Raw genomic sequence first — 144,179 nt, forward strand, 5'->3', positions numbered from 1 at the left:
CCAAGTTCACACTTAAAAGCCAAATCACCAAACTCAATTTGATACCTCGCAACATGCTCTACCATGGACTTTCTAATCTTTGCAAATTCGAAGAAATTAGGTATTTTATACCCTTTAGGCAACTTAGGTTCAAGAACAAAATCTAGAAATGGAGATACAAAATCAAGTTGATTGTATAGCTCAATCTCTATGCCTTGGTTAGGCATTTGATTCCCATAGTTAAGTTGCATATTATTAGGGTTATGATTATACATAAAATCATCTCTTATATAATATTCGTTTCTTATTGTATTGTCTCATATATAAGAATTGATAAATTTTTTGACCTCTCATAATCATTTGGATATTTCTCATTTTATTTGGATTAAAGTGTTCTATGGTTAGATATATTATCTTTTATCTTTTGTTAGTTTATTACTATTTCTTATTTGTATTTTGGGCTTACTCCATATTTCTTCTACTTTAAATAGAGGACTCTATGTGTATATTTAACACAAATAAGATTAATTTCATACATAGTTTTCACTGTATTCAACATGGTATTATAGTTTAAGGTTCTTTGAAAAATGTTCGTTGTCCCTGTCAGCTACAATTGTCATCGCTTCCATTAGAGTCACCGTCTCGAAGAATTAGTTTCAATCAGTGACCACGGTTTTTCTTTGTCAGTGAACATTTTTCTCGATGTTGTTTTTGTTGCTGCATTGCTTGAATTCTTCATTGTTCTTTTGCTTGTTTTCTATGTTGACCTTTATTTTGATATCCCTTCTTGACACATATTATCTTGATTACCCTTTGATCCTACCCTTTACATCTTTCTTCTACTTACATCACATCATCCCTTTTGATGTCTTCTTCTTTTATAATCCCAACAATGTTAAATGTATATTATAATTCGGTTAAGTTTGAGTCAATTCTAAAAATTCAAATAGCAAACTGAAATGATTCATTTAGCTATTAGAAAAATTAATTAAAAACAGTTTAACTATTGTCAATACTTTTTTTTTTCAATTATTGATTATATAGATAGAATTTTAATTTTATTTTGGACATAACATAAAAAAAATTTATAAAGAAAAATAAAAAAGTGTGTACGTTACTAAAGATCAAAAGAAGGTAAACTATTTGTAGTACTTCACAAATTTTGTATTTATCACATATAAGAAAAAAAATTTAAAGAATTGAAATAAACTTAAAGCTAATAGATACTTAAGAAATCTAGATGAAACATATGCGTCTCTCAACATCCAATTTTGTCCTAATAAGTAAATGAATAAAAAATAAAGAATAAAAATAATAAAATAAATTTCCTTACAAAATGTAACTTTAATACAGGACACATTACTAAAAAAATATTTTTGAAATATTAGTTTAATATGGTAACAATTTAAATCAATATTATGCCAATAATTATAAGTAATAATTAAAATAATATATTGATATGTTTTGTTGCGTCAGTTTCTTTTAAAGAGAAAAATATGATTTTAAAAATAAACAAATTTTTTGACAATAATTATAATTAATGTTTTGAATATTATTTGATTTGTTTTTTTTTCAACCAAGACCATTTCTTTCTCTGTTTTGTTCACTGCAATTTAATTCACAATTAATGCCAGATTACCATAATATTACAATATGTGTATACAAATACGCACCCTATCATAGAAGAAGGAGAAGGGAAAACATAGAAAGAGATACTGTCGCAACCGGAATCGCGACGGGACGACGATCCAAAAAAGAAATTTAGGTTTCGAAAAAGAGATTTGGAGTCGCCACAATAGTTTATTATGGAAAACTACGGAAAAACCATAAAATAATAAGACACGGTCCACGAAAACCAAATTCTGGGTTCGGGAGTCGGTTACTGTAAGATCCTTGAAAAATATTTGTAAGTTAAATACTAGATAAAAAAAAAAAAGTGAATAGTAAATTGTGAATAGTAAAAGGTGAATAGTAAAAAGTGAATAGTAAAAAAAAAAAAAAAATATTTTTGGAAAGGATAAGTGTTCCACGTAGCTTTGAGATCAGAATTTAGCCAATTGCAAATAAAAAATTATTTTTGTAATAGTAAAATGAATAAAAAAATGAATAGTTAAAATGAATAGTAAAAATGAATAGTAAATTTTTTTGCTATAAATAGCCAAGGGGAGGAGGCTGAAAATTTACACCAAAGAACTTAGAAAATTTTTGGGAGAAGAGAGTTGGAAGAATTTCAAATTTTGCAAAGGGGATATTCTGGAAGCTTTCAGAGGACGAGGGGATTAAGTCTGTAATAGAGGTAAGGGGAGTTAAATTTTGTTTGGTATTATTTTGAGTCTTGTATATGTTGCTTTTGTTGATTTTATATCTTGAATATGGAGTATTTTGTTTCTGTATGATCTTAAATTTTAAATGAGAGTATGCTTTGTGTTGATATCCAAGTGTGATAGTTGTAAAATGTAATGTTGATTATGTTATGCCACTTGTATGTTATTAGTTGTTTATTTTTTTGTATATTGGAAGGATTAGAAATTGTCTAACCGGCTCTGCCAGATTCAATTTCTTGTTTCCCCAAACATTCTATTGTTTTCCTTATTTAATTTTATTGTATTTTGGAAGGATTAGAAATTGTCTAACCGGCTCTGCCAGATTCAATTTCTTGTTTCCCCAAACTTTCTATTGCTTCAGTTATTTATTTTATTGCACTTTTGGAAGGATTAGAAATTGTCTAACCGGCTCTGCCAGATTCAATTTCTTGTTTCCCCAAACTATTTATTGCTTTACTTATTTATTTTATTGCATTTTTGGAAGGATTAGAAGTTGTCTAACCGGCTCTGCCAGATTCAACTTCTTATTTCCCCAGACATGTATCGTTCTTGTTATTTAATTATATTGTATTTTGGGATGGAGTAGAAGTTGTCTAACCGGCTCTGCCAGATTCAACTTCTTGTTTCCCATGAATTTTTATATTAAGATTATTCTTATGATTGTCAAATATTGTATTCTTCTATGACCATTTATAGTAATATCTTATTATGGGTAATTGTTTATAATTATCTTGTATGAATTCTATCATGAATGAGTTTCTTGGCTGAAATTGATCTTGTTGGAAGGTCTGGAGTAAGGATTCTATAATAACTTGTATATGAGTATTAAATAGATGTAGTGATACTATTTGAGGTTGTTGTAAGAGGAAGTAAAAATATTAAAATTAGGCATTTTAGATTTAGAGCATAAGCAAACAAGGTAGATAATTTAAATAAATAAATTGTTAATTATTGAAAGCCTCCCTTTGTTGGTAGGATAGAGGAACCTTAAAAACCTGAGTTGGCACATCCCTGATCATAGAGCAGCCCTGGCCTGGTCCAGTCAGTTGTGACTAGTCATATGTGTTGGCGTCGAAGGTGAGTTTGATGCGTTCAGACATCTGGGTCCTCTCCGGTGACCAATTGGGGTAAAGAAAGATCTCTAATAGGATGAAATTAAAATAAAATAAGTTAATTGGAGATGCATAAAGTTATCATGGTAAAAACACTTCATATATATTTTATTTATCGTTACATTGAGTTCAGACTTTAATACGTAGTGGCTAAGATATGATGAAATGTTTTGGCTGATCTATGAATCTTTAATTGGTGAAAATATGTTGAGTTATACTCGTTATGGTCAAAAATGAGTTTATAATATGAAGTATGATAGCTGGCGATATGTTTAATTTATTGACACCAAAATAGGTTATTGTCAAATTATGATTAGAGAATGAACATGATTGAGTTATGTGGAGAAGAGGTTATGAATTGTTGATTTGATGAAATGTTGGAGTGGATAATAGAATATGAAATGTTGATGTGATGAAATGTTGGAGTGGATATAAGAAATTATTGCTTATGAAATGATGTTTCCTACGGGAAGTAGTATGTTCGGTTATACCATGAGAGCTTGGTATGAACAAAGTAACACCTGAGATTAATGAAAGCAGGCAGCAAGTGGTCTGACCATAAGGCTTTGACATAAATATGTGGTTCATAAGTTTTATAGAAGCAGGCAGAGAGCGGTCTGACCATAAGGCTTCAGAGAGTAAGACATAGTATACAGGTGAGGCTTAAGGAAGCAGGCAGAGAGCGGTCTGACCATAAGGCTTCGTGAGTAAGCATAGTATAAATTGTAAGGTTTATGAAATTAAGGAAGATGATTTTGATAATGATGAATTAATGACATCGGGGTAATAATATTTGAGTAATTGTAGAAATAAATGATTAAACTATGCTTATTACAAGTTTAATGATTGATTTGATATGGTTGGCTTACCCTTATTTGTTTATGCTATGATCATATAACTCATGTTATATGTGATTAGATAATGTTGCAGATGTGGTTGAAAAAGCTTAGAGATGAGAGAGATGCGGGGAAAACCTTTCATGGATTTTTGTAAAAAGAATAAATTTGTATTGGGAAGATTATGTTGTGTAAAATTTAAAAGTTGAAATGTCAACGGTGAATACTATATTGTTTAAAGTTTGTAAGTTTGGTATTGTACTTTGGAGTAATTGAAATAAAGTTTGATTGTTTCTATGAGATATCAAATTAATTTAGTCTCAACTATCAGTAATACCCTTTAAAATATTTGGGTGTTACATTATGGTATCAGAGCAATGGTTTTCGAAAGTATTTTGGGACTATGGGGAGTGAAATTATTATTCTTAGTAAAACTATTAATTGTTATGATGAAAACGACTATTGGAGGAAATTGATATCATATGCTAAATTGTATTGTTATCTTTTTGAAGAAATCATTCAAACTCGACAAAGATGCAGCAACAACAAGTTGATCAAGTACCTCAAAATCATTCTAGCTTGAATGACTTCTTAAGGCATGATCCAACTAAATTTAATGGGGAGGCTACTCCGGATGAGGCTGATTCTTGGCTAAGGCAGAACGAGAAGATTTTTCGGGTAATAACTTGCTCAGAAGAACAAAAATTAACTTATGCATCATTTCTTTTGGTGGGGGAGGCTGAATATTGGTGGGAAAGTATGCAACAGTTGATGACGGTTCGTGGTGAGGCTGTGAATTGGGAGAACTTTAAGATAAGGTTCTTGGAAAAATATTTTCCAAACAGTGCAAAATTTGCAAGGGAGGCGGAGTTCCTGACCTTACAACAAAGGAGGTTATCAGTACAAGAGTACGTAGTAAAATTTAATTATCTCTCGAGGTTTTATACTCAGAATATCACAGAAGAATGGAGATGTCGAAAATTCGAGGGAGGACTAAGGCATGAACTGAAGAAGGTACTTATGCCATTGGAAATACAAGAGTTTCCAGCATTGGTAGAGAAAGCCAGAATGATAGAATTATTGGAGTTTGATCCAAGTAGAGTTTCCAGACTTGCCAAGGGAGAATCTTCAATGAAATTCAACAAAAAACCTTATGAAAAACCACAATTATCATATCGAGGAACAGTGAAGTGTTTTGAGTGTGGAGGGGCACATTTCAGACGTGACTGCCCTAAACTTATTGGGGAAAAAGTTGAAGGGAAGAGATGTTTCATCTGCAATGATCCGGGACACTTTGCTAATGTTTGTCCAAAGAAAAAGAAGGTGGGAGAACCACAACAACAAGATTCTGCTGAAGTAAAGCCCCGGGCAACAGGGAGAGTATTCGCAATGTCTGCAGAAGAGGCTACTAAGCCAGGTACATTAATCTTACACACCTGTATGTTGTTAGGAGAATGCGTATATGTTTTGTTTGACTCTGGAGCCACACACTCCTTTATATCCCTAGCATGTTTAGAAAGACTCGGATTACCGATGCTTGATCTAGGGTGTGAATTAGTAGTTTCTACACCAGCATCGGGACCAGTTACGACCAGTTCAGTCTGTGTCGGATGCCCGATCCAAATTGCAGGACGCAAGTTCAAAGTGAACTTGATCTGCTTACCCCTTCAAAATCTAGACATTATTTTGGGAATGGATTGGTTGACTGCCAATCACGTTCTTATTGACTGTGGGAAACAAAAGATAGAGTTTCTAAATTTGAACGATTTAGAACTAAGCTCCACTCGAGTCGTTGCGAAGGATATCAAAGATGGAGCTACCTGCTTTGTGGTGTTAGCTCAGGAGAAAAGAGAGAATACTGAAGAACAAATCATCGGAATACCTGTGGTAGAAGAATATGTTGATGTTTTTCCAGAAGAAGTACCAGGTTTACCACCTAGTCGAGAGATCGATTTCACAATAGATCTAATGCCTGGAGCTGGCCCAGTTTCTATGGCTCCATACAGAATGGCTCCTGCCGAACTAGTAGAGTTGAAAAAGCAAATCGAAGATCTGCTGGAGAAGAAGTTTATCCGTCCAAGTGTGTCTCCATGGGGAGCTCCTGTATTGCTGGTGAAGAAGAAGGATGGGGAGCTCCTGTATTGCTGGTCAAGGTCTTTGCCGGCGACCACCCCGATCTCTCCCTCTTTTTCTACTGTCATTTCTTCGATTGTGTAATGGGTGCCATGTGTGTGAATGTTGTTTTCTGGTTGTTACGGGTGTGTGTGGATGTTGTTCGGTGATGACGAAGGTGAAGGCTGATTTGGAGATGAAGATGATGAAGTGGGGAGCGGTGATGATGGCGTGAAGGAGGATGACGGGTTCACGGGGGGATGGGCAGACGTCGGAGGTATGGTGGATGGCGTAGTTGAAGATGATGAAGATGAATATGAAGGTGGTGGAAGTTTGAAGTGGAAGCGTGAAGGTTGTGGGTTTTCACGGTGGTGTTGAGTTTTACAGCAACACGCCGACAACGACAAGTTTAGTGATGACACGAAAGGGTGTCTCGGTGGTGTTTGAGTTGATTGATGGTGAAGGTGAATGGGGTTTCGTGGTGACGAGAGAAAAAGTTGATGGTGGCTGGGATGGAGGCTGTTTGACAGTGGAGGTTGAATGATCTGGCGAGGTTGATGACAATGGCGGAGGCGGCTGTGATGGAGGTTCGAAGGGCCTTGGTTGAAAATGATGGGGGACGATAGTGATAATGGAGTGATAATGAAGCTCTTGTGAACAGGTGCTACGTGATGAAGCTCCGATTTCTTGATTCTTCCCTTCATCGTGCCCCCATGTTGTTCCCACTTCCTGTTGCTTTTTGTTGTAGGTGAGTGTTGGATTGTGTTCCAGCCGTGAGGAGTGGTGGGGGTCATTGGGGATGAATGACAGTTGAAGACAAAAGAATAGAGAATGGATGTTGCAGTATTATGGGACGGCGAAAGGTTGCAGACCAGAACATGTATTCACACAACAATCTTATGCAACACACACAGCAATCATATACGACCCACACAACCTAACAAGCAAAAGCCGAGATATTGAATGCAGTAATCAACCCAGAGGTGCAAGGCAGTTTACCTGCTGGAGCTTGGTTCGTTCTTGGTTAAACTTGTATCTCGGATGGATTCTCCTTCTTTTGACTGACTTCCTCCTTTTCTTCCTCGTGTAAAATGGAGTCCTTCTCCTCAACAGTGGACAATGCTTCAAGATGAAGAAGCCTCCCTCCGTTATTGCTTTTTTTTTGTCTCCCGAAAATAACAGCCCCCCTCTCTGCTCCCTCTCTGCTTTCTCTGAGTGTTTTTTTTTCTTCTGTGCCAATTCTCTGTGTGCCCAAACTCTTGTACTGATTTCGTACGTAAAAACCAAAACGTTTCTGCCACCCCCGCCACTCGCAGCCACGGTTTTCTGCTCCTCCCTCCCAACACGCACACCTCGTACCCTGTGTCCTAACCCAAACATTCCTTTCTCTTTTTTTTTCTTTTTCATTTTACTAAAAGACAAAAATGTCTTTTTCTTCTTGTTTTTTTTTAGTCATATAATATTAGAACAAAAATAGAATATAAATGGAATAAAACTAAAAAAAAACAAAAATAAAAAATAAAATAATAATAAAAATAAAAAGAGAAGAAAAGAAAAAGAATAAGTAAAGTGAGAAATAAAATAAAATAAAAATAAAGATAAAAATAATATAAGAATATAATAAATAAATAATAAATAAATAATAAAAAAAAGTCATAAAATAAGTAAATCAATAAAAATAAAATAAAAATAAAGGGATAAAAAGCAAAAATAAAGTTAAACAGTAAAAATAAAAATAAAAATAAAAATAAAAATAGGAACATAAACTACAGTAAAAGCCAAAAAAAAAAATCAATCTGGACGAAATTTGGTATTGACAGATACTATGAAATAATAGAGATAGAAAGAGTGAGAGGAAAATAAGTTCTCACGTTAGAGAGACTTTGCCAACAGAGACTACCAAGGAAGAACTAGGAGACTACTAAAAGCTGAAAAATGTATGTCACCTCTACACCTTTTTTTTTCTCTTTTTATTGTATTTTGAAGGTTTTTTTTTTCTAAAAGTATTATTTTTTACTACACACAAATAATGTATTTTTTAAAATCATAAATTTTGGAGTATAAGTACTCATCGGCCTATGGCCGGTTTCTTTTCTTTTTCCCACCATTTTTTAAATAAAAAAATACAAAATCTTTAAAACCAAAAAAAATGTCAATCTTGTTGTCGGGTTTACTTTTCAAAAATCTCAAACAATCCATAATAATTTTCAAACAAATTCACAAACCTTTGTCTAGATAAAGAACTACGTGATCCTTGATTGTCCATCATAAATGGATATACGTAGGAGCAAAGTCAATTCTTGTCGGGTTCATAAAACAAAAAATATTTTTTGTTTCTTATTAGTTTCTTTATATTATTATTTTTGGGAAAAATTAAATATTTTGAAAAACCACGTCAACTTTATACATTTAATTAAAGGTACTGCTTTTGGGCAGATGCAATAAGATGCTAATACCTTCCTTACGCGTAACTGATTCCTGAACATAAAATCTAGTTTTCGTAGACCATGTCTTATTCTATGGTTTTCCATAGTTTTTCTAAAATAAATTATGGTGGCGACTGCCAAAATATTTTCTTAAACCCGTTTGTTTTCGATTCACCGTTTCATCGTGATCCTGGTTACGACAAATGAAGACTCCACTAAGGACGCTAGAGAATCAGGCTTTGTTAATTAAATGTGCAAATTGATGTGGTTTCTCTTTATTTTATTTTTTCTTTTATTTATCTATATGATTGATCTTTATTCATTTTTGTAATTTATTTATATTATTTTTTAATATTATCATGAGTGGGACCCTATACCCAGGTCTGAGTGTAACATAGAATTAGAGGGATTGCGTAGCGATGTCACGTCTAGACTATTTCCAATTTGGCTATCGTGAGAACCCCAACCAGTGTCTGTTCTCTTCACATGAAATTTCACACCTAGTTACGTTTCAACTGTTGTGGAAAATGCTGTGAAAAGGACAATAGCTCTGGTAACCTTGATTTTAAGTTTATGAAGTCATCCCTGTGAGATTGCATATACAATTCTTAGACCCTAAGACGTTGAACCTACCTTAAAAAAAAATAGAAGAAGAAAAACATGTTGTCTTTCAATCAATATTTGGCACATGCACCTTCATTCATCATATGCATTAACAACATTTTTATCATTTTCCCTTCATTTTCTTTATACATAACAATAAATGTATCATGTTCTTTTAAAGAAAAAGCAAAAACAAAATGTCAAGCTTTAATGAATTCATATTTGTCCATGGAATTATTCTTTTGATAAAAGGAAAAATAAATAAATCAGGCAAAATAAAAACTATTTAGTGTAATGAATTAATAGAATAACTTTATAAAAAACTTCATCATTATTTTGAAGCGTTTATGATTTGAAATCACGAAAATAGTTTTCTTCTTCATCATTTTCCATCATCCATTTTATCCATAAAAAAATCAATTTACAAGGGGTTGAATCTGTTTTTTGTTATTTTTATGTTCTATTTAAGGATTTGGACATCCTAGGGATTGTATCTTTTGATGGCTTGAGCACAGAAACACACTTTTCACCCCTTGGGGGTAGATTTGGGGATGTAACAACTCTCCTTTTCCTTGAGGGTAGATTTGGGGATGTGACAGCTCTCCTCTTCTCTTTTTAGGATTTTTCTATCTCTTTCATTCTTTCATTGTTCATCTAGTTTTTCCATGATGATGGGGAACTAAACCTTATTGGAATATGCCAAGATGCCAAATTTAACCAGATTAGAAATGTAAGTTAACAAATGCACCAATCATGTCAGTTAACTTATTAGTTTATGGTGTAGAACTTTGGCTTTATATTTAAATACCACTAAAACAAGACAACATAGAAAAAAAAAGTGTAGCATTTCGGTGCTAGCTAGTTATGCCAAAAAGGGAGAAGAAATCAACACATATGAGTCAGCCAATGATTTAAGCACAACTCAAGTACCAACGGGAAAAAGAATTTGTGTTAGAAAGTTGTCAAGTCACCAAAACCTACCAATTAATGTGATACAACACCATGCATCTAGTTTAGAGTGTGGTTCAAAGGCTGTCCAGAATTATTGGGTCTGATTTAGGGGCAAGCCATAATTAGTGGGTCTGGTTTATGTTTTTAATTAGGGTGTTACTCCCTCCACCCCCACCGAATACTTCCTACACCTCCCTAAAATTTAAATTTTTTTTGTAATGTCAAAAGTACCCTTTTTACCTTATTTATTTACTTTTTTTTTTCTCTTTCTAAAACCTAATTCCTTACCCATTTTCACTTTTTCTCCAGCCCCCAAATTCCACATCCGTCTTCTTCCCACCTTCCCACACCCTCAGATCCGTTTGCTTCCAACCGATATCCGTTTGCTTCCAACCCACATCCGTTTCTTCGAATCCCCTAAGTCTCACTTTCTCTCGTTCTCTTGTTGGTGGTGCGGTGGTTGTTCGTGGTGCGACGTTGCGACAGTGTGTGCGGTGGTCCATCAGCGTTGCGGAGGTGCGGCGGTGTGCGGTGGTCATTTGGTGCTTCCTTCTTGTGCAGGTCTACGAGAGGTTAGTTTGTTGTTTAATAATAGATAGATTTATGAATTTTTGTTGATTATTGTCGTGCTGTTGTGTTTGGTGGTAGTTTTTGTTTCTGCGTGCAGAAGAAGAAATAACCACGCAGGCCATGAACGGATGTCGCATATCCGTTTGGCCCTGAAACGGATGTCGATATCCGTCGACGGATTATCACATCCGTTGAAGAATTACAATAACTTCGCGCACTTGGGACGAAGCTTTCCTTTGCTGCCTCCGGCAACCACTACCACAAACAATGACCTCTGCCACCACTGGTTCCTTGCACCACTTGCAATCTCCCGCCAAGTAAAGCCTACCACTTCACACGAGTACTACACACTCTCAGAACAATGAAATAGAGGAAGAAGAAAGAAAGGGATAACTGAGGAATAGCTGATAGCTTATTTCCGTGTGCAACTTTTGTGGGGGTGCATTGTTATAAAAGTGGGACCATTGTAATTAATGAAGTAGGTTAACGTTGTTGGCCAAAATTTATTGTACAGTAAATAAGGACAAATTTGTCATGGGGAGGTACAGGAAGTATTCGGTGGTGGTGGAGGGAGTAACACTCTTTTAATTAAGTTGAAGTTTTTTTTTTTTGTGTAGTACAGTCCTTTTTGAAGAGTAGTTTTACATATTTTTTACCTTTTCACTGGTGAGTCTTTGAATCTTTTAGAATTAGTAACTTTTGCATTTTTCTTTAACTATTCTTAGCCATTTAAAACTTATGTAGGTGGTTTTATTATAGTTTCCTTTGTTGATTTAGTAAAGTTTTACATTCTTAGATTAGTCCAGTAGGCTATATTGCCTTGAGTAGAGATAACTGCTTTGATAGTTAGTTTCTAGGTTATTTTGACACCTCGAATCCTATGTTGTTGGCTGACACAGAATGATCCAATAATTCACTAAGTTAAAAATATGTTTTTAATTATAATTTTTACATGCTCAATAATTAAACTATAATCTTATTGTGTTCTCTGATTTTTTACACACATTAAATGAATTCTTAAAGCATGCATTTTCAACAATTCAATGACAAACCATTCATATTTTCTGAATCAAACAACAACATACACAAAAACACAAGAACATTGCACACATTTACGAAGAACATGAGAATCAATTTTTAAAGTTCATTCTAAAACATAGAACTTACCTCCATGGTAGGGCCTTTCGATAGCCTATTATGAATCAATATTTTTTACTATTCACTTAGCTTCTTGTACTAGATTTAATTAGGAAATTGTGCTTAATTGTCCAATACTTTTTCAATTTTGATATTTGGGCATAATTTGACCAATAATTCTTATTTTAATTAATTTGAATTATCTGAGCCTAATTATTTTCATTATTAATTGCAGGGAATTGTTTGGAGTATTATTTTGGGACTTCAAGAGGGCAAGAACGTCAACACCTACTCTCCACATAGGCGTTTTAGATTTAATTCATTTCTAAATTCGTTTTTAGTGTATTTTTGACAAATTTGGACCATTGAGCCATTTTGGGTCAAAATAGTAAAACCCAATTTGTGGACTGACTTTGGGACTATGTTTTTAGGACCTAAAGGAGGCAAAAGGTCCCACACTTCTTGATATTCTCGTTTTTACAACGTTTTTGGCTCTTGGATAGCTCTCTCATTTGGGGTTTTAGGTTTTCATTTACATTGTCATGCACTTTCAATTCAGTAATATAACTTCGATTCTTCCGTTTTCTTCTCTTAGCTTGCAATTTCGATTGTGCACTTTTAATTTCGGTTTCATTCTCGCATTGCAATTTTGTTTTAGGGTTTTTCATTTCGTTTTGAGTTCGTTTTCATTGCATTTAGATTCTGTTTGATTTCATTTTCCAGTTTGCTTCGTTTTTGAATTGTGTTTTTCATTTATGAATTGGAATTCGTTTGTTCTAATTCTGTTTCAATTATGTTTCAGTTTCGTTTCACTGTGTCAATTTCGTTTGTGCATTTGAGGTTCATTTTTAGGTTGTTGTTCGTTTTCCAGTCCAATTTTGTGCATTTCCAGTTCTCTGTTTTGAGTTTTTAATGCTTGGTTGTGGTTTGGAATTAGTTTAATGGAAAGTTAATCGGATTGGGTTGGTCTTGTAGTGATGTGCATTGTTTTTCTTGAGATTTTTGGGCATTCATTGTGATTTTGCTTTTGTTACCCTACTTCGCGTGCAATTTTTTTGGCACTTATGATTAGAACACACTTAGTGGTCTAATTTGGGTTGATTATTGCTTAGTTAATTAATTTATTCGGTGGAGAATTGATTGAACAAGGTGCACTTCGTTTGCAACATTCGATTTTAGGAAAACCCAATTAATCTTCGCTTAGTTGGTTGATTGGTGTTGGAATAGGATGAGAGCAGCGTTTAATTGATTGTTAATCAAGGATTGAAAGCATTGTAACTAAGCTAATGACCAACTTGTCTTTAAATTGTGTTTTAATTCGTGTTTTTGTTTGTTAATTTCTAGTAGAAATTGTCCACATAACCCCCCCACTACGTGTTTAACCTATTGTCTGAACCACATTTGGAACTTGAGGAACGACCTAAGAGTCACTTCCTAGTATTATACTGCACTTAATTACATATTAATTTAATTCGGGTACCGCCTTGATCAGCCTCCCTCGACGACGACATCGTAGACCATGATAGCGGCAAAACCCCATAAAGGACCCTTAACAAAAGTACCTCAACCAAGATTCTTCAAGATAGCACAAACCCTTGACCATGATCCCTTAACGTAGCAGGCAACACCAAGTCACGGCAACAACCTCCATACACAACATCCACGAACCACCACCCCTCGTACAACAATCCTACAGGAACCACTAACCACAAACCCTCCACCAACCATGAACCCTAACCAAAAAACCCTCAAAACAAGACACACCCATTTGTCTCACGAAAGCAGAGTCAACGAACCAGGAAGGAACCACTCTTGCGAATGAAAGAAGCACTCTCTACCACCGCGAATGGGATGATCTTCACAACGACGTTGGGAGAGGAGAAATGGGACGCGAACAAGATTGACATAATAGAGGAAAGTGAACCATGTTGGCTGACAATGAAGAGCCGCCACAAATTGCACCAAAAATCGCCTAGAAAAGGAAATGGAGGGGAGTCAAGTGTTTTCTGAAACTCAATTTAGAGACGGAATACCCCAAATTCGATCTTATTTCATCAAGGACATTTGTAATGGTCATTAATCCGTCAATAAATTATGACACATCACTACATTACCAACAGATATATCTATTGGTAAAAGAATCACTATAATCCACCAGTAATTCCATCGAATACTGAAGGATCTAAGATTGGTAATGATCTGACAGCAATTAACATTTTTACTCTAGTGAGAAAATTAAATAAGATAAAAATCAATAAACTATCATATAAATTAATTTCATAAAGTAAGTAGTTATTTGTTCAATATTACAACATTTATTATCATCTAACGAATATCTTTGATTTGAACGTTAAAGTATTTTTTTTACAAGTAAACATATTAGTATGAATATCTAAACATGAAAATATTTCAAATTGGAAATTATAGAACAAAGAGAAGAGCTTCTCGTGGAGTCTTTACCATATGTTTCCGGTCTTATAAAAAGACAAAATTTTCATATTACATAATTTAAAAATCATTATTTACTTTCAATTTATACAGTTCAAAAATATTTTCTAAAAAGAAGCTAATTAACGCAATTAGAAATTAAAAATATCTTTACTTTGTAATCCAACCAAAATCATGTAATCAAAAGACAAAATGGAAAAGAGAAAAAAAGTACAATGGCGCAGGAAGAAATTGTCTCTTTTCTTTTTTGACTGGCGTAACTTGAGTGGAGTTAAAGATAATTATTATATTGTTTCCATGTGATGGTTGACTAGTTTTATAATTGTTTTGTCGACACGAGAAGCATTTGATTTATTCATCAATGTTTTATTAAATGAGAAAATTTTCTTAGTCTTTTTTATACCATGTAAATATTATATATACTATTTGGCTTTTAATTTGTAAATTGCATCTCTTGAATTTACAGTCGGTAGTAAATAATTCGAACTTTTATTATTTTATGAAAGCTCATTATCCAGATTTTTATTAAAATCCCCATATACGTTTATGTTAGAGGAAATTATCAAAAGGGTTCATTACAAATTTATAGCTTTAAGAAAAGATATTGAAAAGGTTTCAAAAGTCCTTCTACCACTGCTGCAACCATTAACGTCGAATGAAACGGAGAAGCTTCTTCTTTGACAGTGAGAATGGAATTCACAAATTAATGATTGTAGATGAATCCAGGAGTTGCTTGTCCAGTTTCAAATTCAAAATTAATATTTATTTACAACTTTTTCTTTAAACTAATCTAGTATTAAATGAACTTAAGAAACTAGTGGGTTCTATCTGTAGAAAAAAAAAACTAGTTATGTTGTGAAGAAATACTATCAATATATCCTTGTGATAATAAAGATTTAGTAAAACCAATGAAATCCTGCAAAACTCATTTGTTTTTCATGTTAGATTAAATTTTATTTACCATTTTTTCTTCCATGTGTTTTTGTAAAATGACAGTTCTACTCGCTGCATATGAAGGAATATGAATAGGAGGAACATGAAATGGTGAATTTTATGGTGACTGGCAAATCTTTTACATTACATAAAAAAAAAAGCTCTGCTACAGCATTATGCAGCCCTTACTTAACTTAGATTAACACTTCTAACTGGAAAAAATCAGGAAGCAATCAAGAAAAATGACAGAAGTCAAGCACTATACCCTGTATACACTCGCTAATCCAAAAAACTTATGTACTGATACAGTTTCAGCGATATGATCAATGACCTCAACTTGAAGAACCTCCATACAAAATCGGAAGTAGTAAAAAGCTCAAGGCGCTGTGGTAGGCAGATACCAGACGTTGAGAGCAATATTACCCCATTGACAGAAAGAATTACATAACCACATAACTAAATGTCTGCAGACACCACCTGAGTTGCTGATTTCATTAGTCCTATACATAGTAGCCTTTTGCCATCTTCCCCAAGTTTACAAGCCGATAGATATATAATAATGCTGAATTCATTCCATGCATCAACTTATCAATACCACTTTCTTAATTATAAATCTTTACTGGCTTCTCAAACGTGTGGCGATTCTGAAAACAAAAAGCCATATAATGTTGATTGTAATAAACAAAACCAAATTTTATACCCTCAAAAACATATTGTACTTGAGGAAACTTGCTCGTCAATAAACGCACTAACCTGGTTGACAGCATATGATCTTTGAGGAGTATTGTCAGTATGCTCCAAGCCAAGATATTGCTCCCAAGCACCATAAACATCTCTTCTCTATTAAAAGATAACAAAATAAAAAATACAATGTAAATTTGTTTTAAGAAAAATGTTTACAATTAAGTTTCATATCACCGCACCTGAAACCGACTGGATACAATGTCAGAATCCTGAAGGTACTCCGGACGCCCTAGTGATAGAAATGCAAACTTCCACTGCCCAAACGAGATATGTTAAAAAAGTAAGGTGAATTGAAATCAGATATACTCAATTTTTACTCATTGAAACCGTCAGGCAAACAAAATTACACAAATAGGTGGAAAAATAAAATAACACAGGTAAATGAGTACCTTGCCAAACTCATCATCAGGAACTTGAAGTTTCTTTTGTATTCTCACTTTAATTTCAGCTAGAGTTTCTCCTTCATGTATAACCAGAAAAAAAGGTTCCCCAAAGTTTTGAATTTGCTGTAATTTTTTAAGGGAAGAGAAAAATATAATACTTGTCATATAATTAATATCAGCATGAAATATGAAGGACATTAAATATTTTAAATTTATTAATAAAAGATATATCAATTAAAACTAGTTACCATTTGGTTTTGAGCTGTGTCTTTAGTGAAATGGTACACATGGATTAGACGATCATGAGAACCAAGATTTTTCTCTTCCTCTGGAATCTATTAAATTTGAAAATGGACATGCATGTATTAAAATTATAATGGGAGGGAAATTGAACAATAATAATATAATATATATATATATATATATATAGAAGTGCCAAGCAGTGTCATCATTACAACAATAAAAACAGGAATAATTCATTATATTAAAATGCTATCTCCCTTGTTTCGAATTCCTACCTCCTCCGCTCGTAATGTCCAGTATTGATCATTAATGTTTTCAATCTTTTCATTCGGAGGGAAGACCTGCACGGGCAGGAAATGAAAACGATATTTCTACAATAAAAATCTGCTATTTTGTGATGGTCAAAAGCACAAAAGCCAAAACAGAAGGGCAAGGGTAGGATTATACTGAACAGTAAATTTAACCAATATTTCCCGATGACTACTCTGGAAACAATAAAAAATATTAGTAACAACTGCACAAGTCATCAATGTACGTAATTCTTTACCTTGTATATTTTGTGATAGAAGACTTCAAGCAACCTAAGTTCCGCTTCAGGATCAGATAACTCTACCTGAGCAATGGTAATAAATGGGTATGATGTATAAAAAGAAATATAGTATACTGTCATCTAGAAGTTATTAATGGGGGCAAAGTTGGCAGCTTTATAAGGAAAAGTTGGTATTTGCCCCAGATTGCAGTCCCAACCAAAGTAACAGAAATGCATTGGACCAGGATCATAGTAACCAGATTCAAGTTGATGGAGCTTATTGTTTAAAAAGTCAAACACTATACGGAATTATATTGTAGTGAAATTTGTGTTATTTCTTGATTAGTACTTTCTTAGGATAAAGATATTAAATTTGGAGTAGATTTGTCAAACTATGTTAGACACACATATATGTATATTAATATAGATCGGCAAACTATTAGCCCAATGATCCAATCACTAATACAGTGCCTCGGCCACTAACCCAGTAATATGCTTAGGTCTTGGAATTGAGTAAACTCAACCAACCCAGAAATGCTAGCTCATGGAGTGACGATTTGCCCCCTCTATATCCAGAAGTTCACTGACAATTAATCAATGTGGAATCTTCAATAGTTTACACTACCTGATTTCCCTTTCAACTACAGAAGAACCCACACGTGTACTTGTGTGCATTTGTGACTTATGACCATAGGGTTGTGTACGTGGGTAAGATAATGAATCAAAGCTTAAGAATTTCACCTTTGTTTTAAGATCATCCAGGACATCCCCAACGGTGCTCTGCTTTGGCAGTCGGATAGTATGAATAACCACCTGACAAAAATATATAAAGAAAAACAGAAAGCTGTTACGAAGACAAAAATTTACAAAAAAATGGAAGAGAAATCTGGTCAGCATACTCACTTCATCTTTAATGGCATGATGAAATGCAACTTTCAGAGTTTTCAAACCTTGTAATTCTGGTAGAGGGATGTCAAGTACTTCATAGTATAATATATCTGAGGTCTGACATTGAAGAGAGGAATAAGATCTATTGTCTTTCCAAAAGAAAAAATTATTATTAATTTATCAATAACTACCTGATTGTAATGAACTAGCATATCAGACAAATGTTCTACCCCTCGATATTTAATAGGCTGTGGTTTTGGTTGTTGAGAGTAGCAGTTGTGTGGTGTCAGCCGTATTTTGGACGGATCATCCAAACCAAGTTGTTGGGCTACTCTCTCCACTACATCATCATAGGTAAAAAGCCTTGACCTAGACATTAGTAATTAGGAGAGTGTAAAAGCATTGAACAATAAAAAATTACATATAGTATATATTTTATTATATGAAGAAATAAGCTGCCAATATGCTTACATTTCCAAGAAGAAGTCATCTTCTTTAGGTCTATCCAGGGATCGAAAGTGAACCACCTAAGAATGCATAAAATATATAAGCAATTTAACTATTAACATGAAATTTGAAAGCTTAATTAATTACACATACAGATATGCACAAGCACGGACATATAGTGAAAAGTGGGACTTGAATAAATGAGATGAAGAAAATTCATTATATTCAACTTACACTGTTTTACCCTACGAAGCTCCTATACAAAAATGGCGCTTTCGCATCATACTCATGGTGGACACGCACACGCATCGGAGGCGTGCACAATGCGGTGTCAGATGCATATCTTTGGGCCAAACACAGCCCTGTTTGGAGACTCACAGGAGAAGACACGACCTTGCCCGAGTAGGCGTCGTGGTGGCTCTTCCAGGTTGGACAACAGCATTGGTGGTGGGGGTCACAGTGGTTTCAGATCTGGTATTGCAAGACTAAGGGAAATCTTGTTGGCATCAGTGAAGCCTCCAGTAGCCACTGACAATGGCTCTGGCTGGATAGAGGGGTTGTAGAGGCATCATCTGGTGATGGCATACACCCTAGCCATGGTAAAGCACATTTAAGAAGAGTTGGAATCATTTGTGGAAGATGGGTCTAGACTCTCTCTTGGGCCATCTTAAGCCATCATGGAAATTTTAGAGTAAAAAAAATTTTGGGCCAAGTAGAATAGGGTTTTGACTAACCAAGTCAACAAAAAAAGGGCCAAGGCCCAATGTTGACCAAGGTTGGACATCAACTTTGACAACTGACCAAGGAGTCAACATTTTTGGCCAAGCTTGGAGGACAAGGAGCATGGTTCGGCCATGACATGTGTCTCCTCCCTATTGGAGAGTTTTTCCACCCAGTTAGTGGCCACTTGTCATTTTAGGAATGAAGAGTTTTTCCATAGGTAGTGGCCACATGTCACCCTCTCATTTGAGAGGATTTATCCTTGTTCTCCAAGCTAACCAAAGTCGTTCTTTGAGGTTAAAATTTCTGCCTATTTTGAGACACTTGTGTCTCTCCTTCATGTAATTACCTTTGAAATAGAGTAATGTTATGCTGTCAAACTTAAGCCATACTACACTTATTAGGTCACCGTAGGCTAGACAACCCAAGTGACCTCCTCTAGCCACCTTCCTCCAAGAGTTGTCCCAACCTCTCTTAGAAAACCCCTAAACACATCATCCAACATAATGAAACCACCATGGTTGAGACACTTAGCCAACCTTCATCCACCATAATTTTTGTCCCTTCATCCATGAACACTTCCATGGCATTTTCCTTCTAGATTTGGTTCATCCTAGCCAGAGGATTGCCATCAGCTGATGTTGGGTTGCCATGTCATGGGAAGATGAAGGAGGAACCGAAGGGGTGTGACTTTTTTCTGAATAAATTAATAATTTATTACATTATTTAATACACATATTTGACAGATTCCATAGAAATCTTTTTCACCAATGAGAACTTTACATCTTATTAAAGTTCCCTGATTCTCCATTCATCATAATACACCCATTTCAACTTAAAAAAATCAATATTTTTCAATATAATTCTTTAAATATCAATTATATTATTTATTCTTATATATTATTTAAATATAGTTATTTAAAATTAATAATTAATATATTTTTTCAATAATAATTAATTAATTAATACATTATTTACATTTATATATAATTAATATATTATTTATAAATATATATTATTTAAATATAGTCGTTTCTTCATAAATGTTTGTTTTTATATTTTGTAGATTAAAAATTATAATTAATATACATATAATATATATATCAACGAGTTCATGTCATGTATTTTTACAGTTTAGTAGTATTCTTGTGTCCATGTCGTATTTGTGTTTGTATCTAGACTTCATACCTTTTACCTATGTTATATACATACATACATACATATATACATACATACATACATATATATATATATATATATATATTATTAGACAGGCACATCTATATATATATACAAATATCTATACACTCCGGGTTTCCAAAATATCAATATAATCAGATCCATATACTTCTTTTCCCAGTGATATATAGATAGATAGATATGGCTACAAAAAGGCAAGACACTTACCTTAAACCCTAATCCTAAAGCTCAGTACATACAAAATAAATAACATTACATTCCAACAGAGGGCAAGGTAAATCTACGAAAAGCATTACTGCATTTTGGGAAGTAACCAAACAAATTTGTATAAAGTAGCCAAAAATTGAATGTACCTGGCGATTGTGCACATATTCCAAATATGAGGGCACATCTGGATACCGGACATTTTCCCCACTATCCATAGAAGAAGCCTTTTGAAAGCATATGATATCACCATCTTCCAGCTGCAAATATGGAATATAAGCAAATAAATTAAATTGAAGCATTTGGTTTTGCAATAGTGGGAATCCGTACACACAACAGTGGATTCTAATGTTATTACTGAAACATTTCCAATTATTGATTGCCAAGAATATTTTTGCCAAAGATTCTCATACTAGTTTCATTCACAAGGAAGGAAGTAAGGGTAGGATTTCTCTATTATCTTAGCATGAGAAAATTTCTTACATGAAAGTTGTCCAGAAACACATGACCTGGTCATCAATCTAATATAACCATCTAATTTTCTGAGACAACCTGATAGGACCATGAGGGTCTACGTTAGGAGAAAAGGGAATAAAAAGAAAACATAGTCTGTTAGGAGGTGTTGGGGTTGTTAGGATGTGTAGTGTCTTTTGGGGGGTTAGCTATATAAAGGGGGAAGGTGTCTTGAGACAGGGTCATTGTTTTTGATCTTTAGTAGACAGGGTTTGTTTCATCCTGTGTGAAGGGAGGTTGGTCTCTTGGATGTTTTCGAACATATTCCTTGTTTCCAAAATAATAATACAGTTTTTCCCCAATGTTAGTTTGTGTGAGCGTGTCCTATGTCCAACTAGAGAATTCTGGATTTCTTATCACCAAAAAACCTAACAATTGGTTCGACTTGCCAGATCAAGAAAAAAGAGAGACATGGAAGAAAGATTGAGTACATTGGAAAGATTGGCCAGCGAACAGGAAAGAGCCATAGTCGAATTAAAAGAAGAAAACAGGGAGAGTTTCCAAGAAATTAAAGACATGCTGCGGAAGTTAGAATCCCATAGAGCTATAACTGAACGGAAGGACACTATGCAAGAAATCAGGGAGATTTCCAAGAAATTAAAGATACCCTAGGGAAGTCAAAATCCCATGAAAGGGGATCCAGAGGCAGTCAGAGCTCTGTGAATGGAGAGAAAAGAGGAAGAGAGGATCCTGAAGAGGAAATTGAGGTAGAAAGGGAGGAAAATCAGAAGTGCTGGATAAAAAGCGGAGAGTTGTCCATATTTGAAGGAAATGGCATCCAAGGTCACACAACAAGGGCAGCAAATATTTTGAAGTTCAGAACAACACAGGAACAAAAGAAGTACACCTAACCTAACCATCAATAGCATGGAAGAAATGCAGTCCTGGGGTTCAAGACCTGGCAACAAAAATCCAAGAACCTTTCTTGGGAAGATCTTGATGGCAGGTTTGGGGCTGATAATAACTGCAGTGAAATTGTTGATGTTGCTACTGAGAAAGGTGCAAAAGCTACTGCTCCAAAGGATGATAATTTGACAAAGGTTGGTGGGAAAAATACATCAGGTGAAGACTGAAATTGTTGATGTTGCTACTGAGAAAGGTGCAAAAGCTACTGCTCCAAAGGATGATAATTTGACAAAGGTTGGTGGGAAAAATACATCAGGTGAAGACTGTGAATGGAATGTTGTGACTCTTGCTTCTTAGAGTGAAGTTGCAAAAGCTACTGATTTTAGTGGGAAGAGTGGGGTAGGTCTTGGTGCATAGGTTAAAACAGTGGAGGAGGGTAAAGACAGAGAAAAGAAAGCAGAAAGTGGTGGGAACATGGTGACTACTACTTGTGATAATAAAGTAGAATATGCATCTGTTTTGAGTGTGGATGGTTCAAAAGTGGTTGGTGTTGAGAAAGCAAAAGACGGGGAAGCAGTGAAGAGGTAGAAAAAGACAAAAGAAGTTCAGAATATCACAGGATAGGATGTGTAGTGTCTCTTGGGGAGTTTGCTATATAAGGGGGGAAGGTGTCATGAGACAGGGACGTTGTTTTTGATCTTAGATAGCAGACAGGGTTGATTTCATATTGTGTGAAGGGAGGTTGGTCCCTTGGATGTTTTCAAATATATTGTTTGTTTCCACAATAATAATATAGTTTTTCCCCATTGTGAGTTTGTGTGAGGGTGACCTATATCCAAAACCAGAGAATTCTGGGATTCTTGTAACCAAGAAACCTAACACAACCTCATATAGTCTCCTATTGCCACATCTTGGCAACTCCATGCCACTACTGCCAGAAGTTAACAATAGATGATGACCTATCACAGGAATCCAGCAACTCCCCATCAATACTGCCAGTCAGTGTCAGTCCCCAGAATGTTTTGGTCAATCAGACACCGCAATTGTTATTTTTAGTAATACCATTCCCAAGAACCAAAAAGTATTTTCAAAAACTGAAAGAAGTGGAGCATCAATTATGGATATAACTCACCTGGCTAGTTCGAAATGTTACTTTCTTGTCAATAGGTTCGCACATGACGTTTGGTTCAAACTTAATTTCCTGCAAATAAAAGTCAGTCAAAACAGTGTCAGATCATAAAAATGAATTGAAAGCATAGATAAAACAGGACACATATGGCTCAAAACAGTGATGAGGAGAATTTCAAAAACACAAGGCACAAGAAAGCAATAATGCAACAAAAAATATTAATCAGAATTTAACATAAAATAATAGTAATGAGAGAACTCAAGATTAGTACAAGACATTATAGACATCAAGTTGTGATAGTTTTCCAAACAATATTGGATTAATTAAAACAAGTGGGAAGAAAAATGATAACTGTAATTAATAATATTTGGTGTCATGTAGTATCCAATATTGATACAACTGTGGCAAGGTTACAACACAAACGGCTATAACTCAAAGTACCCATACTTTATATGCCGGAACCAATTAAATTTCTATAACATATAGCACTGATATGTTATTGTTAGAGATTAGAGATATTACAGCGAATTCACTGTATTTGGCATTTTACATTTCATTCCAATGATCTTCTGTTTTATTTAGCTACAAGTAGTTACTGAGTCAGCGTTGACTAACACTTGTACCAATATCTTATGCGATCACCAATGTTGTCAAACTCAAAGATCCTAATGGGATTGGAAAGGAGATGAAAAATCATAACTCTTGGATCGCAGAAGCTATGAGTAAATAAAAAAATATATTCATAAATAGGTGCATCATTAAAAATAATATAAATGACAAAAATAACTCCCACATAATTCATAAAATGGGTTCATCACAACTAAAAATAGGTTCATAATTCATAAAATAGCCATAATGAAACAACCAATAAATTCATAAAAAATGGTTATGCCATTTTTTTTCTTCAAATTCAAAATAAACCCGAGCAGCCAGCAGAACCACCAAGGAAAGCAGAACAGAAAAAAACAGAGGCAGAGAGAGAAAAAGGGTAGAAGAGGAACAGAGAGCAGCAAAGGCGACTGTAAGGGCAGAGAGGGTGACTATGAGGGCAGGTGTATCAGTGGTGAGGACTGACACCACCGACAACAATGAGGGTGAAGATCGTATCCTAATGGATCAGGCAACAATCGCAAGGGTGGCAATAGCCAATGATCGAGAGTGCCAAGAGTGCTAGGAAGTGTGAAGGCAGCAACAGCCAGTAAGTGTGATGGTGGCATTGATAATGGTCATCTTGAAGCTTGTGCCTAGCTTGGGTCTTATCTGGTTCTGATATTCAAAACGCAACCCTACCAGAAAATGATCAGCCGATCTAGCAAGGATACTCACTCGCTGAGCTGCCCAACTTTTGATCCAAACTCTGCATCAGCTCGCTTGGTGGTGCAAACTCACATGATCATGTGAGTTTACTCATGATTTTAACCACATTGGCAATCATAGTTGATATTGAATAATATCTTTAGATTTCTCTCTTTTCTTCATATTCGTTCTTTATCTCTTCCTCATTCTATTAGTTACAAAGAAAATATGCCAAAACCATTCACCAGCAAATTTAGTGGCTAAAACAACGACATAGAACACATTAAAAATATATTACTGAATCTGAGTCAACAGGTTGAAAAGGTATGGAGCTAATTGGCACAAGTTATAAGCCATGTGCCAATTGATAACACATAAAAGAGTTGAGAGAAACTAAAAATTTTATCACTTCTCTAAACCCTAATACACCATACTACCCTATTTATAAGGGATAGTAGTTCAGCATACAAGGAATATAAGGAAGCTCCTAAAAACCTACTAGAAAATACATTACATTTCAACATAAGTTACATTCAATCTAAAATACAAATAGCAAGATTTATGACTAAATTAATAAATAAAATGTAAGAAGTTCCAAGATTTCTCAGTTACTAAAATGGTAAAAAGAATAGACAGAAAAGGACAAACAAAAATTCAGGTAGCATGAAAGTAAAAATGGTAGAATTTCAGTCAAAGACCAACTGGATTACCATCCTCACTACATATTTAGTTGTTTCGATGAGTTACAAAAGAGTTAAAGGAATCAATACAAACCAACCTCATAAAGTGCAATATCTTCTTCAGGGTCATAACCAGCCATTTCATTTAACCTCGATAAGATTTCCAATGGCTTGCCAGTGCACTTAACAAAGATCCTCCCAACATAACTGCCATTATAATGAAATAAATCTTAGGTCAACCTAGGTCTCAAAAATGTTGAAATAAATAAACTACTCAGTACCGAAGTTCCTCCTTTTCAGGATCATATAGCTTGAAGAAAAGCAATATATCATCCTTGGTCTTTTCAGGTGGTGCGATGGGACATGAATCCTAAACATGAATGCAGATTTTCAACAGGATTGCTTTGACTTGTACAGTAAAATTTAATAAAATAATAAATTAGTATTTAATTTCAATAATACAAATGTTACCATCCCCATCTCCACTTCCAAAAACAATTTTAATTCTGCATTGTGAACCTTGTTTGATACTTCTCTCAATTGTCCAACCTGCAATACAGTGAAGTACATTGAGAAAAACTTCAATCATATAATTTTTCATTCCATATAACCAAGCACCAACACAGATAATAATTAAAAGACATCAGAGCATTCCCAGAACAAGGAATATAAATCCCAGGATCCAACACAATTAATATGAACAATACTACTGAAACATTGATTTTTATTTTCAAGAAATAGAACAGTTCATAATGGGGAAAGTGAAAAACAAAAGCAACTCATGAGCAATTAGGCCAGCAAACAAAATGAAATAAACATATAGTAAGATAGCATCACAATCACATAACTAACAGGCTTCCATAGTAACAAAAAAAAAGCTATAATTCAAAAATTTAACCAAATTGTTGAAGGACCATAATATAATTGTAAAACATCTTCATATACAAAAAGAAATAATTAGTCAGCAAAAAAATAAAAGGGACAAAGTAGAACAAAATATCCAAGTAAACATGAAAATTTACAGATTGTGCTTCCTCAGCAGGTGTCAATGGTCTGTTAGGACGATATGTATGGTTTTGCCGCTTTGCCCATATCCAATACCGCTGAAATTGAACTGGAACATTAAATTCTTTTGCAACCTCGTCCTGTATATCAAAGAGTGTGCAAAAATGGGCATTAAAATAACATTACAATATAAAATATATAGAGAAATGCTCTATACAATAAACTATGCAACTGTCACTAAAACTTTAAATTATTACTACAACAGAAGTTGATCATATTGATTTATGTGATACATTTAGTTATATCCTTCTAATTTCCAGATCTCACATATACAGTCAAATTATAGTACATAAGTACAAGGCAATTCTCACTTTACAACATAGTTTTTTGGAACTCACATTCTGAGATACTGTAAGCTATACTAGTCAATGTTATTAGGCCTATTGTGACATCCACTTTCAGAGCACTCAGATGTCTAGCCCAATGCACAAAATGTCTACTCAACATGCATGGGATTTGCAAATGTCATATGAACTAAAGATATGCACAAATTATACTATATAAATGGGGTCACGATTCTCATCTAATAAACCAGATTTATAGGGCTCAATGAAATCTAAATTGACATGCTATGAGCTTATAAGATAACGTTTGTACCTCGTTAACATACCCTTTTCATACTCTAACGGTAGCTGATTTCATATTTAGGTTTTCCCCACTAAGTTCCATAATGTAATATTCAGTAGAATTTGGCTATGCTTTTCAAGTCTTTTGTTCTTATGAAAGGAGAATGTAAGTCACAAAATTTTAAAGTTGTAAAACGTAATCACAGTTGTCATTCCCGGATAGTGCAGCAGCCAACCCCAAAAGTGGGACAGGGACCCTGTCATTCTATTATTTTTAGATATTAAAATAGTTAAAATACAAATATATAAAAGCTGAAAAACAGAAAACAAAACACAAAAAATCATACACTAAACATGATTAACCTTCTAAAATAATAAAACCCAAAGTCTGAATAAAAAGAATAATAAAAGTTGTTTTGATAAACCAGAAATAGAATAGGAAACAAAGAGAAAAGAAAAATAAAACAAAAGCATGGAATAGTATGATTCATACCCATTTTAAAAAAGTAACATATAGGACATAAAAACATGTAAAAAGATGTAATAAACAATAACAACTATATTCAAAAGAAGTGGTTATATAATGGGTAGATTAGATTGGGCTGTATGGTCCAACTCCTTTACTAAATCTAGATTCAAAGAGAATAAGAATAAATATAGCAAATATAATCCTTAAATAATAACTAATTATATATATAAAATATAATAATAAATATATACTACTTTAAATAATATTAAGAATACTCTATAAAGAATATAAAATTAAAAAAATTACATCAAATAAATAATTTTACATAAAAAAATATGATAACACATATATATTAACTTAAATAATAGTTAATTTTTTTCTTAAAAGATAATATTACTTTTTATAGAGAAAAAATAGAAGTTGATATGATTAATGTTCTCAGTGCAAGAGAAAAAAATTAAAAGACATCTTAAAATATTATTATTTTAGATTTATTGTTGGCGCTCACTGTTCATTATATTTATCAACCGAATCATCTTCTCTTTCTATGTTCATCTTCTCTCGTTTCATCTTCTTCTTCTAGTTTCATCTTCTTCTTCTAGTTTCATCTTCTTCCATTTCATCTTCTTCTTCTAGTTTCATCTTCTTCCATTTCATCTTCTATCTTCTCCTAGGTTCATCTTCTCCCTTCTCATTGACACTAATTATCTTCTCCTATTCTCTTTTCTCTTGTGTACATCTTCTATCTACTTAGTTTCTTGTGCTGTGTCCTGATATTTCATCTTCTCCTTCTCACGGACAACAGTTATCAAACCGGGTTGCGAGACTTGATCCCAGTTTAAATTAAAACCTATTATGTGCAATTCAGGCCCATTACACACCAGACTCGTGATTCATGCAATACTAAGCGCAAATCGGACGACACAATAGCAATACAGGAGTAAAACTGAGTCTTACAACAATTTGTATCGTGAGGGAGAAGAATCATACCGTTTTGTATGATTGGCATTCAGTATCACACAATACTTACTAGTCTAAACAAAAGTGAAGACAACAAAATCCTGCCACTATAGAAGTTTGGCCGCTTAGACAGAGGGAGTCATCCAGTGAGAAAAGAGGAGAAAAATTGTTCACAATAAGCTCAACATTAGCAGTTTTTTCATATAACGTTTTGACACTCAAAACATGCATTAAAAGATCCCAAAAACCCATTAAGTGAGGGTATTTTGGCTCTTTCACATGTTTCAGTTAGTGGGAAACCAATTGCCTTGTCTTTAAGACCCAATGTGAGGCTTCTGTTCCAGACACAACATCAAAATGTCATGTGAGTTGGCAACCATTTTGGCCCTCAGTAGCAGTCTCGACTGCTTCAGCCACATTAACCTACCTAGATAGTAATAGGAGCAATTTTGTTATTAAAAAAACTGAGCTTTCACCGAGTTCAATTAGAAGCAATCTAAACATGACTACTAAATGTGTTCAATATTTGTTTGTCTCACTTGAGATTAAACAGAAAATATATTTCTAGAGGACTTAGTTAATCCCTCTCCAATCTTCTATTTATAATATAAACTGTCGTAGACATATAAGTACAGAACTAAGTACTACTATGGATACAACTCATAAAAGCTAGTACACTACACCCTAAGTAGGCTTAATGATGATATATAGATGCCATTATTCTAACAGTCTCCAACTATTCATTAAAATTATATTTCATTTATGCTTCAAAGTATGTATCAACTTCATCCATACACTTAAAAAGAATGTAAAATGTCCTCGACAACAAATAACAATTGATGGTGCTAGAGTCTCTCCTAATTGCAACTCTCTTTCCTCATTGCAACTCTCTTCCTAGAGTGGTCGGAGTGGGGCCATGGTGATGGTTTTGGAGGCTGGTGGCAGTGATCAATCTTCCCTTAAATCCAAATCTCATATCTAATAAAATAAAATCCCTTGGTTCATGACTCCATCACCTCCACATCCATGTCTTCCTCATTCTCTTCCATTCCCACCTGCCCATCAACCTCTATGCCAGTCCCTTTCACGTCTCAATCGCCACATCCTCTCACCTCTCCTTCATCCACCCTTACTTGTCACCTTCCCTCCTAAATTTCTCTCACTGCCCCTCCCAATGGAACCTCATCAAGAAATCCCTCCCACCTCCTCCTTGTCCACAAATTCACCCACCACTACCCTCAATATTCACTCAAACCCACCACCAAGCTCATCATCTCTAGGCCTACCTCAAGGTCCCATCACCACCAAAAAAAGAGTTGTAGTGAGAAAAAGAGTTGCACTGAGGGGAGAGAGAGTTGCAAGTAAAAGAGGAGACTCTAACGCTATTAGCTGCCATTTTGTGGCCGAGGACATTTTACATTATGTCACAAAGTATAGGTACAAAATTGGAACATACTTTGAAGCAAAAACGAAATACAATTTTAGTGAATAGTCTTTGGATGAAAAACATATATAACGCTTATTAAATTATAGAACTTAAGCTTACTTTTGAACATATTAATTTTCTCTGAAACAATTAAGTAGTTTTACAGTAAAAAATCTGTCAGGCCAAACAGCAAATGCTGCCCATAGATAGCATTCAAGCGTAAACAACCAAGTCCCTAGCTATATTCCTATCCTTTACTTGTTTTGTTGTTAATGCTCGTTTATATTTGAATGCTTAGAAAATATATTACAATATCATTATTGTATCTTAGAATATTTTTCGCTATAAGATTATTTCCTAGGAGTGGATATCATGGTTCCAGGAATTTCCTTGTTATTTATTAAGATTAGAACTTGAAGTACAGCAATAGAAGTCTAGTAAAAGGGGATTTAGAAATGTCTCTTTAATTGCTGTAGGTGCATCAATTATCCTGTGACAAAGACCAAGTGGGTCAACTGACAATCAAAGTGTTCAATTCCTAGAAATTCTTGCAAGATCCATCCATTGTCTCATGAACCAAGTCACAATTGTATTGTTGCACTTAGGCAAATACACTTAAGTAAAAAGGGTTGTACCTAACTATAACTTAAAGATTTTAACCTATTGGTGAGTGCTTGAACTAACAATTAATATCAGAATCAAGGTGACTAGTTTGATTACTATGGACAATCGTTGAGGGGAAAATTCTTGTAAATTGTATTAATTGTCTATGGCAAAGACCATGAGAGGGAAGTCACAATCAAAGAGATTGGTTATCGACAAGACAATCTTTGAGGGAAATTGGTTTCCCTCCCAACAATTTCCCCCTAAGACATCAAACTTCTCAATTGTCACTAGATCTACAAAATCACCATCATAGGACAACAAATGCAAGTTCCAAGAATCTTCCCCTCCGCAATTATCTTACTGAAAATCAAATCCGTGACCTAAGTTAAACCATTAAGCCTATCAATAAGCATTTAATAAACATCTTTTCTAGCATATGATTATGAGAAAATTATTTTGAAATTCCTCATTCCATCACTCCCTACTAAAAATTTCAGTTGTGAAAATGCGTGCACTAAACTTCGCCATTGAAAGGACTTGTGGCAATAATAGTTCAGCGAGAATAAGGAACAAAATCAATATCTAATAATGGAATCATATTTCTCATTATTTTATGTAATAAAATCATATCACTAGGATTACTTGGTAAAAAGAATTTACAAAAAGAGTTAGGGTTATATGAGTGAGTGCAAAACTCACTTTACAAGCTAATTTGATAGAGTTGAGTTAGGCCTAAATTCATTTTCTATATGGTATTAGGGCCTACTGCAGCAATGTTTGTTAAGCCCATTGTGTCATCTGTTATCAAACCATTATTGAACTACCCACAAGCCTTTAGTCTCATGCTTAGGATGTTTAGTCCTTAGTATAAGGAAATATGTTAGAGATCCCACATCAACAACAAACAGTCAAATTATAATATATAATGCGTGCAGCCCACACCCACACCTTACGAACAAATTTTGTAGCCTTGAGTTAAGCCTAAATTCATATTTTGAAGTGGGAAGGTATTATCAGTTTGTTTTCATACTGATAAAAAAAATCAGTTTGTTTTCATTCTGTTTTCAGTGTGTTTTTAAGCTGCATCATCAATAGTTCCCAGTCTTTTGATTATTTTAAATTACATATCTCGATATCATACTTTTATGTTTTATGGCACTTTTTGTCGGGCTAATATAAAGTGCCCTTCACTCTGAATTCTTAAATGAAAAAATAATGCAGTATCATGACCACAAGACCAAGAAAAAGAGCATGACTGCAAAAGATACCTTGAAAAGATTAAAAGTTGTCTGCTTTTGGACTCTGAAACTTCTAACTTTGTCATGGTCTACAAGATCAAAGTAAATATCCTTTCCAATCTGGCTTTTCAGGTCTTCATCATGTGCCACCTAAGAATATCATATCAGTAATAACAAACATAATTTTATGGTTTAATCCAAAAACCTTGGTAAAGTTCAAGACACAATATTCGATTGCCAATTTAAGAAGTCAAGGTCAAGAACTAAGAACCTTTATGATAGTATATAGGTGAGCTTCTGCCTTTTCTTTCTTTTTGTGCTCTTTCTCTTCTTGTTCTTTCTTCAACCTCTCCTACATTAATTCATTGCAAAAAATCATACCCGATTACCAGAATAAAGCAACCTAAATAATAGAACAATAAAAAGTAGATGACACAGCAAATTGAACATCACTCAAGTTTTGCCCAATATGTTCATAAGGCCTGCAATTCCTCTTCAGGAAACAGAGATAAAACGAGATAAGTTCGTAAGTGCAATCATGTTGATAGCAACAGCTGAGTGGTAAAATGCTTTCTAAGACTATTCACTAATAAACAGCCATCTAAGTTAAAGCAAGTGTTTCGAAGTCTTCAATGTAGATAAGAATACACTCTTACCCTTAAATGTGCTGCAATGTCTTTCTCATCCACATTGCATATGATTTTGTCCTTGTCACTTTCACGAATATACACCAACATATAAGCATTTGAGTATTTGGTGAACTTAAATGGAGTGTTATTGAAACCAGGATTTGCCTGTGGTAACTGTTCAAACACAATCCCCAATGTTAACTAGCAAATATTGAAAAGGGAAAAAATAGCATGGTCTATGTAATAAAATAATTTAATTACCTCTTCCTCACCCCCATATTGCTCCTCTAATGCCCTTTTATTATCTTCTTTTGTCACCCTCTCATCATCAAATTTGTACCTGAATACGCCAGTCCAGATATCCGCAAATAGTTAATATCAGGTAAACTGCCTCCCTTATGCACATATTGAATCCATGTTTGTACAGCAGTTATAGTCACTAAGTATACCAAACAGTCAATAGATTTATTAAAGTACCAAAGAACAGAATATTCAGATTCTCTAGTACTCCAACAGTCTGATTTCAAATATCAACTACACCATACTACATCCATCAACCAGTTGAGATATTTGCTCGGTGCTTTTTAGACACTCTCCAAACAGTCTCATGCATTAATTATGTTTTAAGAAATCGGCAAGGAGAACAATGTCCAAATTATAATAATCAAGGCTCCCAATTATAAAGCAGCTGGTGAATTCTTAACGCAGAACAGAAAAAGGCTATGTTGAAACCCATGTGAAACACATTGCATTGACCTGATGCTAGAAGAATTTTAAAAGAAGATACTTGTTCATCAAGATATAATTCCAAAAAATAGACAACATGCCACCTCTTAGCTCTAGGTTGTGTTTTGGCCCATTGGTTCCCTTTGTTTAGAATGTTTACTAGTGATGAAGCAAAGAATACTCATTTTGTAAGTAAAGGGATGGAAATTGAACTTAAGAGTTGGTCTTCGATAAAGAAAGTGCTTCGAAAGGTAAATTATGATGATAAACCAACCATGGGTTTCATCTACAAGGCAATGGACTGGGCTAAAGAAAAAATTCAAAAGGAGTTTAAAGGTAACAACAGGTAAGTAATTTGCTAATCTCCATATTGAAATTTCATTTCAACTTTTCATTTGACTTCTTAGAAATGAACAACAATAATTCAAATTATTATTCTACCATTTTATGTTATGAAGATTTGAAATACTACTCATGAAAGGTGGCACAACGAAGTCCGTAGGCCTTTGAATGCTATGTGCTACTTTTGGAATACTGAATTCCATTGTTCCCCTAATGCTAAAGCAAATACAGAAAAGTTGGTGGCCGATCCTGAGAAGCAAGATTGGATTGATTTGCAACTAGAAGATTTCAAGAACCAAGAAAAGTTGTTTGGCAACTCCTTGGCTATTAAGACAACTGGAAAAAAGACTCCAACAGCTTGGCACGAGTCTTATGGAGATCAACACCCGGAGATTGAAAGTTTTGCCATTTCTGTACTTAGTTTGACATTTAGTTCTTTTGGATTTGAACATAACTAGTGAAAAATCAGATAAATTAGAATTAATATACAGTAAACTAGTAATTACTTGTATGCATGTTTACGTTTGCATTTATTAGGTCCAAACAAGAGAAGAAATCATTTGAAACAAGAAACTATGATTGACATTGTTTATGTCATGGTTAATTCAAAATTGGCTGACAGAGGAAGGTAGGAGAAGATCACTTGAAGAGTTTGACCTTGATGATATCCCATCCAATGATGAGTACATTATGAAAATTGTTGATGGACGTGACAATTGAAAGATAGATTTAAACGATGCTGCCACTTCAAGCAGAGATGATGAGCACTTGGCTAAAGATTAAGCCCAAGGTAGTGGAGACTTTATGTTCTCATCATCCACCTCTAGAGGTGGAGGATGTTCTTATTGATGAGCTTCATTAAGGAGAAAGAGCTAAAGAAGATCCCTCAAGTTTTAATTTTTAATTTGAATGATTTTGTTGAAATGTAATATGTTTTAGATATAGACTCCTTAGGAGTCTTCTATGTTTTTCCTTTGTTTTCACTGTTCCTACTTTCAGTGTTGATTATGTTTGTATAAGTATCATTAGTGATGTATTAGGAAACAAGAAGAAATAATAGAGGTTTTGTTTTAATCTCTTTCTCTCTAAATCTTCAAGTTGGCATCAGAGCCAACCACCGGGGCTCTCTGTCTGACTACCGATCGCCGCCGCCGCTTCTGCCGCCGCCGCCGCCGCCGGTGACTCATTTTCTCAGGCGAAGTTAGGGGTTTTGTGCGCCTGCTCGAGCGTGACCCATCCCTGGTGGTCGCTTTCCCTGTTTCCGCTGCACGCGCCGCCACGCGCCTCCTTCCTCCGTCAGACGTCAAGCGCGTACTGTTCACGCGCCCAAGCGCGTACTGTTCACGCGCCGCCTTATCCTTGCCGGACGATCATCGAACCACTGTCGTCCTGTTCGTCTGACTTTCCAGAGCTTCTTTTGGCTCTTATTTTACTGTTTCAGGGGCTGTAATTGATACCTAGGGTTTCCCCCTCAAGTTGGCTCTTATCTTTTACTGTTTCCAGATCCCATTTCTGATTCTGGACTCCAGATTGTTCTTACAGATCTGTCATGGCATCTCCTATTGGAATTAATTCCTCTCTATCTGCTACTCCAATCATCACATCTGCAAAGCTCAATTGGAGAAATTATTTATCATGGTCTTCTGCTGTGGAATTGTGGTTTCTTGGTCAAGGGCACCATGATCATCTTGAACAAGACATTTCTATGATTCAAGACGACGAAAAATCCCAATGGCAAAAATTGGATTTTCAGTTATGTGCAATTTTGTGGCAGTCAGTTGAGCAAGAAGTTCTAGATATATTAAGACCCTATAAGACTTGTTCATCCTTTTGGAAAAGGGCACAAGACATATTTGCTAATGATGTACAACGTCTGTTTGATGCAACTCAAAGAGCAGCATCTCTAAAGCAAGTCAATCATGACATGGTTTCTCATATAGCAAAGGCTAGGGCTGCTGTAGAAGAATTAAAGAACTTCTTTATAGCTGATTCATTAGAAGGGATCAATAAAAAGCTTGACAAGTTTTACATGGTCCTAATTCTAAGAAGTTTACACTCAGATTATGATCATGTACGTGATCTGATTTTAGCTGGTGATCAAATCCCATCAATGGATGGCTTAGTTACTCGACTTCTTCGAGTACCTACATCAGTGAAAAATGAGAATCCAATTGAGGTTATTGAAACATCAGCCATGACAATACCCGAAGGAAGAGGAGTGCCACAAGGGAGAGGAGGAGGCAGAAGCAACCGAGGACGTGGTGGTCGTAGTATACGTCCTCAATGCACATATTGTAACAAAATAGGTCATACTCGGGACAAATGTTATATTTTACATGGATATCCAGACAAAGTTGCTCATGTTTCTAAAGCTGGTGATCTAGAATCCAGAATTTCAAATGAAGAATATGAAGAATTTCTCAGATACAAGTCTGGAAAATCATTTAATCCTGGTCAATCTTCTACCATGACCAGTGTGCCTACAACCAACCTATCTAAATCTGTGGAAGGTCATAATCCATGGATTCTTGACTCCGGTGCCTCTGACCATATCTCTGGTAACATTTCTTCATTTTCTTCTATGTCTTCTCCAAAAATTCACCATCTTATTACTGTTGCCGATGGATCGAAAGTGACATCTCAAGGAATTGGCAAAGTTTCCTTATCTCCTTCACTAAATTTAAATTCAGTTTTATATGTTCCCCATTGTCCATACAATTTAATCTCCTTAAGTCAGTTGACTCGTTCCTTAAATTGTTCCATAACCTTTACTGCTAATTCCTTTGTTATACAGGAACATGGGACAGGTCGTCTGATTGGAGAAGGACATGAGTCTCAAGGACTTTATTTCTTAAAATCTTGTTCTTCAGTTTCCTGCTTTACTTCTTCATCCCCTAAACTTTTGCATGATCGTTTAGGCCATCCAAGTTTGCTCAAGTTGAAGATTATGGTTCCAAGTCTCAGAAATATTCAAGTCTTAGATTGTGAGTCTTGTCAATTAGGAAAACATGTTAGATCTTCCTATCCTAAAAGATCTGAGACACATTGTAATTCTCCTTTTTCAATTATTCACTCAGACATTTGGGGACCTAGTCGTGTTACGTCATTTGGTTTTAATTATTTTGTAACTTTCATTGATGAATTCTCTCGGTGTACTTGGGTTTATTTAATGAAAGAGAGATCTGAACTTTTGTCTATTTTTAAGTCTTTTCTTAATGAAATTAAGAACCAATTTGGGAAGACAATTAAAATTCTTCGAAGTGATAATGCTAAGGAATATTTCTCTGCAGCATTTTCTTCTCTCTTATCTTCCCAAGGAATTTTACACCAATCAACCTGTCCTCATACTCCACAACAAAATGGCATTGCAGAGAGAAAGAATAGACATCTCATTGAAACTGCACGTTCCTTGATGTTGAATACCAATGTTTCTGTACATCATTGGGGCGATGCAGTCCTTACTGCCTGTTTTCTTATCAATAGGATGCCTTCTTCCTCTCTTAACAATAAAATTCCTCACTCTGTCATTTTTCCCAATGACACTTTGTATCATGTTTCCCCACGAGTATTTGGGTGTACGTGTTTTGTTCATAATGTTTCTCCAGGTCTTGATAAACTCTCAGCTAAAGCTATCAAGTGTGTTTTCTTAGGATACTCTCGTCTTCAGAAAGGGTATAAATGTTATTCTCCCTCCATCGGGAGATATTATATGTCAGCAGATGTCACATTCTTTGAGGATAAACCATTTTTTCCTTCCTCCATGGAGGATCGTTCTTATGTTCAACAAATGTTTCCTTTGCCAACATGTGATCCTTTAGTTATTCCTGATTCTGTACCTCAAACTCAAAATCCAAATGACATTGTTCCTCCACCTCTTATCACATATCAGCGTCGGACACAATCTTCAACTCCAAACACTGAAGATCCTCGAGACTCAGTTCCTCCTCCATCAGATCATCATACCATGGATCCTTCATCCTCTTCACCTTCTACTGATTCAGATGATAACTGGCCCATTGCCCTTCGGAAAGGTATTCGGTCTACTCGTAATCCATATCCTATTTATAATTTTGTGAGTTATCATCAATTGTCTCCTTCATATTTCTCTTTTGTTTCCTCATTATCTTCCACTAAAGTTCCTAATAATGTTCATGAGGCACTTGGTCATTCTGGTTGGCGACAAGCCATGGTTGATGAAATGATGGCACTTGAACACAATAACACTTGGGATCTTGTCCCTCTTCCTCCTGATAAGAAGGCTGTTGGTTGTAGATGGATATATACTATTAAAGTTGGTCCTACTGGTAAAATTGATCGTCTTAAAGCTCGGCTAGTAGCTAAGGGCTATACTCAAGTTTATGGCCTTGACTATAGTGATACTTTCTCTCCTGTGGCTAAAACCAGTACAGTTCGTATTTTGCTTGCTATGGCTGCTATTCGTCAATGGCCTCTTTATCAGTTAGACATTAAAAATGCCTTTCTTCATGGTGATCTGGAAGAGGAAATATACATGGAGCAACCTCCTGGATTTATTGCTCAGGGGGAGTCTGGCTTGGTTTGTAAGTTACGTCGTTCTCTCTATGGCTTGAAGCAATCACCTCGAGCTTGGTTTGTAAAATTTAGTCAGGTAGTGCAAAGGTTTGGATTGAAACGATGTGAGGCAGATCATTCAGTGTTTTATGGTCACTCTTCTCCTGACAAATGTGTTTATCTCATGGTGTATGTTGATGATATTGTTATTATAGGAAATGACATAGCCAGAATTACTCAGTTAAAGAATCATCTGTTCAACCACTTTCAAACTAAAGATCTGGGTCGTCTAAAATATTTTCTTGGTATTGAAGTGGCACAGTCAAAAGATGGTGTCATCATTTCACAAAGGAAATATGCTCTTGACATTTTAGAAGAAACAGGTCTAACAAATTGCAAGCCCATTGATAGTCCTATGGATCCAAATCAAAAGTTAATGAGAGATCAGGGTGAACTCTTCTCAGACCCAGAGAGATATAGAAGGCTAGTTGGAAAACTCATCTATCTCACCATAACAAGACTCGACCTTTCTTATTCAGTTGGAATTGTGAGTCAATTTATGCAAAATCCACATGTTGATCATTGGAATGCAGTGCTTCGCATTCTCAGATACATAAAAGGAAGCCCAGGACAGGGACTATTGTATGAGAACAAGGGAAACACTCGAATCGAAGGATATTGTGATGCAGATTGGGCTGGTAGTCCAATTGATCGAAGATCGACTACAGGATATTGTGTTTTACTCGGTGGGAACCTTGTATCTTGGAAAAGTAAAAAACAAAATGTTGTTGCCCGATCTAGTGCTGAAGCTGAATACCGATCTATGGCTCTAACTACATGCGAACTTGTGTGGATTAGACAACTTCTTCAAGAATTGAAATTTTGTGAAAATGAGCAAATGAAACTGTACTGTGACAATCAAGCAGCTCTTCACATTTCTTCCAATCCTGTGTTTCATGAGAGAACGAAACACATAGAAATTGACTGTCATTTTATTAGGGAGAAGTTATTATCCAAGGAACTAGTTACTGAATTTGTCAATTCTAATGAACAACTTGGAGACATTCTGACCAAATCTCTAAGGGGGCCTAGAATTCAATTCATATGTTCCAAGCTTGGTGCATATGATTTATATGCTCCAGCTTGAGGGGGAGTGTTGAAATGTAATATGTTTTAGATATAGACTCCTTAGGAGTCTTCTATGTTTTTCCTTTGTTTTCACTGTTCCTACTTTCAGTGTTGATTATGTTTGTATAAGTATCATTAGTGATGTATTAGGAAACAAGAAGAAATAATAGAGGTTTTGTTTTAATCTCTTTCTCTCTAAATCTTCAAGTGATTTATATTAGATGAACTTATGTCAAATGAAGTATTGACAAAGCAATCAATTTTATTTTAATTATTTATGTTATTTGCCTAGGCATGTGTACCATATACTTTTGAAGAAAGTAAAATCTATGATTTGTGTTACGATCTTCTGAGCCCTTCACGATCATTATCATAATCACGATGTTGACTACCTTGCATGTGTCCCAATAATTGGACTCCCCAATATTCCTCTATTGTCATCTCCTAACCTTGAAAATGTCCTTCATATTCAAAAACTTTCTAATACACCCATATTGAAGAAATAACATGTGCATGACAAAGAAGCCCTATATGGAATTAATTAGTCACCCCATGATTGTTTTATAAGAATTACGTTAGCTATGGTATCCTTGGGGTACTGCCAGAGTCAAGATGACCATGACCATACATTGTTATTGAGCATACCTTAGAAGAGAAACTTATTCAACTCTTGGTCTATGTAGATGAAAGATTATTTCACAGGAAGACAAATTATTGTTGAAAATTATCTTGAATGATCTTAAAGTAAAATGTGAACAACCTATGGTTATCTATTGTGATACTAAATTAGCTATAGGTTATCTATTGTGATAATAAATCAGCTATAAATCAGCTATCAATATGGCTTAAAATCCAATTCAGCATGATAGAACTAAGTACATAAAGATAGATCAACTTTCCATTATCACTAACGACCTTATCACCAAGTCCTATGTCTCAACCAGACTTCAGCTAGCAGATTTGATTGCGCAAGGGCCTTCGCGGTTTTATGATCTCACATCACATGCAAGCAAGGAATTATAGACATCCAACAACTTCAGGGAAGGTTGAAATGTCAAGAAATGTGTGGAAACACGGAAAAACAAAAAATATCTTGTTAAATTGTTAATAATATTAACGTTTAATCATTCAGGAGGTCCTTATTTTAGAGGAGAATCTTGTTAAATTGTTAATAATATTAACAAAAAATATCTTGTTAAATTTCTTCCTATTCTTTTTTGTTTTCTCAATTGGGTCCTAATTTTGTGAAAATTGCAACAATTGGGCCCCTACCATTAAATTGGGCCTAACGGCGTTAGTTTGTGGTTGACGTGGTGCACTGGAGTCCCTTTCTTATTGACGTGGCACGCTCAAGTAGAGACACCTCAATTCTTTACTATTTTTTATTTTTTCATATTTGAAAACAAGCCTAAGCCATCACTTCATCCAACTCGTAATCAATCAACCATACCTTCCTGCCATCACTTCACCGACATCCTTGTTTATCCACTCAAACCTGCAAGAAGAAAGTCACAAAACCATAAATGGCTAAGCCACTATGAACCCTTCAATCTTTTTTCAATTTGCCGAACCACCCTCATCCTCCTCTTCGAACAACCATCAACCACCATAGCAAATTTCCTTGCCTCCATAGCAACCATGAGTCACCGGGAGTTTGAACAAACACCTGAAACACGACAAAAACCCAAAAACCAGATTTGAGTACCATTCGGACCTCGAATCAAGAGACCAATTCCTCCATCATTATTGCGCCTCCCCTCCGCCTTCGCCCCTTCTCGAAGTCGTCGTTAGCCGCCGTAGTGCACCTCACTGCCTCCATTGCATTGTCGTCTTCTCCTTATCACAGCCGCATTGTGAATCTCCAACCCACCTCCGTTCAACTCCACCATCTACACCACCTTGAATCTCCCTTACTGCCGCCAAGAGCCACTCTCCATTATCTTGACCTTCCCTCCGAATCTCGTCCAATCGGGTTTAATCATCGTCGCTCTTGCCACCCTCGATGCTGGAAGGTCCCCGTTGGCTTCACAATCGTGAACTCTTCCTCGCGAACACGGTCACCGAGATAAGAAGGACGACCATCGACGCACTAATGGTAGGGTTGCTTCGGATGAACCTTTCTCTCGGCAAGAATCTTGTTGCTAAAGAGAGGATCCTTTCCCTGCGCGGCTAGCCAAGAAAAGAAGGGATGGGGTAGCTTTCTTTTCCCTGTTTCTGCTAGAGAGGAATACCCTGAAATGGCATGGGCTTAGGTCGTTTTCAAATTCGAAAAAATAAAAAATAGGAGAGAATTGAGGTGTCTCTACTCCAATGTGCCACGTCGATTAAGAAAGGGACTCCAGCGCGCCACGTCAACCACACACTAACGCCGTTGGACCCAATTTAACGGTAGTGGCCCAATTGTTGCAATTTTCACAAAATTAGGATCCAATTGAGAAAACAAAAAAGAACAGGAAGAAATTGAGATTCTCCTCCAAAATAAGGACCTCCTGAATGATTAAACCTAATATTAACAGTCATATTAATTGTTACAATTGATATATTATAGGGATTCAAGAAATTATTGTGATCATATAACTCCAAGGTGGTAGAGTTCTCTCTCTCTCTCACTATCTCTCTCTTTCTCTCTCTCTCTCTCTTATATATATATATATATATATATATATATATATATATATATATATATATATATATATATATGTATATATATATATATATATTATACACACACATATATATACATACACATCTATATATATACATATATCCATACACTCCTGGTTTCCAAAATATCAAATATAATCAGATCCATATACTTCTTTTCCCAGTAGTAATAACCAAAATGTTGAGAATTTTGAGTAACTTTCATAATTGACCATATTCATCAATGTGTATTGTGTTTGTAGATGTAGAATACTTGTATTTAATATTCCATGATAGCTGTAATTTTTCAACAGAGTCTTCAAGATCACCCACACCACACGAACCTTCAGGACTGAAAACTAAGCTCTGACCCTATATATTTTTTATTGATAATAATGAAAAAGACCTCAATTTTTAGTAACGTTTATTTCTGACATATTGATCAGTGTGTATACTGTGTTTGTACACATAGATTACATGTATTTAATAATCCAGCATAGATGTCATCCTCCTACAGCAGCTTTTGGATAAATCACTCGTCACCAATATTAAGGGTTGATAATTATGTATCGGGTTAGTTTTCAAATTTCTCAATATTTCATGCACTGTTTCATGATCAATCATTGGTATTGGTATTGGTAAGGGCTAACGCTTTTAAGTTATGTATGACATTGTAAAGCATCATATAAATTATAACATTAAGCTAATATCAGATTCAAAGTCTTTATTCAATCTTTTTCAACCTTCAATACTTCAGGATTTACTTCCTTATTTTCTTTGGATTAAGATCTAGAATCTAGAATTGCAATATCACATGCTAAATGGGATCGAAAAAGCAAATGAATAAAAATCACATAACAAAAAAAACAAAGAAAAAGTTAATGTAGCAGTATCAGAGGCACATAAATTTCGCCAGAAAGCTAACATGTGTGTAGGTTCTGGATAAGTTTATTAATACTATTGATAAGGGCTAATGTTTTATATTCTGTATCATATCACAATTTTAATAGATCATATAATATTGAGTTAATACATCATATTATAAGGGCACACTGATCTTCTCAATTATCAATTTTTTTAAACTGCCACTGCCACACCTGTTTCTGTCAAGCACTGGCCTCAACCAACATTCTCCTTCACACTTCAGAGGTCCCACAACACTTTACTCATCCCCAATTTTCGAAAGTTATGGTTGCCAAGCTGATCAAGCTAAGCTAACTCTCAGACATGGTTTCCTAACTGTACAGCTTCGTAGCATGTGATAAATGCCTGTCAGAATATCCAACAAACTTCTCTACAGGTACAGATCAGATCTTCATTCACAACAAGAGGTTTATATATTTCCTCATCTAGCTCTTCTTTACTCACTTCTTCACATAATCCTAAAATCCATACTATTCTTGAGGCTGAATAGCCTTTCAGATTCATCAAAAGTCCCTAAAAGCATTGACATTAAAATTAGTACCTTGAAGTAAGCATTGCTTTTTCACATTAGTCTTTTGTATGAAAGATGTTAACTAACAAAATTAGTTTCTTTATATGCTACGTTAAGTGACAAGTCCACCACCACCTCACATGCCAAATTGAGGACAAGGTGGTAGCTGACTGTCATTTAACGTGTCATGTTGACAAACTAACTCTATCATCAATGATCAACATGAAAAACAGATCTTACTCTCGAGTACTAAATTTTAATTTCAACACTTAACTAACTAGAAGGTGGCATACACTTTGAAGGACATGAAAGACTATTCCACCTATTATTAACAAACTCTTGCATGTTCCTTACATCTTCAAAAACAAAAGTGTTAACAAATTTGTTCAAGATAACAATGTTCATTTTCAGTTTCAAGCTAGCCACTACTCTGTAAAATCTCAATCATCCAACAAAGTTATGCTTCATGGAGATGTTGGACTGGAAGGCCATTATCAATTTCCAATCAACATATTGCTTCTTAGCTACACAATCACCCCTGTTCTTTGTTTACATTGTATTCTTTCCGATATTAATGTTAATCATATACTTGGCAAATTGGCATTTACAGTTTGGTTATCAAAATTTGCATGCATTTAAAACGTATAAAATGCTTTTTTTTCTTAATAAAGGACTATTTTATTCTACTCGTTGCACGACCAAGCCCATAGACCTCCCCCACAATAATCTCTTACCAACTACATTTCACCTTTTAAATTGAACTTCAGTAATTTTTGGAGTCCTTCTGATAAGACTTTCAAGGTGTATATTAGGAAAAAGTTTCAAAATTAGAAGTTACAAACAGTTAACCGTGGTTGGACAGTTCATTGGTGTTTAGAGGAAGTTACAAAGTCTAATAGGGGTTAGGAGTTATCTTTTAAGGGGGGAAACGGTCCTTGTTTTGGTGTGGAGTAGTTTATTTAGAAACAGGTCTTAACCTGTGTAGAAGGAAATTTCTTCCCTTGGAAGTTGTTGGATGTTCTCTTGGAATTAATGCGTTATCTTACGTTGTTGCAATAATATTTGCGTGCTATTTCCTTAAGCTAATTCAGTAATTTGGTTTCTTGTCACCAAGAAACCTAACAATTTGGTCCAACTTGTCAGATCAAAAACACCAAGAGAATAATGGAGAGTAGATTGAGCACGGTAGAGAGGTTGGTGAATGAACATGGAAGAGCAATTGAGGAAACAAGGGAGGAATCTAAAGCCAACTTTCAAAGGCTCAACAATATGATGGAGGATATTTTGTGCAAACTTAAGAACATAGAAAGGGGGTCTAAAGGAAGCACAGGTTCTGTAAACGGGTATAGAGTTGGAAGGGAAGAGATTGACGAAGAATGGGAAGAAAACAAAAGGGAGAACAACAACTTGATACTACAGGAGATTCATCAGAGATTATGGGAAGATTGCTCGACCTCTCACCAACTTGCTTAAAAAAGGGAAGTTTGATTGGTCTCTACCTGGGGCAGAAGCCATGCAAAGACTCATGACAGCAATAACCATTGCTCCGACATTAGCATTACCTGATCTTACCCAAACATTCCATGTGGAATGTGATCGAAGGAGGATGTCTGAGGTAAAAACTTATTCCATTGATCTTGATATGAAAGCTTATAAGGAGGAACTAGAGTGCTTCAAAGCAATGGTTGAATCAATGACTAAGCCCTCTGGATCATGTACTCTATCCATGAAAGGTAAGATTTCTCTCAATATTGTTAGTCATGTGTCTTAAGGTATTTGGGTTCTAGATTTAAGAGCACCTGATTATGACACCCTTTTGAGTGTCCTTCAACTATTATGGTAAAAGAAATAGAAAACAACTTATTACAGTTGCGAATGGTCAGGGTATACCTATTTGCCGATTTGGGAATGTAATTTTGGAATCATTTATTGTATTAAAAGATGTTTTACATGTTCCATGATTAGCCAATAGTCTTATCTTTGTGCAAAAACTCAGAATTTAAATTGCTCAATAGCATTTTTCTCAACTTATTGTGTTTTTTAGAACCTTGCCATAGGGAAGACGATTTTAACTGGTAAGAAGGAGAGTGGGTTGTATCTGTTGGAGTCTGACGACCAAAACAAAACAAAAATCATGAGTCAACAAGCTATATCTGAGACGTGGGCAAATTCCCAAATAAGGCTATATCATAAAAGGCTTGGGCATCCTTCATTCAACCTTATCAAGTCCATATTTCTCCATTTGTTTATCAAGGAGTTTGTTAAGTCTTTTAATTGTGATATTTTTCAGTTTTTAAAACGCCATCGTGTTTCTTATCCTATTACTAATAAAAAGAGTACTTCTCCATTTGATTTAATTCACCCTGACGTTTGGGGTCTTCTCGTAGAATCTATTTCCGAAGCCAAATGGTTCATTACTTTTATTAATTATTGTACTAGTGTCACATAGATATACCTTAAGAACTCATAGTGACCTTAATGAGTCCTAAAAGCGGTTTTATGGATATCCCACTCGCCCATCCGAATCTGATGGTACCCGGCCTTTAAGTCAATCTTGGAAAAATATCTAGCCCCCCTCAACTCATCTAGGAGCTCTTCTATCACCGGAATCGAAAATTTATCCGGTATCGTCACACGGTTCAAGGCTCTATAATCTAAATAAAACTGTCAGCTACTGTCCTTCTTCTTGACCAGGATGACTGGGCTGGAGTAAGGGCTGGTGCTTGGTCGTATGACTCCTACCCTTAACATGTCCGCAACTTGTTTCTCTATTTCTCCTTTCATTAAGTGTGGATACCTATAGGGTCGTACGTTCACTAGATCAACCCCTTCCTTAAGGGGAATTTGGTGTACCATTCCCCGTTCGGGCATCTCCTCCTCTCGTTCGATCATTCCCTCCTCCTCGTCTCCCTCTTCATCCTTCACTAAAATTACCACGCGCAAGCTCCGTTCGGGGCAATGGTGGTCTGGCGCAAAAGGTCCCCCACATCAAAAACAATGCCCCTCTTCCTTTCTCTTCAGGAACTCAGGATAGGGCAGGTTCCTCACCGTTCGACGCCTGTTATTGCTTCTGCCAATACCGCTCGGTCTTGTGTTGGCACTTGCCACGACTCCTTCTCTTCTCATTACTCTCCGGCCCTCCAGGTCGACTCAGATTAGGACCCGGACGACTAGGCTCGTTTCGTATCACAGCACCAGTCGCGCGCGATCAAGATTGTGAATTCTTGGTCCCATTCCAACTTCCCCCTCTTGCTCTCCTCGTGGCATCCTCCACGTCTCTCGCAATTCTCATCACCACCATCAGCTCTTGGGGATCGTGGGTTCTAACCTGACCCTTAATGTCATCGCGCAGTCCGGCAAGGAAATACTCGAGCATCTGCTCCTCCGAAAATCCACATGTTTGCCCCACCAATATCTCAAAGTCTTGGACGTATTCTTCGACTGTGCCCTCCTGTCGCAGCGTTGCCAGCCTTTCAAACATCGTTCCCCGGTATCGTCCTCCAAACCGCCCGATCATGGTTGTCTTAAGGCCCTCCCAAGAACGATTCTTGGCCTTTTCCTTCCAAAACTTGAACTAATAACCCGCGCTGCCTTCCATGATTATGTACGTGAGCCTCACCTTCTCTTCCTCCGCCACGCCTTGAAGATCAAAAAACCTTTCCGCCTTATTTATCCAATTTAGAGGATCCAACCCTTCGAACGTGGGTAATTCAACCCTCTTCCGCCAATGATTATGCCCTTCCTGATGATCGACAACCCCTCTTCCTCCAATTTCCTCCTCATGTCGTTGCTAGTTATCGTTTACGGAGGTTTGACTCCCATTTGAGTGTTCGTCATTGTTGTTAGCCCACGCCCCCATCATCCTCATTAATTTTTGTAAGTCTTGGCACACTGCGGCGGATTCCGCTTTCATCCCTTCCATCGTAATCTCCAGAGCCTCCAAACGTCCCTCCGTGCTTCCCTCAATCTTCACTTCGCACCCCCAAATTTGGATCCGGCAGGTTTGACCAAATTGTTAGGTTTCTATGGATTAAACCTAACCAAAAGAGTAATCGCACACACAATACTCACACACAGAAGACCAAGGAATGCTAATCTTGTATTCACAGTAGAAAGAATACAATGTACAATCTGGATTGGGAGCCTAACCTCCCCCACAGGGTTAAAACTCCTGTCAATTCACAACTGACAAAATGTAACTCCAAACAATACAAGACTTCTATTTATACATTCCCTCTTTCCCGCTTCTCCTAACTGCCTAGGTAGTTAGGCTATTAATGCTTTCCTCTTCTCACATAAACTCTCCATTCTCTAACAATTTCCCTCTTTTGGAAGATTAGATTGTTACAAATAAGGGTAAGGAGAATGTAATAGACATGAACGATAATAATAAAATTCATTTTCTTCTCAAGTGAAGCTCTAATAGTCTGATTTAGAATGTCAAAGCCAGATTTCATGCAACCTTTCCTTTAAAATAGCTTAATCAATTGGACTTGAGATCAATTTACTTGATCAATATGTTCTTATGCCTAAGACAACATGTATACGAGATTTAGATCACAAAACTCATGGTTGAATCTCGTTCTATTTCTTCTCGTATGTTTCAAACTGCAAATTATCAAAACAAGTGTTGATATTTTCTCATACCCTACATTATATAGATCAGTAGTTGGTGCATTGCAATATGCTACTCTTAGTAACCAGAAATTGCTTTTTGTTGTTAACAAAGCTGTCAGTTTATGGCCAGTACACTTGAATCTCACTGGGTTGATGTCAAACATATTTTAAGGTATTGGAAGGAACATTGTTTCACGGTTTGTATTTTCAGCCAGAATTGCTACATAATAAAATTTCATTGAAAGATTTTTGTGATGTTAGACTAGACTTCTAACATTGATGATAAACGACCTACTTCAGGTGCAACAACATTTCTCTGTTCCAACTTAATATCATGGTGGTCTTGAAAGAAACAAGTTATTGTTCATTCAAGAACTAAAGCTTAATATAGGAGCTTGGCACAAACTTTTGCTGAATTGTCCCGGATATCCAAATTGTTTACAGAACTTCAAGTTTCTTTTAGCACTCCAACTCTTCTTTGTGACAATCAAAGTGTTGTTTCCATTGCCCACAATCTTGTTTTGCATAATCAAACAAAGCACATGGAGATTGAAGTTTTCTTTTGCAAGAAAAAAGATTACTATACTAATAATTTATTCTTGGCCTCAAAAAACACATCAATGTTACTATCCTGAGACCAAGAAATACTACATGTCTATCAATGGCACTTTTTTAGAACCAAGTTCGTTCGTCCCTCCTTATCCAAAAGATTCTAATTTTGTCCAACATATTCTACATGTGTCCTTACTTGAATCCTCCTTCTACACGTGCACCCCACAATACCGTACAAAATTCTACTAAAGCATCGTCACCGCCTTTTATTACCTATCAACACAAGAACCAAATCGCTAGACCAATACCCCAAGGTGAGTCCTCTTCAACATGTCCTTCTTAATCACTACCAAATGCCACAACTCCTGATCATGATGACTCGAATTGGCCCATGGTCATTCACAAAGGTACTTGATCTACTCGTAATGCTCACCTTGTTTACAATTTTTGTAGCTACCACATTGTGTCCTTTCCACTTTTGTTTTAAAAATGTGACAAAAGCACTTGATTATCCCGAGAGGTGACAACCCATTATTACTTAAATGCAATCCCTAGAACATAACAAAACATGAGTTAGTTCCACATACTTCTAAGAAGAAGACAGTACGTTGTTGATGGGTTCTATGGCATTAAAGTTGAACCTATTGGAGAAGTTGATTGCCTCAAATCATGATTGTTGGCCAAAGGATATACTCAGATCTATTGGCTTGAGTAAAGGGATAGTTTTTCTCCATTGACCAAAATGCCTACAATCAAAATTTTCCTTGCCATCGTAGCCTTTTGTCATTGGCCCCTTCATCACCAGACATTAAAAATGTTCTTCTACATGTTGATCTAGAAGAGCAAGCCTACATGGAACAACCTTTTGAGTTTGTGCTTACAAGGAATTTGGTTTGCTTTGTACAAGTTGTGCTGGTATGAAAACTTCAACCACATTGTTCAATCCTTTGGGATGAAACATAGTGAAGTCGACCACCTTTTTCTTCTATTGTCACATCTCCCACTAAAAATGTGTTCGTTAACGAAAATATAGTTTTCTTTCTATCTTTCTCAAGTGTCTTATTGGGATCATCCCTTCCTACTTATAGTAGTTTATACAATCCTATTCACCTTAGAACTTTGTTGTTTCATACACAATCACCTGCCTATGATTTTCTCAAAGTTGTTGAAGTGCCAGTTTTTTGTTGCTATCATATAATTCACATAAGCTAGAATTTCACTCCCTTTGCCTCTTCCTTGGATACTCAACATCACAAGGGCTACAAGTTTAACTAATGAAGTGTGAATGCAAACACGAACATATGACATCACATGGACATTGTGACATCTATAATATTCAAAATGTAGGATACAATGACAAGGATATTCTATACAGGCACACACCACATGTATGTATATAAACACTATTGGAAATCCCACATCAACTAGAGATTAAGTCAATTTACAGTATATAAGTGAGTAGAAACCTCACCTTATAAACTTTTTTGTAAAGTTGAATTAATCTTAAAGTCCATTTCTTAACATGCTAATAAAGGCATGAATTAAAGTCTATCCTAATGAAGCTTGTTGTTTCTTAGATCTCTTGTTCTACTTATTAATAGTCTCACACTCAATATATATATGCTTCGGCACGAGGGAGACATTAGAAGCCTTACATCGACTAGAGATTGTCAATTTACAATATATAAGTGGGTGCAAACCTCACCTTATAAGCCAGTTTTGTAGGATTGAATTAAGTTTAAAGTCTATTTCTTAACAAACAAAACGATCATTATTATAAATTATTTAAAATCTCACATTTCATTAGACAGTTGAAACCAACAGGTTCAGTCAGTGGGAACTGACACCTGAGTGGTAATACCCTGGTCCCCATATGACAACTATGACAGAGGACTACAACCTTTTGAATATTTACTCACAATCAATAATACTTTACTTTCTTTATCTTAATACAACACTAAATGCTTTGCTTCTCACTTGTCCCTCCCTACACAAAACCTGCCAGGACTCCATGCCCATAAAAAGAAAAAAGAAAAAAAAAAAAGATGTGTAACATAATCTGTTAGGACAATGTTTTCCCAACAGAAACTTATCGTTCTTCATATTTAACATATCTGTCTCATGCCCTTATCACATACATTTACATGCTAGATACAATGAAAAGACGAGGACTCTCAAGACTGTTTATACATACCACTGTTCAGAGAGGGTTGGCCTGATAAAAGCATAATAATGTCCACCATGCACACCTCCACTGTGAACCAAAACGCTGGAAAAAAATATTAAAGTTTGTTAAAATATAAGCATAAAATAAAATTGGATAACAATGTCCTCACAGCATGGAAAAACAAAATTTATAATTTTTATGCATTCCTTTAATTAAAGGGTAATGCTATTTAATATGAGAAAATGCACAACAATACCTATTGTCAAAGAAAAAATAGTTTGAAGATAACTTCACAAGCCAATTACATGCATTCCCCAATGACAGCAATTCACCAACATTCCCTAATTGTTTTTTGTTATTGTTGAAATATATTGTATTGTATAATTGTCCTGTAAGACTTTACTGTTGTGTGCTGGTCTACTTGCTCCTTATATAGGACATTTGGTGTAATAGAAAGATAACACAATGGAATAATACTTCTATCTCTATATTTTCTCTCTCCAAATTTAACATGGTATCCAGAGCAGGTTAGGGTTTGCAGCCACCCACTGCCGTTGCTTCCGCTTCCGTCGCCGCTCCGTCCGCCGCCGTTCGCCGCCGCCGCCGTCGCAGCCTTTTCTCCGGCGAAGTTAGGGGTTCGGTGCGCCTCGAAGAGCGCGACCCATCCCCGGTGGTCGCCGCCGCATATTCTTCTCGACGCGCCGTCACGCGCCAATTCTGTGCGGTCTCTCTCGGGCGCGTGGGCTTCACGCGCCGCCTCTCCAGTGTCGGAACTTCACCGCGCCACCGCCGGTCGGTTCGCCTCCGTCTCCTGAGTCTATTGTGGTCACTGATTTTCTGTTCCGTTGAGGTTTGCTCCGTTTAGGGTTTCTTCCCACAATCTTTGCTCCGTTAAGGTGTTTTCCTCTTTTTCTGGTTTGGTTTTACGATGGCTGGTCTTGGAACACCGTCTCTCTCTGCCACTCCAACCATTACTTCTGCAAAACTCAGTTGGAAAAACTATCTATCTTGGTCTTCTTCTGTGGAGTTATGGTTTCTTGGTCAAGGACACCATGACCATCTTGAACAAGATGTTTCCACCGTTCCTGAAGAAGAAAAATCTCAATGGCAGAAACTTGATTTCCAACTATGTGTTGTCCTATGGCAATCTGTTGAACCAGAAGTCTTAGAAATTTTAAGACCTTACAAAACGTGTTCCTCCTTTTGGAGAAAAGCTCAAGATATCTTTGCTAACGATGTACAACGCCTCTTTGATGCAACTCAAAGAGTGACTTCTCTCAAACAGAACAATCATGATAGGGTTACTTACATAGGAACGGCCCGTGCTGCTGTAGAAGAATTGAAGAATTTCTTTGTGGCTGATTCTTTAGAAGGCCTAAACAAGAAGCTTGATAAGTTTTACATGGTCTTAATTTTAAGAGGTCTACATTCAGATTTTGGTCATGTTCGTGATCAAATGTTGGCTGGTGATCAAGTTCCATCAATGGACAGCTTAGTTACTCGACTTCTTCGAGTACCTTCATTAGTTAAAGATGAAAGTTCAATTGGTGGTATTGAAACATCAGCCATGGTAGCACCACAAGGAAGAGGAGGAGGCAGAGGCAACCGAGGAGGACGTGGTGGCCGTGGTATGCCTCCTCAGTGCACATATTGTAAGAGGATAGGCCATACTCGAGAGAAATGTTATGCCTTACATGGATATCCAGACAAGGGTGTTCATGTTTTGAAATCTAATGAACCCAAAATTTCGAATGAAGAATATCAAGAATTTTTGAAGTATAAATCTGGAAAATCTTCTAATCCTGACCAATCCTCTTCCATGTCCAGTGCGTCAACTGCCGGTATGTCTCAATCTGTGGAAGGTCACAATCCATGGATCCTTGACTCAGGTGCCTCTGACCATATCTCTGGTACTATTTCTTCATTTTCTTCCATGTCTTCTCAGAAAATCCCTCATTTCATTACTATTGCCAATGGATCCAAAGTTGCATCGCAGGGAATTGGCAGAGTTTCCTTATCTCCTTCACTAAATTTAAATTCCGTTTTGTATATTCCTCATTGCCCCTACAATTTAATCTCTTTGAGCCAATTGACTCGCTCCTTAAATTGTTCTGTAACCTTTACTGCTAATTCCTTTGTTATACAGGAACATGGTACGGGTCGCCTGATTGGAGAAGGACATGAGTCTCGAGGACTTTATTTTTTGAAACATAGCTCTCCAGCTTCCTGTTTTACCACTTCATCCCCAAAACTTTTGCATGATCGGTTGGGCCATCCAAGTTTATTCAAGTTGAAGATGATGGTTCCAAGTCTCAAGAACATTCAAGTCTTAGATTGTGAGTCGTGTCAATTAGGAAAACATGTTAGATCTTCTCATCCTAAAAAGTCTGAGACATTATGTAATTCTCCTTTCTCAACTATTCACTCTGATATTTGGGGACCAAGTCGTGTTACTTCTTTTGGTTTTAACTATTTTGTCACTTTCATTGATGAATTCTCTCGATGTACTTGGGTTTATTTAATGAAAGAGAGATCTGAACTTTTGTCCATATTTGTGTCCTTTACTAATGAAATCAAGAACCAATTTGGGAAGACAATTAAAATCCTTCGTAGTGATAATGCTAAGGAATATTTTTCATCAGCGTTTTCTTCATTCTTATCTTCCCAAGGAATTTTACATCAGTCAACATGTCCTCACACTCCACAACAGAATGGTGTTGCAGAGAGGAAGAATAGACATCTCATTGAAACTGCACGCTCCTTGATGTTGAATACTAATATTCCTGTACATCACTGGGGAGATGCAGTCCTTACTGCCTGTTTTCAAATCAATAGGATGCCTTCTTCCTCTCTTGAGAATAAAGTTCCTCATTCTGTCATTTTTCCAAATGACGCCTTATATCATATCCCCCCACGTGTATTTGGGTGTACATGTTTTGTCCATAATGTTTCTCCAGGTCTTGATAAGCTATCCGCCAAGGCTATTAAGTGTGTCTTCTTGGGATATTCTCGTCTTCAGAAAGGATATAAATGTTATTCTCCCTCCAACAAGAGATATTATATGTCGGCTGATGTCACATTCTTTGAGGATACACCGTTTTTCTCATCCTCTGTGGAGGATCGTTCATCTGTTCAACAAATGTTTTCTCTACCATCGTGTGATCCCTTGGTTATTCCTGCATCTACACCTCCAACTCAAAATGTGAATGACGTTGTTCCTCCACCTATTCTCACATATCAGCGTCGGAGACAATCTCAAGCTCAAAACAATAAAGATCCTCTAGACTCATCTCCTCCTCCATCAGCTCACCAGACCATGGATCCTTCATCCTCCTCGTCTTCTCCTAACTCAGACGATGATTTGCCCATTGCCCTTCGGAAAGGTATTCGTTCTACTCGTAATCCATATCCTGTTTATAATTTTTTGAGTTATCATCGTATGTCTTCTACCTATTTCTCTTTTGTTTCCTCCTTATCCTCCATTAAGACTCCTAATAATATTTATGAGGCACTTGATCATCCTGGATGGAGTCAAGCCATGATTGATGAAATGCAAGCACTTGACCACAATGGTACTTGGGACCTTGTTCCTCTTCCCCCTGGTAAGAAGCCTGTTGGCTGCCGATGGGTTAATGCTATTAAGGTTGGTCCTACTGGTGAAATTGATCGTCTAAAAGCTCGTCTAGTAGCTAAGGGATATACTCAAGTTTATGGCATTGATTATTGTGATACCTTTTCTCCTGTGGCTAAAACCAGTACCGTTCGTATTTTACTTGCTATGGCTGCCATTCGTCATTGGCCACTTTATCAGTTGGACATTAAAAATGTCTTTCTTCATGGTGATCTGGAAGAGGAGATATACATGGAGCAACCTCCTGGGTTTGTTGCTCAGGGGGAGTCTGGGTTAGTTTGTAAATTACGCCGTTCCCTCTATGGCTTGAAACAATCACCTCGTGCTTGGTTTGGTAAATTTAGTCGGGTTGTGCAAAATTTTGGGTTGAAACGATGTGAGGCGGATCACTCAGTGTTTTATGGTCATTTTTCTCCTGACAAATGTGTTTATCTCATGGTGTATGTTGATGATATTGTTATTACAGGGAATGACAACACTAAAATTACTCAATTAAAGAATCATTTGTTCAACCACTTTCAGACTAAAGATCTGGGTCGTCTAAAATACTTCCTTGGTATTGAAGTGGCACAGTCAAAAGAAGGTGTCATCATTTCACAAAGGAAATATGCTCTTGATATTTTAGAGGAAACAGGTTTGACAAATTGCAAGCCTATTGATAGTCCTATGGACTCAAATCAAAAACTAATGAGAGATCAAGGTGAACCTTTCTCAGATCCAGAGAGATATAGAAGGCTGGTTGGAAAACTCATATATCTTACAATAACAAGACCTGATCTTTCTTATCCAGTGGGAGTTGTGAGTCAATTCATGCAGAATCCACATGTTGACCATTGGAATGCAGTAATTCGAATTCTCAGATACATAAAAGGAAATCCAGGACAGGGATTGTTGTATGAGGACAAGGGAAGCACTCAGATTGAAGGATATTGTGATGCAGATTGGGCTGGTTCTCCAATTGATAGAAGATCTACTACAGGATATTGTGTTCTACTTGGAGGGAACCTTATATCTTGGAAAAGTAAGAAACAAAGTGTTGTTGCTAGATCTAGTGCTGAAGCTGAATACCGATCTATGTCTTTGACTACATGCAAACTTGTGTGGATCAAGCAACTTCTCCAAGAGTTGAAATTTTGTGGAAATGAGTCGTTGAAACTGTAATGTGACAACCAAGCAGCCCTTCATATTGCCTCCAATCCAGTGTTTCATGAGAACAAAACATATAGAAATTGATTGTCATTTTATTAGAGAGAAGTTGTTGACTAAGGAACTTGTTACGAAGTTTGTCAATTCTAATGAACAACTCGGAGACATTATGACCAAATCTCTAAGGGGACCTAGGATTCAATTTATATGTTCCAAGCTTTGTGCATATGATCTATATGCTCCAGCTTGAGGGGGAGTGTTGAAATATATTGTATTGTATAATTGTACTGTAAGACTTTACTGTTGTGTGCTGGTCTACTTGCTCCTTATATAGGACATTTGGTGTAATAGAAAGATAACACAATGGAATAATACTTCTATCTCTATATTTTCTCTCTCCAAATTTAACAGTTATAATAGAAATGCCTATGAGAAAATTAACTATAAGAAAGAAAATAGTAATGTGAGATCCACAAACGTAAAATAACAATCTTCTCTCTTCCCAAGATTAAGAAAATAACAAACGTAAAATAATAGTTCAATTTTCAATTTTCATCCTTACAATAACAAGGAAACTTTGCAACATGTAAAGCAACAAGTCAATAAAAACTGCACATTGGAAGAAAAATCAGCAACTTATACAGCAACAAGCCCGTAAAGATTGCGGACTCATACTTTCAATAAACTGAAGACAAAATTAGAAATAACATACCCAATTCCCAATTCACCAATCACAAAACCACAAAGTAGCTACCAAATCCAATCTCTATTAAAAAACACTACCATGACATTACCTGTGAAGTGTGTAAAGATTGCGGACAGTTCGATCAGCATCAGGTGACAGATATTTTCCATCATCACGATCAAGATCAAGTTGTAAGGGAAACTCATAACGGTCATTAATCTACATAGTAACAGCACCAAGAAAAAATTAGACTACCAGTTGCATTTGCAATCTAATGCGAATAAAAATTGAAAGAAACCCAGACATTCATAATAATAACTAATACCCATCCGCACCCTTGCAGAAAATCTTCTGTGTCCCTATCCCTAGCCACAGAAGTTCCAGAAAAACTACTTTTCAAACAAGTATGTATTACCCAACAATGGTGTAGGGTGTATCATGTATTTCAATTCTATAAAGAGCTATCCTTTAAATCCCATGGAAACTATTCAAGCACTCAGCAAGCAACTATTTTTTAATACCACCAACCAGCTTAGTTGAAATTCCCTTCAAAAATACACACCTAATCACTTTCTTGGATGAATAAACAGTACCAGTAGCAAATTTTCTATACCACCAAAGCACCACTAGTAACAACCAAAAAGGGGTAGCATTATACATTGTCATGTACAATTTCAACAATCTTTATTGCCATTTTATAATAGAGCTAAAGTGCAGCAGAAGCACCTTACTCCACACAACAGTTACACTAATTGAAGCCGTATTTGAGAGTATTAAATAGAAAAGTTCAGCAATAGATAGGTACTAACTGCAAAAAACATATCAGCAATTTATCAATTGGACCACTAACCTTAACCATAGTATCCCGCATAAAGTCATATTCGAATCTTTTTAGCTGAAGTTGAAGAACAGGAGGAAAATCAATAAATAAGACACCCTTCTTAGCATCCTGAAATAGTCATGTCCATTAAAAAGTAAATTAGTTTATGTAACAAGTTCAATAAAAATTAATCTGTTTAAGTGGAAAAATTTAGGCAAGCCAGAAGACTTAAACTATGAAGAGATTGTTTGGAGATGTAGATAGAAAAAGTAGTCATGTGATGGAATCCCCTAGTTTGTTGGGCACAGCAGAGCAACATATATACATATATATCATACATAGCATTATATAAGGATGGGACCAAGGCCATATTATAATAAATCATATGCACCAAGCTTGTTACATAAATAGAAATGTAGGGTTCACAATGATTTGGTCAAAACATCATACAACTTATTATTTATCATACATGACCAAATTCTATTTGGAAACCATGTGCCTTCCATGATGAAATTTCAGCCAAAGTTATTGAATCTTTGGCTATGGTAGTACCATCGAGAAGAGGAGGTCAGAAAGAACCCAAGAGGGCACATTCACTAGAGTGGACACCGTAAATGCACATATTGCAAAGAATGGGTCATACCCAAGAAAGTTTTCACTATATGCATGGTCTTCCTGCAAGACCCTAGAAAATTTAATTTAGCAGAATTATGAAAATGATTAGTTAAATTTAAATTATGATTTTTAGAATGCGTAAAATGACCAAACAAGTTATATAGCTCATTTAGTTAGATTACTTGGATAACATATGAGAGGTATTGGCTTCAACTCCCATGAGAAAAGTTTTTATTTTAGGGATTTTCTAAAATTAAATTAGAAGATTAATAAATACGGGTTGCTTCTTTGGGCCTGGAGAAGAGTAGTAAACATGAAATAAGACCTCAAGAGTGATTCGGGTTTTTATTAGTGATGAAGCTTTGGGGTAGGTTACTTTTGAGACGGTGTTGTTTGAGAGTTGGTAGGGTAAAAGGAAAAGAGAGAAAAATATTGAGTTTTTGGGAATTAAACGCAAGTACAAAGGAATAACAATATAGTTAAGGGAAGCTAACGTTGTCTATATTTGTATGTAATTAGAGCCATGGATTTGAGATAAGAAAAAAATGCAGCATTAGTTTGGCACAGTGTCTAAAATCTTTAGTTTGCTCAATTAAAAAGGAATTTCTTCATCCACTTTAAGACCAAGTATTGAAGTGGTGCAATCAATAGAAGGTCTCATCATTTCACAAAGAAAAATTGCTCTTGACATTTTGATGGAGACAGACACGATAAATTACACCATGCTCTTACAGGTTTGTAGGAAATTAACCGTTACATAATCTATAAAATTAGGATGATTGATTCCTAAATATTAGGTGTTTCTATTATAATTGATTCTGTAAAATAGTATAAATACATTTTGTGTAGTATGCATTAGACACACAATTCTCACAGAGACTGCTTCTTCTGTTCCCTTCAACTATCCTTAGTAGAGTTGTTGCCCGATTTTTCCAAGAAAGGTTCTTGGATTTTTGTTGCCAGGTCTTCCACCCCTGGACTACATTTTCTTTGATGTTTGGGTGTGCTTTTGTTGATCCTTTGGTGTTTTGAACTGCAGAAGCATTTGCTGCCCCTGTTGTTTGATCTTGGGTGTCAATCCCTTCCTAAGTGATCAACTCTTCTCTTTTCACCCACGAAAAAACTGGTGTCTCCTTACCCTTCCTAGCTCCATTATTGTCAATGACATCCTCTTCTTTTTGCTCCTAATTGCTTGAATTTTCTCTTCCACCTGAGTGTTTCTTTCCTTTCTTGATGATATCTTGCAGCAGGTTCTCTCTTGCCCTGTAAACAGGCTCAACTGGGTTGCTCTTTGACACCACTGTTTTAACCCCAGGCCTCAACAATTCTTCCCCTTTCTTTACTGTTTTGACATTCCCACCACAACCTACCACTCTATCTCCACTAAAAACAACAACTTTTGCAACTTTACTTGGAGAAACAAGAGTCAAAACCTTCCCATCATGATCTTCACCTGATGTATTTTCCCTACCAACATTTGTCACAATATCCACCCTTGCAGCAGAAACTTCTACAACTTTCTCAAAGCCAGCTTCTATTAACTCCTGTAGTTTGGGCTAACTTCTCAAAAAGAGAGCCTCTATCTCTTCCTCCGAACCCCCATATCAATGCCTCTTTCAGCCCTTTCCAAGAATGGTTCTTGGTTTTATTTTCCCAGACCCTGAACCGATATATTGTGCCTCCCTCCATGCAGTTGTAAGCCAACCTGAGCCTCTCCTTTTCTGTGACATTCTGGATGTCAAAGAACTTCTCTGCCTTAGAGATCCACCCCAACGGGTCCAGCCTTCTCAACCTGGGCATATTTCTTCTCCATTCTGCCATGCTCATTTTCGATTCGCTGGTCCTCCTCTCCAAGGTATTGTCTCTTCCTTCCATCATGCTTCTCTCCCAAAGATCCAACACTCCTCTCCTAAGGAGATTCGGCAGTTCTCCCTTGATGATTCGGCAACTTCTTGATCCGGTAGCTTCTTGATCTGGCAGCTTCTTGATCCGGCACCCCTCTCCTTAGGATAACCGGCAGTTCTCCTGTTGATACGGCAGCGCTCTAGATGATTCGGCCGCTTCTTGAAACGACAAGTCGGACCAATTTGTTAGGTTCCTAGGTTTGAAACCTAACTAAGAACACTAACATTAGGTAAAAACAGTAATGAAAGAATGGGTTTTTCTATTATTCACAGTAAAAGAACTCTCTTTACAAAGAATGGTTGGGAGCATAATCTCCTTGGTTAGGAGCATAACCTCCTTCTACAGGCTAAAATCCTATCTTTACAACAAATTCACTCCATAATTCCCCTGTACAGAACCCACTCCCTATTTATAAAGTTTCTCTTCCCCTTCCCACTAACTAACTAACTATCAAATAACTCTTCCCTCCTAATTGCCCTCTCATTTTCTCTTCCTTCTATCCTAAACCTATTATCACCTATCACCCTATATCCTATCATATTTTCCTTGGTTACGCATGTCTTCAGAAGGGATATTGTTGTTTTTGTCCTCAACTTCACGTTATATAGTTTTTGTTCATGTCACCTTTTTCAAGACTACCCCTTCTACACTTCCACTATATTGGATGTCAATCTTACCATAGGATCTTCAAAAGTCTCGTTTGTTCTTACTCAGTTAATTGTGTCTATTCCGACTCAGGTAATTGCATTTCCTTAACGTCCTTTGCTTCAATACCAAAGACAGATTCAAACTCCAAACGTGACTCACTCAACTAATCATCTCCTACTCCAACCGCCCATCCACCCACAATTATGCTTTTACCATTACTTATGATCATTTGTCTCCATCCTATTTCTCCTTTGTTTCTTTGGATTTTGTGTCTATTTCTAAGACTATAGGTGAACCCATGGTTGATCACAACTAGTGTTAGGCAATGGTAGAGGAGATGGCAAACTCACATTCCAATGGCATTTGGGAGCTTGTTCCTTTACCTATTGGCAAGCAAATTGATGGCTATCGTTAGGTTTATAAAATGAAAATTGGACCTGATGTTCATATTGATCCGTTAAAAGCTTGCTTGGTTGGCAAAGGATATACGCAGATTTTTGGTCTAGATTATGAGGACACCTTGTCACCTGTGCCCAAAATAACTTATGTTTGTCTTTTCTGACTATGGTTGTTACTCATCATTGGTCTTTTCATCAGCTAGATTTTAAAAATGCAATCTTACATGTGTTAAATAACTACATAAGTAGTTTTTATTTCTTAGATAATATATTACAATGTGTGATACTCTATAAATAGAGTATGTAGTAGGTGGGAATTAATCCCAACCATCAAAGTTGGGCTACACAGTAGCTACACAGTAACATATGCATAATACATTTCAACACTCCCCCTCAAGCTGGAGCATATAGATCATATGCACCAAGCTTGGAACATATAAACTGAATTCTGGGCCCTCTTAAAGACTTAGTCAAAATATCTGCAAGTTGTTCATTAGAACTGACAAATTCTGTAATGAGATCCTTGGACAATAGCTTTTCTCTGATGAAATGACAATCAACTTCTATGTGTTTTGTTCTTTCGTGAAACACTGGATTAGAGGCAATGTGAAGAGCTGCTTGATTGTCACAATACAACTTCATAGTCTTATTTTCACAGAATTTTAATTCCTGAAGGAATTGTTTGATCCACATGAGTTCACAGGTAGCCAAGGCCATAGAACGATATTCTGCTTCTGCACTAGATCGAGCAATAACACTTTGTTTCTTGCTTTTCCAAGATACAAGATTGCCTCCAAGGAGTATACAATATCCTGTGGTAGATCTTCGATCATTTGGACAACCAGCCCAATCTGCATCACAATATCCTTCTACCTCAGAACTTCCCTTATTTTCATATAACACTCCTTGTCCTGGATTCCCTTTTACATATCTAAGGATGCGTATTACAGCATTCCAATGATCAATATGTGGATTTTGCATAAATTGGCTCACAACTCCCACTGGATAGGAAAGGTCAGGTCTTGTTATAGTAAGATATATTAGTTTTCCCACCAACCTTCTGTATCTTTCTGGATCTGAGAAAAGTTCACCATGGTCTCTCATTAACTTTTGATTTGAGTCCATAGGACTATCAATAGGCTTGCAATATGTAAGACCTGTTTCCTCCAAAATATCAAGGGCATATTTTCTTTGTGAAATGACGACTCCTTCTTTTGATTGTGCCACTTCAATACCAAGGAAGTATTTCAACCGACCTAGGTCTTTGGTTTGGAAGTGGTTGAACAAGTGATCTTTTAATTGAGCAATTCTCGCAACATCATTTCCTGTAATCACAATATCGTCAACATAGACCATAAGATAAACACATTTGTTAGGAGTAGAATGCCCATAAAATACTGAATGATCGGCTTCACATCGTGTCAATCCAAATTGTTGCACAACACGACTAAATTTACCAAACCAAGCTCGAGGTGATTGTTTCAAACCATAAAGTGAACGACGTAATTTACAAACTAAATTAGACTCCCCCTGAGCAGCACGACGAAATCCAGGAGGTTGCTCCATGTATATCTCCTCTTCCAGATCACCATGAAGAAAGGCATTTTTAATGTCCAGTTGATGAAGTGGCCACTGTCGAATGGCAGCCATGGCAAGAAAAAGACGAACACTACTGATTTTGGCTACAGGAGAAAATGTATCACAATAATCGAGACCATAAATCTGAGTATATCCCTTTGCTACTAGACGAGCTTTTAGCCGATCAATTGCACCAGTAGGACCAACTTTAATAGCATAAACCCATCTACATCCCACAGGTTTCTTACCAGGAGGAAGAGATACAAGTTCCCAAGTACCACTATTGTCAAGTGCCTGCATTTCATCAATCATGGCTTGTCGCCATCCAGGGTGATCAAGTGCCTCACGAACATTATTAGGAACTTTGATGTTAGAAAGAGAGGAAACAAAGGAGAAATAGGTAGGAGACAAACGATGGTAACTTAAAAAGTTATAAACAGGATAAGGATTACGAGTTGATCGAATACCTTTCCGAAGAGCAATAGGCCAAGCCTGATCAGATTCAACAGAGGGTGAAGGATCCATGGTCTGGGAATCTGGTGAAGAAGGAGCTGAGTCTCGAGGATCTTCAGGCAAGGGAGGAGGTGGTTGAATAATGTCATCTGCATTTTGAGTGTGATTGGGAACTGAAGAAGTAGGAATGACTAAGGGATCACATGATGGGATAGGAAGCATGTTTTGAACAGATGAACATTCTTGCTTAGAGGAGGTGAAGAAGGGTGTATCTTCAAAAAATGTGACATCAGAAGACATATAGTATCTTTTTGTTGAGGGAGAATAACATTTATATCCTTTTTGAAGACGAGAATATCCTAAAAAGACACACTTAATAGACTTTGGAGAAAGTTTATCAAGACCAGGAGAGACATTATGAACAAAACAGGTACTCCCAAACACACGTGGAGAGACATGATATAGAGGATCGTGTGGAAAAATTATGGAGTAAGGAATCTTATTATCAAGGGAAGAAGAAGGCATCCTATTTATCAAAACACAGGCAGTGAGGACAGCATCCCCCCAATGATGAATAGGAACATTAGTATTTAACATCAGGGAACGTGCAGTTTCAATGAGATGTCTATTCTTTCTTTCAGCTATACCATTTTGTTGTGGAGTATGAGGACATGTTGACCTATGTAAGATTCCTTTAGATGATAAAAAGGATGAGAGTTTACTAGAAAAATATTCTTTGGCATTATCACTCCTGAGAATTTTAATTGTCTTTCCAAATTGGTTCTGAATTTCATTAAAAAAGGACATAAATATGTCTAAAAGTTCAGATCTCTCTTTCATTAGATAAACCCAGGTACATCTAGAGAACTCATCAATAAAGGTAACAAAATAGTTAAAACCAAAGGAAGTAACACGACTTGGTCCCCAAATATCAGAGTGAATAGTGGAAAAAGCAGAATTACATCGTGTCTCAGATGTCTTTGGATAGGAAGATCGAACATGTTTCCCTAACTGACAAGACTCACAATCTAAGACACTAATGTTTTTAAGATTTGGAACCATCATTTTTAATTTAGACAAACTTGGGTGACCTAAACGATCATGCAAAAGTTTAGGAGATAAAGTTGAAAGACAGGAAACAGATGAACTAGGCTTTAGATAATAAAGTCCCCGTGACTCACGTCCTTCCCCAATCAGACGTCCCGTTCCATGTTCCTGTATAACAAAGGAATTTGCAGTAAAAGTTACGGAACAATTTAGTGAACGAGTCAATTGACTTAAAGAGATTAAATTATAAGGACAATGAGGAATGTACAAAACAGAATTTAAATTTAAGGAAGGAGATAATGAAACTTTGCCAATTCCTTGAGATGCTACTTTGGATCCATTGGCAACAGTAATTAAATTAGGAATTTTTTGAGAGGAAATGGAGTAAAATGAAGGGAGGTTACCAGAGAGATGATCTGAAGCACCTGAATCAAGTATCCATGAATTTTGACTTTCTGTAGTTTGAGAAATGCATGTCGTTGATGATTGATCAAGATTGGTAGATTTTTCAGATTTGTACCTTAAAAATTCTCGATATTCTTCGTCGGAAATTTTAGATTCTGGAATATCAGATCTAAACACCTGCACAGTTTTATCAGGAAAACCATGTAAAGAATAACATCTTTCCTGGGTGTGGCCAATTTTCTTACAGTATGAGCATTGCACACGCCCACTTCGACCTCCACGACCTCCTCGAGTACTCCTACCTCTTCCTCTTCCTTGTGGAACTACCATTGCTGCAGTTTCAATAACATCAGTTGAATTCCCTTCTTTCACTAAAGTAGGTACTCGAAGGAGTCGAGTAACCAAATTATCCATTGACGGGATTTGATCTCCTGCTAAAACTTGATCACGGACATGATCAAAATCAGAGTGCAAACTTCTAAGGATTAAGACCATGTAATACTTGTCAAGTCTTTTGTTAATACTTTCTAATGAATCAGCTACGAAGAATGTTTTTAATTCTTCTACTGCAGCTCTAGCCTTTGCTATATGAGAAATCATATCGTGATTGACTTGTTTGAGAGAGGATACTTTTTCGGTTGCATCAAAAAGTCTTTGTATATCATTAGCAAAAATATCTTGAGCTCTTTTCCAAAAAGAGAAACAAGTCTTGTAAGGTCTCATTATATCTAGAACTTCTTGTTCAACCGATTGCCACAACACAGCACATAACTGGAAGTCTAGTTTCTGCCATTGGGGTTTTTCTTCCTCCGAGACCATAGATGCATCTTGTTCAAGGTGATTATGGTGTCCTTGACCAAGAAACCATAATTCCACCGCAGAAGACCATGACAAATAATTTTTCCAATTCAACTTTGCAGATGTAATGATAGGAGTTGCAGAGAAGGAAGAATTAATTCCAGAAGAAGCCATTCCAGATCTGAAAAAAAAACTGAAACAGAGACAAATAACTTTAGGGAGAAAAACCCTAGGTCTTGAACAAAAACACCAGAACACAAAACGCAGTGCCTAAACACGCTCAGGGAGCTCAGGCGAGACGACTGGTGGAGACGCGGTGTCGCTCTGACACCGGGAGGGTGGCGCGTGAGATGCACGCGCCTGAGACTCGCCGGAGAAAGGTGGCGCGTGTGGGAGCGTGCGGCGACGAATGAGACGGCGACCACCAGGGTTGGGTCGCGCTTCTCAGGGCGAACCTAACCCTTGACTTCGCCGGAGGAAAGGCGACGGTGGACAGCGGCGGTGGCGACGGCGGCGGTGGCGACGGCGGCGGTGGCGACGGCGGCGGTGACGGCGGCGGCGACGGCGGCGGTGGTGACGGAGATGACAGAAGCCAGATTTTGTCCCGCTCTTGATACCATGTTAAATAACTACATAAGTAGTTTTTATTTCTTAGATAATATATTACAATGTGTGATACTCTATAAATAGAGTATGTAGTAGGTGGGAATTAATCCCAACCATCAAAGTTGGGCTACACAGTAGCTACACAGTAACATATGCATAATACATTTCAACAACATGGAGAATTGCAAGAAGTTTATATGGATCAACCCCATGGTTTTCTTGCTCACGGCAATTCTTGTCTTATTTGTAAGCTTCAACAATCAGGGGGAGCCATTAAAAGACCTGGAAAGATATCATCGCCTGGTAGGCACACTTAACTATCTCACCACTAGACCCGACATCACTTACGCGGTTAGTGTAGTAAACCAATTTCTAAATGCTCCTTGTGATAGCCATTGGGATGTTGTGACATGTATTCTTCAATACATTAAAAATGCTCTAAAATGAGGATTATTGTATGAAGAGAAAGGCAGTACTAAGATCACTTGTTACTCTGATGCGGATTGGGCAGGATCACCATTAGATAGAAGATCCACTTTTGGTATTGTGTTCTTATCAGAGGAAACCTTATCACATGGATAAGCAAGAAGAAAAATATAGTTGTCAAATCTAGTGCAGAAGCATAACATCATGCTACGGCAATAACCACTTGTGAGCTTATGTGGCTTAGGAACCTACTACTACAACTAAAAATGAGACATCCATGAAACATAGCTTATTTGTGACAACCAAGCCACAATTCTCATTTTATCAAACCTGATCTTCCATGAAAGAAGTGAACACATTGAAATTGATTATCACTTTGTTAGAGAAAAGGTGCTCTCTGGAGAAATTACTACTAATTTTGTCACCTCTAGCAATCAGTTGGTTAACATATTCACCAAGTCCCTTAGAGGCCACCGGATTGAGAACATTTGTAACAAGCTTGGTGCATATGACATATATATTCCAGCTTAAGGGGCAGTGTTAGAATTTAATCAATTGTTACAGATTTGTACGAAATTAACTGTTACATAATCTAGGAAATTAAGATGATTGATTCCTAATTATTAGGTGTTGTTATACATATTGTGTGGTTTGCATTAGACACACAATACATTCAGAACATATACAATTCGGTAATACCAAAGTGAACTTTTCTCAAACCCAAAGAGATATGGAAGGTTGTGGAGAAAACTCAATTATCTCACTATAACAAGACGTAATCTTTCTTATCCAATGGGTTTTGTGAGTCAATTTATGCAGAACCCTCACATTGATCACTATACTATTGTGTTTCACATTCTCAAACATGTAAGTGAACCTAGGACAAGGATTATTGTATGAAAACAAGGGAAAAAGTCTAAGGGTATTGTGATACAAGTTGGGCATTCATAGGAGGAAACCTTATACTTTAAACAAATAAGAAACGAAGTATTTTTGCCCAATATAATGCAGTATAGCCCTAGCTACTTGTGAACTTGGGTGGATTAAATAGCTCCTTTAAGAGTTGAAATGTTGTGAAAAATAAACAGATGATGTTGCAGCTGCAATTTGGTGTATCATGAGAGAACTAAACATATAGAGATTGGTTATCATTTTGTTAGAGAGAAGTTGTTATCCAAGGATCTTATTATTCAGTTTGTCAACTCTAATAAATAACCCGTAAACACTCAACTAAGTCTCTAGAAGAACCTAGGATTCAATTTATATTTCACACTTGATGCATATGATCTATATATACTCAGCTTGAGGAGGAGTATTGAAATATAACGTTATTTAGTCATTATTATTATTATTATTATTATTATTACTGTTATTTCTTTTGTTTGTACCCAGCTTTTGGGTTAGGGCTTAAGGTAAGAGCCTCAAATCATTTTGTAACAAATATAAATATACATACATATATATATGTGTGTGTGTAAATATACACACAAACACACATCAATGAGAGGTAAAACAGTGCCTAGTGATCAGTTTGAAAACATTCCAAGTCTTTGAGAGAGCCTAGAATTCAGTTTATATGTTCCAAGTTTGATGCATACAACTTTTACGCTCTAGCCCGAAGAGAAATGTTCAAATTGTGATCATTATTTTATTGTACAGCTTTCAAAAAACTGCTTTTTTGGTCTATGTACTTATCCTAAGGATCGAGTTGGCTATAGTTATTCCTTGTATCGTACTCTTCTCTTTTTCTATATATATGAAAAAAGCATCAGCAGAGCACAATAACTCTGATTTTTATCACCTCTAAATACAACAATATCAATCATAATTCTAACTAAGAAACAAATCATAGGATAAGGAAATATATAACCAATACTAAGGGTTAATGAGGAAATAGAGAAAAACAAGCCTAATGGATAATACAAAATAGTCTAAAATATGATAAAATAATATTGGATACATCCAAACCTTCTTATAATCTGTTTATAAAAATCTGATGATGCTTGCTCTTCAAGTGGAAACAGAATTTGAAACCAACAAAAGGTTGTCAGTTAAGTTATAACTAACTATAACAGACGGTAGAGGTACAGAAGTTTCTAAATGTACTGTCACATACCCAGTATACAGGCTATAATGACATACTGGAATATATTAGTAAGGAGACGATGTACTTGCATTTTACAATGATGCTTCTTCTTTTAATCCAAAGTATAACATGTCATTTTGAAAAGACAAATAAGTAAATTTTGACTCTCAATCCAGATATGTTGTCATATTGCTTATATTTTATTTTAGTTTGACTTGTATTCACACATACAGTGTCATCCCAATATCCAATAGTTTGGGTATCATCTGCCAATGGGTACGGTATCCATGTCTTTTTCTGTTGCTGCAGTCTTCATTGCCACAGCTTTTTGCTTAGTTCTACTTTCAACTTCATCTAGTAGTATAAAATAACAGCCTGTGTTTAGAAATTAGCATTTGTTTCACAAGCACCAGCCTCAGTTTAAGATAAGAAGCTCAGACTCCTGTTTCACAGTTACACATTGCTGCATCCTGTGTTTCATAGAGTTATTTGAGTCTTCACGATGTGTCCATTGTAAATTTTAAGATATAATCAGCTCAGTATCCAGTGTGGATTGATCACTATGGTTGTAGCGCAATTTGAGAGTAAACCAGCAAATAGAAGACATGTTCAAGAAAATATCATAAATCGCTTGATCTATTGAATAGCACAATTCAATCAGTCAAGCATATATCATAAATAACTTGGAACAAGATGTCTAGTAATCAGGAGTCATTGAATAAAATCCTGGAAACAGCCTCTCCTCTAACAGGGTTAGGATTATGTAGTGAGAAGGATGGCAAACAACCATGAACCCCCAACCCAAACCTATCCTGACTTTGACTAGGAATACCCACTTTGCCAACCTGCCTTGATACCTGTTCTATATGTAATTTTTACAACACAGCATACTATATTTTATATATATATATATATATGATCATATGGTTCTAAAAATAACCACTAACTATTTTAGTAGTTAAATCATTTTTAAATATAAAATAATTAAATAACAAACTTAAAATTAGTACATTTAACTAAATATATAATATAATTATTAACTTCTATTTTAAATTATTTTTAACTTATTCTTTTTTGGTATTGTTTGAATTAAAATATAAATAACATTAATATAATTCATCTTGAATGTATGTGTAAATAAAATGGTCAAAAATTGTGACCAGTTCCCAATGGATTTACCCTATCTGGAGAAAACCCAACGGAGACAGAGATAGAGATGATTACTAAACTTTTAGGTCCGTCTCCTCTAAACATGAACACCACCTACCCTGTCTCACCTTGCCTTATGTGAGGACAGGGACAGGTGAGCTAAGCCCATCCTAGACCCACCCTTTTGTGAGGAGAGGGTACATCAACCCTACTCAAATCCCACTAAGTGAGAGCCTCATGCCTTAGCACACTCTTCATAGAATATCAAACTCACTTGCTAATTTAGATGGCTGTAAAACATCAAAATACAGAATTCACTGGAGCAAATGATGAATAACAGACAAAAACAATGTGAAGCTGTCACTGGCTTATTACCCCAATAAGCAAATAATTTGCTATGAATACTTGGCTTTTGATAGAAAGGCAAAGGGGGGAAGAGAGATTGCAGAAGATTACGGATAACATCCACCAAACATAAAAGCTAAAATATAACCACGGAATGTGAAAAGAGCATAGAAGCAAAGCTTCCTTACGTCAGAGTATTGTTGAGTGTCAAATTTGTCAGCTAATGTAGAAAACCTTCAGTTAGTTAGCTATATATATCTTTATTATGTAATAGATTTATGTAATAAAAGTCGGTTATTGTTGTAAGCTTGCTTTGTACACCAATACAGCTAGTATATAAACTGCCCGATCAGATGATGCAGAATCATCCTTTAAAGAATAGAAAGAGTTTATCTTTCTTCATATTATCTAGAATTCTACTACCTTGTCACTCGGCATGGAAACTGTAATCAGTAACTTTGCTTTCAACTTTTCTAAGAACAGTTTGGAATTTTTCAAAATTTTACACTAGCACCATGCAAATCTATATAACTGTCAATTTACTGATTCTTGCACTCCCCCAGATAATATTCAGGATGATGCATCACAGTTTCAAAAATGTACCCAACATCTGACCCAGACAACATTAATGCAGAAGACTAAAGTGATCCAAAAAGCCCTCAATACTTCTAAATTTAGAATGGAAATGGTTCTTAAAAGACATTGGAATAATAATATCTAAAACAGAATTAAACAAAAATACAAAACTCCTTTGAAAGACAAGGTTAACTTCTCCAAATGACTCTAATAGTTTATTATATGTGGCTGAGGCATTTATGAATAGCAACTAACCTGCAAACCATACTGTTCAGCATGATATTTGTTATCCCCCTCAAGGCTTTCAACTTCAACATACTTATCAAAGGAAGCATAAACATCACGACAACCTTTGACGTCAAGCTGAAGGTCTAACATGCATATTTAAAACTAAATCAGAATTATACACCAAGAACTAAACACATTATTGGATTCAAAATGCCCAAGGAATTACCATAAAATGACTCTTTTCTAGTTGATTTGTAGTCTACATTGATGCATTCTATGTAATTCATATGGTGCCCTTCAAATAACTTTTGTATGGTTCCCTCAACAACAGTTCCCTGGAGACAAATAACATAAAATAACCATTAGATATGGTCCCTCATCAAGAAGAAAATTAACCAAAGTTATTGTCATACCTTCATTTTGTCTTCAAGTTTTTCACAGAGAACCCGATTTAGTTCTTGAACATCATGCTGCATGAAAGAATCATATGTATCCCAACCAAAAGACTTTGTCAGCTCCTTCGTCGCAACACTGGTGTCACTGTATTGAAGCTTGTAGAATAAACTTTGTAAAGCCAAAGGGATGCTACCAGAGGGCATATCATTTTCAGTTGTTGGCATATGGTACACAGCCTGAAATGTTATATTCACGAACCAACTTCTTATTGCTTTCCAACAGATAATTGAATTTCAAGCAAAACAAAAATATGATAAACTGTTCTAACCTTTCTAAAATAAGGAATATGGTACAAGGTTTGGAGTAGAGAATTCATATAACAGGTAGCTCCTTGGTTCTTAAGCCCAACATAGCCAGTCTCCTTCTTTGAATCATAAGTCCAGTAATCAACAATCCTACGAACAAGAACCTCGGCTTCAACTATAAGAGTATCATTCACAAGATACCCTCTACTAGGATCATACAATTCACCAAGAGGCATAAAGGACGTGAAACCCCAATCACTTTCACGTGCATTAAATTGATGTTGTGTGTCTGCATAGTTTAAGTAAAATTGAGTTACAACAAGCTACAATAAATCAAAAAGCCTGTGCATTTTCAATTCCACTTTTGACAAACTAATTGAAACAAGTAACACCATAAACTATAGAACTCAATCTCATTCTCCACCAAATTTTAAACAAGGTGCAAGAGGGAGGAACTAAAGGTTAACCACGATATGAACCATGTCATATGTATATGATGAATTTAAACATCTGCTAACAATAACCCCACCATATTCCAAAGCTCCACTATCCAAACGGTAAGATACAGAAAATTAACTATGAAACAAAAAATAAACTATGGAATGAGCAAACGTCACAGGATTTATCAGAAAATGATGTATAACTAATTGACTAATTATAAAAATATTTTTATGCAAGGAGATATCAGATGCTCTTCCATCCACTACTTGCAATAAAAACCTATCAAAATTCTATAGCTTTAATTCCAGCAATGCTCTTTCCTATTCTACACCCATGGCTAATCTATGTCATCTTGTAAAAGTGTAAAGATCAAACTGCAGGAACTACCTTTTCTCACAGAATATTTATTATGGATTTGATTAACAACTGCCAAGCTAAACTGTGCATATCTACTCCAACCATAGGGCAAACTAGCTGAATCTGCAACATCCAAATACATGGACAAATAGTCCACATTGTTTCCTTTTGGGAAAATAAGCACACGCCTGTGAAGGAAAAAAACCAAGTTTGAAAGTGATAATCACTAGAAACAAGTATACATGCAAGATCAAATTCAAGAAAATTGACAATTATTAACCAGTTTAGTAAATCTCAGAAAAATACCATTTATAGCCACCAACAACAAATATTTCCGAATAGAGCTTCTTGGTATTCAGCCTCGAAAAGTTGTCAATTCTCCAAGTGAATCTAGACGATGGAGGATCCTCAACAGGCTGACTCTCCACAGTATTGGCAGTTTCAGGTTGAGCTACAACTAACGATCACCAAAGAAACAAAAAAAAAGGAACAATCACCTATCAAATCTGGAATAAGCTGAAACCATAAATTAGCCCCCAAAAAAATAAAAAAGTGTGACCCTAACCGAACCAGACCCTCCAATAGCAAACCAGGAATACAAGTAAAATGAAGTTACCTAATTAATTACATAATAAACAATTGAATCGAAACCGCACAACTTTCAAATACAAATCAACCAATGATTGGATGCAAATTATCTTCCGTTCTGAAACTTCAACTGAAAAACGTTTCTTATTAAAAAAAACAATCAAATCCCAAAGCATAGACTCGCTAATGAATGTCCTTCACTTTAAAAACGAAAAACTAGCCCAACCTAAAATCCTTAAAAAAAAATCACTCATCTCTCCCACTCTCTCTCCAAGCAGGAATGCATAAACCATTTTCCCGAATCTCCAAAACAATTCAATTAAATCACACAGAAGCTAACGACGCTGAAAAAAAACCAGCTCCTTCACCCAAAATTAAAAACAAAAAAACTAAGCCCAGATCAAAGAAATCGCGAGAACACGAAACGAGAACTACCTTCCATAGGTTGGTGATTGTTCTCAGGCAAATCCGTGTGCGGCACGAGCACCTCCTCGTCCTCTTGCTGCTGCACAAAACAAAAACCAAAACCAACCACGTCACCCAAGTTCGGATCCACCGTAACGCACACCGAACCCCCAACCGTAAAGGCAAAGCCCTAAAATCGAAACCCCCAAACTGCACTACAAATCGCGAAATTGCGCAAAACGCTCACTCGCTCAGATCAAAACAACGACAAAACAGAAAAAGAAAAAACGAAAGCGAAACCCCCGTCAGTGCACCACTCGGAAGTGGAGAAAACCAAATTGAATAACACGACTCGCCGTTGGGCGAAGAATCGTTTGAAGATAAGCACAACACGCGAGTTAATATTGTGAATAAATAGGAGCGAAACGATGCGCGCAGAGAGTGTGTATGTGTGTGTGTGTGCGTTTAAGGTTAGGGAACGAACGCGTACATCAATGGGTGCTGGCATCATCACGGTCATGGTGAATTGGAACCTGCGAGGGTTATCGTTAGAGAGAAAGAGAAAGAGAGAGAGAGTGGAGAGGGAGAAAGAGTAGTGTATTTGAGAAAACGAGATCAACACCAGAAGAGCTTGTTCCAGAGAAAAGAGAACGAAAGAGGTCTTTGGTCTTTATTTGGGGTTTGGACAAAACAGGGATTTCGCCTTTGGGACTGTGGAGCTAGTTCTTAGAAACTCATGAATCTTAGGGTATAAATGAAATTTGCTTAGCTTTGGGGTCATACCTTTCATATAAAATAAACATTCTTTTTTTTATTTGAGTAAAGTATATTTTAACATCGTAAAATTTTAAATATACAATATATAATATAATAGTTTAGAATAAAGTCTATGATTAATATATATATATATATATATATATATATATATATATATATATATAATTTTATAAAGACAGAAAACGTATTCTATTGTAATATTTCATTACATACATAATCATTAGTCATTTATTAAAATACTTCCTTCAGGTATGTTTTAATTCAGGGTAAAGATGTATTGGTCCAATTAATGAGATATGTATTATATCTTGTTACATTGTTAAGTGATATTTGCAACTACATTTTAGAATTATTGTTGTTGATTTATAGTAGATTCTATTCCTATGTTGTTTGTTTACAAATGTCATAGAATGAAACGTAAATATAGAGGGACAAAAAAAAAGAGAGATAGACAGAAAATACTGTTTTTCAGTTCTTTTGTTTGGTAAGAAAATACGTAAAAAGGATATTTTTTGTGCATAGAAAATACGAAACATTAAATTTTCAAAGAAAAAAAACGACACTTTGTTATGGTTTATACTTTCTTTTCCTTAAATAAACATTTGTAATGAAAAAAATATATAATGTTGTTAAAATAATACAGTAGAAAATCATTTTTTTTATCTAAAGTCAGTTTAATTAGTAAAAAAAACTTTTTATCGAAAATTTTATTTGTTTCAATGTATTTTTTTAATTAGCAAAATAGATGGAGAGAAAGAAATTCTTTACTTTTATATATTCAAATGTTTTATTTTTTACATAAAAAATTTTATTATTTTTCTTTATTTATTTCTCTCGTTTATTTCCTAAATGTTCCAAATGAAATCAAATTAAAATATTTGATGATTAAAATTCACAAACTAATTTATATAATAGTTAAGGGTGGCAATGTAGATAGATTATGACCAGTCAAGTTTGTCTTAAATAAAATGTGTGGGCTGAAAATACTACTACAACTTGCATTAGAATTGGTCCACTCAAAACAGTTTTTAAACATCCTATTTCATATATAAAAGATGAATTAGCTTCTCTTACCTTAGGGAAATTATAGCAGTTCCAAAGACACTCACCCTAAGTTTCCACCACAATGAATTTTAGGAAAAACCTACAATTGACAGAATAATGGTCGGAATGAAATCTTGGGACCCAACATTAACCAAGAATAAAAGAAAAAACTCAATTGATACATGCGGGACAAATTTGGTATGCATGATCATAGACCGAAGATAGACCGAGAAAAATGGTAGAAACTTACTTACTCTAAATAGAGAATCAATGGGTTGAAAGTGGAGAGTACTTTGTCGTGATCCTCTAAGAACCTCCTGATCGTCAAACAAAATATCAAAGAGTAAGAAAATGTAGAGAGAGGGTAGAGAGAGTTTAGAGAACGTGTTTTAAAGAGATTAAGTGTGTTTTAAGTGATGAGACGACTATCTAAAATTTTATTTATATTAACGACTTATTTTAAAATAAACTAATCAGTCTCATTATTTTAACACACCTATCTACTTTCTTACTCTATTTTCTAGGTTCTTACATTCTCTCCAACAACAAAATTTTTGACCTCAAAAAAATTAGACTTACTACAAAACATGTGAGGATACGACTCTCTCATAACTCCCTCTAACTCCCAAGTAGAGTCACATATCCTTATATCTCAGACAACTTTGACCAGACTAATGGTCTTTCCTCTAAGTTGTTTTGTTTGGCTCTCCACAATCCCTACAGGCTGCACTTCCACCGATAGATCATTCCTAATATGCACATCTTCCACTTCTAACACATGTGAGGGATCCGGCACGTACTTCCTAAGTTGTGAGACATGAAACACTGAATGCAGATTTGACAGCTAAGGAGGAATAGCTATCTCATAAGCCATTGGTCCTACTTGTCTCAGAATCTGATAAGGACAAAATAATCCTTGGAGACAACTTCCTAGAACAAATGCCACTGCCTACACCAATAGTAGGAGTCACTCTAAGGAAAATGTGATCCCCAACCGCAAACTTTAACAGTCTTTGATCAGCCTAAGATTTATGCATACTTTGACAAGCCTTCATCCTTTCTTGTATAAGCTTCACTTTCTCAATGGTCTGCTGAATTAACTCAGTTCCAACTAATACTGACTCTCCCTCTTGAAACCAACAAAGAGGCGTCCAACAACATCTACCATATAGTGCTTTGAACGGTGTCATACCAATGTTGGACTGATAACTGTTGTTGTAGGTGAACTCCACTAATGACAACACATCATCTCAAATTCCTAAATGATCCAAAAGACATGTTCGCAACAAATCTTCAAGTGATTGGATCGTTCTCTCAAATTGACCATCTATCTGGGGATGATACGTTGAACTCATCTTATTCTACTGCCCAGCTCACTTTGTAAAGACTGCCAAAACACAACTCAGTCCCTGGTAACAAGCATCATGATGAACCTCAAAAGGTCTACCTGTGTTAGGGATCACTAACACTAGAGCACTCATCAACCTTTGCTTTAGCTCTTGAAAGCTAAACTCACACTTGTTCGTCCAAGCAAAAGGTTGGTCCTTCCTGATCAGCAGTGTCAACGGTGCCACTATCTTAGAACATCCTTCTATGAACCTACGATAGTAGCCCGCAACCCAATAAAGCTCCTGATCTGTATAGCAGACTTAGGTCTCTCCCAAAGTAACCCTGCTTGCACCTTTACTTGATCCACTAAGATACCATCGGATGAGATCACATGGCCCAAAAATTGCACTTCTTCCATCCAAAACTCATACTTTCACATCTTGGCATACAACTTTTTCTCTCTCAACACCCCAAGCATTGTCCTAAGATTATCAACATGCTCCTCACGATTCTTGGAGTAGATAAGAATGTCGTTTATGAAGACTACAACAAACTTATTTAGGAATAGCCTGAAGATTTTGTTCATATAATCCATGAATATGGCTGGAGTATTAGTCACACCAAAAGGCATAACCACATACTCATAATAATCATATCTAGACCTAAAGGTAGTCTTCTGCACATCACCTGCTTTAACTAGAATTTGATGGTAACCCAACCTCAGATCTATCTTGGGGAACACAGTAGCTCCATGCAGCTGATCCATCAAGTCATCAATTATGGGGAGTGAATACTTGTTGTCGATGGTCAACCTATTCAACTACCTGTAGTCCAACACAACCTGGAGTTACCATCCTTCTTCTTTACTAGCAGCATTGGAGCACCCCACGGCGAGAGACTCGGTCGGATAAATTACTTCTCAAGCAACTCCTCAATATGCTTTTTCAACTCCACCAACTCTGCAAAAGCCATCCTGTAAGAAGCAATTGATATTGGCCCTACACTTGGCATTAGATCAATGGAAAACTCAACCTCTCTTTGAGGAGGTAATCCAGGCAGTTCTTCTGGAAATACATCTAAGAAATCACTCACAATTGAGTGATCCAAGCTCCGCCTAGACTGATCAATCTCCATATGTGTTAATACCATGAAAAAACAAGAACCCTCATTCACCTCCTGCCAAACCTAACAACTCAAACTTTGTTTCTTCGGGGAACAACAACTTCTTTTCACCACAGTCTATAAGAATGTGATTGACAAATAGTCAATCCATCCCTAAGATCACATCCAACTCCTTTAGAGACAAACAAATAAGATTGACTCGGAATTGTTGTTGCGTTGTCGCTATAACGAATTTCATCATCCCCATAAGATTTGGTGCATCAGGATTTGTGGGTGGAGGAGGAGGATGCCTAGGTGTCATCTTCTCCTTACACAGAGAGAAAAGTCATCAGTCCAGCTCAAAGAAACAAGGAGACCAACTAGAAATAACTATGAGTACACAACACAAGCATAATACACTCATAACCTACAGGATTCCTAAAGAAAGAACTACTTTGATACCAAAAATGTAACATCTCAAATACAGTATTGAAACCATAAAGGAAATATCAGATAGTCAATAAGATAGATCAATTTATAAGCCGGAAAAGAAATATAAAGTCATTTCTACAATTATCCCAAATAACCATAAAACTAACTTTATATGCAACAAGTACAAGTATCAAAACTATGTATAAAAATAGTGTCGCAAAAACACACAAGAAAATATAAACACTAAGGAAATAAAATACTACAACTACTACTCACACCCATCTTGCCGCCTAAAGCTTGATCTACCGTCACATCATCTTGCTCTGCTCACACCCACCAGATGATCAACGCCAAGAGAATAACACATAGAACAAACAACCAAGAAACATACAAGAAGGGTAAGCTAACTATAAAACAATTATTAATATAAAGGTAATTGTAACATACAATTTCAAACACACAATAAGCAGAACATCGTTTCCATTTATAATTACTGACTCAAACTTGGTCAAACCCTTTGTTATATAGTATAAACGTCGAGCCATGGTTTTGCACCTGTGTGGTGGAACAACTGACCTAGTCAAAGCTGCTACACAAGGTTAATCCTTAAAAACGTCATTTGTCACCATGAAGAAAGGCTCTCAGGCTAGGACCTCCTGCTCCTCACAGGACATTACTCATCACTCTCTAATTGAGCATGAATGATCATTAGAGTGTTAGGAAAACCTTTATATTAGCTTCTTACAATTTATACTAATTCCCGTAAACCACTCACAAACGATTTCCTCCTTGGAATTCTCATTCACAATATTTCAGTGATGTATTATATGTGTTTGAGTATGTTACATGGGTATGTGATGTTTCAATGCATGTGTGATGCGTTAGGTATGTTTCTAAGTGATTTAGGGTTGATGTATGTATGTTTGAATGCTTGAATCATGTCCAAGATGTGTTTCGAATCAGCTATAATTGATTATCATTAATTATAGTCGATTATTTTGCGCGTTGATTTTGAGTGTGATTTCGGGAATAATCGATTATCTGGGATGATAATCGATTATCCCTTATTGCGTTATGTTTATGTGTAAATTTCACTGGGATAATCGATTATCTTAAGTGATAATTTATTATCACAATGCATTTTGGTGAAAAATGGCGAATTTGATGAAGAATGGATGTGGACCAAGCCTAAGGAGTTGTGGAACATGATGATAATCAGAGATTGAGGTTAGTGGTTATGTTTAGGGTTAGTTTGCTTGTGGTTGAGAGTGGATCATGAATGAGTGTTGGGATGTACTTAAGTATGTGATTGATGAGCATGAGAGTGGAGAATAAGTCTACTTGTTGTACCTCGTAAATCTTGGTTCTATATGTGGATAGGTGCTTTGTTTTGCCTTATGTGCATTGGAAGGGTTGTTCGGGTATTAAGCCTTCCACTATGGTGTTATGGTACGATGATGCTCATGGTATTGTTCATGACTGGGATAGTCATGATGGTAGTGTATCTATGATGATGATCATGGTACTTGAGATGCTCTAGGTGTTGCTATGTTGATAACAATGTTACTATAATGGTTATAATAAGTAGTTAGCATAGGTGTTAATGGGTAGATAGACCAAGGGTCTAAGTGTGAGATCTTGGAGATGACATTAATGGTTAAAGATCAAGGATCGAGGATCGAGTAATTTATTATGTTTGAATTCTTTATGTTAGAAGATTAGGAATCTTATTGTTATTACTTCCATGTATGGGGTGTTTGATTATGGTTGATATAATAAGAAGGTATATATCTTGTTGTGTGTTTGATTATAGTTGATATAATCAGAAGGTATGTATCTTGTTGTGTGTTGAATTATGGTTGATCTAATAAAAAGGTATGTATCTTGTTGTGTGTTTGATTGTAAGAACCTAGAAAATAAAGTATTAGAGTTGATAGATGTTTTAAAATAATGAGATCGATTATTTTATTTTAAAATAATTGAATAATATAAATAGAATTTCTTAAATGCGTCTCATTACTTAAAACATTGTTTATAACTCTAAAACTCTCTCTCTTTGTTTCCTCTCACTTCTCTCTAAGAGTTTTAACTCATTAGTAATCTCTTTGAGGATCAGGAAGTGCCTAATCGATCACGGGGACGAGGTCTACATTTCTAGTTGATCAATTTCTGTTATATAGCAAGTAAGTTTCGACTCCTTTTCCTCTCTCGTTCGTAATATGTTTTTAGAAGACATAAGGGTCGTTGCATGTGTGATCATGCTTCTCCTACTCATTCTTGGTTAATCTAAAGTTCTAAGGACTCTGTTCGCTTCCAATTTGGTGTTTTGTAGGTTCGCCTAGGAATTCCTTACATTTCAAGTAATCGGGGAGACGTTTTTAGAGTCGGGCAGTTTCTTGTGAGGTAAGGGAAGCTAGAACCTTGCTTTAGTTTATGCTTGTACTATAAAAATTGTATCTCTATGATTAATAAATTAATTGTGAGAAATTATTATTTTTAAGTGTATGATAGATATGTTTAATTGATGATTTTGATAGTATGATGTTGGTATGTTTGGAATGTTGTCTTTATGATGCTTAAAATTGTCTTGGATGGGTGTGATGAAGTTGTTTTGATGTTTGAAACTAAATGCAAAGTGGTTGGAGTAAAGATAAGTCAATTGTTTAGGTTTAAAGTTAAACATAAGGGTTTTGATGGGTGATTTTTAGAGGTAGGTGTTAGAGTGATGGAGGAACTTATTTAGTATTGTTATGTGGTCATTTTGGTGTAGAAGTGTTATTTTAAGGGAAAATTGTTATGGAACAAAGAAAGGGGTCATTGTTGAAGTTTTGTAGTATTTTATTGTGAAAAAAAACATGTTTTGAGTAGTGAGAATTGGACATAAGCGGTGGGGACTGGTTTGGGCAGTTAGGAAGTTGTTATAAGAACTATTATGACTTGTCTAAAAACTTAAATGAGAGAAATCAAGTATAAACCTGTTGAAGTCAACTTAGAGTGAGTTCTTATGCACTTTTGGTAAATTTTGAGGTTTTGCATGGTGAGAATTTGAAATAAAAGGGATAGGAGTAATTAGAGCTGTTGGGGTGTGCTATCTAGTGTTTTTAGACTTAGTTATGCAGTTAGTAAACTGATATGGGGGTTAGAAAGTGTATAATTGAGTTTGGTTAGCTTATAGGAGTGATTTTGAGTTTCAAGGGGTTAATTTGAGTTATAACAGTGGTTTCAGAATTTTCTCAGGGTTTGGAGGGTCCTAAGGTCTTTAGAAGTTGTGGGGTAAGTGGGAAAAACAAGTTTAAAAGGGTTAAAAAAAATTTATAGCGCCTGAGTGCCCAAAATGGGGTAAGTGGGGAAAACAACAATATGATTAATGTTTTTAAATGGTGTTATTCAATGTGAAAGTGAAGGAATATATTAATATGGTTTCAAATGAATTCAAAGTTGTGAGATGAGTTCCAAGATGGAATTCATGTGTGTAGTTTCAAGTATTGATAGAATGAATGCAGGTAGCTTAGTCTTGGGGGTTATCCTAACACTCTAATGGTCTTTCGTTCTCAAGTAGAGAAGAGTGACACATGTGGTGAGAGTAGTAGGAGGTTTTAGTCCTGGGTGCTTCCAGTATGATCCAAGACGTGGAATAGACTAACCTTGTGAGTGTGGTAGGGTGAAACCTATTGGTAATGGCTTTGCAAAGTAGTAGAGGCCACCACAAGTGCACAACCCTTCATACCTCGTCAATCATTCTAAATCTGAATAGTTTAATCTATGTCTTGGCATGTTTTAGGATGTTTGAGTTAATTGATCTATGTGATTTAAGTACGATGTTTGATAGAAAAATGTACTATATGAATTGTCTTTGAATCTAGCTCACCCTATTGTTTGGCTGGTTATATGTTTTCTTATTCTAATGTGACTATGATCATCCAGTGGGTGTGAGCAGAGGGTGATGATATCAGTGTGGAACAGGATCTTGACGGAGGAGTTGCAGATGTTTAGTTATATCTTTTTAAACTAGCTTCTTGTATATACTTTTGACACAACTATATTGTATATAAAGTTTTAAATTTATGGTTATTTTGGATGATTGTAAATCTTACTTTATACTCTTGTTTATAACTGATCTATTTTATTAAATTTGTAATGATTATTATATAGTTAAATACTATATTTTGGGATGTTATATTGATTATGGTTTATATAATCAGTATGTAGGTATCTTGTTGTTATGATTATTTTATCGGTAGCTTACCTCATACATGTTTATGTTTGTGTGTTTGTGTGTTTATGATTGAAATTATCGGCGATGATCGTATAATGTGTTATACGTGAGCAAATGATATTGCAAATGTTCCAAAGGCATGATAGACTCGAGAGAGGATGGGAAAAAACCATGGGATTCAATTAAAACTATTTTATTTTACAAATTAAGACAATATAATTAGAGTATTTCATTTGTTATTTTATTACTCGAAATAATGTAATTGGATAAGACTTTTTTTTAGGTATGTTTCCACGCTATGATAAATTTTAAATTTTTTCAGTTTTTAATAACCCGAAACATCTCTGAAATCGGATTGTTACAACATTACACGTCATTTCAAATCCAATATTCCAATCAGGTGGTGTGCTAACAAGTGTAGAGTTCAACTTTCGTTTTAACTGCTCAAAAGCTGTGACACATTCTTGGTTAAAATAAAATTTATTGTCCATGGCCAACATTGCTAAGAGGTTTAACAACTTTAGCAAAATATTTGATGAATCTTCTATAAAATCCTACATGGCATAAGAAACTTCTTATCCCTCTTACATTAACAGGTGGAGGTAATTTTAAGATAACCTCCACTTTGAGAGGACAACTTCAATTCCTCTTTCTAAAGTTTTGTGTCCTAAAACAATTCATTCCTTAACCATAAAATGAAATTTCTCCCAATTCAACACTAAATTGGTTTGTATACATCTTTTTAGCATAATATTGAGGTTGTTTAAGCATGCATCAAATGAATTACCATAGACAAAAATGTCATCAATTAATACCTTTATGCTCTTTTCAATCAAATCAATAAATATTACTAGCATACTCCTTTAAAATGTGGCTAGAGCATTTTGTAGCATAAATGGCATTTTCCTGTAAGTAAAGACACCAAAAAGACAAGTTCTTCTTATAGGTCAATTGTACTGTCAAGTTGTATAATCATTTGTTTCATTTCTTCATCTTCTCCAGCATCTCCTCCTAGTTCAATGTTCATTAATGCTTTTTACAAAGGATCTGCCGGAGAAAATGAACTTCTAAAATTCATGCAAATCCTATCCAATATATCAATTCTAAAATAATATTTTTGCTCAACTAGATATTTTAGAGCTTCAAAAACATCAAAGTTCACCTTGTCACCTTGCACTATCTGACCTTTAACTTGCCATTTTCTACATTAATGATTACTTTGACAGTCTTCATGAATGGTCTACCAAGTATCAAAGGCACTTCTATGTCTTTCTCTATATCCATAATCAAGAAATCTATAGGGAAGTAGAACTTATCTACTTTCACTAGCAAGTCTTCTACAATTCCACAAGGATGTTTAATTGATCTATCAACTAGTTGCAACATCATCCTTGTAGGTAGGACCTCCACATCACCAATCTTTTTTTATCATAGACAGTGAGGTTGATGTTTGCTCCAAGGTCTAACAAAGCTTTTCCACCCTTTAATTATCCTATTGTCATAGGAGTGTGAAGCTACCTAGATTAGTTGTTTTCTATAGTAGAGGATTTTGAATGATTGCACTACATCTAGCCTCTAACTCCATAATCTCTTCTTTTAAGATTCTCCTTTTCTTGGTCAACAAGTTTTTCATGAACTTTGCATATGTAGGCACTTGCTCTATAGCTTCTGTGAAAGTTATGTTGATTTGCAACTTTTTTTATCATATCCAAGAACCTCTTGAATCATCTTTCTTTGTCTTTTCTGGTTGGTACATGTGGATATGGTAAACGAGTGATAGAGTTATCATCCTTGAATGCTTTCTTATTATTAATCTCTCTCTCTCTCTTTGTATTCTCTCTTGATCTCTCTTTCTCTCTTTTTCTTTTTCACTCACTCTTTCTTCTTTTCGAATACTCTCCTTTTCTTTTTCTACATAATAGTTGTCTCTCTTTTTCCCATATTTTTGCACACACTCAACCTTTTTTTCTTCTCTCAAACTTTCACACTCAATATCACTCTCTTTCTCTTCTTTTAATTCTTAATACTCAGATTCACTCTCTTTCTCTTTTTGTCTCAGCTCTTCTTTTTCAATTTCCTCACCCTTTTTCTCAACACTCAAGTCATCATCAATTCCCTTACCTATGACAGGTCCTCGCCTAGTTATGATGGTTTTGCATTGTTGCTTCAGATTGATTGTGGTATTGGCAATAAGCTTAGCTTATTGTTGTTCTGCTAACTGTTGTGCTAGTTGTCCAACCTACACTTCCAAGTTTCTAAGTGAAACTTGGATGAATTGTGTTACTGCATCCTCAATTTTTGATATTCTATCTGGTTGTTGAGGCTGCTATCATTAGTAATTTAATCGTATAGATTACTTATTGGTTGAACCATCATCTTACCTCCAACTTTGATATTGATTTTGATTTGACCTTCAGTTGTTGGAATAGTTGTTTGACCTTCTGTTGTTATTGATGTAGTGTAATTCCTCTTCTCTCGCATATTCAACAGTAGAGTAGTGGTCATTCTGATGTTCACCTACACAGAAATCACATTTCATTAACTATTGCGTTGAGCTGTCAATTTTCGGCTCGAGTTGCAGCGTTTCCATTTGTTTCTTTAACTCTTCTAGTTGTTGAGAAATGAGTTTGTTTTGTGCTAATATAGCTTCTTGCGTTCCTAGCTCCAATATTCCTCTCTTGGAAGGTTGATTTTTGTCATATTGTGTTTGATGAGCACTAATGGCTAGTGATTTAGTGACAATTGTAGTCCTCTTCATCCTCATTGCACCATGCGTCCAACAACATTTTGGTTTGTGGCCTTAATCCACTATAAAACATGTTAAGTTGAGCTACTTCATCAATTCCATGGTAAGGACATTTCTTGAGTAAAGCCTTGTATCTTAACCAAGCTTCACAGATGTGTTCATCTAGTCCTTGAGAAAAGGTTGCAATGGCATTCACATTGATATTCTTAGATAGAGGAAAGAATCTAGCTAGAAACTTCCTCTCCATGTCTTCCCAACTCATTGATAAGTGCTTCAAATTAGTAATTTTCATTATCAAATTAACACTTGTCTTGTTTTGATTGTGTATAAAATATGTTCTTTTTTTCTAATTTCACTTGTTTTGCAAGAGCATATGAATCCAAGGAGTTAATTTGTGAATTGACAAGAAAATATAATAAATTCAACACTTTTTGATGAATTTACCTTGTCACAGCTATAGCACAACCTGAGGACTTAAGCCATAGAGAAAACCCACTCAAGAAAGTTTGCTCAAGCCACGAATTGAAGCTTGAGCAATGAGAGAGTACTTCATTTATTAAGCAATTGTAGGTAGCTCTAGCCCAAAACTTCATAACTTGAGCTATAGAGAAAACCCACTAAGAAATAAAACCTCAACACTAAAGCCGTGAACCACCATTTGAGCCATGATGTGAATGTCTATAAATACAAGCTTCTTAGACAGATTCAAGGAAGGTGAAAAATGAGAGAGAGAGAAACTTCGGTCTAGGCTTTCTTAGAGTGATTCTAGAGAAAAACTATAATGAGTCTTCTCATATATATCCTTGTAATTCAAAGACACATCTTTAGAAGATTAAAAGATATTGGAGCATGATGTAACACATTTAAACTCTAATATTTGATGACACTTTCATTTATACAGTTTTTATTTGATTTAAAGTGGTTAATTAATTTATGCTTGATTGTGAGATTAACTAATCACTTGAAATGGTTAATTGATTTATGCTTGATTGTGAAATGAACACATCATTTATCCTATAGCTTAAGATTAAATAGAAACTAATCTTAAGTTGTAATCCAATCGATTTTCCTATCTAATCAGTTTTCCTATATACTTCTAGATGCTAAGAATAGACCAGATGTGTTATATGTGGTCATGCATATGTTTTATATGTGGTCACTTATAGGTTTCACGCTAAACGTAGAGCAATATACTAGATACCAAGATAGATATCATAAAAAGTACTTCGAGAGTTGATCATCTATAGTTTCATATTTAGAAGATCTAATACGAGAAAGAAGAAATATGTAAAGTCAGGCTTCAATACGGTGGTTCAAACACAAAAATCACTCTTTTGATAGCTTAAATTGAATTCTAGGGTTTAGGGACTCTAAAAAATACTGAGCCATTTATGTCAAAGAGGGCTAACAACGTTATATTCATAGCACTTCGAAGTTTTCAAGTTCAGATAGTAACTAGTTTTAACTACAACTATATTTATAATTGAATTTTAAGGGTAAGAAATAAAAGAAACACCAATTAAACAATCCAACAAATCATCACCCAGTTTACGAATCAACCACAACTTTGGGAGGTGGAACCGAAATCCAAGAGACAAATCCATCTTATTTTCTCCAAAATGCTATGTTTTAACTCTTTTAAAACTTATTTTAGTTACCGGACAACTTCATGCGATGAAGTAAATATAATATAGACAATTATTAAGAAAACAGATTTGAAAATAAGCCTGAACTTCACGGGTCATACATGCCTTAGTTTTATAATATAATATTAAAATGCATGAAAAGAACCCGGAGACACGTAATCTCCAACGCCTATAAATTGGTAATCAAAATGTTGAGAGAAATTAAACTGAGAAAGTTGTCCGATTCATTGCGAAGTAAATAACGCTTTGCTAATTATGCCGGTGGCTTCAATATATCGATCTACGCACCTAGAGATGCAACTGCTTTCACTTCCACCAAGACTTGAACCTGGTTTCGTGATACACTTCTCAAAACACTTTCTTCCCACTGTCTGCAAAATAAATGGCGATGTGGAAGATGAGTACAACTGCGGAAATCAAAAGACACTAAACAAAAGAGTACTAAAATTTACGCACCAAACAAAAGAGTACTAAAATTTACTAAAATAATGCTCACAGAAATTGCAGAGAAGTACACATTCTTTATTAACATACTGGGGCTCACATAAGCCTTTTATAACTAGGGGGAGAAGATTAAGCAACAACGTTTAAAAACTCCTAAATTACTAGAAAGTGGAGGACTAAGCACTAGTGATTCAACCTACGACCATGTCCCTAATATTCAGGGCTTTATTAACAGTAAATAACAAACTGAATTGACTAATAAGTGTTAGAAATTCAAAGTGAGTTGAAGTCCCACATTAATTAAAAATAAGTAAGATAAATAGTAAACCCATAAATCCATAGCTTTGGACCAAAGGTAGTGTCCTAGTCTCTTATATAGACCTGTTCACAACTCATTGGTACCACATCTTCTCAGTGCCTACCTCACAATAAGAATCCTTATCCTAACATATCCTACTACGGTATAATCAGTTTAAGTTAGGAACCTACCAAACTCCCCGTAGCTCCCTCAATCTCACGAATAGCTTGAGTGGTTTAGTCATTATGTCTGCTCCCTTGATTAAAAGAATTACAATGTACCAGCTTCACCTTGTCATCACTTATGAGGTTACTAAGAGATGGAACTAGACCTCAATATGCTTATTTCACACATGAAAGACATGACTCACAGAAAGTTTGGTAGTATAACAGTTCCTTGTATAAAAAGTCTTCCACTTCAAGAAAGCATGTCCTATTGTAGAATGGTGGTACAAATAAAAGGTTACCACTAAGATACTCGCTTGAGAGGGAGGTGCTCCAATGAGGATAGACTCACACTTGAGAGGGAGATTGTTAGGAATTCAAGGTGAGATGAAGTCCCACATTGGTTAAAAATGAGTAAGATGAATAATATATAAATAGAAAGACCATGAACCCATTACCTTAAGGTTTTGGGTTGAAAGTATTGTATTAGTCTCTTATATAAGCTTGTTCACAGCTAATTTCGATTATATCTCCCTAGTGTCTCCCCTCGAAAAAACCTCACAATAATAATCCTTATCCTAACATATTTTATCATGGTATAATCAGTTTAAGCTAGGAACCTAGAAAACTCCTCATAGCTCCCTCCGTCTCACGAATGTATCTAGCTTGAGTGGTTTAATCGTGGTTTAGTCATTACGTCTGCCCCTTGATATAAAGAATTACAACATACCAACTTCACCTTGTCATCACTATTAAGGTTACGTAATAGATGGAACTAGACCTCAATATGCTTATTTCACCCATGGAAGACATGACTTTCAGAAAGTTTGATAGTAGAATAGTTGTCACAAAAGATTGTAACACCTTTGTCTTTAGTCTATGTTTTTCAAGAATTCGTCTTAACTTGATGCCTTAAGTCGCACAGTAAGCTACTACCATATATTCCATTATGTGGTTGATAGTATGACCATTGGCTACTTCTTAGAACTCTATTTTAGCTTCAAATGGTATCGCATTTTGCCACATGTGCATAAACTTCATTGAAATCAACATCAAACTATTCCACATACCCTTTAGCTACAAACCAAGCTTTCACTTGACCACCTCACCTTTTTTATTCAATTTTGTTTAGAAAACCCATTTGCCCCTAATCTTATTTATTCCTATAGATAGGTTTGTGACTCCCATACTTGATTTCTTTCTATTGCATCAATATTTTCCTTCATTGCCCTCCTCCAATTGGATAGTGTTATCGAGGAGCTTCACTATTCATGAACAATGCAATGTTTATCATTTCATCTTTGGTTTCCAAAAGACCTTCTCCACTTACTCCATTATGCATCCAAACAAACGCAATTTGTTTCGTTCTCCATCCAAATAAGCTATTGCTCTTCATCTCTTGTAAATAAGGGTGTACTTCTTGAGCTCTCACATCCAAATAACCTCATTTTGTTGGGGGTGTATATGCCACAATGAGATTCCTTTTAGTTTCGTTCTTCTTGCAAAACTCGTTGAACTCTCCACCTTGATCAATTTGTAGACAACATAGCGATAAATTGGTTTCATTCTCCATAACCTTCTTGAAACACTTAAAACATGACGAAGATTTATGACTTGCCCTTTAAGAAATAAATCCATATCTTACAAATGAAATCATTAATGAAATTGAGAATGCATCTTTTCCCATGTTGGAAATAGGTGAAACAGGACCTTGCAATTTTGTATGTTCCAACTCAAGATGTAGAGAAGCTCTCCAACCACTTTTCTTTGACATTGATTATCTTGTTTGCTTTCCAACTAGACAATTGGTGCAAACTTTTGTAGAAGGTTGAAATTAAGGCAACCTTTTACCATCTTCTCATTTTGTAATGTTCTAATCTCTTTGCAACTCAAACGTCTATATCTTTGATGCCATAAATAAGTAAGTTCTAGTGAATTTACTTAGAAACAATTTGACAAGATAGTAGAAGATACAACATAGAACATCCTATTTATCAACATAGGTGTGGATAAATAAGACCCTTCACTTGATGGTAACTCAACATTCTCCATTTTGAATTAAGAGTCACACCCCTTTCTTGTTATTGACCAACACTTAGTAGATTAATGTGTAGCTCAAGCACATCACTTATTACTCATGTTCTTCCTTGTACTTCAAGTTTGACATCTCCTTTGCCACATATTGCCATGCTTTTATCATTGCCTAACTTTCCTGAATGTGAAAATCCTTCATATATCTTGTCAAACCACTTTTTGTTGTCGATCATATGGTTCTACAACCACTATTGAGGAACCAGACATCCTCTTGCTTTACATTGTTTTCTTTTACATACACCACTAACAACAACTCTTCTTCACCTAGTTCCATGTAATGAGCTTCCTTCTCCCATTTAAAAAATTCATATTGAAAATGCTTAATTGATGACACTTGAAGCATTCAATTGTTGCTTTATTGAGGAATCTATCTTAACCTCTTCCTCTTGCAACTCCACTACCTCTTACTACCACATGACTTCATCATTTTCTACTTGTTTTCTCCTCATGCATATTGCAAAACTTGCTCATCTCCTTCCCATCTTCATAATATTTTTTGTTCATGAACATACAAAGAACTTTTAAGTGCATCAACCATAAGCTTGTTAGTGTCCTTTGCTTCTTCAATAGAGCACACAATGTAATCAAAATTTTAGTGAGTTCATAATATCTTCTCAATGACCTTTAGCATGCGTCATGTCTCCTCCACAATATCTCATGTTGATGGCCACCACCATGACTCATTCAACGTAGTAAGTGATCGTCTCTCCCATCGTCATCTATAATAGCTCAAAGGTTCTCCAAAGTCTATGAAGTTGAGTATGTTGCACCCTATCATTTCCTTGATATTTGACCTCACTGAATCCAACAACTACTTGGAAGTCTCTTCCTAAGTGAAGGTTTTCATAATAAACTGGTTAATAGCTTGGAAAAGATAGCTCATGGCCTTTAAATCCTTCAACTTCATCTCATCTAATGCTTTCCTTTGCATTATTGGTAGGCTCTATATTTCATGTAGCTCTTAGTAACTTGATAATCCAATACTCCTTTTATCTCAAGAGATTCTCCACAAGGAGACTCCAATGATCATAATCCCAATCAATTTTTGGAATGAAAGCATGTACAAAATTGTTTGATTCGACTAGCATGTCCCTCGCACCTGTGTTTCTAGCTCTAACTTTGAGGCTTCTTTTGAAGCTCTAATAGCAAAACTTGTTAGATACTAAGCTAATGCTCATAATGGGGCTTATACAAGCATTTCGTAACTAATAGGAAAAGATTAAACAACCACTTTTAAAAACCCCTAGAACATGGAGGACTATGCATTAGTGATTCAACCTACAACCATGTCACTAAACCATCTCACCAATACTAAGGGCTTTGTTAACCATAAATAATAAATAATAAACTGAATTGACTAAAAAGAAACCTTATTCTAGCCCTGTTAACAATAAAGGGAAATCCCTTACCATTGCCAATCTAGAATATATTTCCAAGAATTTGCAATTGGCAGAGGCAAACCATGAATAGATAGGACAAATCAATTGCACGAATAATTTAAAGCATGAATTCTCCGATGTTTATTAAAAAAACGACTCATGAACAAGAAACCCATCAATCACTAAATGCAATTGCATCTTTCTGCGAAATGAGAAAACCATAATCGATCTGCATTAACTGAAATTTCACAATCAATTGCATGTTATTGACCTACATAATTGAATTTTTCACAATTGGCTTCTTACATGTTTCTTTTGTTGTTGTTCCTCTATAGTAAGGTTGAAAGATATATAAAGACCAAACTTTTAACACTAGCCAAATTGAACTGATAAAAACTATAATTTGGTTTTTTATTAAAGTGGTCGTGTTACTTGCTTTATAATAGGAGCTGGCGTTAATACTAAAAGTAAGTATAGAACTCGAGAAAGAAACATTCTTTACATGAGAAAACACTGCTTAACAAACAGAAACGCATGCTAGAACACAACAAATGATCAAAGAAAAAAGAAGAATACGAAGAGATCCAGAGTCTGTGCCTTTCATAGCCTATGCCACTTATACACTCCTGAATTCTTATGTCAATCTTCTAGTCCCCACACCGGACCAATTCGCTCAACCATATGCACATTTTGTTTACTCTTTCCTGACACATTTCTTTCTCCTTTCTCACACCGTCCTTCCTATTCTCCTCACACTCAAACTGTTTTCATTGTAAACGAATCTGACTATTAGCTTATGAGTCAGATTATTACGCGTTTGGCCACAGTGCTTTCCGCTATTTTAACAAAGCCAATCCCATGAACAGTATGAGGGCTGAGAATCGTGCAATGAAATCCATATAAGCAGTTAAAAGGCGAAAGTAGATACCTCAAGAAATTGTTGAGCATACTCCAAGGCCAGTTGATTCTTCAATTGCTTTCTGATATCCTGCGCAGATAACTGCTGGGACGACCCAGCCGATGGATTTGAGAACGAATCCATTGCTTCCCACTCAGTATGCTTATCTGTAAGTTAGAATTACACGATGTGTGCCGCCAAACAGAGTAAACAGACGATTGTTAAATAACCCCTCAGCAACGTTCTTTCCCTAAAACCCTAATTCAGTACTTCTTTTCGAAGTGGACCACCCACGATAGTCCAGCCCACTCTCAAGTTATATCTTAGATTTGTTATTCAAACTTCTCTCAGTTGTTAATTTTAATGTATCTGGATAGAAAATTTTAATAGGACAATTTATTTAGTTTTGATAATTTGAAATGTTTTATGGTAAAATATATTTATGAGATAATTTATAAGAAATTAAAATAGTAGAATTTTATTAGAGTAATTGGATTTTTAATATCAGTTAATTTAAAATTTTGCCTAAAAAGTAAAAATTTAAAATTTCTATATTCTTAAATTTGTATTTTTTTTCTTGGATTTTGGTTTTGGACATCAACCTAACTAAGATTGAGACATCATTAAAAAGATAATTTTTCGATTGACGTTGACTTAGATTTTTTTTATTATTGAAGTTAATAGATGTTATTTTTGTGATTTTAGTTGTTAAAATATTTTCTTAGACCATTGTTTTTTTCAATATTAGTTAGATTTTTCTATGTCGAAAAACTATTTTCTTTAACATGTGTGTCTAGCATGGTTTGTTACACTCGTGTGTAATGTACTATCTGTTTTTGGGATTAAGCACCACCTAAGTCGCATACTCAAGTTACTCATCTCGGTTGTCCATTTAGGTCGTTCTCTCAGGTTGTCTTCTCGGCCATTCTTTTAGGTCATCCTCTTAGGCCGTCCTCCCAGACCATCCTTTCAAGTCATCCACCCAGATCGAACACCCATCCCGTCCACCCAGCTTGTCCTTCTAGGTCGTCCTTTCAGGCCGTCCACGTAGGTCATTCTCCCAGGCCATACACCTAGGTCATCCACCTAGGTCATCCTTCTAGGTCGTCCACCTAAGTCGTCCTTCCAACCATCCATCCATGTTGTCCTTCTAGACTGTCCACCCGAGTTGTTCACTCAAGCCTAGGTCGTGTCCATATAACTTAATAATATGGTTAGATTATCAGTGGTAAAGGTCATCACAACTAGTACAAATAAAGGTCTCAGGTATGACTTTATCATCATTATGCACATCATATACATCACTTATTGTGCTAACTGATCGGTTATATTACTGACTTGAGCGTCAGAGTGCGTTTGACAAGTATTCACCCACACGACTTTGACGAGAAGGAGGGAAAACAAACAACGTAACTTGGATGATGGAGGACCACTAGGAAATCCATCTAGTTTTCAAAAAAACTTGGAATGTTTTGAGTAAAGGACCTCAACCCATTACCGAAACAATGTGAATGAGCTTTTTTCAATTGATATTTATCATGATTATCCTTTTGGCAATATTTAACATTTTTTTATCACCAATAGAAATGTTATTTTTGTCACTAGTTTGTTGAATTATTTTTTAACGTTAAATGGAAAACTTTCTACCAAAATTAGTTAGGAATATTTTATCATTATCAATTGAAATTTTTTTCCAATCAACACAGATAAGAAAAACTTGGCAAAAGACTTTCAAATATCATCGTAAAAATAACCTAGATCGATATTAGTTTAAATAATTGTATTTGGCTTTAAGTGAAAACAATATCGGTTAATGCCAATCAAGAAAAATTTTGCTCAGTTAAAAAAATTGATGAACTTTGACCCAAGAATAACACTAACTAAGACCAACTATAAAAATAATCAATTTTTTATATTTTTTAATTTTTAACAATTATTTAATATTCAATTTTTTATATTTGATGGTAATAGACATACTTTATCTAAGAAAAAGTTAAAATTCACTAATTTGAATTGTCTTGATCAAATAAAACATTTTAAAAAAAGTTAAACAATTTGAAATTAGATCAATTCAAATTAGATAAATTTAAATTTAAGGTATTCGAATGTTTAAAAAATTGTGAAATTCTCAATCCAATCATAAGGTATACGGAGGACCTACCAAAGCATGTCAATTTGTTATTGTGACTTCTAAAACCAACTAAAAGCTTTTATTGCACTTTAAACTGATATCTATATATATATTTTTTTAATTTTAGTTGGATGGAAATACTTGATACCTATATTTATCTCCTCTAATGATAAACACAAGCACTAGTACAAAAATCGCATATAACTTCAAATATTTTGGACTTTTAACAGCGAATTCGCGAACGACGTCTTATCAGGAGACGTTAAATTGATGTCGAATTTTGTCAACGACGTTAACTTAGCGTCAAATTTTGTCAATATTCGATGTTAATCAATTTTTTTTATTTTTTTTAATTAATTGTGATCCTTTTTAACTCTATACGAGATCTGAAAAGTAGAAAAACAACAAATTTCAAGGTTTTGGTATTTTATAAAGCATGAACTTTGATCAACAACAAACAACAATAACCAACAACAAACAAGTTCAATCAAAGAACAACAAACAAGTTCAACCAAACAACAACGACAAACAAGTTCAACCAAACAACAACCATAAACAAGTTCTTCAAAACGAAAACGAAAACTAACCTTTAAAAAGTGGGTTCATCGCGTCACCCGTGAGAAAGAAAGCAGAATGCATCTATGAAGGGCAAGAACACGAAAATAATCGGTTAAAACAAACGAAAATCATACATAAAGTAGTTAGTTAACATGCATTTGTATCAAATGAAAGAAAGATTACCTATGATGGTCGTCAAACTTCGTTCGAGAAAAGTTCGAGAAAAGAAGAGGGTCTCGCGCGCTAAGATAAATTGAATGAATTTTCAATCTCCCGCTCAAATTTTTATTGAATTCACTAACCTTTTAATGTCTAACGCTAGGACATTCGACGTTTTATATCTTTTTACGTCGAATTACAATTATAAATGACGTTTAATAATTGCATTTATTTACAAAAATGTCACCGGTCATTTTTAACGTTGGCTATTTAGTGGTTCGACGTTAAACGCGTGACGTTATACGTTGTTTTTGCACTAGTGAAGCTTAACAAAAGACTTAAAAGTACATCTTAACATAATTATTTATAATGTAACTAAGGTGTGTTGGATTAAGGGGGAAAAATGAAGTGAAGGAAAAGATACTATAAAATCTTACTATTTGGATTAAGATAATGAGAATGAAAAAAATGACTAGAAAGTTCTTTAATGATTTTACAAGTGTGATGAATTTTAAAAAATTGTGAAATAGCATCTAATTTTATTATTAATATTTATTATTTTATCTTATTATTTTGTTATTATATTATAGAAAAGTATTTTAATTGATTAGGTTATATAATGTAAAAGTGTCACTGCTCAACCATTAACAAACTCCTACAAATTAATTTAAGTGACACTACTCATTTATTTATGATGAGTGCATATTTATGCCCACATTTATACTTTAAAATTCAAAAGTTTGATGAGATTTTGTGCTTAAATGGTTGGTTTAAAGTGAATTTGTGACAATTTGATTTATCGGGTTTGGAAACTAAAAATGCTTAAAATATTATTTTTAGTTGCATAAAATATGTTTTATATTTTAATATTTATTTGTGCAGCTGAAGTTATAATTTTATTCATTTAAAGTGCAATTAGAGGAAATTTCAGGGGCTTTTCTACAATTTTGGAAAATTAAGACAGACATAAATGGAATTTCAGAGACAATTCAGTTGATATTTAAAGATAATTATTTTAATTTGAAAATATCAACAAGAAATATCTATCAAATATTCTTAAAAACTGATTAAATATGTTGAATATTTGAAAGATATAAAATATAAGATAAGATATTTTATCAACATAATATTCAGAGTCCAATTTCAATCAAGCCTATATAAAGAGACCCAAGGGAGGCAGAAATAATAAGTCATTTATTATCAGACTCCTCCACTGGAAGCAATCATTCACCCCTCATCTCATTTTTATTTTATCATGTATTTCACTCCATTCATAGAGGTCTAAGCTTCTAGGGCATGAATTTTGAGGTTAAGTTGAATTAATGTATTTATCCCTTTTGATTATTGATTTTAGTTATTCTTCTTTTATGTTTTTCATCTCTCAATCATATTAAAAGTAATAATTTTTGCATCATAAGGTGTTTACATCTTTATGCATATTAATCATATGAGTTCAAGGGTTTCTAGGTTTGATTGAGAATTTACTTTGATTGAATCTAGGAACTTTCATATGATTAAACTGGTTTTTGTTAGTTATTGAGAATGTACATTGGTTGGTGGTAAGAATTTCAACTATAATTAATTGAAAATTTACTTTGATTAATTAACTTTTAATTTGGTTAGGAGATTTAAGAATAAACATGATTAAACACAATAGGATTTGATTGAGAATGAACTTTGGTTGAATTCATTGTGAATAATCTAGAAATGTCTTGCATTTGATTGAGAATCTACTTTGGTTAACTGTATGATTGCCTTCAAGTTAATTAAGAATGTATTTTAATTAATTTGAAACCCGAACAATAATCAATTGAACAATGACTTGTGAATAACCGATGATGAATCTATCTTGGAAAAATAATGGAATTAGCTTATTTTATTATAATTGTTTTAAAGTTTCTCATTTGTTCTTCGATTAAACTCACGACATTCTTGAACATTAAATTCATTAGGGTAGATTTTCATTCTTATTTTTAAGTATTGCATAGCATTACTAACCCTTTTCAGAGTCTTCATAAGAGTCAAGTATTGAAAAACAAATATGTATTCATTGCAAAACGACTCAGAGTTACTTTAACCCTATCTACTTTCTTGACTACTAACTTGGCAATAGTAAAGTTGCCTTGTAAAGTAGTATTAATTTGATAGCTTTGACGACAGCGTATCAAATTTGAGTCGACAAACTCCTACAAATATAAGAATCAGGAAATGGACTGAGTAGTGACCAAGAGCCAATAGATTAACATAATCAACAAAAGAGAGTAAGTGGGAGAATTAAAATCGTCAATCCAGGTTTCAAGGATTATGTGTGGGCAGGGTCCAATATATAATCATTCTATTATGAAAGTAGCAAGGAAATCTATTTGGAAACCTTCCTTTCTGTTGCCAAGACCATGTAAGTCTATTCTGGATTTTTCTTTTCTTCTTTTCTATGTATGATACTCAGGTAGCCATCTTCACCATTATAAGAAACTCATACACGACATAATACATACTGATAGATTCTGTGGAAAAGTGTATGTTAGGAGAAATAAGGATAACAAGCAGTTATACTGCTTATTATGGGGTTTATGTAAACAAACTACTATATATAGTCTGTATGTGGGTTCTTTTAGAGAGTTTTTTAAGAATTTTTGTAAAGGGAAGTCTCGAGAGAGTCTGGTCCTCTCGAAAGACCAAGGCTAGTGTTATAGTTTAGATTATCATACTTGTTTCATTATTGATAAAGTTGTCTGGTTTTTTGGGGTGAATATCTAAGAACTTGTCTTGGGAAGTCTTTACAATTTTTAATAAATCTGGGTAACTATCATTGGTATCAAAGCCACTTTCCTGGTGTTGTGGTAGCTGTGAGTCAAGGTCAATAAAAGAATGGAGGCAAGATTGGATGGATTGAAGCACATAATGCAAGAAAAAGAACATGAAAATCAGAGAATGATCCAAAAGTTGGAGGAAATGATTAAAGGGCTGACAAGGTAGATGGAACATTTCACATCCTCTGATAAACAAACAAAGGATAATGCTTCTGTTCCCAAGGAAAGTCGTGTGGGCAGTCTAAAGAATGAATGAGGGATTGAAGGTGGACGTTCAAGAGTGACTGAGGGAAAATGGAGGAAGCTAGATATTCATGTTTTTTTAAGAGAAGATGCTTATTGTTGGACTAACCGGTTGGAGAGATATTTCCTGTTGAAAGAAGTCAATGAGGAGGAGAGGATAAGGGCTATTATGGTGGCTTTGGAGGGAAAAGCCCTGAATTGGTTCCAATGGTGGGAGACTTGCTATACGAATCCCACATGGGAGGCTTTCAAAGAAGCGATTGTTCAATGGTTCCATCCACCCATGCTTCCAAACCCTTTTGAAGTCTTGATTGGGCTTCGACAAACTAGGCAGGTGCGAAGATATATTGAACAATTTGAGCAATATGCGGGGTTCTTGAAAGGTATAAGGCAGGATTATTTGACTGACATTTTTCTAAATAAATTAAAGGAAGAAATTAAGGCATATGTTAAGTTGTATGAGCCCAAGAACCTTGTTTAATTAATGATGAAGACTCAAATGGTAGAGTAAAAGGTTAGAATCACTTCCGAGGGAGGATCTTTAACATTGTAGAGGTCCAATACTAACTACAAACCCCTGCCACAGACTAAGAGTCATTCTTTGGAAGGAGGAAGTGCATCCAACTAGATGCAACAAATATGCCCGGGCATCGTACTCCCATTGTTGCTCCTCACAGTACTCAACATAGATGTCTCGAAGCCAGCTCAGTCTGACTTTTGCATCGTGAACTGCATGTAACTCAACACCAACTCTCCCACCATCCACGTCTAAAAGCTCGACAATGGCGCGTTGACTTTCTTCAAAGTCTACTTCTTTCAGATTACAAAACTGGCCTAAACTTGGGAGGTGCAGCAAGGATGACACGTCATCTAAAGTCACCGACATCTCACCCACGGGGAGATGGAAACTGTTGGTCTCGAAATGAAATCTCTCCACAAATGCTAAGAGTAAACTCCTATCGACGTAGTCATATGAGATGCCCACCAAAGACATTAGACCAGAACCATACACATTGTCTCTAATGCCTTCGTGGTAGTATCCTAGCTTGTTTAACTTCTTCCTGTGGGAGATCAACTTGATCTCCCCCCGATCCTAAAAAATAATATTTAATATAAAATTTATTTCAACTTAACAATAACCATTAAAATTAAAGTTTTGCACTTACCCGATCCTGCCATATCTCAAAAGCAACATGGTGCATGTAATGTGAGAGTACTGACACGTCTACTCGACGTCTAGGAAATCAACCTTCAGGAAAATCCTCATGCTCCTCCTCTTGCTCAATGTCATGGTCCTCAACTATATCCTCCACAAACCTGGCATCTCCATGGTCCTCAACGTGAACATCAGACTCAACTACTCCACGTCTTCTACGAACAAAAAATTTAATGGCAAAAATATAACAACGAAACATTAAATAAAAACATAATATCATTAAAAAAAAAGTTGCGAATCAGATATGGAAAGACGATGAGGCTGAATCGGATGTCCATAACCGATTCACCCTACATCGGATGTCGCCATCCGATGTAGGCTGAATCGGTTATAGACATATGATTCAGCCCATCGCCTTTCCATATCCGATTAACATAGATCAACCATTACAAAACATCCCTAACCACTTCTAATATGTAAATCATAACTCTCTTCTTCTACAATCATCACATCAGGCTATGAAATTGAAAAAAACACGAATGTTTTTTGTAGTGAAAGATAAAAATGTTGTGGCTGCACGAACAAGACAAAGACGAAGATGAAGCTCCAAAGGAAGAAGATGAAGCTCCTTATGTGTGCCTGCAACCATGCAACAAAAGTCGCAAAAGAAAACAACCAAACAAAGCGAGGATCGAAAGAGAGAATGAGATTCAATTATGTACCCACCTTCGAGTAGGAGTATGGAATATAGGACAATGCCAAATGAAGACGATGTGGCTGCAGTGCTGTGCGTTGTGTGTGCTATAAACCAATGCAAAGAGAAGAAGGGGAAAACTAGAAGAAGCGAGAATGGAGTGTTGTGTGTGCTACAATGCAAAAAGAAGAAGATAGGAAGAGGAAAGGAGTGGGAAGCGCGAGAATGGAGATGAGATATGAGAATATCAATGCACACTGACAATGTTGTAAATGAAAAAGGAATCTTTGACCATTCATAATTTTTTAGTTTTTTTAAATATTAAAAGTTGTCTAATTATAGGGTAATTAAGGCATTTTTCAAAAATTTGGAGGTGTGGTATGAAGGGCTTGGAGTGCAGGAGCAATAAGCATGGTTGCACAAGTTACTTGGTTCTCACTTTATTATTGAGTACAAATTGGGAAAAGATAAGTTAGTTTCCAATGCATTATCTCGTTCCTTCTTCATGGCATGGTCTCAAGCCAAGTTTGAGGTTATTTCGTTACTAAATTCCAATGTTGTATAATTTAGTAGTTCCTCATAAAGGCTAGTTATATAAATTCTTGTTTATTTTTCCTCAACCCTAAAGCCTATGAGGAACTTAAGACATTAAGCACAGAAGCTAGCTTCTAGAAATGCTCCATAACCTTTGTTATGTTCAACTTAATCAACAATGAGATCTTTAATGCAACTAACAACATCATCCATTCCATGAAATGAAGATAACGTTTATAAGCCTACGAGGAGCATTTGATCTGTCCGATGTGAGAAATGGCACAATTGTAGCATGACTGTAAAATGCACCAAGTCTTCACCAGCTCTCATCGAGCAAGCATTGAAAGTTGTTGCCAGTCATTAGTTATTTATTTCCATACAACTTTGCCTTATAAACGCATTAGGAAACATTATAAACGCATTAGGAAACATTGTTTCAACCAATGTAAGATGACAACCAATGTAAGATGACGTCTTGCGCTCCATGAAGACCGACCAACTTGGATCAGCGACAGACAAATGTAAAGATGGTTCGGTCTTGTGTCTAAGATGATACGATGTTATTTATTTTTAGACTAGTTAGGCCTATTCTAAGAAAGGAGGCTAGAGAAAGCTAATCGAGAACCTCTAGCAAAGGACTCTAAAAAAATGAAAAGGTCTAGAGTAATGACAATAGAGTTTCATTAACCATTCAAGTTTTATTTTTACTGTGATGAAGGTCTCTATTTATAGGGAAGAAGACCTCCAAATTCTAGGCTAAATGATTTCCATCACTGGTCGCATTTACACGCCATTAATCATGGATCAAGGGACAAATTAACCTCACGCATTTGTATGCTTTTACCCATGTGCATAATGTATTAAACGTGAGGTGTGCTAGAATAAATGATTGACCTCTTATGCACAGCTCAACAATTTGACAATTAGTATGGTACTTGATAACAGGATAATCAATATAAAGCTCATTAGACAAGAAAGAAGCTCGACAGACAAAAAAGGAGCTTGACAGGTCGACATGAGAGTCAAATGGAACAAGGGAGCTCAGTAGATCGACATGGAAACTCAGATGGATCAGGGAAGCTCGGTTGGAGGCATGGGAATTCGACTAGACACATGGGAGCTTGACTGGAAGTAGGGAAGCTCGACTAGAAGCATGGGAGCTCAGTTGGAAGCAAGGAGAGTTCGATTATAGCATAACCAACCCCACATGCAACTTAGTCCACAAATACAAGGTCCAAAAGTACAAGACCCTAAGAATGTGCAAGAAAAACTTATACAATTCTACATTATTTGTATATTTAGAAACAAGGAAACTAAATTTGGCTTAAGTGATGGACCCATGATGTAAGCCCTTAAGGTGATTGTCATCAAATCCTCCACCTTGAAAGGACCTGTCCTTCGATAAAAAAGGGTGTATTTGGGCCTGACAACTTCAAATGTTTATTACCTCTTGGATCAAATATCATTTTGAAGTAATCATAAAACAAACATTCAATAAGTTTCTAGTCCACAAACAAAGTATATTGAAATAAAAGACAAGAATTGTGCTGAGAACTTAGAAAGCCTTCTTCATAGAAATTTAGGTGTCCACTTTTAATTAATTGAAACCTAAGAGGTAACATTAACTCAAAGTACAACTTTGAGAATTCTAATGAAGAGTCTAAAATATGGAAAGATGAGAGTGGATTTAAAATTTTTTCAACAAACATGAGATTTAAGAAAGAAGAATTAATGAAATGAAAAGAGTTTAGAGATTGAAAAACATCGTTTATCATATTGATTTCAATTAGGATTTATGGAGGTTTTTCTAAAGAAAATGGTTTAGCAAAACATCATTCTCAAGGTTGGTTTCCTTATCCTCCCTTTTTCCTCTCTTAATCACTTCCACTTGTTTCCTCTCTCTTTTCTCTCATTCTCTTATTTCTTTATCCTCCTTATCCCTCTTTACTTTCTCCTCTGTCTCTCTTGTCCCATCTTCTTTTGTCTTTTTTTCTTTATATTTTTCTTTCTCAGCTTCCAACTTCTTTGCTTCCTCTTCTAACTTTCTCAACTTTTCATCCCACATTCTATTTATCTCTTTTTTTCTCTTCTCAATTAAGAGCCTTTCAAGTTTTTGTTTACACTCATCTTTTCTACAAGAGAACTCACCATTCTTTTTAATGAATGTCTTTCCTTTCTTAAGGAATTTTCTTATCTCACATGTTAGCTCTTGGTTTATCTTAAATGAAGAAGGAACAAAGTTTCTTCACATGCATACATTCAACTCACACCAATCTTGAATTAGGGATTTTCTTCCTTTCTCAACACTAGATTGTTGTGTTCTCACCACTCACTTGCATTTCCTTCGAACCTAGAAATGCATAAACTAAGTATATAGAATTTACTACTTCTAGAAAAGAATACATGCAATTCTTCAATTTTCCTCTCCCAATATAAGTATGATAATACGTTTATGTCCTCACCAAAGAAGGGATATCAATCTCAACCTTATCCTTGCAAAAGAAGTTAGGAAAGTCAAGCTTAGTTTCTTTAGGGGCGTGTTCTCTTCTTTGCCTTCTAATTGTAGAAGACTGTTGATAATATTTTCCTACTTCCATTCCCTCTTGATCATAATTTGACTCCTTACTCCTACTTTCCTTTGATTTTTCTTTTTTCTTTTTGAATTTTTTCTTCTTTAAGAAGCTTAATTTCATTTGCCATAAGTTCAAATTGAAGTTCTTTGTCAATTTTATTCCTTCTCCTAAGTTGCACTTCTTCTTGCCACAATAGATTGATTTCTCTAAGTTCTTTAGAAATTTGTTTCAAAGTATGAATAGATTCCTCACAGTCACTCCCTCTATGGTGAAATAAATGTCTAGACATCTTTCAATTTCAAAAATTTTCCTAGAATGAAACGTTTAGAACTGTTCACAAGTTCACTCCCAAGCAAGAGAGGTGAGTCACACAAAATTTTTAAATACCAAGTCTGTCAGGATACGACAAGCTCGTTACAAGACAAGCTCGTCTAGTATAAACCTTGACTTTACTTTTGAGGTTTAACTAAATAACATTAATAGAAGAATTCTCTATGTATGGAAAACTAACAAAGAAGTCTCTGTGTATGGAAAGCTAACTCTAATCTAGAAAAACACTTAGCAAACCAGTCAGTTCATAAACACCAAACACTAAGATAAAAAATCCTAAATTAGGAGACCAACCTCAAGATAGATAATATACATCAAACACTAGGGTATAACATCTTTAGACAGAAAATAGACACCAAACATCAGGATAGAAAGCCCCAAGTTTGAAGAAAAACCTTAAGATAGAAAAAAGACATCAGACACTAGGGTAGAATTTCTTAAACCAGAATTAGAAAAAATACCAAAAACCCTATAAATCATAAAAGTCAAAAGGAAATGAAAACCTCACAAAATAAAGAACAAGAGATAAAAGTTTAAAACGCTAAGGGAAAAACTCTAAAAACTTATCAAAGGAAAAAATATATATGGATAATCGTCTAGGAAGGAGTCAAATATGGAAATTCATAGAGAGATCAAACTAGGCTAAGAAACTTAAAAGAAAAGAGGGATAAGACGATAACTCAAGAAGCTAATAGGAAAACAACACAAGTAAAAAACATAAGATTTAGAACCTGAATCCCCAAACATAGAAAACCTAAACAAGAACTTAGAAGTAGAATCCACAACATAGAAAAGCTTAGCAAAGCAGTTAGGATCTTACATAATAGAAAAACATCTAGGTTAACACACCTAAACACATCGCTAAACGTTATTGTACCTAAAGCATCTAAGAGAGTTGTTGTTAAACGCTTGATGCTTATCATACCTGAAAGAGGTATTCAACATAACTATCGAAAACAAAACAGTCGAGACGATGTCTCTGACAAAATACATTAAAAGACATTAAATATTAAAGTATAAAACAAAAACAAAAACAAGTTAAACGTCATCTGTTTAAGAAGAGACAAAACCAAAAGAAGCATTTACTTGACTAAACGATACCATGAGTGTAAGCAATACTTCCTCCAATGATGAAGTCTCTATACAACACTTGGTATCTTTAGAAAAGACCTTAATTTTTAAAAGCTACCTAACAGTAGGAAATGAAAAAATACTTTATTGTTTTGAGCAAGCATTTAATGACATTAAATGCTCAACTTTCAAAAAATACAAATATGATATCTGATTAAACTAGTAGTACACCAAAACCTAATCAGATCAGTAGTAGGTAACAAAACAGACTTTCATGAAATGTTCTTCCTCTAGAAAACTGTGACATAATACCTATGTCAAAACAAATCATGATATCAATAAGTAAAACACCAACCAAGAAGTCTCCTACAAACTAAACAATACCAACTGATCTTGTAAATGTAAAAACATTAGAAAACACAGAAACCTAAACTAATGATAAAAACACTTAAAATATTAAAGCAAAAAATTAGGACATACTTGTTATACATGTTTCTATCTTATGTATGACAATTGCTACAAATGTTCATGTTATAAGTACCAAAATGAATGTTAAGAAAAAAGACAAAAAGGAGCGCTAATCAGGTTATCAAAAGTTGTGCCAAAAAGATAAGTCAAGACTACTTTTGATAAAAGTTCTGAAAAGCAAGTCTACTCTGACAAAGAACAATATCTTATGACTGACATCTACACCAATAACTAGAAAAGAACAACATTCAAGACAAGCTTCGTCAAAACGGTCATATTATCAAATCTCAAGACAAGCATCGTCACAACGACTATATAATCAAGGTGTATAAGTAAAAGACTAGAAGAAAGAAGAAGATGATGATGAAGAGGAAAGAAAATAGGAAGATATAAAGATGTCACATCATTTGTTGAGCATGGAAATCTCTTTAAGCTATAAAAGCTAAATTTCTCCAATCAAGGAAAGAGAAAAAAGAGAAGAGCTCAGAAAAGAAATGAAATACAAAAAAGAAGATCTCTCAAGCTTCATCAAAATATTTACTTGAAGAGAGAAAAGAGAGTGAAAGAGTGAAATACAAAAAGAAGATCTCTCAAGCTTCATTATAATATTTTACTTATGCTTGTAACAAGAGAGAAAGAGAGAAATAGTGAAGTAAAACATCCCCCTAGTAAATCATTGTATTAAATGCTTACTTATGTAAGATGAGAAAAGGAAAGAGATAAGAGAAACATATGCGAGTGTTTAGACTATACTGTATGGTAAACATATCCTCTGTGTGAGAATTACGGTCTGAACGACTTGTAAGCAATCTATGATTACAATTCTGGAGAGAATCAAAACACTTACAACTTAACTCTTAAAGGTTAAGGAAATCTAGGCGAGGTCGTCTACTACCAGGAATGGTACGAATACTCAACTGATATAGGGTAACTGAAGGTTATTCGTTGACCAGGGATACTAGGAGTGGTGAAGAATATTGCACATCTAGGAGTGGGTGAAACTCAATTAGACGGTATCGTGGATACCAGGTTGCCTACGGAGTGGTTCGAATACTCAAGGAAATCTCGACAGGGTTGTTGAGTACCAAGAGTAGTGCGAATACTGAAGGAACTCTCAACAAGATTGCTGAGTACCAGGAGTGATTCAAATACTCAAGGAAATCTTGGGAGGGTTGTTGATTACCAAGAGTGGTACGAATACACAAGGAAATCTCGACAGGGTTGTTGAGTATCAGGAGTGGTGTGAATACTCAAGGAAATCTCGGTAGGATTGCTGAGTACTAGAAGTGGTTTGAATACTCAACCGATCTAGGGTAACTGGAGGTTATTCACTGATCATGGATACTAGGAGTGGTGAACAATACTATGCAACTAAAAGTGGGGGAAACTGAATTAGATGATGTTTCTCAGTTGCACTGGGAGCGTCTAGGGATACCAGGAGTGGTGAATAATACTACACAATCAGGAGTGAGTTAAACTCAAATGTACTTCATTGAATATCTAATGAAACCCTCTAAGTCAACTTAGTGGAGAAATGAATGTAACCTTAATAGGTGAACTAGTATAAAACATCTTGTGTGTTTTAATCTGTTGATAAAGGATGGAGTTTAGTTAACGTATCGTATGCTTTCTCTCTCTGACAATACGTGTCACTTCGTCTAACGTCACTGCTATATTCAAACTTGGACACATTGAGTTGGCCATGTAAACAATCTCTCTAGAATAACATTTACTAATTAGGTTCGACTAACTCACAAAGTGTTATGTAGATTCTTGAATTTAGGAGAGAGAATATATTATTTTCTATTATATGTCTCCTTACATGCATTGGATATATATAGAAGAGCTCATTGAATGAGCAACCTATTCTACGGAACAAATCCCTAAAATTGTGGGATTGTTATTCTAATAATAGACAGATACAGGGAATATAACAAATTAAATATATGGAAATAATATTTAAAGTTTCCTAAAATATATTTTGACACTCCCTCTCAAGCTGGTGAATAAGTGTTTTCCATTCCCAGCTTAGATATAATTCTTTCAAAATTATTGTTGCTCAATCCTTTGGTGAGTATGTCTGCAAGTTGACCTTGAGTGGACACATATGGGGTGCAAATCAAGCCACTGTCAAGCTTTTCTTTGATAAAATGTATGTCCACCTCAATATGTTTGGTTCTATCATGTTGTATTGGGTTGTGTGCTATACTTATTATAAATTTATTATCACAATATAACCTCATTGGTTCATCCCACTTTATCCTTAAGTCTTCCAATATAATCTTTACCCATAAAAGTTCACATATTCCTTGGGCCATTGCTCGAAATTCTGCTTCAGCACTAGTTCTAGCTACCACACTTTGTTTTTTGCTCTTCCAAGTTACTAGGTTTCCACCAAGAAATGTCCAATATCCAGTAGTTGACCTCCTATCCATAGCTGAACCTGCATAGTCAGCATATGTATATGCCTCAAGACTGGCATTCTTATTGCTTTTGAACAAATTACTCTTCCCGAAGTCCCTTTTAAATACTAGACAATTCTAAGTGCAGCTTGTAAATGTGCTTCCTTTGGTTGGTGCATAAATTGGCTAACTAAGTTCACAGCAAAGGCAATATCTGGTCTAATGTGAGATAGGTAAATGAGTCTTCCCACAAGTCTTTGATACATTTCTTTATCCACAGAAACATCCTCCTCTACACTTTCCAACTTTATATTTGGATGAACAGGTGTACTTGCTGGTTTGCATTTACCTGTCTCTTGTAGCAAATCAACGATATACTTTTATTGCGATATGAAGATTCCTTTCTAGGTGACTGCTTAAACCCGTACAACGCCTTTTTTAATTTGCAAATTATGTTGGCCTCAATTTGTCCCGTATACCCAGGTGGTATTTCCATGTATATTTCTTCTTCAAGATCCCCATGTAGGAATGCATTTTTTACATCAAATTGATGCAGTTCCCAATTGTAGTTTGCTGCCAACGACAAAATTACTCTAACCGTGTTCATTTTGGCAACTGGTGCAAAAGTCTATAAGTAATCCACTCCATATGTTTGGGTGAATCCCTTAGCTACCAACCTTGCCTTATACTTCACTGTATAAACCCACTTGCACCCAACAGCCCTTTTTCCAGGTGGTAGGGAGACTAGCTGCCAAGTATTGTTTTTCTCCAACGCCTCCATTTCCAAGTTCATGGCTTGTTTCCATTTTTTGTCAATTAATGCCTCAGATACAGAAGGTGTAGTTGTGGTGTTCAGGCTTATGAAAAAGGTTTTATGGGTAGGTGAGAATTTTTCAAAGGATAGATAATTTGTCAAGGGGTAAGGTTGTTGTTTGGTGCATATTCTGGTTCCTTTTCTAAGAGTCATTGGGAGGTCTAAATTATGATCTATCTGTTCAACTGGTTTTTTCAAAAGGAAATTCATCACAAGCAGTAGATATAGAATTTATAGGATCAAAAGGAATTACCTCAGATAATGTTGTAGGGTTAGATTCTTGAACATGAGTAGATCTTGGAATGGCCTTTTCTCTTCGTGTGTACACCAAATCTTTCCCAAATTTTGTATTATCATGAGGTTTAGTTGCTGGTCCTGCGGATTGAGGTATTTTATTCACCTCTACATGTTCCTCTTCAGCTTCAACCTCACATATAGTGGTCATATCCTTTTGAGTTTTTGTTTCTAGTTCAAAAGACAGATTTGGTAATATCAAAGGTTCATCTTCCTCTCTTAAAGTCTCCCCCTAAAGATGAGATTGGTCAAAGTAGCTTACTCGTTCATTGAAAGTAACATCTCTTGACACTAAGAATGTTTTGGATGGGGGATGGAAACACCTATACCCTTTTTGTGTGGCTGAGTACCCCAAGAAAATACATTTTATTGCCCTTGGGTCAAGTTTTCCTCTTCCATTACTATGAACATGTACAAAGGAGACACACCCAAAAATTCTAGGTTGAAGGTTATTTGTATGGATTATATGTGGGTAGAACGAGTTTAAGACTTCCATGAGACCTTTTGAGGATAAAACAGTAGAAGGTAATCTATTAATCAAGTAAGTAGCAGTGTGAATGGCTTCCCCCCAAAATCTTTTTGGAACATTATTTTGAAAAAGAAGAGCTCTAGTTTGATCTAATAAGTGCCTATTTTTCCTTTCTGCAATCCCATTTTGTTGAGGTGTGTTTACAAATGAGGATTCATGGATTATTCCTTCCTTTTGACAAAAAGAATTTAGAGTATGATTGAAGTAATCTTTGGCATTATCAGACCTAATTATTTTTATATTAACCCCAAATTGATTTTTAATCATTGAAACAAACTGGAGAAAAACAAAATTGACCTCAGATTTGTGTTTAAGAAGGAAAAGCCATGTTACCCTTGTACAATCATCTATAAAGGTTATAAACCATTTAGCCCCGGAAGTATTAGGAATATTAGAGGGACCCCACACATCCATATGAACAAGATAAAATGGAGAATTTCTTACTTTGTTGCTGATAGGAAAAGCTACACGCTTGTGTTTGGCAAGCTCACACACCTCACAATGAAGATCTTCTAGATTTAAATTTTTAAACAAGGAAGGAAATATTAACTTTATGACCTGAAATGAATGATGTTCCAGGAGACAATGAAACAATTGGATTTTTTCTTTGTTGGCCATAGAGGATTCATATATTAAAGAGTGAATCTCAATGGGCAGACTCAAATCTTCCATGTAGTAAAGGTCATTCCATTCTCTAGCATGTCCAATCGTCCTCCCTAACTTCTTGTCCTGCAATATACAAGAGTTACTATGAAAAACTACATTACATAAGAGGTCCTTCGTAAGTTTTTGTATAGATATCAGACTTGTGGATAACTTAGGGACATGAAGAACATTTTTTAGTATTATGGTTGGGGTTATTTGGACATCTCCTTGTCCAGCTGTAGTTATGAGGGTTCCATCAGCTGTAGAAATTTTCTTGCTTCTGGGACATGGGGAATATGTGGAGAAGTGTTTAGGGAATGGTGTCATATGGTCTGTGTCTCTAGAGTCTAGTATCCAATAATGATAAAATGGGGTATTTGAGACATTAAATCCACAAGAAAATGGAAACTTACTAGAGTATGTCAATGAACACATACCTGTGGGTTTTTCCAATTTACTAAGAAAGCACCTTACTCTTTCTAACTCCTCATGGTTGAGTTGTACAGATCCTTCCTGACTTTCAGGACCAGTAGCAACATAAGCTTGCCCTCCTCTCCTTGGAAGGCCTCCTTTGTGTCCCCAATCTTTACTTTGAGGTTCTCCATGTAACTTCCAACATTTATCCCTTGTGTGACGTGGCTTGTTGCAATAGGTGCACCAAACTCTATCATTTTTCTTCTCGATTCTTGGAAGAGGACCTACTTTTTTTTGTTCTGCAACCATGATTGTTGCTCCTTCAACAAGCATTGCTGAATTATCCGCAATTGGGGTCTCTAGCATTAGACTCCTTCTACTTTCTTCACTCCGAATAATTGCCATTACTTCATTGAGTTCCGGAACCTTCTCCTTGCCTAATATTTGGATTTTGACTTGATCACATTCTTAGTTTAGGCCTACCAAGAAATCATACACCCGATCTTGTTCAATGTATTCTCTTTGAATTGTTGTATCCTCAAAACACTTGGCCTTTATGACCCTGTAATGATCTAACTCCATCGATAAAGATTTGAGTTGATTAGCATATTCTGTGACAGTTTTAGTGCCCTGTTTGGTTGCCATTGTTTTTACTTTCACCTCATAAATCTGGGCAGCATCCTTTTCCTTAGAGTAGGTTTGCTCTGTTGCAATCCATATAGCCTTTGCAGAAGTAAGGAACATGCATGTATCACTAACTTTCGAAACCATTGAGTTCCATAGCCATGCCATGATCATGGAGTCTTCTTCATCCCATGATTTGAATCTGGCATCTTCTTCCGCAGGGGCATCTTCAGTGAGATTGCTAACCTTTCTTTTCCCTTTTAGAATGGTCTTAATGTTGAGACCATTTAAGATAATTTTTTCTATTCAATCTATAAATTGAATGAACATTTTGTAATTCTCCCGTACTTTGGAACTTGTCTACATTTTCCATTTCAACCATTACAAAAATGTGAAATTAAGGAACAAAAAAAATGAAGATTGATAATTTGGAGGAATGAAGACTGGGATGGAACTCTAGGGTTGGGCAGCAATGAAGGCTGTGATGGACCTCTAGGGTTAGGCAGCAATGAAGGTTCTGATGGAACTCTAGGGTTAGGCAGCAATGAAGGCTACAATCAAAACACACGGTCAGAGGCTCCCAAGGATCGGGAGCTTTGATACCCTCTTGAATTTAGGAGAGAGAATATATTATTTTCTATTATATGTCTCCTTACATGCATTGGATATATATACAAGATCTCATTGAATGAGCAGCCTATTCTACGAAACAAATCCCTAAAATTGTGGGATTGTTATTCTAATAATAATAGCAAGATACAGGGAATATAACAAATTAAATACATGGAAATAATATTTAAAGTTTCCTAAAATATAATTTGACATACATCGTGATTTGTTTACAAGTTACAAAAAGTTACGAAAACATTATTCAACCCCCTTCTAGTGTTTTCCTGCACCTTCAAAGTCTTACCTTGCCAAAGTTTACCTCACTATTTACACGACCACTTTTCACAAAATGATTTGCTTTTGAAATTAGAAGATTAGACTCAAACAAACAAACACTGACTCTAAAACCCCTAAACACTAAAAAGAACAAACTCCTAAGTAGTAAGGTTTAGTATATAAGATCTTTTAGCCAAACTACACCCACACGTAAAATGTAAAACAACTAGGTGAATCCTATGGTAAAGCTTGTTATCTTTGGCTTCGAAGACACACTCATCGACTACACCAAGCTATTACAAGATATACACAATGCCAAGAAATGGAAGAACACCAAAGGTTCTTTCAAGACACTTAGCTTAAAGGCCTTTACAATTAAAGAAATGAAATTGTTTCAAGTAGCAAATTAAAATATCATGCTTACAATGCCAAAGCCTATCATATTTAAACTGAAACTTCTCTCTAAATCTATATTTAACCCTTCTTGGGGAGTCATCCTTTGCTTGAAGTTTCTCTTAAGGTTCCAACCCCTAAGATGCTAGCTACCATTAGAACTATTGCACCTTCCGAGAAATGATTTTGCACCACAATTTCAACACCAAACTGAGAAGGCCAAGAAATAAACACAAGAAAAAAATACAAAAAAAAATTAGTTAACTCAAATGGAGAGTAATTGAAACAAGACAAAAGATAGCCAATAATGATAAGCAAAGAAACTAAGGTTGCATAAACAAGGTAAGCACTTAAAGTATGAACTTGTAAAATAACTCTTTATAGATTTAAAACACCAAAATACCAATCTAGAATGAAAATAAACTTATTCTACTAACCTTTGTCGAGCCAAAACAAGTGAATTTGCTCACAATTTGTTAAGGTTGAGTTCACAAATGAGAAGAAAAACCATTGATTACTGAACTCAACATTTATGGCCATTCACATACAAAGCCCAAGAGCTAAAACTACCATATCATGCCCTTTTTTTCCTTTTTTTTTTCTTTTACTCTTTTTTTAAAAACTGAATTTATAGAATGCTCAACCAAATGAGATTTTGGCCGCTCTCAGGACTATGCAGTGAAACATAATTAAGGCCGATACAATGCAAAAATGGAATAAGACAACAAAATTTAAAGAACTCAAACATAACACAAAGAAAAATCTAACTCTAGGAACTTGATATTGATCTGGTATCAAGCATGAAGTGAAAATGAAAACATAAAAGTGACACTCAAAGATAAACCACTTCGGTGAAAATGGTAAACATCATGATTGCATAATTCAAATCTGTCATCGAGCTCATTTCAAGCTCATTCATAGATCCAATGGTTAACAAATTTTTTAAATGTAGAGACCATTGGAATTGATTGAAATGAAATTAACTGGTTAAAACTTGGAATTCATGATAAGTTAATCAAATAACATCACTAGAAAACATGGATATGATTTTTAAAATTCAAAACAAACTCAAATTCAGAAGAAATCACCGAATAAAATGATAAAAACTCAAACAAAATCATGCACAAACACATGTATGGATTCGTAATCAATTAAACCAAAAGATTCAAGGATGAACAACAAATTGAAGGAACTGAGACTTAGGTCATGATGACCATGAATTATGCTAGCTTTTAATACCACTTGATGACGTCTTATGCTCCATTAAGATAGGCCGACTTGGATTAGTGGAAGACAAGCATTGAGATTGTTCAGTGTGGAGTGTGAGTGGAGTTTTTAGCAAGGAAAATTTCTACAAAAGTTGGGCCTATTCTAAGAAAGGAGGCTAGAGGAAGCTAACTAAGAATCTCTAACCAAGGACTCTCAAGAAATGAAAAAGTCTAAAGTGATATGAAGATATTTCGTTAAGCATTAAAGAGTTGGTTTTACAATGATGGAGGTCTCTATTTATAGGGAAGGAGACTTCTAAATTCTCGAGTAAATGATTTCCATCACATGTCCCATTTACATGTTGTGAATCACGGAACAAAGGATAAGTGTCACCTCATGCGTTGTATGCTTTTACCCATGTGCGTAATGTGCTAATGTGAGGTGTTCTAAAATAAAGGACCAACCACTTGTACATAGCTCGGTAGCCCGATACTTAGTATGGAGCTCAGTAACTCGACAATTAGTATGGAACTCGGCAGCAGGATAATCAACATTAAGCTCGTCAGACAAAAGGGGAGCTTGAAAAGTCAACAGAGGAGCTTAGATGGAACAAGGAACTCAGTAGGTCGGCATGGTAGCTCAGATGGATCATGGAAGCTCGGTTGGAGGCAAGGGAGCTCAGCTAGACCATATGAGCTCGATTGGAAGTATAGAAGGTTGGCTGGAAGTCTAGGAGTTAAACTGGAAGCAAGGAGAAATCGGTTGGTAGCATTGTTAAGACAAAATTGTCTATAAGACTTATATGTCTAAACACTCTCCTGTTTTGAAGTTTAATCAAATAACATTAAACGAAACAAGAATATGAAAATACTTAAGTTGAGGAATAACATAGGTAGAAATACAAATGATAGAAACAAGATTCCGAAATCATCCATCAACATAGAAAAGTCTTAGGAAAATACTTAGGAAAATAACTAGGTTAAATGCTTCCAGACGCAACGCTAAACCCGTAAGCTATATTGTACCTAGTGGTATTCAGTTGAACTCTCAAGAAGCAAAAAAGAAAGGTGTCGAGACAAAGTCTTTGACCAAACCCTCTAAAAGCCTTAAACAAAGATCGAAAAATTATAAAAGAAGAAACATGTTAAACGCTCAAGCCCTAAACGACAATATTCCAAAAAACGTTTATAACGGACTAAACGATACCATAAGCTAAAATCTTTACTTCGTCCAACGATGAAGTTCTTACTCAACGAATGGTATCTTAAGGAAAAGCTTAAATGATAAACATTACCTCAAGGGTAGAAAATGTAAAATGCACTTTGTTGTTCTGAACAAGCATTAGATGTCATTAAATGCTTAAAGTTTAAAAACAACAAAAATGATAAGAGATAAGACATATATGTTGCATGCACAATCTACTCTATTTTATGCAAATAACCTACTACACGTATCCACTGCTTTATTTGAAATATATTAGAAGTGGACGTTAGAGATAAAGAAGACATTCACAAAATGTTCTCTTCATAAGAAGAAGTGTCTGAAAGAAAGTACAACCTATTTCAAGTAAAATACTGAAAAAGTATGTCTGCTCTAACAAGTTGACTTTAACCGACGACTGCTTCACACACAAGATCGAGAAAACACAAGAATCAAGACCAAGAGCTCAGTCTAACGAATCACTTTTGAAAAAGCCTTTAAATAGAAGATTATTCAAAGGAAGAATCAAGAGGATAACTTACAACATAAATATCAATACTACGAAAAGCATTTAGAAGAGAAGCACGAGGAAGTTCAAGCAAAAAGAGAATATTGAGAAGAGATAAAGAGAAAAGTCAACCAATACTCTCGAACATCATTGTAATATTTGCTTACTATTGTAAGAAGAGAAAAGAGAGAAACACCCAGTGAGTCTGTAGACTGTATTGTATTAAACATATATCCTTTGTGTGATAGTAATAGTCTAAACGACTTGTAAGCAATCATTGATTGCAATTTTGAAGAGAATTAAAATTTGGATTGAAACTCTAAGGAGTTAAGGAAATCTAGGCAGTATATCAGAGAATACCAAGATTGTCTAGTACCATGAGTGGTGCGAATACTCAACTAGTCTAAGGTAACAAGAAATTATTTGTTGACTAGGGATACTAGAAAAATCTTATACTCGACGAAAGTGCTATATAAGGAGGGTTGTGAAAAAGTTTTTCCATTAACACTAATCAACCACCCCCCCCCCCCCCCCCCCCCCCCCCCCCCCCCCCCCCCCCCCCCCCTTCACTTGGCAATACAATTATCTTAGTTGTGATAGATTGTCCAAGTGTCCCCATTTTTGACTTTTGAAGATTGATTATACAAGTAAGCTAGTTGTGATAAAATTTCCAAGTATGCCTATTTATGTCCTTTGAAGATTGATTATACAAGGAAGTTAATGGCTGAAGTTTTCATAAAAATGGTGGTTAAGTTACATGGCATTCCAAGGAGAATTGTATTAGAGATAAGGTTATCACAAGCCACTTTTGGCTTATCATATGCAATAATGGGCAATATAAGGCTTTGATTCGATGCTTAGAAATGTATTTAAAATGCTTTACTTATGACTCTCATCAAAATTGGGCAATGTTATTATATGGGTAGAGTATCGGTACAATATATCATACCATACTAGATTGGCATGACCTCATTCAAGGTGGTCTATGATAGAGAACCACCATAAATTGCTAAATATGTTCCTAGTGACAAATATTCACCTTCTGCTCAAGAGGTACTGATTGAAAGAGAGAGGGTTCTCCACAAACTCACACTTAACCTTTAAAAGGCTTAACAAAACATGAAAAAATTATGCTAACAAGAGGCACATGCCTATGAAGTTTAAAGGAGGGATCAAGTGCTAGTAAAACTACAACATTATAGGCAACATTGAGATGTTTTAAACAAGAATAAAAAATTTGAGCATGCAATATTTTGAACACTTCAAGATGATTGAGCACATAGGACAGGTTGCATGTAAACTCTTAATACGATCCAAAGAGAGAATTCGTCTTATTTTTCATTCCTCTCCATTGAAAACTTGCAAGGGAAATCATTCCTTTCCATATACCCCTTCCTATTGTTCAAACAAATTCAACTCCAGTCATTTAGCCTACTGATATTCTTAAGAGTCGTGTTGTGCTTTGAGGCAATCAACACATTCAACAACATCTAGTGCAATGGGAAGGGTTAGATGCATATTGGGAGGATCATAAGCCCTTAAAAGCAACATTTACACACCTTAACCTTGAGGGCAAATTGCTCTTGATGGGGAAGGAATTATAATAAAAAAAAATACAAAAAGGACAAATGAAGAAAAAACAAATAGAAGAATCAAGAATTGGGAGGACTAATGGCCAGACAGCAAGAGATGAACAAAATCAACAAAAGAGAGTAAGTGGGAGAATTAAAACTATGAATCCACATTTCAGGGATTACAAGTGGGAATGATCCAATATATAGCCATTTTGTTATTGAAAGAGGAAGGAAATATATTTGGTAATCTTCCTTTTTGTTGCCAAGATCGTGTAGGCCTATTTTGGATTTTTCTTTTCTCCTTTTCTGTGTATGCTACTCTGGTAGCCATCTTTACCATTATAAGAAACTCATACACGACATGATACATACAAAATTATTTGTTTGATTTTTTGTTACATAACCATAACCATAACCACATTAGTGAGAATTAGAGGAAGTAAAGTAAAAGCACGACAATGAAAATTAAAGACAAAAAAGAAAAATGGAAGAAAACAAAGCTAGTGTGAAGCTGTCAAAGTTTGGATAAAAGGATAACATAATCAGTGTCAAGCTATCTTTCCACCTATGAGGAAGATCAAAGAGCGAAAACTGTCACAAATCTGTCTTCACAAGTTCACGAACACTCGAATTCTTCACTTTTGTTTGATTAGCTATATTACATTAAGGGATATAAACTCACATCATTATTAGTGTACTTAGCCTTTACCAAGTAGCAAAGAGGAAGAATCAGAAGATCAAACCGAAAGAAAACTCGCAAGGTAACTTGGTATTTTAAAAACATTAGAAGGTGGATGTAGAATATGAGGTACAAGAGTGCATTTTCGTACCGTATATATTAACAGCACAAAATAAACTGTCAATAAAATTAAACTTCTTTGTTATTACTGTGACCAAGAAAAGTTTTACCAAATTCCATGATGATTGTCAAATATTCTTAGTAGAAAACAAACATCTCAGCCAAATTCTTTAAGACAGCAATCCTTCTCTCATTGAATCTAAGTCCATGTGTTAACTAAATAAAAAATTGAATAAAACCAAAGTTCACATCTTAATGATACTCAACACATGTAATGACATTCATATACTCACAGTATCAGAATAAAAACATAATGAATGATGATTAAATAAGATATTGAAGTTGAAAGGAATTAAGTCTCCTATTATAGACAGCCATTAGTCTTTTAAATAATATTTGTTATTTGTTACTGTATTAAGTCATATTAAATTGTTGTAATTAAATAATATATCAGATGTAACAATCGACCTGATAACTTTTACTTTTTGACAATCATACAATTGATACCATAAATAATAACTGATTTATATCCGAGCATGGAACTACTTAAAAACAGAAGCATGGGAACATTCTAACTTAAAGATAAAACACAATATGCAAAAAGCTACTTGTGCGTCTAAAACGTAAATGTCACGGTTCCCTACACACATTTTCTGTGCCATTTATTGCAAGGGTTTCATAAAAAATCAAGTATAATTTTGAGTTCCCCCTTTAATGGGCTAAAACAAGCTTCGACAACTGCAGAACAAGGTTGGACACTTGTCAAGCTTTGAGGGTCTACTGTTCTAGGTGTTCCAAGAAGCTTAACTCCCTGCTTCCAGTACTTCCTATCTGCAATCTTAAAATGGGAACAATAAGCTATAGCTCAGTTTTAGATCCTTTACAAGAATGAGTTTAGTCTTAGGTCTTGATTTAGTCTTTCATATATAAATTATAATTCTGCAATGTTATAAAAGAGAGGAGCTTCATAGGTTTAGTTAATATTAGAAAGGCAAGTGGGAGTGACCTGGACCAGTTGAAATCACAATAGAATTTTGTAAATCCATGACCCAGTCAATCCATAATACAAATCCATGACATACCCCCCTCTTGGTGAACTTAACCTGCAACAGACAATTTGCAATATTCATTGTGTAAAAATGATTTGTATTTGCTAATTACTATTCTGTAAGATATATAGACGATATAATTAGTCAATTAATCGCCTATGCAATCTCCAATTAATAACTGGTAAATAATGAGCATGCTTCTCTGGAGCTAATAATAATTACTCAGTTAGTAAGCTACACCAGGGACTAACTATTGTGCAATCCTTCGTTGAAAGGAAACTTTTTTGAAATCTGATAACTAGACATCATAGTCCCTGACAACGCCAAGTACCAAACCTGCTGATGATGCCAATGCGTCCAAAACTTACATGATGATATGTCATAATACCTGGGATTTTCCATGACATTCGCATATTTGTTTTGAAAACTCAAACTCCATCACGTCAAATGTCTCACTAAGCACCTGAAACATTATGCAAAATAACAAATTGATACTAGTACACTATTGTTATTTGATAAGTGGAATTTTCTTCAATGAGGGAAACAGCTCTAAACATGAATTACATCAAATTCTCCACACTGCCAGACGAAAAAAGGGAGACAGGGACCCTCTTCTAGTTCTGGTAGATGACCGCAGGCCCCCAATGTAGCATTTACCACTGAATGGTCAAAACCTTCAATACTACTCAGGCAACAACGACTTTTCCAAAGATCCTGCAAATTGTGTCCCATTAATCCATGTATACGGCTCCACTACCAACTTAAAAAGAATAGTTATGTTCTCTTAATCCAATGCATAAATAAAAGAAAAATTCCTAAGCTACAAATTTGAGCTTTGATTAGTTCCCAATAACTTACAGGAAGAGACATAGCGCATGCTCTCAATATTCCTTTACTAGGAATTGTCAGAGCATCTTCTGAGAGTATATCATTAAGTGTAGTACGATCCCTCCTAAAAGCAGAAAAAGTAACTTCAGAATGCTAAGTGCCAAATTAAAATCATATTGTCATTGATCATTTATATTTGTTAAAACACAACTATTATTAAAATAAAAAAGAATTGATCACTGCAAGAAAGTAAATAAAAAATATACCAAAATCGTAGGTTCTGCCATGGCAGCATACCATCGTGTCCTACATAGAAAGGTTCAGCTATTAACAGATCAACCTACACAAAAGGGAGAAATGGCTTAAACATTCAAGGAAAAGGAATTAACGTCACATGTACAGCATAGATATTGTTTTCTACAGAATGCAACATACGTTAGGACAAACTACTTAAAATGAAATGAATATGTACCAAAATATAAAAAAAACAATAAAGGTTTTGATGTAGGATAACTGAATAGTATCCTTGGCAGGGTGCTTCCTTGAAAAACCTGTAGTAATCCTCTTGGACGAAGTGTTCAACCAACTCAAATCTTACGTACTCTCTACAACAACAAGCCTTGCGTAGTAAAAATCAAGATCTTACTTAAGATCGGAAAGAAAAATATATATCATAAATCGGAATATCGTAACACGGATAGTATGAATGTACAAATTTTCTGAAATTGATATTCACATAAAAAATCATTATGTCATTCAAAAAACAGAAAGATAGATTGAATTGGAATGAGAGTGAATGGAGTTTGGAAGTTCAATTAGATAGCTGAAGGAAGAGTGGGAATTTGTGTGGTTTAGAGAAGGACGAGTGGCAGTCGGGACATATTTTAATGAAGAGCAGCGGCGGCAGTTTTCAGTGTGCAGTGGCAATTTTCCTCACTTACAGGAGAGAAGGAGCCACTGTTTTTTAATTTTTCAGTGTGCAGTGGTAGTTTTCCTCACTAGCGGAAGAGAGGGAGTCACTGTTTTTTTTACTTTTTCAGTGCAGCAGAAGTTTCCAAAGAGTCACTTCTTTATTTTTTGGGGACAGCTTCCAGAGTCACTTTTTTTTTTTTTGGGTGCAGTATTAGTTTTAGAGGAAGTCATTTACTAATTGGGCTTAAAAATGTTTTAAACTAAAGTTTTAGTGTTTAAAACGGGTCTAATTAAAACCCACTAAAAAACCCTAGAGCTATCTGTCACGACTCACGAACCCGTACACGAGAAGCTAGTGTCGAGGCTGAACGACCCCCAGGTACGTCAACACCACTAGAAATGCTGCTGCAAGTCACTGCCGAGAGAGGAAGTACTGTAGCAATGTCTCTCACTTGTTGCTGGAGGGATTACATTGGGAGAGGCGCTGCCATGAGTCTCATTGCAGGGAGAGTAGCTGCCATGAGTCTCATTGCAGGGAGAGTAGCCGCAAGTGGCATCTCCATGATGAGCGCCACTGCAATGTCTGGCGGGTTCTCCCTTGCCATTGGGAGAGATTATATAGCAAGACTCACCATTTCCACACGAGTTGTGATTTTTAACGACTATTCAAGCCGATCCAACAAAATCGTAACTTCCAACTAACCCTTGATTGAGGAAGGGGAAGAAGATCGTAGACTCGTACGATGTTATGGGTTGAAGCGCGATTTTGACTACCATGAGTCTTATCCCACTAAATAAGGCTGATTACATAAATCATACAATGACATTGGACTCAGTTAAAGACCAAATGTTCATCATGAGATCCCTCTTTATAAATTCCTCGTACTCAAATATCAAATCCTCTTTAAGTGAATGATATTCACTACCATATATTAACTAAGACAGTTCTACATGCTTACACTGAAGATCTATTTATTGACCCAACATTGACAAACACCCTAATAAGTCATACACTGGAAAAAGTAAAAAGAAAACTTAGGTATTTGAAGATAAAAGATAAAATGATTCAAATTGTATTTTGTAAACCCGTACAAGAGGGTATATATGGAACTCCACCACCTTAGAATAATGATTACAATATCCCCTATAGGATCCTACAAGATCCTAAGTTTCATAATGACAATGATAATATCTCCTCAAAACTCAACATCTCTTTTCAAAACTCAACACATACTCTAAGCTGGAATATGATAACGTGAAATGGCAGAAAAATTCTAGATAACATATAAAATAAATAAATAGAAAAGAAAGTGGTCCATTTTACATCAGGTTTATTACTAGGAGGAAATAGGACCAAATATTGTTTAAATACAATAATCACATAATAAAATCTATGCATTTACTACTAATTTGAAAAGATGAGCCAGTGTTCACGAGCTCAAAAATTAAGTAATAAAGTTCCATATAAAAAATATAAGAAGCAAAGTAACACAATATTTTCTGAATTAATGTCCATTTCACTGCTTCCAAGTCTCTCGGTCCAAATGCAAAGTTATTCCAAATTTAGGATTTACCCATCAGACATAAGTGGAGTATCTATGATATATGTTTCTAATTGAAGAAATAATAAATCAACCAAGTGGAATCAAGAAAATTCAACCTTTTTCTGATGTATATCATGCATGTTTAACTGTTGCACGTTTTTTTCAAGAACTTCAATGCAACTATGTGACAAACCATTTGCATGGGCAACTGCTTGCAGGTATTGGAGGCCCCTTTCCCTCAATCCAGGAAGTAATGACATTACACTTGCTTCGGAAAGCTTTGCTACCAGAAGTGGTAAAAAGGCACTATCATCTACAACCAAGCATAACAGGCGATCTTTTCCCTGCAATTGCAAACATGATCAGTTATGGTAAAGTAAATAGAATACGTTAACCTGAATTATGAAGTACGAGCTAAAAGAAGTCTTAGTCTATAATTTGTTTCGTATACAAGTGAAAGGCTCAATCATATGGCATAGGAAGGAGTTTGAATAACTTACCATGCTTTGTACTGCTTTCAACATTGAAAGCCTCCATTCTTTATCTGCATAAATTGCAGCTCTTTCTGGTGGTAGTACAAGCTGAAAATCTCCTGTCATGCACCTATGGTTCAAAATCTTAGTAGTTGGTACTAGGGTATCAAAATTATATGAGAAACTAGTTTCAGTATGAGTAGCAAGTAAACGAATTTCTTCCCCTTGGAGTATGGAAATACCACTGCCTGGAACGAACCAAACACACTGTTTCCAGTGGTCACACCAACCAATAGGACCTAGGGTAGAACCAATGCAACATCATTAATGAAGACTCTAAAATATTAACAATTAACAATAAAAATTATAAATATTCACAAGATATGGATGATTAATAATAATATATTTCATATAACTTTCAAACATATCAAACCCATGTATGATAATAATGTAGTATGTAACTTTGAATAATGCACCCTAACTAACAAACGAAATCATAACAGACTCTCACTTGTAATTGTCGGTGACCTTATCCACCTTGGAGCAGTGGAATAATAGATAGTCCCTTCCTGATCAAGTTGAAGTACCCACCTGAATCACACACAGGACTGTGAAAGGAAATAAAATACTCTAATAACACAATTAAAATAGCATTAAAAAACACATGATTACCAAGAGACCACAACATGAACTCTCCCATCATTCGTTGCCTTTACACACAACTCAGTTTCGCCATAACTCTCTGGCCGTTTCCAAAAATCAAATTCAAAAATTTTGAAGGGTTCTGAAAGCTAGAGGATCTTAACTTGAGCATGAAATATACTACTATTAATAATGTTTAAGTGAGTAACAGAATTGTCATTAAACATACCAATGTTATTTCTTCCTGTAAAGGATTGACATGCATAGCATATTGCTGACGTTTGATACCTAGCACACTATCAAGTCCTGGAGGAGTAAGCCGAATGCTATCAGATACAGTAGCCTCGTTGTTATGAAAATCATGCAACTTCCATAAGAATGTGCTTTCAACCAGCTGAAGAAAAGTTACAAAGGAAGAGGAGGCATAAATCTCTGTTAGAATAAGTCAAAACTCAAATGAAAGGAAAGAGTACAATGAAAATTATCTTCATAATGATAAGAAGAGTGTTAGAAACATACTCTCTAACCTACTGCTTCTAAAACATTATCTATCATTGGTTAAATTTATTGAAAAATACAAATTATGAGACTCATTAAATAATAAGTGAGACCCACAAAAATTGATGATTTATAATAAATTTTAGTCCATAGTAAAAATTTGTTCAAACAAAAAATGGTACGGGGTGCGTTACTAACAAAATAGGGTTAAGTTTTAATGATATTTAGGTTAAAGATGATATTTTATATGCTTTTATCATTACAGTGGTATGTCCATACTCAAAGGTAGTTTCCATACTCATACAGTGGTGTGTCCATACTCAATGATGACCCAGAAGAATGTAGTATGTCATGTCCCCTGATTACCTGTCCATATATAGTTGCTCGATATGGCACAGTCATGGCATTTTCCACCAACAAATTGTCATGTGCATGTTGTAGGGTCGGTATAAGCCCCTCACCCAGTAGCTCTGAATCAAGTATCTCGCTTACCTATAACAATTATCTCAATTCAACTTTTTTTTTGAAGGAGGAATGACATCAAAGGCATATTAGCTTGTGCTCAAAGGATCCCACTTCTCCAATAAAGTGAGATGATTAATATCAGTCGTTGATAAGAAAATCAAAGGTTGATAATTTATGCAGGCAGACACACATAAATATCAAGCATTGGTTTAGTCACTAACAACTTAGATTGCATACTTTACCCTTACTGACTCTAAAAGGGTGAATCCATATATTTGTTTTGAAACCTCGGCTGTTAAAGTTAAACTTTCAAAATGATTATAAATCTATTTTCATAACTTCAAAGGAATTTTGAGAGCTTATGTACTGAGAAAAAAATCTATACATTTTAAGCAGAAAACTTCTCATAAGCACTTCTAACTTGTATCCAGACATTCCTATTATTCATTTGGCTATCTAAGAATCAAAACGTGTCAAGTGATGATAGGGGAAGGACACTTACAAAAGTTCATCAAGATGAGAATTTTGAAAATGAAACTTACAAGAACATGTGCTCGCGAAGGCATATCAAGACCAACTTGGAGTTCCTCAGAGCGCTTGTTGATGATTTTGACTCTTCCCTCCATGCCATTAAGGCGCAACACCTTCTTCATCAGCTTCACCATGGGAAGGTAAGATTCACAAGCTGTGACCTTCCCTTCGTCACCCATGGCACGTGCAGCCATCATCGAAAGCAACCCAGTTCCAGCACTGACCGATTATAGTGGCATCATGTTATACAAAGAAGTCAGCGACTAAAATCAAATTAAGTCACGCCTATATTTTTATTTATGAATGTAGAGTACCCGATATCGAGGACATGGCAAGGTTTGCTGATGGTTTTCTCAATGGCGTGGCGAAATGCCGCGTTTCTGGTGGAGTCATTAAGCATGTCCAAATACGACGTCGTGGCAAGGAAAGGCTTGTGGAAATTCTGAGCGAAGCTCTCGTCATTGTCTTCAATGACGATCCATTCAGAGTTACCTGTTAACGGATTAAGTTTAAGCTGGAACGCGCGGTGGGAGGACATGTTTTCTTAGTTTAAAAGGATAGGTGGGGATTTCGGAGAGGAAACTTAGGGTTTTAAGGAAACACAGGTGAAACGGTTGATGAAATTGAAAATGATATTTACTCCATTTTGTAGGAAAATGAATATCAAAGCCAGTTTCCCGGACAAAAAAAATTAAAGGACGGATTCATTTCATTGTAAAAATAATTCTGAGAAAATATTATTTGATTATAAATATTTTGTAATTACGTAACATCTATTTTTTATTTTTATTTTAATATAGTATTACAATATAATCAATAAAAATAATTCCTTTTACTTTTTATTATTTGTGATTATATTTATTAGATGAAATATGTATAATTAAATATATTATTTAATAGTTATCGTATAAGGGGTCAAGATGTCCATGATCCTTTTATAAGTTATTAAGTTAATTTTATTTAATTATTAAATTAATTTTATTTAAGTAAAATAATAACAGTATTATTAAGTTAGTAATTAATAAATTAAATATAGTTAAATTAATTTAAGCCATATCTTAATAAATACGGAATTAATTTTCAATCATTTAATTTTTATAAAATCTTACACACAAAAAAAGTTAACAAAACGTCTAACCTAATGAAATTAAAATTAATAATTAAAAATAATATAAAAAAATATAAAGATGAATTTGATAATAATAAGTGAAACAACATATTAATAAAATACTTTAAAATAATTATATTAAAACAAGTTGATTTAATCTCTTTCAAAAGAGATTATTCATTGATTAGATAAAGACTACCATTAAATTTATTATTAGTATAGATTTTTAAATCAATCAATATAAAGTTTCAAATTATTTATTGGCCTTCTCACTTCTAACCAAAGTATAGTCTCAATTAAAAATGAGAACTTTTAGATTATCCACCGTAAAATCAATCAAAATACATTCTTAATCAAATTTTATTATATTTACGTTTGTTCCTTTGTCTCACAAAGTAAAAAGTTAATTAATTAAAGTCAAGTCTTGACTAATTTTAGTTAAAATGATTACCTCTAATCAAAGTAAAGTCTAAATTATTGGTAAAAATTTATTTAATCACATAAAAGTTTCTAAATTAAATCAAAGCATAGACTCGATTAAATTTAAAAACTTGTGTTCCTTTCTAGGTGAGTCATTGTTTACAAACATTGGGCAATCGAATTTGCACGTAAAATTATATTTGTTTTCACGTATTTTAAAGTGAGAAGAGACCAGGATTTGTGAGATTGATAGGTTTTCGAATTTCTCCTCAACTGCACTTATTTGAGGGTATTATGTATGAAAATACACTTTTACCCTCAACTTTGTTTGTTTACGATCCATAAAGGAGCTGAAATCGATTAATGGATATGAAGAAAGAGTTAGATTCCAACATGTTTGTTGAACTCGACCAACGTTTATTGAGCTCGACAAGGATGTCGGTAAGCCCAACCAAACGTTGTTGAGCTCTATAAAGGCGTTGTGGAGTTCAGCTAGACGTGGTTATGGAGACTTGTGAAGTTACGGGAAAACACTAAAAGGGGGGTTGAATAGTATTTTCGTAACGCTCATTGTTTTCAACAATCAATTGCCTCACTTGATAATTATTTATTTAACAGAGGTATCCTCTGGTAGACCTGATGAACCTACCATAGGATTTGCATCCTTATCACCCTTCAAGTTCTTATTTTCTCCAGACGTTTCTCCTTCCATCTTGGAGCATTTTCTAAGTGAAAGAAAAGAAATGCCTTATATCTCAAGCCAAGAGGGGAAGGGTGAATTGGATTAGCCCTTTTAAAATGATTTTTTCAAAATCTTGATGAGTTTTTTTATCTTTCTTGAAATCAATAAACAAAAAAGGATGAATCAACAAGAGAGAAGAGATAAAGAAAGATCAACACAGACAATCTATACTGGTTCAACTAATCTCAAGCCTACATATAGTCCTCCTTCAACATCCTAAGTTGAAGGGATTCCACTATATATGCTTGAGTTTACAAAAATACTGAGATACCTCTCTCAATGCACTCCTCTCACAACTCAAAATCAATATAGCTACCTAAGAGATGAACAATCATCAATTTCTTAATACAGGAGCACTCACAGCCATTAACCCTTGGCAAACCCACACAGGAACACAATACAAAGATTGTCAATGAAGAACCTGGTATCTATGATACATTCCTCTAGTGTATATCAAATCAAAACTACTTTAGCACACTTTTCTTGAAAGAATCTTGATGTATAAGCAACCAATGAAGCCTTGATTCTCCAAGATAACTTCTTGAACCCTCATGTAATTAAAACTCAATGAAAACGTTAGTATTTTAAAATGATATCAATTCTTTTTCTGAACCAGGTCCAAAAACGCATATATATAGGATTTTTCAAATCCTTACGCATTATAATCGATTAAGGTTTTTATGTAATCTATTAAGCTTTTGCTTTTGTGTTAACAGATTATCTTGAACATGTAATCGATTATGGAAGCACATAAGTCAATTATTGATTCAATTGACAGTTATAATATATCAGGCTATTAAGTGCAAAGGATTAGACAAAGTAAACTGATTTAATCGATTAGAACACTTATGTAATCGATTAATCCTATACTTAAGCAAATTGTTTATCCAATTTCCATTTTAAACAAATTACATTACTTATCAAACAAATTATGGCATTGCTTTCTGTTTTAATCGATTACTACAGAGCAGTTTTCCCCTATTAAATATATTAAGTGATCTAGTGAAATCTAACATATTATATACAATGTTTAATCGATTGTTTCAACCAGAAATAAGTTATTCAATCTATTTTAAGCGTGATTCATTTACCAACAATGAATTCATATATCAAGAACAAACATAATAAAGATAAAGCAATTGTTATGTCATTTGTTGTGCAAGAAACCATAAAACCATTCTTTTGTTCATCATAAACAACCAAGACATATAAGGAGGTTAAAGCTCCCCTTATCAACACTACGGTTTCTTAATTCATTGAGATAAAGTCTCTTTCCTCTTACAACACCATTCTAGAGAATGTCATCCAGAATTAGAGTTGGAAAGGTTGGAGTTGATATATGGTTGATAACTCCTTGCTCAACAAATATTCTGAACATGAGGTGAGAGTAGTACGCCCTTCCGTGTTGGTCTCATGGTCAGCCAGATTTCGTGACAAATGAAGGAAAATAAGATGAAGAAGATGAAAGTCAGTGTTGGTAATGAGATTAAAGAATGCAAATTTTTCTAACTCGGTTACTCCACTGTTAGAGTTAGAGTGCAGAAAGGTTCTCCTGCAGATGTGGAGGATAGCCTTTACTGGCTCGCTTAGTTTTTCAATGACAATGTCATTGTAGATAAACTTTCTCTCAATGTTCTCTCCGTAGAGAACATGTTCCACCTTCCCATTGAAGGCGTAGATTTTGTCCTAGTCCTCCATGAAACAATCATTGAATCGAGAGCAGTTGATTACTTTGGCTATGGTGTCAATACTAACAACAATTGTCTTTCCAGCGACTACTAATTGTATGCAGTCGACTTAACTTTAGCATTTTTTTCAAAACTCTCTTACTAGTTCTAGAATGATAGGCTCGTCCTATGAAAAGTAGTTTTATACTCCATACCACTTGATTCTTGATAATCTGGTTTCTAGTGCTTGAAGCTTTGCCAAAGTTGTTACATCTTCTAAGAGAAGTGTTTCATTATCAGACAAACTGATGTTGCTTGTCCTTTCTACATCTTCCAAGGTTTCCTTAAGAGAAAAGTTGTTTTGCGATATTGTTGCCATGGTCGAAGTGTTTAGAGAGAAGGGGAAGAATTTTTAGAGAATAGGAGATAACAAGTTGAGGGTCTTTAAAGAGAAGGTAAGCTAGGGGTTTGTAAGGTTCATCCGGAAGAAGAATGGGATTTAAAGGGTTTCTTACTAGTCAAGAAAGACCTTTGATTTTCTCGGGAATTTAAGATTTTTGATTTCAACGGTTTCTTAGATTTTCAACCGCCAGGGTTTTAGAGGGGACATCATTGCGCATTAAATGCATTTAGTATGATTATGGATGACATGGAAATGTGCGTTTTTTCTTTTATCTTAAACGACGGTTTTAGGAGCTGATGCAGCTTAATTTTAAGCGCACTTTGTTATCCTAATCGTCGTGTTGATAAACTATCTATTTTAGAATAGATTTATATATTTCTATCGTTAAATGTTGTTTGGTGCTAAACAACCTAGTCCTTTCTATTGTCTAAGATGTGTGACATATGGTAAGAGATTTGACCTAGATGCTACCATGGTTAGTTTTTTGCTTAGGGACTTCCTAACCTTAATCATCCTATTATTTTCTCTGTCTGAAATATCAACAGTTCATAAACAATTTGATCTAGCCTAATAACCTACCTAGATGTTATTTTGCTATTAAACAACTGAACTCCTTTTCATCTACTAGAATAACGAAATATTAAGTTATCAATTGCTAGACGCTTGGTCATTTCTGATTGCATGTTAGTGTGATAATCCTTTTATGCATCAGAGCCAAGGTATTTGACATCTTTTGCTTAGAGAGTCCATGTAATTATTGACATGACATATGTCCACTTTATCACAAATAATGTAATCTTACGCAATTAAGTTCTTACTCTAGAGCAGATTAATACTGTAAAGAAAGATGTTGCTCATACCTATTTCTCCAAAGCTTGGTCTCATTCTTTTTGTCTATTCTATTGAGACAAATTTCTCCTTCTAATTTGAATCCATTGTGTATAGAGTTTGATTGTTGATTCCCATGATAAATACTCTTTTTGGTCTCATCAATCCTGTTATTGTCCAACTTCCTTGACGAGTGCTAGAAGCTTTCGTCGTGAGATTTATGCTCTCTATTATGCCTTCCATGGACTTACCCAAGTCCCTTCTTTTAGACAATCTCTTCATGACTTGTGAGCTCAATCACTAAGAAAAATATTTCTTATGTCAAGAGAAGGATTTCATAATGTATTGTCATCAGATTTTCTTGGTACTCTTAGAGTGACATCCTAGATTCTTCTGAGTCTGAGATAGCTTGGTGAAGTCTATTAGAATGGCGGCTGATGTAGTAGAATTTTCTCAAAGACTCCAATTTCCTTGAGAATCATTTGACCTTTCTCCACGAGAACTTATTAGAATGTGATGAAGGATATGTATTTCCTTGTCATAGATGCTGAGCCTGCTTCTTGACTTCCCTCAGAAATCCTTCATACGTTAGAGATGGAAAGGTGTTGAGAAGCTTGGCAATTGACTTTCATGACATGTACTTCTTTTGATCTTACCATCCTTGCTATTGTCCTGCTAGCTTGATGAATGTTGATGGCTTTTGACATGAGTTTTGTGTTCTTAATTTTATGTTGTTCATGGACTTACCAAAGTCCCTTCGTAGACTTACGAGTATTGTCTCTTATGTGAGCTTTTCTTTGAGCTCACAACATGATTTCTAAAAGAACTATGTTAACATCCTTTTAGATAAATTTCTCGTGAATTGTGAGCTTCTTTGTTGAGCAAACAACTTTTTAAGTTTGAAGGAGAGCATAATGGTGTAGCGTAATCTAATTTCCTAAATATTCTGAAAATGACCTTGATGAATCATTATTTTATACTATTCACTTAGCTTTCTGCACCAAATTGCATTAGTGAATTGTGTTTAATTCTCTATTATTGTCTCATTTTCACTATTTGGGCTTAATTTGACTAGTAATTCTTATTTTAATTAATTTGAATTATTTGGGCCTAATTATTCCAATTATTATTTTCAAGACAATTTTGGAATCATATTTTGGGACAATAAGAAGGCTGCCACATCATTTTCCATTATCCACGTCAACATTATATTTTAATTTCGTTTTATATTCATTTTTAATGTAATTGGGTAAAACTTTATGGCTTTGAGCCCATTTTTTGGCAGATTTTTGTAGAAGCCCATATGAAGGGCATAATTGTAATTAGGGGTTTATAAACACCCATAATCAGATTACTAGGCTCTTATTTCTCTCTTCACTTTCATTTTTCTTAGGTTTTAAAGCTCTTAAACGTTTTCCAGCCCCCTCCCCCCCTCCCCCCTTTAAGGGGTTTTAGGTTTGCTTTTCCTGTACTGAATCGGTTAATTTCGTTTCATCAATTCCAGTTTTGGATTTCGTTTCAATTCAATTTTGCTTAATTGAATTTTCCCTTGCTTTTATTTCCTTCTTTTTTGTTTCCCCTATTTCGTTTTCCCCAATTGTGTTTTCAGATTCTATTCTGTCTTCCTTTTTAATTGCAATTTTGCTGATGCATTGCAGTTTCATTTTTTAGTTCACATTTCCCTTATTTTGATGATTTCAATTTCGTTTTGTTGTTTGAATTTCGTTTTAAAGGTAGCTTAAGTGTGTTTGGTTGGTCATTAGTGAAATTGCATCGTTTCCATGAGATTTATTAATCGTAATTGTGTTTCTGCTGCTTTGACTTTGCTGATATTGAATTTGTTTATGCACTTCCAATTGGGTACACGCTTAGTTGCTGAATTGGTGTTTAATCTTCGCTTAGTTGATTAATTTGTGTAGTTGATAATGGTTGAATTTACCGTTATTTGTGATGTTATTTTGATACTAAAATAACCCATTTTGACTTTGAAGCTAGCTTAAACTCTTGTTTTAGTTGAATTTGGTAAATAAGTGAAGAAAGATTATACTTTATGAATTTGATCAATAATTCCCTCAATTTTGTAGGTTATTTGTACGATTGGAAGAGGAGCAAAAGTGTCAAGGACTTGGAACCCAAGAGGGACAACATAAGCATCAGGAAAGAAGGCTGAAGAAGGACCATATGGGCGTATGACTGCCCTTTTTAGGGGCCCTCAACGTCAAAAGTCTCGCAAGGGCGCCTGGTTGCCCCCATTTGGGACGTTGAGCACCACTCTCCTCGTAAGCATGCTTGGGCGCCCCCTCCAGGGGCGCCGAGCGCCAGTCAACCACACCGCAAGACGCTTCACTGCCCTCAGCTAGGGCGTTGAGGGCCAGTCTCTTCGCAGTCACACTTGGGCGCCCTTAGTTGGGGCAATGAGCGCCAACGACGTTGGCCCATGATCCAATGTTGATCTATTTAAAGGCTTCCACACTCTAGGGTTCATATCTTTGGACGACTGAAGCAAGGAAACACTATTTTCGACCCTTTGGAGGGAGATTGGGCATGCGGAAGCTTTCCTTCTTACTTTTTAGGGTTTCCAATCATTCATTCTTCCATTGTAAGCCAAGGTTCTCCATGACAATGGAGAACTAAACTCATTTGTTGTTGGGGATGGTGTAACCTCTAAACTTTCATGTATTTGAATATGATTTAAACATTTTATGCTTCTTTCATTGAATGTTAGTGATTTTCTCCTATTCTTAATGCTTGTTATGTTTTGGTCACTCATGACTTGATGTTTGATTTATTTGAGTATTGAAAAATATCTTATGAATCATGATCTAGAGGATTTCACCCAAAGGGAATATTGTCTAGGGATAGGGATAGGATGTTTGCTTGTCTTAAGCTTTTTTTCTTAATGCGGAATTGATTGTTAGGGTTTTCAAGAGATTGTTGTCTAATAATCAAGACTAGGCTTTTTACAGCGAGACATCGGGTTCTAAGTAATTTAGAAAGTTACATTAACATTCCAATGAAGAAGATGAATTCTAATATGCACGAAAGTGAAGTACGTGAAATCTAACCCCAACAACATCATCATCTCATATTACCAACCTCATTCATTCATTCTTGTGTCAAGCCTCAAATTGATCAATTTGCATTCATATTTACTTTTGTTGCATTTGCATTTAAACACCAACAAAATAGCTTTTAAGTTTTGATTAATTAAGGTATTACACAACTCTTAAGTAAACAAAAGTCTCTTGGGAAACGATACTTGGTCTTACCATTTTATATTACTTGATACAATTTGGTACACTTGCCAATGAGTTAACAAGTTTTTTGCACCGTTGCCGGGGACTCGTGGTCATACTATACTTTTGTGTGATTCGTAATTTGTTTGGACTTTTTCTTTATTTTTAGTGTTTTTAATTTTTATTTATTTGGGCTAATTTGGTGCTCTAGTTTGGTGTTTTATAGTGTATGCAGGACAAGGTTCGCACTAGGAGCACAAAACTATCTTAACCTCTTCTTACAGGTCTGGAAAATAGTAGAAGAAGAAGGAAGAAAAGGATTTCCAGAGAACTTTTTCCTTCTTCTGAAACTTTTCAACAGCCTTTCACATTATCTGACCAGGAGATAGAAAATATGGCTGACAATCAGAATGGTAGACGTACATTGGCAGATTATGCAACAGTCACAGGTCCTCTTCATTTTAATAGCATTGCAAGGCCGAGGGTTAATGCCGCAAGCATGGAGATGAAGCCTGCTCTCATTCACTTGGTACAGAGTCATCAATTTAATGGCTTAGCTCATGAGAATCCATATGAACATCTGACATCTTTCATTGAAATATGCAATATAGTGAAGATTAATGGTGTGTCAGATGAAGCTATCAAACTTAGCTTGTTTCCTTTCTCTTTGGGAGGCAATGCTAAGATATGACTAAGTTCATTCCCATAGAATAACTTCACTGAGTGGGAAGATGTGGTGGCTAAGTTTCTGAACAAATATTTCCCTTAGTCCAAGATAAACAAAGGGAAGCAAGAAATCTCTTCTTTCTAGTAGGGCATGGACGAAACCCTAGGTCAAGCATGAGATAGATTCAAAGGCTTATTGCGGAAAACTCCTACTCATGGATTTGATGAACCTACAATAGTCATTCTTTTTCTTGGAGGATTAAAATCATAGGCTAAATTGATGTTGGATGCCTCAGCTGGAGGTAACATCAAGAACAAGACTCTAGATGAAGCTTATGAGTTATTGAGAATATGACTACCAATGATAATGAGATGCATAATGAAAAAGGTCAAGTCCAACAAAAAGGAGTTCTCCAGCTGCAATCTCAAGATGCTCTATTGGCTGAGAATAAGATAATGACTCAGCAACTTGAGGCCTTGATGAAGAAGCTCTCTCAACTTCCTAAAGAGCTTCAAAATGTTTCTCAAGCTTAACATCAACTTTGTGAGCTATGTGGTGAAGATCATATCAATGGACAGTGTGCGATGCAAGCCAATACCCAAGAAGAAGTCAATTTTATAGGTAATCAGGGTCGCCAAGGTAATTACAACCAAGGGTGGAAACCTCACCCAAGCATGGGTTAAGGACAAGCTGGACAATTCAATAGACCACCACAGTAGCAATGGCAACCACAACCCTCCTTATATGACATGACTACAAAGCTAGAGGAGACACTCCAACAGTTCATGCAAGTGTCAATCTCCAATCATAAAAGCATTGAAGCTGCCATTAGAAATTTGGAGATGCAGGTTGGCCAATTGACTAAGAAGTTGGAGGAGAAACCTGAGAAGAATTTTGGGACTAATATTGATGTTAACCCTAAAGAGGAATGTAATGTCATTATGACTAGAAGTGGTAAGATGTTAGAGAAGAGAAAAATTGAGAGAAAAGAGAAAGCTGAGTTGAAAAAGAAAGAAGAAGAGAAAAGAAAAGAAGAGAAAAGAAACGGAGAGAGAAGAAAGAGAGAAAGGAAAAGAAATTGAGAAGCTCCTTCCCTATCCTAAAGTACATTCAAGGAAGGAAAAGAGAAGCAATTTGGACGGTTCATGGAGATCTTCAAGCAATTGGAGATTACTATACCCTTGACCGAAACACTGCAGCAAATTCCTGCTTATGCAAAACACTTGAAGCAATTCCTCAGTAAGAAGAAGAAGTATTTAGATGAGGAAACAATTGAAGTGCAGGGTAATTGCAGTGCCATTATGTAGAAGACTCTCCCTCCAAAATTCAAAGATCCGGGAAGTTTCAATATCCCTTGCACCATTGGGAATCATGACATAGGAAAGACTCTAGTTGATTTAGGGGTTAGCATCAATCTGATGCCCCTATCTATGCTTAAAAAGATTGGTGGTCTTAAGGTCAAACCTACAAGAATGATCTTGTAAATGGCAGATAGATCCATCAAGCATCCTTATGATGTAGTAGAAGATGTCGTGGTCTAGATTGATAAACTCCAATTCCCAGTTGATTTTGTGGTGATAGAGATGGGGTAAGATGTAGAAATTCCTCTCATTCTTGGAAGATCATTTATGAAGACAACCAAGGTTGTAATTCATGTAGATGATGAAGTTTTAAAATTGAAAGATCAAGATGAAGATATGATTTTTAATGTCTTTAAAGATGTGCAGCCAACTCAATAGATGTGCAGCCAACTCAATCAAAGCAGACTAGTCCTAAAATAACAGATGTGAAGTTCTATAAGTGACTAGTCTACCTAATGAAGATGCTAAATTGGTCAAAAGGAGCACTAATTGTTTAATTAACGAAAAAATGAATACTAAAGACTCAATTAAAAAAATAAAAATGTTAACAATTGAATAATTTTTTTTTTAACAAAATCTCAATTAAAAAAATCTAAATTTTAGAACTTAATTAAACTTGAAAAAAAAAACACCTAAATTTATGAAGAACATAAAAACCTAAATTTATGAAGAACCTAAATCTTAATTAAGCATAAATGAAAATAATTGCTTCGTGACTAACATTACCTTAATTCATTTTATCCTTTCTTCTCTTATAAATCCTAAGTGAAAAATTAATAACTGCCAAACAATCTAACTCAAGTTACCAGTAATGACAAATTATGCAAGAGTCAACAATTCCTTACAAAAAGCATAATAATAATGCTTATAACAAGCCTAGTTTCAAACATATTTTAGACCTTGTACAAAAAACAGATAAAATTGATGATTACATTGGCATAGAATCCATAATTGTTCAAAGGGAATGACTTAGCTATAACAAGGAATCACAAACACGGTCTCAGGGATTTGTCCGAAAAGGGTGGCCCTGAGTGTCTGGTTTGGGAGGAGCATTGTACAACAGATCATGGATTTTGGAATACATCAGCATCTGAGAGGGGTCACCACCACTACTGCTCTGTGAAGCACGAGAACTCTCCTGCAATTTGATCTTCTCGTAAAGATACTGTTTCTCAGCCTCGGCTTCGTTTAATCGTTGTTTCAGGTAGTTGCTAGTAAATTCTTCTTCTGATTTATCTTGCTTGGCAAGAGAAATCCTCTGGAGCCTCTCAGCCTCTCGTTTAGCCTCATTAGCCTTCAATTGGAACATATCAGCCTCCGCATTTTTGAGCCTCACAATTTTCTCCAACTCTTCTATCTGTAGCTTCCTTTTCTGCCTCTCCATCTTGAGCTCTGCCACTTCCCTGGATTTGTCAGCTAATTCACGATCGCAAGCTTCGAGGGCCATGCGAGCCTTCTTGAACATCCTCATCTTCTCATCAGCTACTATTTCCATCTTTCTTATAGCCTCCTGCACTACTTCAGCAATTCTATTACATGCATCTTGTGGAGCAATCAACCTTCCACTTTCTCCATTTTCCAAGCCTTTTGGAGAGTCTACCTCAAGCTCTTCAATTAATATATGCATTGATTAGAACAAGAGGGCAGCAATACTTACACGTTACAACCACGTATGTCAACCCTCCCAACTCCCCCCCACATCATACACACAAAAAACAATAGCCCTTGCTTAATAAGAAAAAGAAAGAAATTATAAATGTAGCATTGGCACTATTGATGATGTCTTCTTTTATAATTATAATGATAGCGAGTCATTGCTACCCATTTTCTTCCCACGGGAAATTCAACTTCAGGGTTCAATAAAGAGGAAATTAGAAGGTGCAGAAATAATTTCAAAACATGCAACGAGAAACATATACAACGCTGTAGTCTAACAGCCTTATTTATCAGTTCTATATATAGTCTGTGTAATAATGTAGTCATGAAATTCAATAGATATAAAGACAAAATCGAAAAAACGTGATATTGCCTAATCGTGTATATAAGAAGACATAAAAAGCAAAATTTCCAGTACCTTGGAAAAACATCAAAATTGCCCTGCAAGCAGCCTTTGAATCTACTTTTTTAGTTTTCAATTTTTCCTTCAGATCATCACACTTCCAAAACAACTTCCTCCCTCGAGGGTCTTTACTCCCGTGAAAGATCCTGCTAACATAATCAAGTTCCCTCATTAAGGCTTCTCCATCCCATGAAGGTGCACAGTGCTGGAAAACATCTTTAACCCAACCCAACAGTTCTGAAGTCCTATTGCAAGCTTGACACCGGAAAACCATTTCAGTGGGTCCCACCCCGCTCTTTGAAGAAGGGCCAATGCAAATAAGTTGCTGACGAATGGCACAATCTGTGTGAGTCCAATGAGAACACAAATCACATCCAATCCAGCGGCAAGTATTCACCTCAAAGTCAAACTTGTTGCAGATCACACACATGCAAAGATTGCAGAAACCATTAGTGCCGTTGCATATTTCACAGGTACAATCATCAGCTGGAAGCTGGTTTTGGCACGCTATGTTTCTGCATCTCTTATAGCCAAAGATCTCAATCAGGGAATTCTGTGAAAGACTGATGCTAGGATGCAAAAATCCCTGAATTCCAGTATTTATTGCAACAAGGATTTCAAGTTGCACTCGATGTGCTCTGACCAGTGTCTTGGCTGTCAAATCAGTTCTGCCCTGAACAAACTTCTGCAAAATGAAAAATTCTTCTCTATGCTGTGAACCATTCCCTCCATCAAGGATAACTCGAAGTCCATTTTTCAACTCTTCTAGATACTCCTCAGGTAGACGATGCATTTTTTCACATATTGTACCGACACTTTCTCTGGCAATGTCCTGAAGAGTAACTTTGTCTGCACTAGAAACACGGTGAATCACATTCTGCTCAAGGCAATTAATCTCTGCTTTTCCATTCTCCGTCTTCTTTGTTGTAGCTGCATCAGCTGTAGGCCATGTTTCTTGAGAACTTGCACTTTCAGCCGGAGATTCACGGAGATTGTCAGAGTTTGATCTTGGTTCGTCAGGAGACAGAACAGGATCTGAAGAAACAAGAGACAGTGATGTTTGTAGTCCCCCAACCTGTGATTGCGAACGCAGAGGGAGCATCTTTTGAGAGGACCCCTGGTCGATGCTACAGAAGAAGATGATACCATTTAAAAGATTTACACTGTTGATGCAATCACTAACGCAGGGGACTAGATGCACATTTATAAACCACAACACAGTTTAGCGCAATCATTGTTAAGAAAACCCCAAAATTAGGGCTTACGAAAACCCTCCGTTAGTTGAATTAATTTGGGGATTTAGTCAACTATCAGCGCTTGTTACCATTCAATAGATGAAGATCCGACTAGAAATGTAAATTATAAATAATAAAACAAATTCATAAAGCTAGCAATCAAGACTACGGTAAAATGCTTCTCATCTTGCTCGACATCCTACAAACACCAACATATGAACTCTGCAGCTAATTGCTTACTCAATTAATTCCTTAATATGAAAATCAGTAAATTTGCTTACTTAATCAAATAACTGAGAAATTTGGTCGTTCCCGTGAGAACACAGATATAAGAATCACACTCTAAACAGCAAAAACTAGCTTCCGCTTAATCAAGGTTTGGAACTAACAAACTGTGCAAAAGTTAAAAGAAGAAATGAAGTTTGAAATTAGAGGAGCTTACTGTCCTGAGGAACCAAAAAGGCAGATCGAATAATATTGATGAGATTGATTCAACACAGCAATGATCTGAAAGAAGAAAACAGAAGAAACCTAACTCGACAAGAGGCTGGAAGGGAAAGCCGTGTTTTTTTAACGCAGTGGGTGACCGATTAAGCCGGTTCTCCGCAGTAAACCCGTGACCAATAACTAGTCTGGTCGTGACTGTGAACTTGTTGTGATTATCATCTTCCATGCTGACATTTGGGAAACTCACTTTAATGGTTTTATATTTCTTTAATTCATTGTTATGATTGAAAAATTATTCTTAAATATGTTTTAAATAAGTTATGTTAAGTTTTTCAATATATATTTTAATTTTAAATTATTTAAAATAAAAATACAAATTAATAATAAAAGTTATAATAGATATTAGAAAATAATAGTTCTATCGGAAGAACTACTTTAGTGGATGAATAAATTTGCCTGTTAAGAAGATGTAATGGTTCCTGGACATAAAAATGTGGAAAATGATACTCGAACAACCAAATTTAACAACATTTGAACACGGCACACGTGTCAGCGTTTGAGCGGTCCACGTTTTAAAGGGAAAAAGCTGCTGCATTCTGAGAAAACCTGCTTCAACTGTGACGTGGCGAGGGACGGGCACGGGCAGTTTAGGGTGGGCGTTTCAAATTTGAAATGATATTCGAACTTCGTAGTGAGAGAAGCGGCGCGAACATTGGGGACGGATGGTGTGACCTAGACAGAGAGACGAGAGAGTTGGAGAAAGGGTTCACGAGCGAGAGAGAGAGACTGAGTCCTTGCCGGAGTGCCGACGTTCACTATTAAAGGCCGTGTCGGAGAGATCGAACGCCTCCAGCCCGTTCCGTTTGACGGCGCCGCAGCTCCGACGTGGAGCGCTCGACGCGAACACGACATCGTGTTTCCTCCGTTCCGGCCCAACGACCTAGGGAGGCGTTGAAGGTGTCGCTTCGTCCCAGGTGGTTCTGTCCCTGTCCCGGAGTGCCGTGGGAGGTTCGCCGGAGTCTCGCCGGAGTTTGGGCTGTTCGGTGGACCAAAAAGAGGGGTTTTTCGGGTTCTCAGTCCCACCCACACCTTAGGCAATCGTCTCTGTTCCAACCGCCACACGTGGTCTTCACTGAAGGTTGGTTTCTTTTTTGATTTGTCAGTGCAATGAATGTTGAATACATGGATGATGTTGTTTTTGGATTTGATTTGGTTATGTATGAAACGTCTCCCAAGTGGATGTTGTTCTCTTTCTCATTTTTATACAAGTTCTTTGGTTAATCTTACATTGTTGTTGTAATTCTATTCGATTGGTAGTCATGGATTGCGTTGGCCTTGTTGTAAAAAAACTTCAACCCAATAACCCACTTCATTCGGCTTTGGTAGCAGTAATGTTGGTGAACCAAGGGTCCTAGAGAATGTATTTTTATGCGAGACGAATTTGTTAATAAAATGTTAAGATTTGTTCCGAAACTACTTAGAAGTAGCTGAAATGAGGGAAAACAAACAAGCCACACCAAAATGAGAGTGATGGACGTAGTTGGCCTTGGTGTGCAAAAACTGGCACCCAGGTACCCACTTATTTTGCCTAAGGTACCAGTTTTGTTCCTGTGCCATTAGTGTTAGAAAATGTTGTTTTATGTGGCACGAATATGTTAAAAAAATGTTAAGAAATTGTTCCCAGATTACTTAGAAGTAGATAAAATGAGGGAAAACAAAGAAGACACCCCAAAATGAGAGTGATGGACGTAGTTGGCCTTGGTGTGCAAAAACTGGCACCAGGTACCCACTTATTTTGCCTAAGGTACCAGTTCTGTTCCTGTGCCATTAGTGTTAGAAAATGTTGTTTTATGTGGCACGAATATGTTAACAAAATGTTAAGAAATTGTTCCCAGATTACTTAGAAGTAGATAAAATGAGGGAAAACAAAGAAGACACCCCAAAATGAGAGTGATGGACGTAGTTGGCCTTGGTGTACAAAAACTGGCACCTAGGTACCCACTTATTTTGCCTAAGGTACCAGTTCTGTTCCTGTGCCATTAGTGTTAGAAAATGTTGTTTTATGTGGCACGAATTATATGAATTAGTAAATGACTATTATTTTTTTGTTCTCTTTTTTGTCGTGGTTTAACAAATGTTGACAATGTTTGTTATGATTTCCAATTTGTTGTTTTAGTTGATTGTGTTGGTGTAATGTAATTTCAGTTTTTGTGTTGGTGTAGTGTTATTATACATTGAATTCTGTGTTATTTTGATTTGGGGATTACTGTCATGTTGGTCACCTCCTGTCTAGTTCAAATATCTGGCATTTCTTAAAGAGAGTTTAAATTAAATTCATTGTGCTTGAATATGAATACTATGTATTAAGTTTCCGTTTTCTATTCATTCGCACCCCATCCGTCTAGCAGTTCCAGCAGCACGCCCATGAGAAGCTTGGGAGTTGCAACGTTGGAAGCATTCACGCCCAGCTGCATCAAACAGCAGCAACGACAACACACACCGTCTTCAAGTCCAGCCGAATTGGATGCACATGTTGAGATGGGAGAGAAGTGGATAGCTGACACAGACCTTGTTTATTCCAGCATGGGCAGCGATGGTGTGCAGAACATGCAGAAGTGTAAACAAAATGGAGGGCCCCACATGGCTTTATCTGACAGAGAAGCAAAAGAGTGATGGAAGAAATTCATTAAAGGTTGCTAATGGGAGACAACAACATGGCAACCTGGCTGGAAACGCACGAGGCAGCACCAGAACGAGACTTGAGAATTTGGCTTTAAAAGAGTGAGAGGCTGTGAGTGAGACGGTTACGCTTGGGAGGAGGCTCTCGGTTCTTCTCCTCCAAGTTCAGTAGATTAGTTTTGAACTCCAGATAATGTAATGTAGTGAGATTGTTGTATGAGAGTAGAGGTGCCGTGAGGTGCATAGGGAGTTCCAGCCGAGGAGAAGTCACGGCAGTAGGAGCTGTTGGTGATTGGCACAGTAGACGTTTACCATTTTGAGGTGTACGGTTCGAATTTAATTTTCTGTATTGTAATGAATTTAAATTTGAATGAACAATGTCATTTAATTTCCTGTTACTGAATTGTCAATTTTATTCTACTGATGCGATTAAATTTCTGCTGAAATCTGATCTGTGTTGTTGTGTGTCTGCCATTTAATTTATATTGTTGTTGATTGTTTGAATTTAAATTTTACGTTCGTTTGTACTGATAGCTTTATTGTGCGAGTTTACTGTTCCTGCAATTGCGTTTCTGCTGGTTTTGAATTCTGCACGTTTACTGTTTCTGCCTGTCAAACCGTTCGGTCTTTAACGTCACTGTTAGAGATCGTTCGTCCATCTTTCATCTGATTTTTATTTGCTCTGTGACGTTCGGCTTGTCTCTGTGTTCGTGCTTGTTGTTTATCGACCGTTCGTTCTTAATCTTCATACCGTTCGGTCTGTTAGAGATCGAATGGCTCCTTCATTTATACTTACATCTACCGTTCGTTCACAGTATGGACGTTCGGTCTTTACCTTGCTGCTTTAACTGTTCGGTTGATTCTTTATTTTCTGGTTTAGCTCTGGTCTTGGTACCTTTAGCTTGATGAATGAATATTCTTGTACCGTTCGGTCATTAACGTTCATTTTTGTGTTTGGTTTAGTTTTCAATATCATTTTCCATTGCCTGTTATCTTCATATCGTTCGGTCACCTAATACCGTTCGTCCTTCTCATTAACTGTTCAAGCTGCTTTTACCGTTCGGCTTTATTGTGCTCATTTCTGATTTACTGCCTTAACCGATCGGCCTTGTTATAAGAACCGTGCGGTTAGGACGCTCGGTATTTAGCGTTCGCTCAAAACCATTATCGAAGACCGCTCGGTCTCAATGTTATTACAGCTCGGTTTTTACTTCTGTGCAATTTATACTTCAACCTTTCGTTTTGTGCTTTGGACCGTTCGGTCTTTTATATCACCGTTCGGTTTTAACACTGGTTAGAACCGTTCGGTTTTCTGCTTTCAGCTTTTAATTTTCATAATTTTGTCAATTGTTTTTAACTTTCAACTTTTAATTAATTTAATTTTCCTTGCAAAACCATCCAAAAAAAAACCCCCCCTTTTTTTCGTGTGTCATCTATGACTGAACCGCAATACTTCCTAGTCTATCTGGACGAGCGATCTCCGCTATCTGGACGAGCGTCCACTTGCTGGACGAGCGTTCTCTGCGCGCTGGACGAGCCTCCTCTGCGCGCTGGACGAGCGTCCCCTCTGGGCGACAAGCGTCTAGACGAGCGTCCTCTGCGAGCTGGGCGAGCATTCTCCGCCAGCTGAGCGAGCGATATCCGCTCTCTGGACGAGCGTCCACTTTCTGGACGAGCGTCCTCTGCGCGCTGGACGAGCCTTCTCTGAGCGCTGGCCGAGCGTCCTCTGCGCTACGCGTTGGACGAGCGTCCTAGCTTGCTGTTTGATGGGCGTTCGTTCTCTGGTCAATGAGCGTCCGCTCGCTGGGCGACGGGCGTCCACTCGCTGGGCTACGAGCGTCCGCGCAGCTTTATTTCATCCTTCTAAGTCGCGCCCAGCGCCCCTTCTCTCGCGCCCGGGCGCAAGACTCTGTAAAATCGTGCCCGACACCTTTTCTTTCGCGCCTGGGCGTGAAACTCTCGGAAGAACAGCGTCCTCTTGTCGATGCTGACAGCCAAATGATGCGCTCCAAGTCTTTGACAGTATCCAATCCTTATTCTACTTCGAAATAAACAAACAAAAGCATAAAAAAACATTTAAACAGTCAAAATTATACTTATATCAACAATTATATACTTTTCATGAGAATTAACACTAAAACTTACTCAAAAGCACAACAATTTAAGCAACAAAAACAAGTAAAATTTACACCTATCACTCCTCTCAGCCAAAGGTGTTAATTATACAACTAATCACCCTGCATGTTTTTATGCCACCAAAGATGTATAAATTGACGTACACATATCACATCTCTTGATATAGTTTCCAACAAAAAATATCACAAATCAAAATTATATTTTAACAAACAACTAAACACACAACCAAATCCATATCTATGTTTGGCACCACTTACTGTAAACAAAGGCTAAAAGATGTCAGCATAAAAATTGACAAACCACACGAAAAAATGATAAAGGAATGTGTTGTACCATTCTTCCTCCATCACACTACACTAACACAAAAACTGAAATTACATTACACCAACAAAATCAACTAAAACAACAAATTGGAAATCATAACAAACATTGTTAGCATTTGTTAAACCACGACAAAAAAGAGAACAAAAAAATAATAGTCATTTACTAATTCATATAATTTGTGCCACATAAAACAACATTTTCAAACACTCATGCTACACGAACAGAAATGGTACCTTAGGCAATTTAATTGGGTACCTCAGTTCCAGTTTTTGCACACCAAGACCACCTACGTCCATCACTCTCATTTTGGGGTGGCTTGTTTGTTTTCCCTCATTTCCGCTACTTCTGAGTAATCTGGGAACAATTTCTTAACATTTTATTAACAAAATCGTCTCCCATAAAAATACATTCTCTAGGACCCTTGGTTCACCGACATCACTGCTACCAAACCCGAATGAAGTGGGTTATTGGGTTGAAGTTTTTTGACAGCAAGGCCAACTAGGTCCATGACTACCAATCGAACAGAATTACAGCAACAATGTAAGATTAACCACAGAACTTGTATAAAAATGAGTAACAGAACAACACCAAATCCAATCCAAAAACAACATCATCCATGTATTCAACATTCATTCCACTGAAAAATAAAAAAGCAAACCAACCTTCAGTGAAGACGACGTGTGGCAGAAAACCCCTCTTTTTGGTCCACCTCACAGCCCACACTCCGGCGAGACTCCGGCGAACCTCCGGCGGCACTCCGGGACAGGGACGGAACCACCTGGGACGAAGCGACACCTACAACGCCTCCCTAGGTCGCTGGGCCGGAACGGAGGAAACACAATGCCATGTTCGCGTCGAGCGCTCAACGTCGGAGTTGCGGCGCCGTCAAACGGAACGGGCTAGAGGCGTTCGATCTCTCCGTCACGGCCTTCAACAGTGAACGGCGACACTCCGGCAAGGACTCGGTCTCTCTCTCTCGCTCGTGAACCCTTTCTCCAACTCTCTCGTCTCTCTGTCTAGGTCACACCATCCGTCCCCAATGTTCGCGCCGCTTCTCTCTCTACGAAGTTCGAATATCATTTCAAATTTGAAACGCCTACCCTAAACTGCCCGTGCCCGTCCCTCGCCACGTCACACTTGAAGCAGGTTTTCTCAGAATGCAGCAACTTTTTCCCTTTAAAACGTGGACCGCTCGAACGCTAATACGTGTGCCGTGTTCAAATGTTGTCAAATTTGGTTGTTCGAGTATCATTTTCCTAAAAATGTTTCCTTTAACCTTCTAACATAAATAAAAATCAAGATTCCCACTTTCATATTTTCGATAATAGAAAAGCTCATGTCAAATAATTTTTTGTAAAGGTGACTGTATATACTTAGTACTTTTGATTAAATAATAATATAATTTTTTTTATAATTATCATATATTAAACATAATATAGGATTAAATAGGAATAAATATATTTATTTTGATTACGTTATAGTGTTTTTAATATTATATATTAATAAAATATATGATTATATAAATAAAATATTACATTTGCTAATTTAATATATAAAGGGTAAGATGTGATATTTATTAATATTATCTTATATATTTAAATATTTATAACTTGTTATTGAGTGTAACTTAATGACAAATATTTGAAACCTATCATGTAGATTTATTATGACAGATATATGGAGATATGTTATAATAAGTAAATTGGGTAAAATTTGTCAAAATAAAGTTATGACATGTAATACAAAATTCATTTCGTTTTACCTTTTTTTGTTCACTTAATTTATCTATTAATCCTAAACAATTCATATCATTAGACCAAACAATTTTCAAGCAAATCAATTCATACATTAAGTTATCCAACAACATTTAAAACATTAAATTGTATATACATAAACCTATGACCTTTACAACTTTTACAAATACTCTCCATAAGATTGTAAAGTAGTATAA

General features: G+C 35.7%; 7 protein-coding genes across 14 annotated transcripts; 2 read left to right on the forward strand and 5 right to left on the reverse strand.

Moving 5' to 3' along the window:
- Nucleotides 1–15,524: 15,524 nt before the first annotated feature.
- On the reverse strand, nt 15,525–73,082 carry LOC108342456 (ubiquitin C-terminal hydrolase 12). 2 transcript variants are annotated; one of them, XM_017580239.2, is made up of 32 exons: nt 72,880–73,082; nt 72,420–72,486; nt 71,703–71,853; nt 71,427–71,584; nt 70,622–70,887; nt 70,311–70,529; nt 70,124–70,232; nt 69,925–70,040; nt 56,665–56,763; nt 55,924–56,033; nt 50,380–50,454; nt 32,474–32,552; nt 32,240–32,386; nt 31,855–31,935; nt 31,614–31,733; nt 26,276–26,398; nt 25,725–25,802; nt 25,535–25,623; nt 25,352–25,460; nt 23,281–23,349; nt 20,939–21,049; nt 18,690–18,745; nt 18,410–18,587; nt 18,234–18,335; nt 18,072–18,143; nt 17,349–17,414; nt 17,077–17,142; nt 16,807–16,893; nt 16,565–16,681; nt 16,355–16,429; nt 16,185–16,271; nt 15,525–16,075 (listed from the first exon to the last, which is right to left on the reverse strand). In XM_017580239.2, exons 1-32 carry the CDS (start codon nt 72,907–72,909, stop codon nt 16,034–16,036), a joined length of 3,354 nt encoding a protein of 1,117 aa, XP_017435728.1. In that variant the 5' UTR covers nt 72,910–73,082; the 3' UTR covers nt 15,525–16,033. The 2 variants fall into 2 exon arrangements, with proteins under 2 accessions (XP_017435728.1, XP_017435727.1); XM_017580238.2 differs by having other exon boundaries at nt 72,420–72,489; nt 72,880–73,081.
- Nucleotides 32,563–36,477, forward strand: LOC108319143 (uncharacterized). The gene is made up of 2 exons (XM_017550177.2): nt 32,563–35,838; nt 36,075–36,477. Exons 1-2 carry the CDS (start codon nt 34,830–34,832, stop codon nt 36,110–36,112), a joined length of 1,047 nt encoding a protein of 348 aa, XP_017405666.2. The 5' UTR covers nt 32,563–34,829; the 3' UTR covers nt 36,113–36,477.
- On the forward strand, nt 50,716–52,846 carry LOC128197376 (uncharacterized). Its single transcript, XM_052879020.1, has 2 exons — nt 50,716–52,262; nt 52,499–52,846. The coding sequence occupies exons 1-2, from the start codon at nt 51,281–51,283 to the stop codon at nt 52,534–52,536; spliced, it is 1,020 nt and encodes a 339-aa protein (XP_052734980.1). The 5' UTR covers nt 50,716–51,280; the 3' UTR covers nt 52,537–52,846.
- Nucleotides 73,083–85,642: 12,560 nt separating the features above from the next.
- On the reverse strand, nt 85,643–91,264 carry LOC108341212 (mitochondrial import inner membrane translocase subunit Tim13). The gene is made up of 2 exons (XM_017578889.2): nt 90,988–91,264; nt 85,643–86,051 (listed from the first exon to the last, which is right to left on the reverse strand). The coding sequence occupies exons 1-2, from the start codon at nt 91,099–91,101 to the stop codon at nt 85,905–85,907; spliced, it is 261 nt and encodes an 86-aa protein (XP_017434378.1). The 5' UTR covers nt 91,102–91,264; the 3' UTR covers nt 85,643–85,904.
- A 6,135-nt stretch (nt 91,265–97,399) lies between these two features.
- LOC108341630 (protein MAIN-LIKE 1-like) lies at nt 97,400–98,060 on the reverse strand. Its single transcript, XM_017579290.1, has 2 exons — nt 98,025–98,060; nt 97,400–97,951 (listed from the first exon to the last, which is right to left on the reverse strand). Exons 1-2 carry the CDS (start codon nt 98,058–98,060, stop codon nt 97,400–97,402), a joined length of 588 nt encoding a protein of 195 aa, XP_017434779.1.
- An 18,414-nt stretch (nt 98,061–116,474) lies between these two features.
- Nucleotides 116,475–123,549, reverse strand: LOC108343351 (protein arginine N-methyltransferase 1.6). 6 transcript variants are annotated; one of them, XM_052879203.1, is made up of 14 exons: nt 123,231–123,548; nt 122,928–123,135; nt 122,287–122,412; nt 121,652–121,816; nt 121,453–121,571; nt 121,292–121,371; nt 120,808–121,079; nt 120,501–120,651; nt 118,118–118,157; nt 117,882–117,975; nt 117,588–117,737; nt 117,412–117,486; nt 116,981–117,077; nt 116,475–116,805 (listed from the first exon to the last, which is right to left on the reverse strand). In XM_052879203.1, exons 1-14 carry the CDS (start codon nt 123,452–123,454, stop codon nt 116,651–116,653), a joined length of 1,956 nt encoding a protein of 651 aa, XP_052735163.1. In that variant the 5' UTR covers nt 123,455–123,548; the 3' UTR covers nt 116,475–116,650. The 6 variants fall into 6 exon arrangements, with proteins under 6 accessions (XP_052735163.1, XP_017437067.1, XP_017437069.1 ...); XM_017581578.2 differs by having other exon boundaries at nt 118,118–118,191; nt 120,424–120,651; XM_052879206.1 differs by having other exon boundaries at nt 116,677–116,812; nt 118,118–118,191; nt 120,424–120,651; nt 123,231–123,549.
- A 10,636-nt stretch (nt 123,550–134,185) lies between these two features.
- LOC108343238 (OBERON-like protein) lies at nt 134,186–137,343 on the reverse strand. 2 transcript variants are annotated; one of them, XM_052878802.1, is made up of 3 exons: nt 137,179–137,343; nt 135,423–136,534; nt 134,186–134,956 (listed from the first exon to the last, which is right to left on the reverse strand). In XM_052878802.1, the coding sequence occupies exons 1-3, from the start codon at nt 137,313–137,315 to the stop codon at nt 134,349–134,351; spliced, it is 1,857 nt and encodes a 618-aa protein (XP_052734762.1). In that variant the 5' UTR covers nt 137,316–137,343; the 3' UTR covers nt 134,186–134,348. The 2 variants fall into 2 exon arrangements, with proteins under 2 accessions (XP_052734762.1, XP_017436869.1); XM_017581380.2 differs by lacking the exon at nt 137,179–137,343 and adding an exon at nt 137,085–137,172.
- Between the last annotated feature and the right edge of the window lie 6,836 nt (nt 137,344–144,179).

Source organism: Vigna angularis, chromosome 6 (genome assembly GCF_016808095.1).
Source record: "Vigna angularis cultivar LongXiaoDou No.4 chromosome 6, ASM1680809v1, whole genome shotgun sequence".
In the NCBI taxonomy this organism is placed as follows: domain Eukaryota; kingdom Viridiplantae; phylum Streptophyta; class Magnoliopsida; order Fabales; family Fabaceae; genus Vigna; species Vigna angularis.

Bases quoted from the DNA above. Each gene is read 5' to 3' on its own strand.
- LOC108343351 (XM_017581578.2), bottom strand. From the start codon at position 123,454: ATGTCCTCCCACCGCGCGTTCCAGCTTAAACTTAATCCGTTAACAGGT. The intron at 117,738-117,881 runs GTAAGTTATTGG...CACAATTTGCAG, and splicing joins CATGCGCTATGTCTCTTCCT to GATCTTTGGAAAAGTCGTTG. The intron at 116,806-116,980 runs GTCACTCCCACT...TTAAGATTGCAG, and splicing joins TGTGATTTCAACTGGTCCAG to ATAGGAAGTACTGGAAGCAG.
- LOC108342456 (XM_017580238.2), bottom strand. From the start codon at position 72,909: ATGACCGTGATGATGCCAGCACCCATTGAT. The intron at 56,764-69,924 runs GTTAGTTGCTAT...TGACTATTTCAG, and splicing joins CTGAACAGTATGGTTTGCAG to GATGCTAAGAAGGGTGTCTT. The intron at 17,415-18,071 runs GTGAAATTCTTA...ACCATTGCTCAG, and splicing joins TGGATGATCTTAAAACAAAG to GTAGAGTTATCTGATCCTGA.
- LOC108341212 (XM_017578889.2), bottom strand. From the start codon at position 91,101: ATGGATTCGTTCTCAAATCCATCGGCTGGGTCGTCCCAGCAGTTATCT. The intron at 86,052-90,987 runs GTATCTACTTTC...TTTATTTTGCAG, and splicing joins ATGCTCAACAATTTCTTGAG to ACAGTGGGAAGAAAGTGTTT.
- LOC108343238 (XM_052878802.1), bottom strand. From the start codon at position 137,315: ATGGAAGATGATAATCACAACAAGTTCACAGTCACGACCAGACTAGTT. The intron at 136,535-137,178 runs GTTAGGTTTCTT...CTTCTTCTGTAG, and splicing joins CCCTTCCAGCCTCTTGTCGA to CATCGACCAGGGGTCCTCTC. The intron at 134,957-135,422 runs GTACTGGAAATT...TATTAATTGAAG, and splicing joins AATTTTGATGTTTTTCCAAG to AGCTTGAGGTAGACTCTCCA.
- LOC128197376 (XM_052879020.1), top strand. From the start codon at position 51,281: ATGGCTGGTCTTGGAACACCGTCTCTCTCTGCCACTCCAACCATTACT. The intron at 52,263-52,498 runs GTACTATTTCTT...TTTGTTATACAG, and splicing joins TGCCTCTGACCATATCTCTG to GAACATGGTACGGGTCGCCT.
- LOC108341630 (XM_017579290.1), bottom strand. From the start codon at position 98,060: ATGCACCATGTTGCTTTTGAGATATGGCAGGATCGG. The intron at 97,952-98,024 runs GTAAGTGCAAAA...ATTATTTTTTAG, and splicing joins TTGAGATATGGCAGGATCGG to GATCGGGGGGAGATCAAGTT.
- LOC108319143 (XM_017550177.2), top strand. From the start codon at position 34,830: ATGGCATCTCCTATTGGAATTAATTCCTCTCTATCTGCTACTCCAATC. The intron at 35,839-36,074 runs GTAACATTTCTT...TTTGTTATACAG, and splicing joins TGCCTCTGACCATATCTCTG to GAACATGGGACAGGTCGTCT.